The following is a 144,179-nucleotide window of genomic DNA, read 5'->3' on the forward strand; positions in this document are numbered from 1 at the left end:
AAACTCGCTTCGAAACGCAGTGACATTAGTTTTTGCAATGAGTAATAAATATTGCACGATTGCTCGCTTTATAAGTGGCTGGAATGTCAAAATATTTTTTTTTTTTTGTTTTTTCGCAGAGATGTGAAATGAGGTAGGTAGCAATTTTCAGGGTAATTAATGTGTGTATGTATGCATGCATGGATATATATATACATATATTTTTTTTGAGATAAATCAATTCGCAGAGAGGAGTTATTTGGCTACAAGAGGTTTTAGGTATGTTTGGTGTGATAAAGAATTAATCCATGTTGTTGGAGGAAGTATTTTCATTTATTAAAATGTTACAGCATATTTTGAGATTTAGATTTCTGAAAGTTTATAAAACCAAAAAATTCTTTAGAAAAATTTCAAACACGACTTGTTAACAAAATTATTCCCTTCTTTTTTTTTGGATTGGCACTTACACCATTTTTGGGTGTTTGGCCGAGCTCCTACTCCTATTTGTGGTGTGCGTCTTGTTGTTGTTAAACAAAATGGAGGGACCTACAGTTTTAAGCCGGCACCGAACGGCAGATATTGTTTATGAGGAGCTTTTTTATGGCAGAAATACACTCGGAGGTTTGCCATTACCTGCCGAGGGGCGGCTGCTATTTTTAGGTGCGCAACCAAGTTCTCGCTTTGTTTTTGATGAAAATACAACTTTATTCTGAAAAAAATGGTTAGAAGCGAATCATTGAAAGTATTACCCATCACTGGCTACTACTTTTTCCCATCTTTCTGGTAGATCTCGTATACCGTCGCGGTAAAACTGTTCATCTTTTGAGGCTATCCACGGATCAAGTCATTTTTTAATATCTTCATATGAATGGAACTGCTCATCAGCTAGACCATGTGCCATCGATCGGAACAGGTGATAATTGGACGGCGCAATATTTGGAGAATATGGCGGGTGGGGTAGTATTTCCCATTTCAGTGTTTCCAGATAGGTTTTAAGGGGCTTGGCAAGGTGAGGCCGAGCGTTGTCATGCTGTAGAATCCCTTTTTCATGAATCTCCGCGTATTGCGGCGGCTTCTCGCGCAGTGCATGGCTCAATCGCATCAATTGAAGTCGATACCAATCCTCAGTGATGGTTTCGCTTGGTTTTAACAGTTCAAAATAAATAACACCAACTTGGTCCCACCAAATACATAGCATAACCTTCGCAGCGTGAATATTCGGCCGAGGCGACGACGTAGAAGCATGACCGGGCAGTCCCCATGACTTTCTTTTCTTTGTATTGCTGAATTGAATACATTTTTCATCACCCGTTGAAGAAAACCCTTCCTTTTTGCCGCTGGATCAGTTGTTCACAGGCGAAAAAACGACGTTCAACAACGGTTGGTTTTAACTCATAAGGAACCAAGAGATTTCAACCTATTTTCTCCGAATTCCGAATGGTAGTCACGCACCAAACCCTTCGGCTCTTAAATACATACAAACATGAACGCAATACATGAACTTTCTTGCGAAGATTTAACTTTGCGCTTTCCCCTTCTGCTGCCTTTCACCAGCGTCTGTAGTTCAGTATTACATCTAACAGCTCAGGCACAGATGGGCACACTAATCAGTAAAACTTTTCGGGCACTAAAATTTAATTTGCATTACCAGTAAACTTTTACTGATTACTGAAAAAAATTGCAGTAAAATATTTTGTTTTACTGATTACTGGATACAAATTTTACTAAAAATAATTTTTTACTGACTACTGGAAAATTTTTTTTACTTAAAATACTATATTTATAACCAGGCTGCATTGGGAGATCACGACCTCCTCCATCCTCCTAATTTTTTTGATCAGATCGAGTCGAGGAGACGTTTCAATTACGTCGTGCAGTCGTTTTCCTCTTTCGTGCAGCCGTTTCAGCTTGTCTGTGTTGTCGTTTGCTGCGGTGGGAGTGACGTGCTGTTCTACTGCTGCATGAGAGCTGGTTGGCGTTTGCTGCGCTGATTGTAGCCCTCTGATACTGGGACGTGTCTTTCTTCTGAGCGCTGATGTTTGTATGCGCGATGATATTTGTCTAACAGTCAGCTATGTTGCCCTTGAGTGTAGTGTGAGCTGATCCGATTTCAGATGCGTTCAGAATCTATGCATTCTTTACAGGCGAATATCTTAGCAATATGCTTCTTCTTCTTACTGGATCCACAACTGTCCTCGTTTCGTCTATCTTTGCTTCCATCTTCTGTTCTTTTCTCGCTTGCTTCTTTTTCTTGTTTTTGTTTTAAAGGATTGCCCATTTTTAGGTCTATTGGGTCCCGTCTTCAGGTCGCTATCCTCACATGAAGTGCAGTTTGCCTAAATGTATCCATGGTTATCTATGTGGGCAGCGAGACCATGTAAAGGTTGATTCCACGCTTAATAGCCAATAGAGTTCAGATAAAAAACGGGAGCTAGTCAGGATTTCTCAACTGAGGCAGTGCCACCAACTGAATGCTGACTTATGAGCAACGCACCCGAAGGTTTGCCAAAGTTTTAATAGGACGAGGGCACTGTACCATTAGCCCGGTAGCCATTTCATCATGATGCCACTCTATCCAAGGTCTCAGAATACTACAGCAACTAGCCAGGGCGCCTTCTCACGTTAGCAGGTATCCAGTGGGTGCTGTAGTCTCAGTATCTGGAAAGTGCTTGAGCTGATCTCGGAGGCCGTGAGCTGCTTGATAAATACTTGCAAGGATCACACTAGTCATTGCAAGGTTAACGCCGGTCCGACACTTTACCTGATAGTTTACACACCCATTCCAGACATAGATTTGGACCACATTTCCCATAAAAATGATAGTAAATACTTATTTTTTACGGCAGAAATTTACCGCACAACATTTATTTGATAATTGTTGGTACTTTAAGCCCCTAAAATGAGAGTTCTTGTGGTCTTGCAAGGGATATGCTACAAAAGGCTCACTTGGCTTATATCTGCTTAGTTTATATGGAAAAAATTATCATAAATATCAATCTGGGACTTTTGAGCCCCTATAAAAATTGAATTTATGTATGTATGTATGTATGTATGTGTATATGCAAATATGTACCTTTTTACTGTCTTCAAAGAAATTTAAGAGTTTTGTCAGTAGAAGTACAAATCTATGGAAACAAAATGAAGGTTGAAAGGAGTCACCGTTGCATTGGTTGTACAATAAGTTTTGCAGTTCAATAAGAGAGGGCGTTGAAGTAGCCAAATTTTTTTGTTGTATTGGCACACTTTTCATATGGACAAATGTGGAGTTTCATTTCAATCTAACAATTGATTCTTTTTTCCAAGACATTTAGCATTGACGTGTCACAGGATTTTCTACAATGGAAAAAATCAAGTTTCGTGCGGTGATTCAATTTTTATTGTTGGAAAGTTTAAAAGTAAAGGAAATTTTTAGATGGATGCTGAAAGTGTATAAGGACGTCTCGCCATCAATTTGTACAGTAGAATGATGGGATGCGGAATTTACACGATGTCCTACAAACCTCTAAAACGACCGAAGTGAAGGGCGTCCAAAACCAGCAAAAACGCCAGAAATAGTAGAAAAAATCCTATTGGAAAATCGTCGAGTAGCTGAAAAAGATTTAGTAGAATCCTTAGACATCTCATTGAGCGGTGTAAGCAATATTTTCACTGTATTATGGGGTTTTAGAAAGCTGTGTGCGCAATGGCTGCCGTATTCGCGAGCACATTCGAATGTGACTTTCTCAGCAACATTTAGAGCGTTTTCGAAAGGAGAAAGTGAATTTCGTGCATCGATTTATCACTGCGGATGGGACTTGGGTCTACCACCATGATCGTAAATCAAAACAAGAGGCTAAAGGGTGGCGTGACCCTGGTTCTTGGGCTTCGAAACGAGTTCGAGTTCAGAAATCGGCCAAGAAGGTATTGGCACTCTTTTTTGTGATGCGAAAGGAGTTTCGTTCGTGAATTACTTGAAAACTGGTAAAATAATAAATTCTGAATACTATTTTAACCTTTTAGACCAGCTGAAGGAAAAAACTCGTAAAAAAATACCCAGTTTTACAAAAGAAAAAAAAAATATTTTTCATCACGACAATGCACTGAGTCACAAGAGAATTTTGATAATGGCTAAAAAAACATAAATTAAAGTTCGAATTGTTGTAGCATCCACCAAATTCACCAGATGTAGCCTTAAGTGACTTCCATCTGTTTCCAGACCTAAAAAAATGCATGCGTGGAAAGTGTTTTTCAATAAATGGTGAGGTCATCACAACTGTGGAAGCGTATTTTGCAGCCCTTCCAGATTCTCACTTCAGGGGTGGAATTCATAAATTGCAATCTCCTTGAAACAAGTGTATTGATGTTCAGGGCGACTATACTGAATAGTGAAGTGTATTTCAAACCATAAAATTGAGTTCTTCTTATCGAACCGGAAAACTTATTAAACAACCTAGCAGATAGTTATAAAGTTGAATCTCTCAAAACGCAACCACTTTGTGCCAGAAATAGCAAATACTTGCATTAATTTGACGGATTTAAAAAATTTCAGTTATTTAGTGCAATCATATTTTATTGATAGGGGTTTATTTTATATTCACACATTCAACTAACAGACCCGGCAATTGCTGTGCTGACGAATCGTTGGCTCATCTGCCAATGGCTGTATGTTTATATGGTTAAATTAAGCACACGACGAGTATCACCTAACAATAAAAAGCGATCTCAACCAAAACTCGCAATCTGCGCTTTATATCTTACAATTTGCGATGTTAATATATTCAGTATTTTAAATTTTAGTTTACTGTATCCGCCAACCTAAAGTCCATAGATATCTGCTTGTTGGTGGCCTCATAATGGTATTCAAATGGCCTTCGCTGCTACTTCGGGAGTACCAGAGTTGCACATCAACCCTTTCGCCTAACTGCCTTTTCTCGACAGATGAATAACAGTGTTCGCGTTAATTTTATGATAATTTTAAGACCGAAAGGCAGTGATCAAGTTAGAAAAAGCCAAGTGACTGAATGATGAACAAGTATTGCAAAAAAACAAAAAAAAAAAACAACAAATCAAATCATAAAAGTTTCTTATTTAAAAATGGCTCATTGTACTAGAAGGAATACATTTTATTGTCGGATTCAACTAATTCATGATTTAAATTAAATTAAGAAATAATATAAAAACGCATTTTAGTCATAACTTGACTATATAACCACCTAGTGATACATTTTTCCCAAAGTATTTTTTTATTTCTATTGCGAACTCATTTTTTAATTCAAATGAAACTGAAATATAAATACGGGTTATAGCAACAAATCCATTCCAGCGCTTCCTGGAGTTCAAATTTAAGCGCTACCTACCTAAACCATGTACGGACCAACCCAAACACATGCAAAATTTCATCAAAATTTACCTAGTCGTTTATGAGCAGTTAAGGGACTCCGGCTCAGACTGCAGGCTCGTACAGAAGAATTATATTAGTAGATAGGATAATTTCATAAACATATAAATATTTCATAATTCATTTAAAATAAAGGACAAATAAAATAAAAAATAAATATAAATATTTCATTAAAAAAAAAATAGTAATTGGTTCGAAGTAGCAAACACACAGCGTACAGTCAGTGCACGGAACGAAGAAGTTCGCTAGAATGCATGGCTAGTATCTGTATTTCTATGTGTATGTTTTTTAGATAGTCAGAAATGTTAATCGCTCTGAAAACCCAGCCGAAAAGATGCTTATTAGAGTACAACATTAACACTGTGAAGCGATTGTGTTTATTTGCGTTTGTTGGATAGTTGCGTTTTGGAGAGTTGCGTTTTGAGGGGTTCAGCGGTACATATTTAAAATTAATATGCAGTAGAGTTCTGCAAAAGCCTCGCTGTAAAATGGCGTAGTATAATCTTGGATCCGTAATATTTGCATGTGTCTGTATACTAATATTTTAGCTTCATGCATTTTAACATTTCTAACACGCTTTATTTCAAATACCTTAATAATACACATCTTTGTTTTACACAGGCTTCTTGAATGTGAAATTAGCAAATATTACCAGCACTTGCATACAACATAAGTATGTGTAAGTATAATACATATTTACAAAAGTTTGTCACTTAAGTCTTTTGTTACATTTTGCAAATGTGATTTGCTGCTACTAAGCGCTACTAAAAAATTAACGCGCATGTTAAGCACAAAAGCTCACGAAAACGTAAATTAAATGATCTGCTTAACCTTTTTCAGACGCATTAACACAATATTATGCATTTTTACGAACACTGTTTTGCCTGCGAAAATGTCCACAACCTGAAAAGGAGCGAAAAGCCATTTTATTGCATTGCAAAATGGTAAGAAAACTCCTCTACCTTTTTTTTGTTTTGTTTTTGATTAGCACACAAGTATAGCAACAATACAAAAAGCATAACTCTACGTGAAAGGGGAAAAAGTGTGAACAATGCGCTGGCGTCGTTTTACTGTAAGCAGTTGAGTTGTAGTGCCGGGAATATTTGCGCTTCACGGTTGGTCGAAATGAATTTACAAAACAGAAATAATAAAAAAAAAAGACGACACACAAGAACATCCAACAACAATTGGAGCAGAAACATGAGCAACACAAGCAAAGCCCATACACAGCGAGCAGTTGTGCAAATGCACAACAATACAAAACAAAGGGGTGTGGCTTTGGTCTAGCAACTCAGCACTGGGTGAACAATAACAATTTACACGTAGAAAACTAGCCAAGTGGCTGTTTTGTTTTTGCCTTGTAAGAAATGGAAAAAATAATGGTTCTATCACTCGTGTCGTGTTTTTGTTTTTGTTCGTCTATTTCTTTTTTTTTTTGTTCGCTTTTGCCGCAACCCTATCTACTCGACTTCGCCAAGACAACTCGCACCTGAACGTTATGTCCACAACACCAACAATGTCATGCAAAGCTTCGCGATTGGTTAACTTTTGGTGCAGTAAAATCAACAACACTAGCATGTTTGCTTTATTTCCCCAAGAGAGTAGAAACAAAAAAATGTGCAACAACAACGTAATGAATGGAAACTTGTTGCCGTGGAGAAATGAGCAACTTTGCCTAAGCGAGAGGTTATTATGCGCAGTCGAATCGGAGGGAGTAGTAACATTTCATTTGATATTCACGTCGTAGAAGAGGAAGCAACAGAAACGCAGCTGTCACATTTCCAGTGCAAGGCGACTTGTACACAATGTTGAGCAGTTGCTAACGTGTGCTCTGTCCACGTCAACGAGTAGTAAACAGATGCATTTACTCGCTATATGTTGGAGAGATAGTGAAGAGCTAAAAGTGGTGGCTGCAAAATGGGCGGCCGTTCGCTGCTTAACGCACTCGCTAGAAATTGAGCATACACCTGAGTTCGTAAATTTCACAGAGAGCTAATGGCGAGAGACTTATAAGAATACAAATTCAATGTTATTACTTATCTCTTTCACACCTATGCACGAGTGGCCGCCACAAAATGGGGGGAATTTCTTGGCGCTTCTCCATCACTTGGCGCTCTTGACTGTACGCAGCAACTGCAACAATAACAACTCAGCCAACAACTGTAAACAGCAGTGAAGCAGTCAATTCTTGTTGGACTCATTTGCTTGATTGCGTGGTGGTGGTGGCGACAGCTTTGGCGCTCGAGCGGAGCGGCATATCCAACCAGTTCGTGTTCGAGCGTGAGTGGCGTTGCACAGTGTGAACGGATTTCGTGGTGAGCTCGCGTGAGCTAAAGAACAAATCGAAGAAGCTTTCCAATATTTGTTTTTGCGGCAGCATTGAATTTGACGATTGCTTCGTTTCGTCGTAAATTGCAATCTCACTGACTTTTGCTGCTGTTGCCGCGTTTCGCATTCGGCATTGTGTTCTATCGGCGTCTATGACATCCTACATGTCCGTTTGACTTAATATCAGTTGCAGTGACGTGTTGCTGCAAAGGAATTTCAGATTCACATGCGCTTGTCTGTATGCGCAGCAGTTGCTTCTGGTGTCCGCCACATTTTGACAGTGGATACTGGCGACGGCGGCAGTGCGCTAACCCAAATAAAAGTGGAAAGGAAGAAAGCGGGTACACCCGAACCGCTGTTGGTAAACTTAAAAACTACGGAAAAACTTTGTTTACAAATCAATGAAAATGCGCTGCAATAACGGAAATATTTGTAGATCAATTAAAATGAACGAAAGTTGTTAGTGCGAAATAAAACTGCTAGTAATACTCGTTGCTTAGTGAACTAATTTTGAACAATCGAATATGGAAAACTGTGAAATTGACTGAAGCGGTACGGAATAAAATAATATAAATGTGTAAAAATTTGTGAAATATTGAAAGCGTTCTGACTGTAAAAATATGCAATAACTTTCATTGACATACAAATCTCGACTTACTGATTTCTTTATACACAAAAAAAAAAAAACTAAAATAAAAATAAAAATATATATTAAGAAACTATTCGTGCAATAAGAACTTTGTGCAATAAAAAGCTTGAAAAACGAATACCAAAACAAGTTGAAGTGTTGAAAGACTTGCAAAAATGGCAGCATATGCACAATTTGGATACGGTGGCTACCCTTCAGCATCGCAGGTTAGTTATGAAAAAATTTCAGCAGCAGGACTTACTATCCGATATAGTCAGCCGCAGTCGAACTTGCATATAGTGAGTTTATGTAGTATTTTTTTGGCGAAAAAATTATGTTTCAAATGCCTGCTACGACACATTCCACACGACCAAATTTTTAATATTATATAAACTAGCGGCTTATTTTCAATTTAAATTATCGTAATAAATCGAACGGAACAGAAATTTTCGTTGGAACGGAAAATTCCTAATCCTACAATGACTTTTTTAGCGCCAAAAAAATTTTTGAAAATTAGTTATATCGCGCATAAAACCATGTGGCTGTTAATGTTTCAATCATTTTGTTATGAAAAATTTATTATTTAGACTATTTATTGACTATTATTGAAAATCAAATTTACACCAAAGTAAAAACTAAGAGCCATTTTTCGAAAATGGGTTTGCACGAGACCGATTTTCATTGCTTTCCAAATTTTGTTTTTTAGAATTACTTCGATTTTATTGTTATAAATACAGACATTAACCAAAAATTTAGTATGATCTCCTTGCAGTTATAGTAGAATTTATGAATTTTTCATTTAAATGCTGAATAAAAAACTTCAAAGTAGTGCTCACTTTTGTAGACTTTCCATTTTCGTAGTTTTTTATAATATGAAATATGTTGTCAGGTATGTATTATACCTAGAAACTTTATGAATTTTTTTTTTTTTTAATTTCCCTTTATCCCCGGCGGTTTTAATGACATATCATTCACTTAGGACCGAAATCTGCTTCATACTTTCAATATCTGTGCCACTGTGAGTTGAGTGATCATCATTTTTTTCTGCTTCTTGTCATTTGTCTAGTTACAAAATCCTTTAGGATCTAAATCTAAAGTTTAGAGACACTTAGTTTCAACAGAATTGATGTGAAACAGTAAAACGCCCAACGCAAATTTACTGAGTGAGTCCTCAAAGTGGATCAAATTAGATTAGCGCCGGCATATTTTACGAGCAGCCAGGGAATTTCCTTTGAATGATTACTGACAGGAATATATTCGTACTTGAATATTCTTGAATACATACCTACATATAGAGTTGGGAGTTTGCTTACCTAGTTTATGCGGACATATCTTTGATGAACAAGAGACTTGTTGCTGTGCACTAATCCAATACTTTGACACATTGACACATTTTTGTTTTCTTCAAAACCTCATCAGGTCAAGCATAACATATTTTTCTATGAATGACTGAACTCAAACCTCTTTGGAAACCACAGCAGTTTTTCCAGCTCCAGATATCTACAGAAATATTCTATCTTTCATTTATTTTCTCTCGAATGGCGAAGTGTTGCGAAGTAACTTTCCTTATTTCATACACAAATCATAATTATTTATCGTTTATGCCAATTTGCCAGATTTCTAAATGGCTGCAAACAGCGGTCAGCCTAAAGGCTGGTATTTCTTAAAATCAAAAAATTTTCCAATTTAAAAATGCATGAAAAATATACGCGAATGTAGCAGGAAAGAGTTAATGCATAAAATTAGACTTTTCCATAGAACCTTTTTGCTGGTTCTATCCGCGAATAACAATTTTTATATTTCATTGTTAGCTGAAGTTAATAGCAGCTGCATATGAAGAAATTGGAAAGCAAAGTTGCAGCATTGCAAAAAAAAAGGGAAAGGGAAAAATAGAAGAGGAGCGTGGAAGTACTCAGCCTTTTCTCCATGCTTCTCTGACAAATCTGTAATCCAACATTTAACGACGTCAATTTATCATTTTGCTGAATATTATCCAGCGCTTTTTAATCAGTATGACAAGTTGCACTCCTCTTTATCGGAAATTTTCATAGGCGAGAAGAAGAAAATGTTGGAACTTTTTTATACAAATAATACAGGTCTAAAAACACGATTCGTCGAAGACAGGATTTTTTAAATTTTGTAATAATATGCAACCGCCGTAGCAGAATGAGTTGTGCGTGACTACCATTCGGGAGTGCGGCGGTTCGAATCTCCGTGCATGAAACAGCAAAATTATAGAAAAAGTTGTTTCTTATAGTACTCTCACCGCGGCAGGCAATGGCAACCCTCCGAGTGTATTCTTGCCATGCAAAAGCTTCTCATGAAAAATCATTTGCCGTTCGGAGTTGGCTGTAGGTTCCTTCAATTGTGGAAAAACATCAACACCTCAAATAAGAGGAGGAGCTCTGCGAATATATTTAACAGAAGTGTACGCGCCAATTATTTTTTTTTAATAATATAAACAAAAAATATGCCACTCGCAGTACTACAGCTTTGAAGATTAGTTGAAATAATCAGTTCGGAAGACAAGTTAGAAATCGATTTAGAGAAAAATAAGTGAGATGTGCTTTGAAAAATTAGACTCAGAGAAGTAACCTAAGCCTACTAAGCTATACTCTCATCCCATACTAATTATCAACATGCGAGAAACATCAAATCTTAGAAAAATCGATTGCTTCTCGGCAGGCTACGTCTGTCTTTCCCCTTATAAAAAATCATTTGCCATTTGGAGGCGGCGTCAAACTGTAGCTCGCTCAATTGTGGAAAAACATCAAAAGGCACAAAGTAAACTGAAGCAGGAGCTCGACCCAAAAGGCTTTAAGCGCTGATTATATAGACATTTAAATGGTAATAGTTGTACGAGTTAGGCTAAGGCCTTTATGCACTGCGACTAGATTGATCTATTGTGTGCCCCTAATTACTTAATTATAATTATTTAGTATACCGAGGCATCCAACCAGCTCCTTAGAAGTGAGCAATTGTAGGTCTTCCTCCTCTAGTAGGTACGAGCCCAGGATTCTGTGTCTCCTGTGGCACAAGGCCTCAAAATTGGTGATTAAGTGCTCCCATACTCCTCTCCTCTGGTAGCGGCAGGCTAATCGCCTACTCTGCCAGAAATCAAAATAGATTAACGAAACCAACACTGGACTGAGTCTTGTCGAGGCCCTATGCTCCCGAGAGGAGTGAACAAGAAAAAAAAAAAATACTCCTCTTCATCACAGCAGAACCTGCATGATCATGTACTAGGCAACCCTATTGGGTTAAAGTGTTTCTTACGGGCAAAGTGACCGACCTGTAAGTGATTCACAGAGTAAACTGAGCTCCTTTTTATCAAGAGCTAGAGCAGATTTTGCTCTGTTGGCATTGAAGTTCAAAAACTTTTTGGAGTGATTAAGGCCGCTTGTGCCGTTCCAGTGTTCCCTGATTTTTGTTTGGACCCATCTTTTGGTTTCCTGTTTAATATTATTTTTGTTAAAGCCGAAAAATGGGGTTGATCCAACAAAATATTGCACCCTTCTGCCCCTTTTTTGGCATAAAAGTCCATCTTCTCGTTTTCGTCTTCATGTCCCCCATGTCCTGGTACCCAAATCAGTGATACCTGATTATGAGTGGCCAGTGTGTTGAGTGCATTGTTACATTCTATTAGGACTTTTGATTTAAATGTGAAACTATTCAAGGCTTTGAGCACCGATTGGCTGTCCGAAAGTATTTTAATTTTTACTTTCTCAAACCCTCTCTTGGATATATGATTTCCACTGTTTCCATTATGGCGAAGAGCTCCGCATGGAAAATAGTAGTATCTGTGCTTCGTGTTAGGGATTTGTGTGCTCCAGGCCCCAATATTGCTGGTCCTACTCCTTGGCGCGTTTTGGAACCATCTGAATACCGTTTTTATGAGTTATATAAATAATTATAAAATGTAAGTAAAAATTTGAATTCTTTCAGGTTTAACTATTTTAATTTAAAAAACGTATTCCATTAAAAATTATATGTGAAAAATTACATAATTCAAATGTCACCCATCATCACGCGTATAGGCTGTCATACGAGAATCAAAATTTTCAAGGACTCACTCACACATTTTCGCGTTCAGTTTAGTAATTTCGATCCGAATGTAGTGTTTCAATTTTGAAACTATTATTGGCTCATTCGCATAGACTGTACATTTCAAAAAATCCGTTACGAAATAGTCTTTCCTCTTCTTTCGTAGCGTTAAAACGCGGGGTGCGTCAAAGTTTCCTTCCAAGTGGTCTATCTTGAGCTGTTGCTTCGTAGTTACGTATTCCCAACTTCTTCAGATTGTGTTCCACTGCGTCTATCCAACGTTTCCCCCGTCTGCCTTTGGTCTTCCCGCCCATTAGCTTAGTCAAGGCTTTCTTCACGGTACAGTCAGCGCGCATGCGGGTCACATGACCTGGCCATCTTATGCGCACAACTGTCTCGTTCTGCGTTTGATCGTTCTGTTCAGAGTTCAATCGAATTCTGCAGGTACCATCATCTATTCTCATTGGGACAAAGATCTTTCTTAAATTTTTTCTTTCCATGGTAACAATCTGCGCGCAGTTATCAACCTTAAAAGTCCAACCATACGTTAGGATTGGTGGAATAAGGGTCTTGTACATATTCAACTTTGTAGTTTTAGACAAAAGTCGGGACTTGAACAAGTTAAGGTGGGCGTAATACGCTTTGTTGGCGGCGTTGATGCAATCCCTGACTGCGGAAGTTGAGTCACCGCTACATGCGGACATAACATTAAATGCTGCACTGTTTCAAAAGTGGCTGCCACATGGAAATTTTGCATCTACGCAGGGCATCTCGATTTCCACAGATATTTGGTTTTGCCCTCGTTTACAAAAAGGCCAATAACGTTCGAAATTTTTTTTAATTTTTAGTTAAATTTCTTTTAAATCACTCCTATTTCTTGAGAGAATAGCGATGCCATCTGCGTAAGCACATATTAAATAGTCTAGTGGAGTTATATCGCATGATCTAGATCGCAATAATGTAAATTTTTCCCGTACTGTGTGATTTCTGGCTCCATCCTGTTGAAAATAAAGATCCTCTGCGTCTATTAGTTCAAGTTCAGGCCACAAAAAATCTTCAACCAGCTGTCTATTGCGATGTATATTGACGGTAACAGCTTTTTCATTTTCATGTTCCAAGAAAAATGGCGTCAAAAACCACACCAAGTACATTTTAGTGGATGTAATAATTTTTCTGAAATTACTCGCGGGTTTTCTGCGGCCCAGATGCCTCAATTTTGTTTGCTGTCAAATGCATCCAGTGAGAAATTAGCTTCATCATTAAGGATGAATTTTGCGTTACGTTATTTTTAAATAATCGATCATTTCCATAATAAGTTTCTATAACTTTTGAGCGTAGCTGTATCCTGTAAAATTGTACATCTGCCTACGTGACAAATATCAAGAGACATAAAAAGATGACATTAAAAAAGTTACCGTCTAAGAACTATTCACTACTGACTAGACTAGGCGTCACTTTTGAAAAATGCTTTATTATGATTTAAAAAATGTAATACAGCCACGCAAGATATAAAAATATGTAGCTAAAAATTTCATTTAATATGCTGTCAATTTCGAAAATTAATATTGCGCACTTTAATGAAATTTCTTCTCGATACCCGTCGGCACATCATAAAACACAGAAACAAAAAAAACAAAAAACCAAAAAAAAACCTGGCGCAAATACGATGTACAAATGCCAATATACCTGCTTATCTTTTTCACGATTTTTTTGCCATTAAAATTTAAAAAACCGATATTTCAACTTTTTGTGTTTATTACTACTTATATTGAGCACACAAAAAATTTTTTTATTTAATCTTTATTTTATCTTCAAAACATACAAAAAGTCTAATTAAATTACCACCCTGTGGTCTAGCGCACGAAAATTTCACCTATTTTCACGATTATTTTTTTTGCCATTAAAAATTAAAAAAAAAAACGATATCTCAACTTTTCGTGTTTTTTACTACATCTATTGAGCGTATAAGATTTTTTTTTTATTTTAAAAACAAAATTTATTATTATAAAAATGCCGATGAAGATGACCCTCTCGAAAAATCGGACCCGGACGGAGTAGGTGATTTGAGACTTCTACCCATCTGAAACTCAAAATTTACGCAGATTCTTAAACAGAAAGAGTGCAGTTATGGTCGGAACTAGAACAAATCGAAGAAAATGAAAATTGGCAAAAATGTAAAAAATTAAAAATTGACAAAAAAAGTTCGTAAAATCTACTCTTTTTTCACTAGTTTTTTAGTGTAAAAAATAGGAAATTATTTAAGGGCGAACGCCACTGTGGGGAGGGTAAAAAAATAGTCGATTTTTGGGAATTTGTTTTTGTAAGTAGGAGTAATTATTCGAGGATCGGTGAAAAGGCAATTTATTATATATGTATTAGAATATGTTGATGTAAATTTTTATTAAAAAATATTGAAAATTGACAAATTTATGTAAATAAACGTAACGAGTTAAAAAAAATGACGTCATCTGGTGGCAGCGATACAGCAATGAATAATCAATAATAATTTTATTAATCTACACAATAGTGGCTATCATTGTATGTAGCGTTTTTTTTGTTTTTTACAAAATGGTAGTGATTTGAATTTCGATGTGTGTTTTTCACCATTTTTTTGATTTTCAACAAGCCCAAAAAAATAGTTATTTTCAAAATTTTGAAAATCGGCTACGTACAACGAAAGCCAATGCGATAATAAAAAATTTGAAAAAAAGAAAATGAAAATCGGTTCATTAGTCTTCGCGAAATCGTTGCCACCGTATCAAAAAAAGTCGATTCGAGAAAAACGCGTTTGAAATAATGCATCGTATCGTAAGCGCTACGGGGCCGAACCAACGGGTGCTCACTTAAGTGCACATAGAATCGGGAATAAAACGAAATTCGCCTTAAAATTATTACCACATTTTCTTGAGTAGTTATACTAACAATTTATGCAAAAAAAATCGATTTTTTTTAATTTTCACAGTGGCGTTCCCCTTAAATAAAATTATGATTCTAGTGCCGACGATAGCCATATATATTTTGAACAACATATTCAAACTTCAACTGATTCGGTAGAATATTTTTTTTCATTCCCGCCGTTTCGAAAAAAGTCGGTTCAAGATAAATGAGCTAAAAGTTTGAGGTACAGGAGCGCGCGGACCGCTCTTTACCTGGTTAACGGGCTGTAGAAGCTTTAATATTGAGCATTTCCCTATAAAAATTTCACAGCATATTACGAAGATACGCCGATAAATACATTTTTTTATAAAAAATTCAAAGCCGAAATTTTGTTCCAAAATCGATTTTATTTTTTGAGAAACCGCTATTTCATCAAAAAAATGTATTTGCTTATTCCTTCGATTAATTACTAGATTCAACATTGCTTTAATGAAATCTGTTTGGTTTTTTAATTTCAAAGGATCCTGTACAGAGATTTAGAGGTCACGGCAAAACGTCTTTTTTGAGAGGAGCTCCTGGAGATCAGCTGTAGCTCCTTTCTAAATAAATATTTTTGCTAATACTTAGTCTTAAAATACAGTTTAAAGATAACATAATTTCTACACATAAAGATCAATAAATTTAAAAGTTTTCTCAGAAAAAATTCTGAAAAATTAGCTGTATATAACCCCCTAAGAAACACCCAAAAAACACTAAATGAGGCGAGGGCGGCTTTTTTCTCGATTTCGCGTCTTTATGCTGGCCTCTAAATGGATAGGCTTATAGTTGTATGCAGCCGTCTAATAGTATTTGCTTTTTATGAAAGGCGCTTTTCCTGGTAAACAGAATTTTTTTTTATTATTATTATTGTTCATGGTGGGCATCGAACGCCCGACCAACTGAATGGTTTTCATTTACCAATCTGCTTAGCTATGGTGGTTGGTATACTACTAAATATTAAGCAACTAAAATTCAGTGCTGCCAAGTTTTGCATTTCAAAATGCAACAAAACTTGGAAAAATCTCACTGTTTTTAGTTGTAAGGCGTTTTTCAATAGGGGCGCTTCAACTTTTTTCCGATAGGGAGGGCGAACGACGCAATATTTTTTATTTTTCGCTTGTCATTTGTAAACGTCATTAGTATACATTTCATCATGGAACGTTACACACTTGAGCAACGATTGCAAATCGTGCAAATTTTTTATGAAAATAATCATTCTGTTGCTGCTACTTTAAGAGCATTACGGCCATTTTACGGTTCTTCAGTGATGAAGCTCATTTTTGGCTCAATGGCTTTGTCAACAAGCAAAATATGCGTTACTGGGCAGAGAGCAATCCACACGTGATTCATGAGGCACCGTTGCATCCCGAAAAAATCACTGTTTGGTGCGGTTTAGATGCCGGCGGCGTAATTGGCCCATATTTTTTCGTTGACGAGAACGATCGCCACGTTACTGTGAATGGAAATCGATACCGCGACATGATAAACGATTATTTTTGGCCACAATTGAATGGTATGTACTTAGACGACATGTGGTTACAACAGGACGGGGCCACAAGCCACACAGCACACGCTACAATTGATTTGTTGAAGAGTAAGTTCGATGAGCGCATTATTTTCAGAAATGGACCGGTCGAATGGCCGCCGCGCTCGTGCGATTTGACGCCTCTAGACTATTTTCTTTGGGGTTATGTGAAGTCATTGGTCTACAGTAACAAGCCGGCGACGATTTGTGAGCTCAGAGTCAATATTGAACGCGAAATTGTTGGAATTTCGGCCGATTTATGCAAAAGAGTGGTCGAAAATTGGGTTCAACGATTGGACTTCGTAAAACGTGCACGTGCACATGCAAAAGAAATCGAATTTCATACTTAAATGTATATGTTCAAACTCGATAATAAAAAAAAATTAGTTAAAAAAGTCAAACCGTTTGTGTTTTATTCAAAAAAGTTCAAAAGTTGAAGCGCTTTTACTGAAAAACGCTTTATATAATTGGTGTTTATACCCTTTTCGGGTGTTTGGTCGAGCTCCTCCTCCAGCTATTCGTGGCGTGCGTCTACAGCTTTAAGCTGACTCCGAACGGCACATAGTTTTTGTGAGGAGCTTTTGCAATCGGAGATTCGAACTACGTACTCCCGAATGGTAGTCATGCACCAACCTATTCGGCTACTCATTAAAATTAGCCATTTAAAATGTGCCCATTATAACACAAATTATTTTCAAAATCTATTTTCCACTAATTTTCCACTTGTGACCATAAATTTGAATTTTCATAGTCAATAAACGTGTTTACTATGATATGACAACTTTATTGCATCAACAACAATTTTCGCTTTTTAATCCATTTTTTATGTGGAGGAGTTCATTTACTGAAAAATGTGATAAATGGTACGGATTTTTGCTTTTAGAAGTATTCTTTCCGCTAAAAAAGAGCTCAGATTTTACATTTGACAACGGCAATGACAAAACCGAATTATAAAATTTGTTACATTTTCAAATTGATTCAGACCGGTCGAGCCTTTATACATCTTAACTTCAACCCAATTAGGTGATACAAATTTGTAGATTCACATTTTTAAATATTTAAAATTATTTAATGTTTCTAATTATTTAAATGATATATTCGTTGATTGCATTTGAGTTCAGAACAAAATCACAAAAAAAATGGCATTTAGCACTAAATAATTTTTTCGGTGTTTTAATTTTCAAAAGCACTAAATCTCGTGCTCAAAGCACCAACTACAGAGGGTGGCCAAATTATTATACTCAAACAAAATTTTCTGTATTTTTATTCGGTTTCTTAGCGTCCAATTTTTTCTTAATATTAATTAAAATTACATAGAAATTGAATTTGCCACATATATTTAGTTTGTATTTTTTATTAGTCATTAAGCTCCAAAATGTTTGCGCTTGTTTGATATAGTAATACGTACAACTGCACCTACACATGCCAATTCAAATGTTAAGCATACATACATTCATACGTATACTATGTAGCCCATTTTCTCGTAGTGCTCGCGCTGATGATTCAATACTCAAATATGCACAAAAATTAGGTGATCAGCTGATACTCAATTGAGCTAATTTCAAAGCATTTGCCAAACTGTCTCAAAGATCAAAAGAATGTACGAATTAAAATTTTACTTGTAAACCTAGTGAGTAGATTTGTTAACAATGTTAAATAACAGCGGATTTGTATACAGTGATTAGTAAATTCTCTTGAAGCATTTGATGTGAAAAAAAGTGTTTAGGATGAGTAAATCAAGTGCTGATACATCTACGCGCAATGAATACAGGAATTGGTGAGATGCAGCTTACAGTTATAATTAGCGTGCAAGTATGATACATATGTATGTATATACTTAGGATACTCATATTAGCGGTATTTGTTGTTCTCGCGATATACCGAACGTAATATGACTCTCAAAAATGAATGCAATCATTTGTATTTGGGTCTTCTAAGCTTGACTCAAACCAGTAGTGCACACAGCATACATGCACAGCCCGCTCGGCTTTCACGTACAGATCGGGTGTGCGAAGCTAACGAATGCTTGCGACGCTGGCAGCGAAGTAAATTTGCCTTCATACATCATAGGCAGCAGCGGACTATACCACTTTTGTGTTAAATTGCATTTCTACCACATCTACTGCCATAAACTAAAAATCTTACACATTTTCAAATTTTCAATAATTAGTACCGTAGAAAAAACAATGATTGTTTAGATAAAAATAGGTGAATAAATAAATAAGCAAATAAATAAACTGAACAAATTGGATATTTTTACACCTTTTGTGGTTAAGATATAAAGCCTGACGGATGCCTTGCTATGAAAATTTATTCTTTTTTCTATTTATACTTTTTTTTTATAAAATAAGTGTCAATGTTTCTTGACATAGGTACCAATGAAATATGGGTTTGTTTTTCCTTTACATTAGTAGTAGTATTTAAGTATTAGACTTTTAATAACCTAATAAAAAAGTGTTAAGCTTAAAAATTGTGCATTTAAAAACTTATACAAGGCGGGTTCAATAAGTACCCATGTTAGAAATGAAGACACCATTTTTTCCAAAAAAAAAAAATTTTTTATTTTTCAACATAGTCTCCTTTAAAAAATAGCCACTTCTCCCAACCCTCCGGCCATTTTTAACCTCCACAAAAAATAAAATTCGTCGAACTCTCCAAAACACGTCTCTGTCTCGGCAAGGACTCGTTTGAACTAAATTTTTTTCCCGCGAGCCATTTCTCCATGTTAGGGAACAAGAAAAAGTCGCAGGGTGTCAAATCGGGTGAATACGGGGTGTGGCCTGATGAATGTGCTGGTGTATTATCGTGAAAGGTGAAACAACACCTCCTTTTTCGCCAAATGCGACCGTGCCTCCCTCAATTTGTTATGAAAGTGGTCACATAACTCACTGTAGTATTGTCCAATAATCGTTTTTCCTTTTTCTAAAAAATACGTGATGATGACACCGTTCGCATTCCAAAAACCCGTCGCCATAACCTTTCCGACCGATGGGACTGTCTTTGCCTTCTTTCGAGCAAATTCACCGCGCAAAATCCATTGTTTTGATTGTTGCTTAGTTTCTGGTGTGTAAAGATGAATCCGGGTTTCATCAACGATTACAACTCGACGCAAAAATATTTTCCGATCTCGCTTAAATTGCTCCAAACCCTGCTTGGGAGTTAAAAGCCACACCCGCTTGCTGCCCACCGCAATAAGCGGCACCCATCGGGCCGATAATTTTTTCATCGCCATCTTATCGGTAACCACGTCTGTCGGGCGTCCTGGTCGCTCCTTATCAAAAACGGATGTGTGCCCACGTCTAATTGTGGTAATAGACGGTGAAGCGTCGCCATAGACAGCATCTTACTTTGTTTTTATCTCCTAGCATTTTTTTTCGTCCAAAAACAAAAAGCGAATTACCGAACAATACTGTCTTTCATTCCGTGCGACAAAAATGACTTTTTTTATTTATCCCGGGAAAATTTAATGTGCACTTGAAATTATAACCATAACAGCTCAGTTACTTCAAGATGCTTAATTTTATTTAGAAGGCGTTTTGATCGGATAACTCGTTGTTCTCGCGTTTGCTCTTCTGCGCATAACGTATGATTTATACCAGAGATTTTCATGGCCAAACCGACGGATAAGTTCCTCAGGAACATTAAGCTGCCTCGCAAGAGCTCTCACTGACTTTGAAGGGTTCTCAACGACTCAAGGGTCAATGATCGCCTGCACTTTTTGAATAAATTCTACAGATCGGATAGTTTCAGAACGTTTCTCTTGGTTTTTGCATTCTCCAACAGTTTCTGCATCGGTGCCTGATGCTTCCAATTCACGGCGAACCTTATGCACGCTCTTAAGAAAATTACAGATTTCTAAATCGGTGTGATTTACACATTTAGCGTCAATGACTGCATGCCTCTTCGTTTCTTGAGTTAAGTTGTGGTCCTCGATGTCTTGTCTGATGAAGGGGAAATAATGATTTCGGGAAGTTATAGCCACATACATGCATGCCAATCTGAGATAAGTTTGAAAAAAACATTTTTTAGTTTTTGAAAAAAAAACCCTTTTTAGTTTTTGAAAAAAAAAATTTTTTTTTTTAAACTCATTTTATTTAGAAAAACTCTATTTTTGTGCGCATTTTAAATCGATTCAGCTCGCGTTAATCTTTTTTATATTTTTGTAAATTTTCCGAAGTAATATAGCAGAAGCCGAAAATGTATAAAAACAGTACCGTTTGCTTCTTGTATGGAGCGAGCGATACACTCATACATACATACAATGCACATACTAATATTACATATGCACACATGCAAGCGTTAAAAATGAAAAATCGAAATCTCACTGTACAAATTAATTTTTAAAATTTACATTAAGCTACAGGCCAATAAAAATGTCAAAACTTTATTTCGCCTTCCACGCCTTTTCGGGCTGCCACAAAATGAATTACAATAAAAAATTAATCAAATCTAATGCTTGTACCTTACGATTGGAAATAATGCCAACTATCTAATTAAAATACAAAAAAACTGGCGCTTATTAAATATTAAAATTAATTTTTTCAAGTCATTAAGCGGTTTTCCATTGTTTTTCGAGAGTTACAAATGCATGAAAAAACGCCCATAAATGACTCATTTATTTGAATTTGGGTGAAAAAAAAACAAAATAAAAAAAAAGTGTTGCTGAGCATCAGTAAGTGAGAAAGACTACGAAAACACGCGCACGTTTTTCCATACGTATTTATATGCATGTGATTGTGTGTGCCTCTGTGTGTGTGACACAGAATCATTTATCAAGTTTTAATTAATGAACTGACGTGCTTATGACAGCACTCTTTGCCACAAAGTACATATCTAAGGGCATACAAGTGCTTATACGCTTGCACATAATTACATACAAACAGATATATGTATGTACATATGTACGCTTAGCCTCTACTATTCCTATTCGGAAGTTTACTACCTTTTTTGTATGCACTCTGTATATCCTACATAAATAATTAAATCTAAAAAAACAAGAAAAATGCCAACAAACAGTTAAGCGAAAATAAAAAAAGCAAAATAAAAAAATACTAGATTTGTATGTGAAAAAATTTAATTGCCTTGTCACAATTGTGTGGGAATTGGTCAGCTCCGAGCCAAACAATTTGTTGCCACTAAGTGTCTTCAACTTCAATATGCGAGCAGTGCAAGCGCTTTAGGTCTGTTTAAGGATTTGCAGTGCTTGCGCACATACACTTGTCTACACTTACATACATACCAATGTATTTGTTCAGCTATGTGCTGGCATCAACCATTTTGTCTGCTCCGCCCGTTCCTTGACCTTGTTTGGAACGCTCTCACACACTATGCGGCGCGTAGTTGGTCATTGCAGCATCGCGACATTTATGAGCGTTATGACAAGTCATCAAGATAGGCGCAGAACCTATCCTTTTAGGGAAACGTCTAGCACCGCCGGACGGACACAAACATCCTTACCAACAACATAACAACTCATATCCTCATTTATTGCTGTGCGCATAAATATTAATAATTCATGATGTTGGTTGTTATTTATTCGTAAGGGACCAAGCAACTGTAAAGTAGTTGTTTACTCCCACAGCTCTTCGGCTTCGGCTTCGGTGTCCATTTGCTTGGCTATCGAAGATCGGCGATCGCAAATTAGATGCGTTGCGACATTACAGCTGTGGCTCCAGCAAGTGCGCTTATTTGTAGCAGCTTGCAGTTGGCGTGCAATGCATCTATTTGGTCATATGCGCGTTGCTCACCCGCAACGGTGCGATAAGATCAAACTTGCAGCTCTCAACTTCCCTCTGACTGGCAAGATCGGAAAGATCGGCTTCCGTGCGCTGAGTCCATAGTAGGCAAAGAGCGTGTACAATGTATGCGATCGGCGACGATCTACTCTAACTAGTCGTATAGGTTTGTATCGTTGGTAATCGTAGCGCCCATCTGAGGCGCTTCACGATCGCCGCTCATTTCAATGCGTGGAAGCCGTACAAAAACCCATTCACAACTTGGTGTTACTTATGCTTTTTTGAGTACTCTTGCAGCAACTGCAACGAGATGTTGTAGCATTGGTTGGCTGATGTCGTAGAAAGTGCAGTGGCAGCAAGCGCCATGATCGCTCAGCACCAAACATTTGCTGCGCTGAAATAAGCAAGTCCACGCATATTTCAGTAGCGCAGTTTTTGCTGCGTAGTTTTATTTACCTTTGCAGGAGCATGCAACTAAATCAAAGATCGCTGAGAAATTCTGTGGTTCGTTCACTAACACAGCCTGCAAATTTTTCTAAACTGATTCGAAGGCACATCGATGGGCGTCTGCCAACTGGCCAACTCCTTACTGTTAGTCTTCGGTTGGTTAGCAATGCAGGATCAGCATCTTTGCGCCTGTGTAAATGTCTGTTTATTCGTATATTCACGTTTCGTTTTTCAATTCAACAAATCATCCAACTAGGTGTTTATGACATTTGCGGCTCACAGCGGTGTCGGTGTGCGTTTCTCTGTAGTGCTCGCCTCCTTCTTCGTACTCGCACTACCACCTTATCGATCTGTCACTTTACGGTTATGAATTTTATGATTTATGATCGTGAGTATCAGGTTTTATTGGTTTTTGCTCGACGACATTAAAGTGCGGCTGCGTTAAGTGACTGCAGTTGGCTTCTGATCGATTTTTGTTTTTTGTCTTCGTTCATTCGGCTGTGTGGTACTCGTCTTGTGGAATTGAACTCCTTTTTGTTTGATGGGCGTTTTTTGTGAGTTTTAATTTAATTGATTTTTGATTAGTGATCGTCAAGATCAGTCGTTTGTGAACTCGATGAAATGATAAAGGAGACTGGCCTTCTTTAATTCGATTTAATAAAATGAAAAAAAAAAAAATTAAATAAATAAAAGGAAAAGATTATTCGAATTGGTTTGAGAATAAGCAAAAAGTTTGTAAATCCATTAACAGATTAACAATAATGATTTATTTTTAATTTCAAAGAAGCTAAATAAAAAGTCTGTGCTTTAAGTGGAAAAAAAATTTATATGAAAGAAAAATTATCAAAATATTCTAGGGTATTTAATAAATATTTTAGTACTAAGCAGCTTTTTTTTGAAATTTTATTTTAGTATAGTAGTACGTTTTAGTAAGAGTTCTGGCGTTGACCATGAACATAATCGACGATAATTATTAAATATATACTTATTTTTTTGTAAAGAACTTTGTTGTTGTTGAATAGCTTCAAATTGCATTTCGCTTTTAAAGAATGCCCCAATTTTAAAAAAAAGTGTAGTTGTTTGTGAACTAATCGAATAAATCAGGGGAAATATTAAAGCTTCATACTTCAGGCGGCCGCCGTAGCCGAAGGGTTTGGTGCGTGACTCCATTCGAAAGTGCGTAAGTTCGAAACTCCGTGCATGAAACACCAAAATGATAGAAAAAGTTATTTTCGAATAGCGGCCGCCCCTCGGCAGGCAATGGCAAATCTCTGAGTGTATTTCTGCCATGAAAAAGCTCCTCTTAAAAAACATCTGTCGCTTGGAGTTGGCTCAAAACTGTAGGTCCCTCCATTTGCGGAAAAGTATCAAAATGCATACCACAAATAGGAGTAGTAGCGCGGCTAAGCACCCAAAAAAGGACGTAAGCGCCAATTATAAAAAAAAGTTGTTTAAATTATTGTTTATTAATAGTTTTCTTACCTCAAACTACCTAACTATTTTTTTATTATTATTAATTGAATAACAGAACTGTCAAAAATTGAATAGTAGCGCCAACACACGTATTTGTAGAGTAATGCTAGAAAGCAGTAAAATTTGTAAAGAAAATGAAAATGAGGCAGCGAATCTTGTAAAAATTTACAGTTAGCAGTGTACTGATTATCACCTGTGTATAATCCCACCATGGGCAGAGGCTGAGTTACTTTGGTATACATAATTAGATTACCCTAGAAGAAGTCGCATGCGCCACGATGTGCAGAATAGAGAGATGTGGCTAAACACAGATCGTTAAGCGGCTCCCAGAAATTTTGAACGAATTAGCTGACTTGCTGACGTAAGCGGGGCTATGACAACGGTTTGTTTAAGAATAAATAGAGTTTGTGTAGGTGCTATACGTACAAAATCAACGCAGCCATTTACTTTGCTGCCAACTGAACAACGACTCATTGGATGAAAGTGTGAATGCGTGTGAAATGAGCGGGCAGAATATTGTTACTGAGTACCCGACGATGTGGCGGCCTAAGCTACTCTCACAATTGTACTTCAGATGGCCAAACCTTGTAATCTATCATCCTTAGCATGCGCTAATCTCCAGTGGTCGCCAGATGCTTAACATGAAGCCTTCTCTTTTCAATATCCGCATGCTTCTATCATTCCATTTGGATATAGTCATGCAGACTGGATATAGTCATGCTGTAAATAACTGGTAAACAATTTGGTAAAGAGGATGTGGCAACAAAAAGATGCGGAAGCGCTAGTTGGATTCTGGAAGAATCACCACTTAAACCAACCAACCAGCATACATTCTTACATAAAAGAAATAAGAGTATACAACCTTTTTTTTTTTGCCGACTATGAAAAGAAATAAATACCTATGAGATGGATTGGTTATATAAAAAGAATGGACAGTATGAGGGAGTAGGACAAAATTGTAGAAGCCAGAGCGTTCAACACTAGAGCAAGAGGAAGACGGAGAATAAGATAAGCCAACGAACTAGAGGAGGACATCTATAAACTTGGGATAAGGAACTGGAAAAAAGTCGCAAGCGATCGAGATGTATGGAGGTCCCACGTGCAGCAGGCCAAATCTCACAAAGAGCTGTAGTGCCAAAAGACGGTGATGATGAAAAGAAATTCGACAAAAAAAGGAAAATAGTTGACTTTAGTCAAATGAGGGGGAGTGCATTTTAGAAGTACTATGCCACAAGAACGGTTGAGTGCAGTAGCACAACTGTATACAAGGTGGCACAAAATTCATTACCTTATCGGAAGATTTATAATTTTTTATATCTGTAGAGACTTAAACTCCCACGGTGGAAAGAATTTTTTAAAAATTTGCGGAAAAAATGCGACAAGACGAAAATAATTTACATTTTTTTTGCATTTTCATGCAACTAATGCCTTTATTTGTTCCATTGTATTTTGAATTTAAATTGTTTTCGTTAGAAAAGTGCAGATATGCAGAGGGGCCACCACCATTAGAAAAAACTTTTCTTCATTTTGATGTTTCACTGAGGTTCGAACCTACGGTTTCCCGAATTCCGAATGGTAGCCACGCACCAACTTATTCGGCTATAGCGGATGTCAACTGAATTACCCTCGAAAAAAATTATGATTGCGCGCCTGGTGTCGGCTCATTCCGCATTGTCTGTCAAGATGTTTCTATCCAAGTACGGCATGGATCCATCTGCACAGAATTAGGATTTGGTACGGAAACTCCAGCACACCTTCTTTTCGGAGGTGATGCTATAGCGTGAAGAAAGATGAGATATTTCGCCGGGATGCGGACGGAAGAAAGGCATATACGCTCAGCCTCATTCGGCTCCATCTTAAGTTTATTAAGAAAACTGGGGTTCGATGAGGTGCTGTGTTGAGTAGAAGGCACAAAGAACCAAGAGGCCGAAGTGCAAACTTCATTTTCATTTACTCATTCATTCAAGTACGGCATCTAAATGTTACTCGCTGGTTTTTTGGACTGTGAGAAATCCAAGAGCTTCCGGAAGGAACAAACAGTTGATTTATAGCGCTGTTTCGATTAATCGCCGTTTCACAGTTTCGCATTGAGCGTTGAAGCGTTAGAAGAGGATTGTATATTGAAGGTGATAAGGAGATATACGAACTATGTTGTTGCCGTTATGCAAGCAAATTATAATACCTTAGTGTGGTAGTGCGCACAGTTATATAATATTGACTCATAAACTGATACATAATTTTTTCGTTTGTCTTAAACCAATAAACAGAAAATCAAACAATTCACTATTTTCTTTCTCACTGAACCGGTTCAAGTTGTTATTTGCCAAATTGCTATTTGCTAAAACATTTTGAAAATTTATTATTTCATCTGCCATAGTAAATTGCGAATTAAAATGTTAATTAATTTTGTTTTATGACCACATAAACCGGCACAACATCTGCATTACAAACCGACAACCGAAACGACCACCAACCAAAGCAAATCAGGCAAGCCAACAACAGCGCTTGTAAACAAACAAGTACACACATGTATGAATTTCGTTCCTAGGTTCCCTGCAGGGAAACCCAAGCTGGTATGGAGCCATTCTAGTTCAGATACTGGTCTTGAATAGATGAAATCCTACTAGTTCGTCATGGACTAGAATAGTACCAGTAGTAAAATCATGAATTTTTCTGCAAATTACTTTACTTTTTTAACACACTTTTATTAGGTCGGGTTGTATGTATGTATGTATGTATCTATGTATGTAACGGAATCTTTGAGCTTAATTTTCACTGACTTCTAAAAATCTGATCGACTTGAAATTTTGCACACCTATAAAGGACCGATGACAATGCAATAATTTGATAAAAGTTGTCCATTATCCTTATTAGGATTGCCAGGAATAATATTTTCGTTTTTTACCTGTGGGGAAAAAGTAAGGTGAATTTGGTTGTGAAATGAAAAATCTTTATTTATTCTTGTAAATCAGTTTCATCCCCTTCAAAACAATCCCCTCTCGATGAAATACACTTATGCCAACGATTTTTCCAATCCCCGAAACATGCCAAACAGTCCATTTCCGGTATAGCCATCAGCACCTTCTTCGATTCAGCTTTTATCTCCTCAATCGACTCGAAACGCGTTCCCCGGAGTGGTCTCTTGAGTTTTGGGAATAGCCAGAAGTCACACGGAGCCAAATCAGGCGAATACGGTAGTTGCGGAACGATATGCGTGGAATTTTTGGCGAAATGGTCACGAAGAACGAGTGCAGTGTGAGACGGTGCATTATCGTGATGCAAAAACCAAGAGTTGTTGGCCCATAATTCTGGTCTTTTTAGACGAATTGCTTCACGTAAGCGACGCATAACGCTCAAATAATATTCCTTATTAACAGTTTGGCCAGGTGGAAGGAATTCATAGTGCACCACACCACGAAAATCGAAAAAAAACTGGCCAATGGAGTGGGGTAGCCGTTTCTCAGGCTCCCTCCACGAAATAAGTTCTTCATCCCGATTACTTCTTTATCACGGCCAATAACTGCATAGCTTTAGACTCACAGTCGATAAGAAAGGAATTAAATATAACACGAATATATCGAATCATTTATTCACTGACTGCAATGATAACAACAATTTTCATTCATAATAAAAAATAGTTTAAAAAAAAAAAACTATGTAAAAAACACGCTTTTTTGCTAATCGAACTAAAAAGTAGAAAATAAAAAATAGTTTAAAAAAACTAAAAAACACGCTTTTATTGCTAATCGAACTAAAAAGTATAAAATAAATTTTAATGACAAAGAGACCTATAATGAAGTAATAGCAAATCGAACGATCAGTCATAGTCAACTACCTCAGAACAGAATTATAACAAAAATTAAGATTCAAATAGAATAATTCAAATTAGAGTTAAAAGCGTGGGATGCATTTTGCTTCACTTTCATAACCCTCTGTACATAGGTAGTTGCCAATAGAATGATTGTAATACATATTTACTATATCAAGGACAAAACTCGTAGCCGTGCAGGACACTTACAGAGGAAGTGCTCAGTGCTATCCGCCTCCTCCAAGCACGACAGTCGCATTGGGTCCTCAACGATTCCAATGGTGGTCATATGCTGATCCCATGGGTTGTGTTCTGTAATGATACCGACCATCAACCGAACGTCTTTCCTTCCAAGGTTTAGTAGAAAGTTTGACAGTTTTCTGTTCGGACCTGTCACAAAACACTTTGCAGTTCTGCAGCGTTCTAGACCGGACCATCCCTCTTTATGTAGATTGCATACATAATCGCTGATCCAATTCATGATTCCTGCGGAACTGATTCCAATTATTGGCTCTGGCCCTTGTGGGGGAGCCGTTGATCCATAGTTGGCCAATTCATCGACAACTTCGTTTCCTTGAACACCGGAGTGTCCTGGAACCCATATAAGTACAAGCCTATTTTGTCTTGCGACATTCTTGAACAATATTTGAGGTTTGCTTCGCGTTCTCCAGGGCCTTCAGTGCAGCCTGACTGTCACTGAAAACTCCAATCTGTTTCCCGCTCCATCTCCTCTCGATTATCCATTCGGCTACTTTTAGGATTGCAAAAACTTCTGTTTGGAAAACAGTTGCCATTTCCCCCATAGCGTAGTGATACTTACTACTATCGTTTAAGTACCATCCGGCTTCAGACCCTATTTCATTCTTGTACCCATCGGTAAAGAAAATACCCGTAAAACCTCCCCGCATGCATTCTGGATTGCTCCATTGCTCACTCATTGGAAATCTGATTTAGTTCCAGATGAAACTATGGGTATCAGGTCGTCTTTAGGTGCCAAAAACGGTGGGTACTGATCAGTTAGCAATTTAAAGATTTCTCTGTGTTCCGAAGTTCCGTCTTCGTGCCTGGAATCATATTTATGGAGTCTACACATTGCTTTTATTGCTTCCCGTTGTATCTTAAGACCCAGCAAATCAAGCATAGCGTTTAGGGCATCACCAGAGGTTGTACTCATGGCACCTGTGATGCATAAAAATACACTTCTTTGCAGCCTGTATAGTTCCCGGATTGTGGACTTAACCATGCTCCGTCGCCATCAGGCCACAGAGGCGTAAGTGATGACTGATGCTGTGTATATCGAGAGGACCACAGCAGGTTTCAGACTCCAGGTTTTACCAAAGGCTCTGCGGCATTGCTGAAAAATCCTCAATGCGCGATTCACCTTCAGTGGAACATGTGTCTCCCAAGTCAGCTTCTTATCCAAGATTACTCCTAGATATTTAACTTCACCAAGTGTCACACCTTTCAGCGTTGGCACACTGAGTCCATCCAATTTCCGTTTTCACGTAAACAAGACTATGGTTATTTTGTTCGGATTAAGGGAAAGACCTTGTCTCATGCACAAGTCATCGATTTTGTCCAGAATCCTCTGTACTTTCGTGGAAAGGCTCCTTAGGGATTTATCCGATGTTAGCGCACAGACATCGACCGCATATACTTAGACAAGAAGGAATGGACAGATCGATACTAGGTGTAAGCAGAAGACACAAAGTTTCAAGCGGAAAGCATAAAAGAATAACAAAAATTGGATAAAAACAGCACAAGTTAGAGAAAGTTGGAAGCCAATGGAGGAGATCTATGTTCAGCAGTGGACGCAAATGACTAGAGGATGATTTAAGAATGAGGATGAACTGGCATTTTTCTAATGCATGGCCGGACAATTGACACTTCGTAAGACATCGCCGGGTTGAAAATATTATTTGCGGACGTGGAAAAACATAGAATACGAACTGGTTGAGGTGAAAAGTGAATTGGTTATATACTACTTAGAGTTCACAATTATTATTTTTCCCTACCGGGTTCATTTCTACACCCATACATGCATACACGCCTTTTCTACACACATAACAGACTTGGCAACCTCAGAGAGAATACCATTAGCGGTCATAATAAAATCTGTGCGCAATAAAACCATTGAATGTGCCAGCAAAACACTGATTAGTTTGATTGTTAGAGACAAATTTCAATCAACAAAAGCAATTTAATATAAATACTTTTATGTGTATATGCATATGAATAAGTACATTCTATATATTGGGTACACATACACCTGCCTTCGAAATAATAGTAGCGCGACAAATTACCAAGTTTGTACAAAAGTCAAAAAAATTCAATAAATTTCAAAATATTGGCATCAAATTTTCGACTTTTCGAACAGAATATTTAGAAAACTTCAAGGTATGTAGTTTTACAGGCCCTTTTACAGGGTGGCGCAAAATCGGATATATGTACTTTCTAGGTGGGCAGAAAAGTGTGGTCTAGAGTCAACCCAGGCAAAAAACAACTTACATTGTTCACTGGGAAGCACAGAATCAGAAGAAACCAAGTATTTGGGGCTAATCAAAGATTCAGACATCTTAGAAAGAGTTAGGAAAGCTAGCCTAGACCTTAAGAGAGCTTCAGGTAATACCTGGGAATTAAACTTAAGGTTGCTCATTGGCTTTATACTGCAGTTGTCAGTCCCATTCTTCTACATGGAAATGTTGTCTGGTGGTGTGCTATGCAGAAAAAACCTATTCCAATTTATTGAGACAGATGCAAAATAACGCATCATGAAAATCACGCCATCCATGACTTTGGACATTATTTTGCATCTACCACCCCTTGAACTTTTCTGCAAATATTCAGCGGCCTGTTCCGTTTTAAGGCTCAGAGCGAGCTCACCGTGAAAGACTGTTACACATGGACATTCAATCATCATAGACTCCTATATGGATATACCCAGTTACTGTGATTATCACCAATTCTCTGCCTCGAAAGGAATTTGTTAGTGAAAACCCCTTCTAGTCTGGAATGGCTTGAAGCAGATTCATCACCTAACACACTCATAAAAATCTACACGGGTTGGTCTAAAATGGATACCCGTGAAGGATCAGGGCGAATACTTTTTATCCGTGGATCTTTTAAACTACCGGATCACTGTAGTGTTTTTCAAGCGAAAATAAACGCTATTCAAGGAGCCTTAAGATGGTTTGAGATAAACAGAATATCATCCAAGGATATCTGCGTTCTGGATGCATTCCAGATACCATTAAGAAGTAAGACAGTCTCTTAATGAGATGTCTAGGAATTATCGTATTTTTTTTTGTGCTGGGTTCCTGGCCACCGAGATATACCAGGGAACTGTAAGGCTAACCAACTTGCAAGTACAGGTACCTTCTATGCCAAACATAAATAATTTTATGGGGATACCTCTCACAACTTGTAAATTGCTTGTTATGGACGTACTAATTAATTCTGTAAATAAAAGCTGAATTAGTGCCAATACCTGTGAAATTCCCAGGCAAACATGGTCAGGCTAAATTTATATGTATACAAGAATATGATAAAGTTGAGTAGACTTCAAGTTAGGACCTTAGTAGGGGCTCTCACAGGATATTGTCTCACGGCGGAGAGATTAGGCGTTTGCATGTATGATTTCTATCGTAGGAATGAGAAGGCGTTGGAAACAATTCAACACCTTTTTGCACATGCCCGGCTCTAGCCAAAAGCAGCACCCAATATTTTAAGATCAATCTTCTTAATAAATACAGATAATCATACACTTAGGTATGAACAACATTTTACGCTTTGTTCAAAGCTCAGGATAGTTCAATCTGGAAGGGGAAATGTAGCCCAGCCCCTGCGGCCCACAACGGACCCATTTCGTGGTCTAAGTGGCATCACTGTTCCTATGTGCGATGCGGCTGCCAATCCTACCTACCTACCTAAATGCTCAACCACTCAGCGAAGAAAAATTGTCAAAAATCAACAAGAATTTTGAGCCATTTGAAACTTCCACTGTTACACTAATATTGAATGGCATATAAAACTGCACACCTAGAATCCTTTTAGAAATCCTGTATAAAAAGTACGGAATTTTTTTGAATTTTCTATTTAAATTTTTGTGAACTTTATACAAAGTTTGGAGCTGTGATCTATTTGTTGAAGAAGGCATTATAATTCGAAAAAATGTGAAAAACGAATTAAAAAAAATATTTTAAAACTTAGCAATTCGTGTCGCTACTCGTATTTTGAACACAGGTGTACATTAGGCCGGGCCGATTTGTGGGAGGCAAAAAAATTGCCCATTGTTCTGTGAAAATCATATTCTAGTGATCAAAATAAGAAACTTTGCCGAAGGAACCATACATCTAAAACGAATTCTGATGTCCCCCAATTTGGGTCGAACTTTTTAGTTTCTTTTCTCATGTAAAGGCTAAAAATGGTGATTTTTTGAAATGATTGTATAGGGAACCCCCCCATGGAAGTTCCAGGGGGTGTGCCACTGGCATAGGTGGATCGGCCGTCCAAAGTTAGTGGCGGTCGGTCATACATTTGGACTCGATTGGAGCACTCTAAATGGGTCAAAGTGGGATTCTTCGTTCGAGCCAAATTGGGGGACATCAGAATTCGTTTTAGAGGTATGGTTCCTTCGGCAAAGTTTCATATTTTGATCCCTAGAATACGATTTTCACAGAGCAATGAGCGATTTTTAAATCGACCCGCCCTAGTGTACATATATTTGTTTTCAACCTGTGCTCAAATTGAACACAAAAAAAAAAATACATTTTTATTATAATAAAATATGCTATCCAAATTCTTTGAGAACAAAATCACCAAAAACAAAAACACTACGCTACAAAATGACCTTCAGCAACGTTTACTAAAATCTCGGTACAAACCATCAGTGCAACGGAAGATATGAAATGCTATGAAATGCCTGTTACAATATCTGGACATTGTGCTAACACAGCCAGCATCTGCTACGGTAGCTGCTTGAAAAGGCAGATACAAGCCAACTGATGCAACCAAGCGAGCTGACAGCGCACAGAAGCTTCGCAGCGCGATCAAAAATGCCCAAGAGCGTATTCGAGACTGATCAAACGTTGATACGGCGATCAACCGAGCCGCAAGAATTTCGAGTGTTGCAAGCGACTTTCCAAGAGCGAGCAAGGCAACCGATAAACGTGCACACACTCACACATCACAAATTGTGTGCATATCGAAAAACATACTTACATATGAATATCAGCTCAGCAACATCAGTGCATAATTTTTATATGGCGGAAAGAATTTTATTGAAATTATACGACCGGAAAATGTTGCAGAAGGTGCAAAATGAGCGAATTTTATGTGAAGTTGAGAATAAAAATAAAGAAATAAGAAAAGAGCTAAAAGAAATCCAGCTTGGTTACCGCCTACCATGCAAGTATGAACAACATAAAAGCAGCTTCCGAAAAAATGGCCGCAGGAGCAATTATGCAAAATACTTAACCACTTATACATAAAAAAAAAATATAAAAAAATCTTTTTTTCTTTTACTTATATAAAAATGCCATCAAGCAAACCATTGCGCTTGTGTATACACACACATACATATGCATAAGCACCAACTGCACGCTGGCAGATTTCGCAAACATATAATTAAGTGAAAATTTTGAGCGACCGAAATTTTTGTAGCGTAACCAAAAAATATTTGATCGAAAGCTGTCGATTTTGACTCACACTGGATGGGGCAAGCAAGCAAATGAAAAAAATATTACGCAGCTGGGCGTAACAACTTATGCCTAAAGCCCCCAAAGGTCAGCGCAACGCCTTTGCTACCTCAACGAAAGGCGAACTCAATGAGGCTCCAACTAAGTGAGCGGTTGACTGTTGCACTATTGCTGAAGAATATTCCACGGAAATGAATAATTAGCAGCTTCAGGCCAGTGACTGGCTAGACTGTTGGACAATAGCTTCGTAATGGGTGTAATTATATTTAAGTTTTAGATTGCTTTTTGATATACGCACGAGCCGTTTTGTTCAATATTATTCAAAATTTCAGAAAGGTAGCAAATTTTGTGTCGACCACAAAATGAAATCATATGAAGATTAGGCAGATTTCAAGATTTTCTGTTTTTTAGTCATTGCCATTGGTATCGATATGATAATAAGAATTTTTGGCCTAACTGCTGTGATATGCGTCTTGATATTGTCATACAAATGTAAATTCCTATAGTTTTACATATTTTTCGAATGGTAGAAGATGTTTTTAAAAAAGTTATTTTAATCCAGATTGCGCTGCTGGTTCCTCCTGTTTCAGTTTCATAAAGTTGAACCAGTGAGCGGACTTTACATAGGTGGCTTAAAACGTAGCACCCGATTCTGTTTTGCTGTATTTCCAAAAATATGAAAATAAAGTGATTTGATAAATTTAATTTTTTCTTGTGTCAAAAATTATGTCTAATAAGTGGCGGTCACGAGAATTGATACAAATTCCGGCACTTTTTATGGCATTTTGCTTAATGTTCGTTAATATTTGCGGTGTAGGATTGCCGATTTATTGCTGAATGCTTTGATTGAGAATCTGCGGCTTGTTTACGTGAACCTGCCCCTTCGAGTAGCACCACAGAAAATATTCTGGGATTGTCAGAATGGGTTTGTCTAATCCTAATCGTGAAACCGAGAGGCCTCTTTCGTGTTTTCCCCCCTAAAGAATGGAATTTTTAAATCGCCACAATGCGATGTTGCCTGTCATTAACACAAATTTCAAGAAGAACATCCTCCCAATGCTTATCATACTAGAGTAAGACGCTCAGTAATATATATAAATATACATATATATTAATATATATTTTAGATATTTATTTCTATTATTGATTGAAAGAATTAGCCAAAAATGCAAATTGCCTTGCAGACTAAGACAGATGTTTTAACCTGAATAACTAAGAAAAATTAAAAGCAAAACATTATAAATCAATTATTTATAAAAAAACTAAGTTTAATTTAGCTGCGGGCTAATCACCTACTCTGTCAGAAATCAAATAGATTAACATAACCAACACAAGACAAATGTCTTGTCGAGGCTCTATGCTCCCGAGAGGAGTGAACAAGGACAAAAAAAAAGTTTAATGAGAGAGTGTTTAGATAGGCAGGGGGGTGTAGTGGTTAAAGTATAACTCTGGCACTTCCCAAGTAGGTCTAAAGCGTCATTTTTTATAACATTATGAGACCTCCAAAAGGCAGATATCTACACCCAATCAGAGCTGTGATGTAATGGAGAAAATTGACGGGATTTAGGTTGGAACACTGCCCAGGCTGTCGAAGAAAGAAGCTCGCAGTGACCTTAATCGTCTAGCTGCCAAGTCCGGACATCTACAGAGAAAGTGCTCAACAGTCTCCTTCTCTGTATGGTCCTCACAGCTTTTGCATTGTTTAGCTTCTGCTGTTTTCCAAAGTCTATCTCATCGAAGGATTGTTATCTTGCCGCGATGAGTACTTGCAATGATTCTGAGGGAAATGATTATGGCAACGTAGCTACTGGTAGGTACTCGAGATAGCAACCCAGTGTCTTGCTAAGGGAGCCGATTTGTTAAGAGGAAATGAGAAAGCTGCTTACTGAGCAAACCTTTTATTACACTGCGTTACAAAAACGAACTTTTTTTCTGTCCTATGAACCAAATATACTTTTTCGGAAAGGGGAGAAAAAATAAGAATACACGTGTATCGGCGATTTTCATATGCACGTCAGAATTTTTTTAATGTATAAAATATAGAGCTCGTAGTCCGCCTGTGTGAAAAACTTTGGATCAATTTTTAACCCTTTTTCCGTGATTTTTTCTAAACTTTCGGCATAACTTTAAGGGACTCCAAATTTTTAAACAACTTATTAACCTTTAATTTATTGTTTCATACAACACACTCTGTGCCGTTTGTGTGTTTGTTACAGTTCCAGAAGTTCCGATCATCTGACAGTTGCGCTACTAGCAGAGAACGTAAATTCATAGAGAAGGCGCAGTCCCGGCCCGTTCCTCCTAACAAAATATGGGTAGGAAAGCACAAGTTAACAGTAGGAAATTAATTAATATGGCTGCCGGAGAGAAATGAGAGGGAGAGAGTGATACGCAAGTGTGAAAAAATGTAGTTTACATTAGCTTACATTTGCTTGCGTACAGAACAGATTTGTTCATTTGATATGTCCATATGATTTGTATGCATGTTTACAGATTTGTTCTTTTTGGTTTTTTTATAAAAATTGCGCGTAATTTAGGACATATGTATGTAATTAAGTTATGAAAATTGCGCGAAATTTTATGTATGCATGTTTATATACATATATTAGCAAAGGACATATTTATTTTAGGTTTACATATATGAAAATTGCGCCAAATATTGGAAAAAATGTATGATTGCATTAGATTTGATTTTGATTGGATAAATGTATATACATATGTACATATATGAAAATTGCGCCAAATATTGAAAAGCTCTTATGATTGCTTGTAACCAATTGAACTTGAATGCGCACATTCTCATTATTTTATTTACATATTTATAAAAAACTTTTGAATTTAAAGGATCGGGTGTAGGATAATGCCGTATGGGTAATTTGAAGCCAAGTATAATGATTTATTTAATGAAACTTGGTTGAGATGTAAGGGAGTGGCTCATGAACAACTTTTATATCTTTCAATATTTACACGCATTTTAATACAATACACTTATAAATTGGTACATAATACAACTATGTATGTATGTTGTTCTAAATTTCACTTCAATTCATAAAATAAAAACTTTAATTAGGCTATGATGATGTCCCACCGAACAAGTGGACCGAAAAAAAGAAAAAAAGGAGCTGATGTATCGAGAGCTGCGTGCCTAAGGATAAAGTTATACTTTTTGCGTTTCCTAGGGACGAAGATACCCGTAAGAATTGGGCCTTGGCTTGCAACGTGCAAGTGTCAAGCACTGACAGGGTTTGTATTTGCCAACGCCATTTTGAACCCCATCAAGCCGGATCTTACTTATAATAAAAGTAGGGATATAATTGATGGGTTTGTGGACCATGGGGAAGGTCAACGTCAAAGCAGAATAGGGAACAAATGTTGTTTTTTATGGTTAAAGGGTTGTGCTCTAAGTGGAAGTATGTATTTTCCTACTATATTTCCAAAAATGGTTTTAATGGTACAGAGTTACATCAAATTGTAATGAGTAACATTTTATTTTTCAGGGTTTTCTCCGTCTTTCAGATTTTTCTCTATCTTTCAGGTTTTCCTTTTATCTTATTTTTCAGGTAGCACCTGAGCCTAGATTTTTAAACCACTACAATTTTCACCTAATCACGACAATAATTTAATTCGACAGGATTTCCCTACAAAAGCAATAATTCGTTCAGCAAAATCAAATGAATATCTGCATATGAAAAATCGTTCATATGGACGTGCAAAAGCAAACACGCATATACATAAATACATGCATACAAACTTCCATAGCCATACATACATATGAGTCTGCGAGCACTTGCGACAGAAAAAATATTTCGATTTGCTATTGCTGTCGAGAATTTAGAACACATATTTACATACATATATTGATGCATACATATGTACGGAGCCGCGGCCACTCGACTTGACAAAAATTCAAGATTTGCCAAATATTGGCAAATAATTCAACGCGAAATATTCCAATATTGACTATTTTCGAATTGTCGAGAAAATTGGCATATGGGCGGCTCGTTTTATGAATGAAAGTACTTGCTCTTAGAACTATGAGCTCGAATTTATCAATGAATTTTTTGATGATGAGTTTTGTTGTACAGTACAAGAATTGAAACTGTTCGGCGCCGCCGCGACTGTTCAGCGCTATGTCAACTAGAATGATGGCCGCTACGCCTGCGCATAAGACTGCATTTTGTTCTTGTAGTCGCTAGGCTTAGAATTTTAGTTTTGGAAGCATACACATGTAGAGGCATAAAGTAAGTATGTGCGGTTATATGTATATACGAATATTCATTGTTTTGCTTAGAACTTTTACGTACATATGTACATTGTCCCAACATATGTATTCATATGTATATGCATACATACATACATATGTATATGTACGCGAATACCGTTTAGAAGAGTTTTTTTGCATATGTTAGGAATATGTTTGCATACGTTTGTCTATTTGCTTTTGAATTTTTTATATGTAGAGTAGAATGGGGTAAGATAGGTATGGGGGCACAATAGGTAGGTGGGGTTTTCGTCGCACTGTTTTTGCAGAGGTCACTCGTCTTATGTGAATTGAATACGTGGTGGGGAACAACGTTTGCGACTGTCATTTCGGCCGTCACCATTCATTAGTTATCCTAGTTCTGGCGTCGTTTAGTTTTTTGTGAGCTTTTCTCCGACATAGCATTTTTTTTATTCTACGGTGCAGTGCATTTAATGTATGTAAATATTTGTCAGGTGAGTTTTATTTTACGTAGAAAATAAGGCTGAACACGAATAATGTGTTAGTTTTTTGATATTATTGTTTTAAAAAAAAATATCGACACTAACATAAAACATGTGCTTGGGGGCACTATAGGTCAGCCGTCTGGGGGCATTATAGGTCACTACTTTTAATTGAATAAAATAAATTTTAATTGTTTTTGCAGCAAAATGGTGCGTAATTATGTGCGAAAAACGCCGAAACGAAATGAAGAGGATGTAAAAAACGCAATCGCGACAGTCCGAGATGGCGCTAGTGTTCGATCAGCCTCTAAACAATTTAAAATTCCGTTCGAAACATTACGTGCTCGCGTGATGAATTAAAGAAAAATTCCTAACTTTTATAACATGTGCAGTGTTCATACTCTATAAATAAAAGTTAAAACGTTAATTTCCAAGCCATGTACATTGTTCTTTTCCTCTCACACATAGTGACCTATCGTGCCCCCCGATTTTGAAAATATCGAAAAAAAGTACCTTTGTCTTATTGAATGCAGCTTCCAAAAAATATTTAGCCAAACATAAGTCAGTATAACCAAAATGTTAGCAGATAAATAACCTTTCAAAATCTTGCTTATTTTTCAAAATCAATGCAAAAACACCGTAGCAAGAGCTCTCCAAAAAAAAAATGACCTATCTTACCCCATTCTACTCTAGATACATATGAGCTGTGTTTTGAGGCAGGTCAAGATTTTTTTCTGCCCACATGAATATGGATGATAGATGGTATATATAATATATTCAACACTTTGTAGTATATGAATATACATACATATGGATATAAAAATTTAAAAAGGACACATATTGTTGAATAATAACCGTTGATGCAAATGAATGGTTTACAAAGCCAATTTTTTATGTGAATATTTTGAAATTATTTTGATAATGCACTTAATATCAATACAATTTAGTTAATTAGATACTTAAAATTTCACATTCATGCATGCATATACTTAGAATTAATTTATTCATCTCACAAGAAATAATCCATTTGCGCATGCAAAATGCCGACGGCAAATAAGCATGAAAAATAAATGTGATTTTTGCATACATACATACATACATATGTATATTAGAAATATGTTTGCATACGTTTGTCTATTTGATTTGAATTCTTTATATGCAGATGTGTATGAGAGGTGTATGAGCTGGTTTTTGAGGCAAGTCATGTTTTTTTCTGCCCACATGAATATGGATGGTAGATGTTATATTAATTCAACACTTTACTGAATAATAAACCTTGATGTAAATGAATGGTTTACAAAGTTATTTTTTGTGTTATGATATTTGAATAATTTTGATAATAGACCTAAATTCAATACAATTTAGTCAATGAGATACTTAAAATTTCATATTCGTGCATGCATATACTTAGAATTATTATTATTATTATTTATTAGAGAAATATGAAATATAACACTAACTGATAGAGCACTCTAGCTATTTAGGCCTACGGTGCTATTGCGTTACTTAGAATTAATTTATTCACCTCACAAGAAATAATCCATTTGCGCATGCAAAATGCCGACGGCAAATAAGCATGAAAGAAAAATGTACAAGTCTGCTGTTATTTTCTTTTCCCTAACATCAAATCATGGCATTTTACATTTCAATGCAAACGCTATATTTATTTCTGTTGACTACGCTCCGCTATGTTGACTACGCTCCGCTATGTTAACTCTCTACTGTTAACTTCCTACCCTCGTTTTGATGTGTTTTGACATTTAACCTGTCCATTCGTTCCTGCGCCTTCTCTATGAATTTACGTTCTCTGCTACTAGGAGACGTATACTTTGACAATTGTTTTAAGTTCTGTTGCGCGAAAACGTCTTTCTGTATATTTCATCTTACAAAAAATGCAGTGCCCGACTCGAAATAACTTTGGTTACGTTTGTGGCTTATTCGCACCAAGTAAAAATTTTAAAAATATTACGAAAACAGTGGTTAATTCGTTTCAGAAAATATTCAAGACTGCTTATGTTCCTTACTTGTGGTATACTCCGGAAGTCGTGTGCGACTATTGCTATAGAAATTTATGCAAGTTTACTGATGGAAGGTCAACAATAAAGTACTCTGTACCAACAATTTGACTACCACGTACGGAGCTCTGCAGTGAATTGTGCTACTTTTGGGTAACTTTTACTCAAACTAAAGGGTACCAATACTTTCGCCACAACAAAATTCGCTACGCTAATGTAGAATCGGTTATTCCAGCGGTTCTATACTCAACAGAAGAATGTATAGCGGCCAAGAATGTATATAGCCAGTGAACTTGGGACTGCAGTGCCGCATTTAGTAACGAGAGCCGACTTCAATGACCTTGTACGAGAAGGAAATTTGTCAAAGAGAACAGCCGAACTCTTTGCATCACGCTTTAAGCAGTGGTATATAGTGGCGGCTGATTTTAAAATAACAGCCGTTCGTGATCGCGATACTGACACAAATGCTTACAAACGCAAAAATAAAAGGCCTAAGTTTCTTTAAAAGCATTAAAATTTGTAATGTAACAATTTTTAATTTTAATATAATAAAATTACAATAATAAAAAAATTCGGGGTTTTATATCTCTATTGTAATGCGGAGTGAAATACCTTTCTTTTGATACCCACATCGGCATATCTCATGCAATTTTTTTTTAATTTCGAACAGGTGGCAACCCTGTGAAACATTGGCACTGGTAACACTTAGGTGAAATGTCTAGAAATGTGATACACTATCTGTGTGCCCAATTTCATTCAAATCCGTTAAGCTAATCCTGAGATCGTGTGGCTATACAGATATGCATACAAGAATTGCTCATTTAAAGTTATAAAATACACAAAAAAAAAAATTGTGACGTGTACCCCTTTCCGAAAAAGTATATTTGGTTTATAGGACAGAATGTGTGTAACGCGGTGTTATTGAATCATGGTGAAAAACATATTGAAATTTCAGACAATTCGGTTGAATAGTTTTTTTTTTTAACAACACCAGGCCGAAAAAAGTCATTTCGAGATAAATGGATTTAGAGTTTGAGGTACAGGAGCGCGCGAACTGTTCTCTAACTAGTTAATGATCTGTGGAAGCTATAATATTGGGAATTTCCGCCTGATAATTTCACAGTATATTCTTAAGGTACTATGCTTTGGAAATATCGAAAAAACCAAAAATCGATAATTTGAAATTTCTGGACCACCGGGTCCCCTAAAACATTAAAAAATATGGGCTTTTGGTGTGGAAAATACGGATTTGAAAATAGAGAAATACAATTTTTTTACAAAACTGACCAACAAATATGTTAAGGCATTTTATTAATACTATTCTGCCATATTTTTCACTTGTCTGATTTTTTAAACCCACTCGTAGATAAATGTGCCATTTGACATTTATTTTGTTGCTTGATTAGACAATATCTTTGGCGCTGATTAAGTCAGTAAGGAAAAAGTTCGAATTAAAGCGTAGACAAAAATGAATTTGAATTTGTAATCGATGGTGTAGAATGGGGTGTGTAAATTCAAAATTATGATGACACTTTTAATTAACACGCATTAACAATGTAAACGTGTTGATCAACGTGCCGATTGGACACAACCAATGTCGAGTGGCCTACCTGCTGCGATCCGCAATCACTTCGACGACAGCATAACGATAATCGTAATTTAGAAGCTTATCAGTAAGTAAGCCTCTTTATCATGGTGAGACAAGTTCTACCACTTCTATAATTTCCCCGCACATGTTTGTATATACGAGTATTATATTTAGTTTTCTTTGGTATGTCTAAGAAAATGTATTATGACACAAAATGTGCATTTACTGAATGTCTGAATTTAAGTATGTTTTTTTTTTAACCATTTGCCTTACTAATTTTGTACTAATTCTATGTATTGCCGTCAATTTGTAGTGAAAATTGTAACCTTTTGATTTCTCTTCTAGCTGCTGTCCAGCAATCTCACACAATCGCCCCAAACTGGTGACTCGCCAAATACACCCAACACCACAGCAATGCCAGTTTCCGGTGGTGCGAATGCGCCTGCGCTTAGTCCTTCGAACGTTGGCGAGTGTCGCGTAAATACTGGAGCAGGCGGTTCGGCTGATGTGCCCAGTGGCGCGATGAGTCCGGATGCGCTCTCGCAAAACTCCAACAATACGACTGGCGGCGCCGGTGGTGGCATTAATAATCCTGCAGGTGGCAGCGCTCTCGATGTCAGTGGTGTTTCGGGGCTGAGTGCCGGTGGCCCTGGTGGCGGTGGCTCCTGTTGCGAGAATGGACGTCCCATTATGACAGATCCGGTATCGGGTCAAACGGTGTGTTCTTGTCAATATGATTCCGCACGTTTGGCACTCTCGAGCTATTCACGTCTGCCAGCGGCAAGCGTTGGCGTCTATGGCACCCCATATCCTTCAACGGATCAGAATCCCTATCAGAGCATTGGCGTGGATAGTTCGGCTTTCTATTCGCCATTGGTAAGAGAAATGGTTTTATATTTAGCGAAACTTTGTTGTATTGTTTAATGTTGTGAAAGGTTTTAGAGAATATCAGGAGTTTGTGATTCTGCCGTCACTTTTTTCTGCATGCTTTAAAATTTAAAATATACTGTTTTTTTCATTAGCAAATATTACAGCGTTGGTTGTGTTCTTTTTTTTTTGCGTTTGACTTCGTTGGCCCTTGTGCTTGTTGTAATTGCAGCAATGGCCGACAACACGCAAACTTGTTTATGCATGTGTAAAACAACAAAATGCGACAATAAACCAACAATAACAACATTAATATAAACAATAACAACAACAAGTGCCACCGAGGTTGTTGTCGACTTCTGCATCGGACTCCTTCGCCGATGTTGATTTTGCATTTGTTGTCTCCATTTGACTTTGGCAGCGTCAGCCGCATTTGCTGTTGGTTTGTTGTTTATGAAACGCTTTGCTTCTGAGGGCTCAAATGCTAAAATGTGCAAGCAAGCGCTTAATATTTGAATTAATGTTGTTGCCCATATAAGGCACTGAGAGAAATTTCATTGATGGTAACAAAATTTCAAAAAATTACTGGAATAATTTCTTACTAAATAGCCCTCACACCGAAGTAAAGTAAAGCCACAGAATATAACTGCTTTAGATTTGTTTTAGGACTATTGCTTACTAGCGTGACTCGCAACTGTTTCATGATTTTCAATAGAAGGAGTCCAGAGCCGACTTCTAAATTGAAAAACTATTAGAAGTAGAGACAGAAAATATTCATTATTTTGAACTTTTTTTTTTTAAAATCGAAAGCTTGTACAGTTGTCAATATTCGACGGATCCATCTGGCAACCCTGTGTCTTTTGACAGAGACGTCAGATCGCTTAATGACATACCGCGTTAGAAGCGTCAGTTCAAGCAGATTTTTACCATGGAACAGTAGATGCCACGCGAGCGCTCCCAAATTGTTGAAATTGATATTCAACAAAAGAAGTCAATTGTGAAAACTCAACGTGCGTATAAAAAATTAAATAATGTGAAAAGATCGCCTTCTAAGAACACCATTAAACGTTTGTACGAAAGGTTTTCGACTGGTTATACCCTTTCTAATCCAAAGAGACCAAATCAAAACCAACCAAGGCGATCGGATGAGAATATTGCTCTTGTACGGGCGAGTGTTGAGACGTCACCAAGGACATCCCCAAATCGCCGTTCTCAGCAGTTGGGCATTGCTCGGACTACTTTACAACGAATTATCCGCATTGATTTGCATTTATTCCCGTATAAGATTCAATTGACGCAAAGATTGTTGCCTGCGGACAAGCCTCGTCGATCGGAATGGGCCCAAAAAATACATGGGTCCGTCGAATATGGGCAACCCTGTATATGTATAGTCTGAGCCAAAAGTATTAGCACTCCATTGATTGCTGAATTTTTCGTTTTAAAAAGTGAAGTAATGATTTTTTATTAATAAAGAGAAGGCGCAGGAACGAATGGACAGGTTAAATGTCAAAACACATCAAAACGAGGGTAGGAAATTAACATAAGAGAGTTAACATAGCGGAGCGTAGTCAACATAGCGGAGCGTAGTCAACAGAAATAAATATAGCGTTTGCATTGAAATGTAAAATGCCATGATTTGATGTTAGGGAAAAGAAAATAACAGCAGACTTGTACATTTTTCTTTCATGCTTATTTGCCGTCGGCATTTTGCATGCGCAAATGGATTATTTCTTGTGAGATGAATAAATTAATTCTAAGTAACGCAATAGCACCGTAGGCCTAAGTAGCTAGAGTGCTCTATCAGTTAGTGTTATATTTCATATTTCTCTAATAAATAATAATAATAATAATTCTAAGTATATGCATGCACGAATATGAAATTTTAAGTATCTCATTGACTAAATTGTATTGAATTTAGGTCTATTATCAAAATTATTCAAATATCATAACACAAAAAATAACTTTGTAAACCATTCATTTACATCAAGGTTTATTATTCAGCAAAGTGTTGAATTAATATAACATCTACCATCCATATTCATGTGGGCAGAAAAAAACATGACTTGCCTCAAAACCCAGCTCATACACCTCTCATACAGATCTACATATAAAGAATTCAAAGCAAATAGACAAACGTATGCAAACATATTTCTAATATACATATGTATGTATGTATGTATGCAAAAATCACATTTCTTTTTCATGCTTATTTCCCGTAGGCATTTTGCATGTCTATGTATTTCTTGTGAGATGAATAAATTAATTCTAAGTATATGCATGCATGAATGTGAAATTTTAAGTATCTAATTAACTTAATTGTATTGATATTAAGTGCATTATCAAAATAATTTCAAAATATCCACATAAAAAATTGGCTTTGTAAACCATTCATTTGCATCAAAGGTTATTATTCAACAATATGTGTCCTTTTTAAATTTTTATATCCATATATATGTATATTCATATACTAAATAGATATAACATCTACCATCCATATTCATGTGGGCAGAAAAAAATCTTGACCTGCCTCAAAACATAGCTCATATGTATCTACATATAAAAATTTAAAAGCAAATAGACAAACGTATGCAAACATATTCCTAACATATGCAAAAAAACTCATCTAAACGGTATTCGCGTACATATACATATGTATGTATGTATGCATATACATATGAATACATATGTTGGGACAACGTACATATGTACGTAAAGGTTTCTATTCTAAGCAAAACAATGAATATTCGTATATACCTACATATAACCGCACATACTTACTTTATGCCTCTACATGTGTATGCTTCCAAAACTAAAATTCTAAGCCTAGCGACTACAAGAACAAAATGCATTCCTAGGAGTAGCTGCTGCGGCCATGATTATTTAGCCGCGACGGCGCTGAACAGTTTCAAATATTAAAAAGCACAACAAAAACAAATTCATTGATAAGTTCGAGCTCATATTTCTACGAGCAAAGTACTTTCATTCATAAAACGAGCCGTCCATATGCCAATTTTCACGACCATTCGAAAATAGTCAATATTGGAATATTTCGCGTTGAATTATTTGCCAATATTTGGTAAATCTTGAATTTTTGTCAAGTCGAGTGGCCGCGGCTCCGTATATATGTATGCATCAATATATGTATGTAAATACATATGTGTATATGTACAATGCTGTGCCAATGAATGTGCGCTGCGCCTATGAATGCGCGCTGGATTTCTTGATTTCTGTCGCAAGTGCTCGCAACCTCATATGTATGTATGTCTATGGAAGTTTGTAGGCATGTATTTATGTGTATGCGTGTTTGCTTTTGCACGTCCATATGAACGATTTTTCATATGCAGATGTTCATTTGATTTAGCTGAACGAATATATTGATTTTGTAAGGAAATCCTGTCGAATTAAATTATTGGTATATGGTCATTTAAGTTCTTCTTACCAAATAAATATTATTATCCTTAAGAAAATGAAATACTAGTTTTTTTAATTTTAATTTTTTATTTTTATTCACAAGTAATTTAAGTACTCTTATATGTATATGTATGTATATATATTACAATACTATAAATAATAGGTATTTACATTTCCTGAAATGAAAACAAAAATTATATAAAATTGTGAAAGCACGAATTACGAAATTGTTCTCATACTATAACAATTTCTCACACGACTTCGATATTGACATCGATTAAGTCAATGCGATTTACCTGATTTTTAAAACACTACTCTCAATCCATCGTGATTAAGTGAAAATTGTAGTGGTTTAAAAATCTAGGCTCAGGTGCTACCTGAAAAAGAAGATAAAAGGAAAACCTGAAAGATAGAGAAAAATCTGAAAGATGCAGAAAACCCTGAAAAATAAAAAAATCTGGAAAATAGGAAAAATAAATATAAATGAATACATATAAGAATAAACAATAAATAAACGCTGGTTTTACTTACCCTAAGGACCTGCGCAACTCACCTTGTTGGACCCTGACCTACAACGTACGACAACTTTTTTATCATCATCAATCATAAGAGCTTTTCATTAATTTGGCGCAGTTTTCATATATGTACATATATACATTTATCCAATCAAAATCAAATCTAATGCAATCATACATTTTTTCCGATATTTGGCGCAATTTTCATATATGTAAAGCTAATATACATATGTCCTTTGCTAATATACGTATATAAACATGCATACATAATATTTCGCGCAATTTTCATAACTTAATTACATACATAGGTATGTCCTATGCTAATATAAGTATATAAACATGCATACATACAATTTCGCGCAATTTTCATAACCTAATACATATGCTATGCTAATATATAATATGTATATAAACATGCATGCATACATGCATTTCTTTTCGAATTAGAATTGAAACCAAAGTTCAATTGGTTACAAGCAATCATGAGAGCTTTTCATTAATTTGGCGCAATTTTCATATACATATGTACATATATACATTTATCCAATCAAAATCAAATCTAATGCAATCATAAATTTTTTCCAATATTTGGCGCAATTTTCATATATGTAAAGCTAATATACATATGTCCTTTGCTAATATATGTATATAAACAATCATACATACAATTGCGCGCAATTTTCATAAAAAAACCAAAAAGAACAAATCTGTAAACATGCATACAAATCATATGGACATATCAAATGAACAACTCTGTTCTGTACGCAAGCAAATGTAAGCTAATGTAAACTACATTTTTTTACATTAGCGTATCACTCTCTCCCTCTCATTTCTCTCCGGCAGCCATATTAATTAATTTCCTACTGTTAGCGTGTGCTGATTTCATTTTCCTACCCGTATTTTGTTAGGAGGAACGGGCCGGGACTGCGCCTTCTCTATGAATTTACGTTCTCTGTATGCGATTTAGACATGGAGACTGTGTTGGTCAATGAAACAAAACACTGTTATTTATTGTCTCCAAACGAATGCATCGCAATCGCTGATTAGTGACAAAGAGCATTGTCTTGTTGGAATTGAGCTCTATCTAAGTTAGTGCCGCCGAAAATGCGTATTCACGAAGGCAAAGGTACAATTTCTAATACATTTCCATACTTTCGACTGTCCATGCAACCCTTGTAAATGAACTTTTCGCGGACACCATCATCAGCCATACATGCCCGAATCATAATGCTGCTTCCCCCATGCTTAACAGTGAGCACCACGCAATATGGATAGTATTCCTCGGCAACCCGTCGCCTCACTAATGTCCGACCAGGTGTTCCAAACACCTGTAGGAAAGGGAAAAAGTCGTTTTATAAGATTTGTGCTATTTCCTCGAAATTGGACTAGCGTAAAAGCTTTGGCTATACTTTCAAATGATGTAAACTAAGCCTCCGTTGAGGTGCGATTCAACACACCACAGAATTTTCAACAAATCTTCCTCCGTAAAATGTTGGTATCCGAGAGCTCATTCTAAACGCTTTTTCCGATTTTTTCTGAAAGCCACGACTTCTTTCGGGCTTGACATTCTTTTGAAGCTGCTTCAAGAAACTTTCTTCTAACTCTTCGAGCCCTAACGGATTTTCCAATTTCTATCGTCATGTCTTCGGCGATACCTTTTTTGCATCACATTCAGGTTCTTTGGGACCAACTTCGCAGCAACACGGCGCAAATCTAAATCATTAACTACATTGTCCTGAGTGGATCCAAAGGTAATGTACAAGTTCTGTGCCAGTTCTCTTATGGTTAATTTGTGATTATTGATCAACTCTTATTTCACTTTATTTGTGTTTGACGGTTTGCCACTACGTTCGTCATCCTCAAATGGCCCACTTGCAAACGGCTGATGACTGTTTTCTTTAGAGTATCATTACCGAAAAAGTTTCCCAATATTATTAAGGTGTTCGAACTGGTGAATCCATTTTAAACGCGGAATTTAATACAAACTTGGTTTTTGCACATTCGAATCCATTTTTAAAACTGTAAGAAATCAGAAACACGCGTAGAGGTAGATTCACTCAAAATGGCATACAAAGGTCAAGCAATGGCGATACAATTTTGATAGGAATGTGAAACACAGTTGTGACAACCTAACAAAACAAAAAAAACAGAACGCAAATCAGTTGACTTAGGGCGTCACCTGGTGTTTGTTCCGGGTACGTTTTGATCAAATTGGTATAATATAAACCCAAGTTTAGAGCATTGTGTAAATGAAAAAATTTGTAAAATTTCTTAATCAGAAGAAAAAATATCGAATATGAAATTTTATAGCACGTTGAATTTTTGGTATAACGAGGTGGAGGTTTAAATTGGTTAAAAGCTCGCGTGACTCAAACAACAAAAGATGTGGTAAGACAATTTGTAAAGAAGCTCTCTTCTTATGTTTGTATGTATTGCTTGCCATAAATAAAAACTTTACGAAACTAATGAACTTTCGTCTAAGTGCATCTGAACCTTTTTTTTTTCTTTTTATTTTTTTTTAGTAGGGGGAAAGTATCGAAAGCTTATGGCCATTGTGGCAGTCAATGTGGTACTTTGATCCGCACTAAAATCCCCTCTTGTCTAGTACTACTCTGCGACTATCTCCTATCCAGTGGGAAACGGTTGCAAAAAGAAATCTCAGTTTTGCACTATCACCACCGCCGCCTATACCGAAAAGAAAATATAAATTTTTCCTTCGCACTTTTTGATCGTGGGAGGGTTGATGTGAGTTTTCACACTATAGATAAATATACTACTGTGGGCAAAAAGTAAGGTGAATTTATTTGTCAAACTTCGCGGGATTAAAATTTCGCTCTATTTATTTTTTTCATGAGTTGGCAGCACTGTTAATAACATCTGGGCTAACTTTGAGGAGAATGTCATTATCAGTAAAAGTGTAAATACTTGTGTTTACCAAACGACGAAGAGTGCATTTTCGATTTTTACAATGTCTGATTTGATTGAGCAGAGAAGTGCCATCAAATTTTGTTTGCGGAATGAAATTTCGGCTGCGGAAACGTTTAACATGTTGCAGAAGGCATTTTGTGATTCGACTATGTCGCAGAAAAATGTTTATAAGTGGTACAAAGACTTCAAAGAGGGTCGAGAACGTGTTGATGACTTGGAGCGCTCCGGACGATCATCGATGTCAACAGATGACCAACACGTCAATAAAGTGAAGAAGTTAGTGCTCAAAAATCGTCGGCTGACTGTTAAAGACCTTACTGATATGATCGGAATATCAGAAGGATCTGTGAAAACCATTTTGAAAGTCCATTTGGGCCTACGAAAAGTCAAATCTCGTTTGGTACCGAAAACTCTCAATTTCTTGGAAAAAAGTCGTCGCGTTGATGTGTGTGAAACAATGCTTTCAGACTATCAGGACAAGCTCAAATGCATCATTACGGGAGATGAGACTTGGATTTATGCTTACGACCCTGCAACAACCGACCAATCAAGCGAATATCGTGCTAAAGGCGAGGCCAGACCGGAAAGAGCACAACAAAGTCGTTCAAAAATAAAGGTCATGATGACAGTTTTTTTTTCGATTTTCGTGGTGTGGTGCACTATGAATTTCTTCCACCTGGCCAAACTGTACATAAGAAATATTATTTGAGCGTTATGCGTCGTTTACGTGAAGCAACTCGTCTAAAAAGACCAGAATTATGGGCCAACAACTCTTGGTTTTTGCATCACGATAATGCACCGTCTCACACTGCACTCGTTCTTCGTGACCATTCCACACATATCGTTCCGCAACCACCGTATTCGCCTGATTTGGCTCCGTGTGACTTCTGGCTATTCCCAAAACTCAGGAGACCACTCAAGGGAACGCGTTTCGAGTCGATTGAGGAGATAAAAGCTGAATCGAAGAAGGTGCTGATGGCTATACCGGAAATGGACTATTTGGCATGTTTCGGGGATTGTAAAAATCGTTGGCATAAGTGTATTTCATCGAGAGGGGATTATTTTGAAGGGGATGAAATTGATTTACAAGAATAAATAAAGATTTTTCATTTTACAACCAAATTCACCTTACTTTTTGCCAACAGTATATTGCTTGCCATAAATAAAAACTTTACGAAATTAATGAACTTTCGTCTAAGTGCATCTGATCCTTTTTTGTCTTTTTTTTTTAGTAGGGGGAAGGTATCGAAAGCCTATGGCCATTGTGGCAGTCATTGTGGTACTTTGATCCACACTAAAATTCCCTCTTGTCTAGTACTACTCTGCGACTATCTCCTATCCAGTGGGAAACGGTTGCAAAAAGAAATCTCAGTTTTGCACTATCACCACCGCCGCCTATACCATACCGAAAAGAAAATGGAAAAGTTTTCCTTCGCACTTTTTTATCGTGGGAGGGTTGATGTGAGTTTTCATACTATATAGATAAATATACTTTAATCCCTTTTACTGTATTTGAATATTAATGTTCATGGTTTTATTGAAAAAATACACACCAGAAAGATTAACGGTCTTTCTTATTCCTGACATTAAAGTGCGCTTTAAATTTATTTTTAAACTGCGGAAACTACAGCAAGACAGTAAAAGTCTAATATTTTTTACAACTATTTTGAGGGCTGGTAATTCTGCTTAATAAATCATAACTTTGACGCCGTTCCGAAGCGTTGAAATTTATACCATGTCGGCTAATGTGCGCTAAGGTAGTTTTTCTCCAAAGCTCTACTAGCAGGAATGCCAGTGGCTTCGAAAAATATTGGCATTCCATGTAGACGACGTAGAAAATACCACAACACCTATTTAGTTTACTTATCGAGTCGTGCATTACTTTTATGCTATAAGTTCAATATGCTGTAGGGGATGTTTCGCTGCAGATGGTTAGACCTACTAATTTATTTATATTTATGTATCTTATTAGTGATCATTCGGGAATTTTATTGCTGCGCTTGTAAAGAGCCACGTCTCGCGAGAGTGTGGTAATTAAATAATCGCTTATTTTATCAAAGATTTCTTTTTTACAACTTTTCTCGCTGTGTATATTTGCGGCAGCAACTGATTTGCACAACGCCATGTTACAGCTATGCCATTAGACGAAGCGGCAAGTTGTTGCCACTCGTAAACAACAGCCATTGTGGAGAGCGCCGCAGCCAAAGTGACAAGCAAGCCAACCAAATAACTGCCCAGCCAGGCCATATTTCTTTTCTGTGGCTTCCTTGTGGCAGCCATGCGAGTTGGTCTACTTGCGAGTAGAACTACACTCACTCCACCGCACGAGTACACAGATACACTTTATTGCGACCAATTTCACCTCAACTTGCTGCTACATTGCGCCTGTCATTGCTGTTGTTGCCTTTGTGTCGTTGTGCCGCTGCTGCCATTGCTGCTGTTCGTCTGCTTGTCAATATCATGTCGGCTAAATCGAATTATCATTATGGCTGACTGAAGTTCAGTTCACTCAGCGCATTTGAAGGGTCGACCGGTCGACTGGTCGATCGTTCGTCTCTCGGCGGCCTTTGGCGCATCGAGTGTTGCTCGAACGTTTATTGACCGCACCGCTGTGCATATTGTTGTTGCCGTGTCTTATTTTGCATTTGCTGCTTGTCTTTGCTTAGCCTTTGTTGCACACACTTTTTTGCTCGGCACCAATCTAAGTTTTCAACGCTGAAATTTGATATTTTATAGCAACGATTGAGCAAAACAAAATTATATCACTGCAAAGTGCAGAAGAGTAGCAGCAAGGAACGTGTGCGGGGTACAGCGGGGAGCTAGAAGCCGGCAATAGGGCCCGCTTGCAAGATAAGAAGAAGAACAAATGATGGCCTCTGGCCTGTAATTGTGTGCAAAGAGCGTATGCATGTGACTGCACCGACAACTGCAACAACACAAAAATTGGAAACAACAACAACTGTAATAGTTAACACACACACACACACAGACAGCAACGGCAATCACTATAACAAAATTAAAAGCAACAAAGCGCAATGACAACAGTCAACAAAATAACGTCAATGCAGCGCCCCGACAAATATTGGTGGCAGTAGCAACATGGACTGCGCCAGCAACTGGCTTCGGGGCGGGGGTCAGCGGCAGTTGAATGCAAACAAATACCAATCTATCCACACATTCTTAGCGACATTTTGCCAATCATGTTAGCATCCACATAAAATCCAAATTAATAATGAAGTGCATGGAGTGCTGGGTGGTAGCCGGCTGGTATTATGAAGTGCAGCCAGAGATACTGGAACTGTCTTGCTTGCCTGCCTGTGTTTGTGTGCAGGCACATCAGTTGCCGTGTACTCATTGTTTTGCAGTTTATTTGCTTTGCTCCCTCTTATTGCTTTCTTTCGGTCGTTTATTTAGTGTGGCATAAAATGAAAATTCAATGTTGCTTAAACATGAACAGCAACACATGTAAGTGCAACTGCGACATGCTCACACCCGTTCATTCATATGCATTAACAGGCATAAATACTTCTGTAAGATTATGTAAATTGTGTATTATATAAGTACATACTCGTCCATGGTGTGCCATCAAGCAATGAAGCAGTTAAACATTCGCGTATTAGCTCAACCAGCGAGCGTCGGACAAATTGGTGACTAAACGGAGGCAGTCATATTATTAAAGTGCGATCGCTTGATTAGGTAAAGAAATATATCTTCGAAAAATGTAATAAAACACGATTCTAGTAATACATCTATGTACGAGGTATGTTCAAAAAAAAAAGATAAATTTTTAAATTTTAAGTTTTTTTGTGAGGCATAAATAAGACAAGTGCTTTGCGTGTCTGGCGATTTTCTGCTAACGAAAAAATAGATCAAAGAAGTTACATCAATTTTTGTGTAAAAAATGGAATTAAGTGCTCAAAAATATTTGAAATGTTGGCAATGACAGAATACTTTGAGTCAAAAAAAAAAAAGTTTACAAGTGGTACAAGCTTTTCACAGAAGCGGGAGAAGATGTGAAATACGACGCTTGCTCTGGACGCCTCAGCACGTCAACAACCGAAGTGTTATGGGGAATCGTCGAATCACAATTACAATATGGCTCATTCGATGCAATATTTTTCCAAATTTTGGGCATGAAGCATGTGGGCGCGAAGTTCATTCCAAAATTGCTGAATTTCGACCAAAAACAACATCGTATAAGCATCGCACAGGAATGGTTGAAAGACGCCAACGATGATCCAGATTTGCTTAAAAGGGTCATAACTGGTGACGAATCATGGGTATACGGTTATGACATCGAAACTAAAAGCATACTAGACCCATCGGAAGAGTCAAGGAGAGCCAAGACCAAAAAAAAAAACATGCCAAGTTCGACCAAATGTCAAGGTTTTGCTCACTGTTTTCGTCGATTACCATGGCGTAGTGCATCAGGAATTCTCACCACAAGGTCGTACGGTAAATAAGAAGTATTATCTTCAAGTTATCCTTGACTTATAGCTCAGACAGACAGGGCCGTTGGTGGGGATTACCGGCGCAGTTATTTCTGACTGAAATTGTAGTGTGACAGACGGTTGTTACGTGGATTAGTGAACAGCTAATTTGCTTATTGGATAGGTTTGTCAGTGAAAAACGTCCACAGGCCACAAATGCGGGCATTAGCTGCCCTTCTTCTTCTTTAATTTGGCTTTATCCTATTCCCGGTCGGCTCTCGTTGTGTGAAATCTCCAGGACACGCGGTGCTGAGACGTCTCTTCGCTGAAATTTCTGCATCGCACGCCGTTTTCAATGGTGTTTTTCCAGATTTTTGGTAGTCTGCCTCGCCCTCTTTTCGCTACCTCCACCTGCAGCACTTGCCTTACCGCGTGACTCTCTTGTCTTCTCATTACATGACCGTAGCAGCGTAGGCGGTTTTCCTGGAGTTAAGTGCTGATTGGCGCAACTTTATTGCTACCAAGAATAAAGGTGTTTTGAATCTTGTCCGGCTGTGTGATGCCGCTGACCCACCTCAGCATCCGAATTTCTGCCGCGTGCAGTTTCAGCTTTAGTTTACCTGGTGCAGTCCAGCAGCCTTAGGTGGTAAATATACTTGCATAGTTAATTTTTGAACTGCATTATTATTTGTAGGATATATAGACAAGACCGTCTTCAAATAAGATCATTGGACTGATGCAATTCCATTTCCTTCGAGCACTAAGGTCGTTGGAGGCGTTTACGCCTATGCACAAAGTAGAGGCAAACTCTTTTCACAGTCACAGCTGGAACAATTTTTTGTCTTTTTGTTTTCTTCTGTTGGTGTAGAGGTGGTGTTAGATATGCCTATGCCTAAGTGTGGGCTCACTGCATTAAAACCTAGCTGTTTCCTTCCTGCCGTTGAACTATCGTTAGGCATTACTTTGCGAAACTGTTCCGGGCGAAGCTGATTTGTTAGAATAATGTTAGCCCTGTAACAAACAACCGATTAATTTTCTATTGATTCAAGCATAACCTGGGGACTTACAGACCTTAATAACTGTGTCGTTCCTTTCCTTTGCAAACTTCGGACAGGCAAAGAAACAATGTTCGGTGCCTTCTACAATGCCATAGTAAATTAATCTGTATAATTATGAATTAAATCATACATGCCCCGTCACTACTCATGAGTTTGATGAAAATCCACTTCCCAATCTTCTACAAAGAGGCTCATAATTAATCATCTTTTTGCTTTTGAATAACTTGTTCACTTAATAAATAAAAAAAAAAAAACAAACATGACTTAAAGTGATGAACATTTTTCTTATTTTTACGCGCTCCATTGTCTGTTTATATTCTGGAGCTGTAAAGTTGACAATTGTCAAATGTGATTGACGTACGACGATATTTGCAAAAACAAATAAATCTTCCCTTAGGTGATTATTTCTGTGTCACTTTACACTAACCCATCTTATACTAACCTAACATAACCTATACCAACGCACCTCGTTATGGAGGGAATTAGCTACCGCCTACTTCCATGTGCGGTCCCATTGCCTTTGCCATAGTATACACGACCTACGGATTATATCCTCATAGCTCGTCTTGTTTGCTGTTAGTATGTCAATGTGACAGAGCCCTCCGGTCAGCAGTGCTGCTTCTTCCCAGGTTGTTCGAAACTCGCTGCATTTTAACAGCACATGGCCGATACAGCGACCTTATTTTTCGTGGCTTTTTAAGAGCCTCAAATTAGGTTCGCGCGGTCTATAGGAAGACGCTATGTACGTCGTTTACGTACAGTTACCTAGGGACCTTTTAAGGGGTCCCGGTGTTCTAGAGCTTGAAAGTTTAGGGTATTTTCAGACATTTTTTTTTACAATAAAAAAAATGAACAACCATATTTAAATTTTTTAGGCTTTTTATTTACTTTCTTTTAAATACAAAAATGAGTTTTTTTTTAATTGTGCTGTCCATTTTGGCTCTTCTATTTATTTGAAACGGAAAAACCAAAACAATTATTAGAAATAGAATAAATAAAAAAAATTTAACAAAATGGTGCGGTTTTGAACTTGACACTCTAAAAATCGGGGATTGTTTTCAGTTTTTTAATCAAAAAAATACGAAATAATTAAAATAATAATATGATTCTCTTACGAGCCATTGATGTTGTGCACAACATATTAAAATTTCAGACGATTCGGTTGAGTAGTTTTTTTTGTGACAACACCAAAAATCGTTTCGCGATAAATGAGTTTATAGTTTGAGGTACAGGAGCGCGCGGACCGCTCTCTACCTAGTTAATGGGCTCTAGAAACTATAATATTAGGAATTCCCACATGAAAATTTCACATTATATTCTTAAGACACAATGCTTTGGAAATATCGAAAAAACAAAATTTTTTTTAAATTTCTAGACCACCTTAATGTTAGTTGTGAAGTTTTAGAGGTTGAAGTGTTTTATCCTTAAAATTCATACAGTAATTCTAATAAGGCACTTTTCAGAGTAAAACTAATTGAGCTTGTTGCACTACACATGCACACATTCACACATCTACATATTCATATATGCGTACCAACATTCAGAAGCTAAATTTTCCGCGTAAATTGCAACGACACTAATGAGAGTGCACAACAGCAAAAGTATTGCATGCAATGCAAAACTTTTTCAATAACAGTTTTGAAACTGCCAAACTACAATTTTCGAGAGTAATCTACGAAGAAACTTTCCCTTGGCAACAGGCAGCAGAACGAGACGAAGCAAATCAACGATACAAATGAACGGCTCAACTTAGCTGTTGCTCGAGCAATGATTGCATTTGTTGTGTACGAACACAAACACATATGTAGCATATAACTGTACATGCGTTTACATATGCATGCATTTGTGTGTTATTGAGGTTATTGAGGCTTCACAAAAATGTTCATTATTAGATTAACCAAGGCACCGACTTTGACGACTCCAGTGAAACATTAAAATCAGACTAAATAAAGAAGGTAGAATGGAAAATGCTTAAAGATTTACGAGCGCATGAAATTTAATGTTAATTAGGGAAAAGGTAAACAATCAGAAGTGTGTAAATGAGCGGTAAAAACTCTGTGCATTAAATGGAAAAAAAAAATGGAAAAAAAGAAATGTGAATGCACTTGTCTGGCGATGGAAAATATAAATTAAAGGAGAAGAGAAAAATCGTCACAAAATGGTAATAATTTTTACGGCAACACTTTTATATTTAAATCTAGAAAAAAAAAGAGATTTTTTATAGTTGCACTGCAATGTGTGGGCTTAAATAAATTTAAATAACGTTTTGAAAGGAAGGTATGCACGTCAAACGCAGTCAATATAAATTTTAATTAGTGGCTGAAAAGCCACAGACAGGACCGATAAATTGGGTGCAGAATTTTTTCCTACTGATATATAATTGAATCATTGGTTTTTATTAAGAAAGGAGAAATAGAGGTAGAATTTGAGAATTTCCCAGATTTTTTGGTAAATCTGAAAATATCCTCCAGCTTTTCTGAGGCCGCCATATTGATAATTTAAAAAAAAAAAAACAAAGGTTTGATCAAGCACAAGATTATCTATTAATAAAACTAATATCTCTTGTCCGATTGATTTTAGATGAATCTCCAAGGACTTGTGATGATCACCGCAAGGGACTTCTGGAGAAACGGGCTCCACACAAACTTATAATTTTTTTTTTAAATTTTTCAAAAGCCAAGTCGAAACATGTTTTTACTTTTGTAAAATAAAGCAATTGATTGCAAACAAAAATTATTGAAAATCATAATTTTTTCGGGCCTCTGACTACCCCTTAACCCCTAAAAGAGGTGTTCGTTAGGAGATATCACACTGTATTTAATAAATATTCGTCGAAACCTTCACAAGTCCTTACTTATATAACATCATTTTTGTTTTTAATATTTTACATTACTTCACTGTAGCGAAAAGTTCTCATGCCTTGTTTGTTAAGTCGATTGAGTAGCTGCGGCTTCTCAAATATTTTTTTCTTCTGCTTTTTGGATGAATTACGCGCTCATGTCAGACATACATTCAATAAACGTCAATTGATAAATACATTTCACGCCGCGTCAACGGAGGTATGAAACTGAAATTTAGAAATTAATAAAACAGCTGCTTAACATCATGTTAAAGCAATTAAAAATGTTAATTATGTTTTATAAATTAAATGACAAATCAAGTAACAAACCAAAACTGAGAAAAAATGGAAATGGAAAAAATAATGCAAATTGGATTTAAAGTAAAAAAACCGAAAAATAAATAGCGACTACAAAGGCAGATGTTGCTGCCCACAACAGCGTCGCCGCCATCACGGGCCGTGCTCTGAACAGACCAATAGTTTAACATGCGGCTATAAATTTATGACAATTCCAATGAAATAAATTCACCACGCGCATACGCTGCACATATTTAAATACAAATAAGTATGTGTGTATATGCAAATATTCATGAAATGGTTACAAAAATGGACGCTTCGCTATAGAGAGCGTGAGAGGCGTCCACCGTTTTGTTCGAAAAATAAAAAAAAATAATTTGAAAAATTAGAAGTTTGTATATGTAAAATGCTGGCCGTGCCAACATTTTCATAAATTTCCTATAAAAAATAAATGCTTACAAAGAGTTGACTTTTTGCCGCAATAAATTTATTTTATTTTAGGCATAATAGAGAAAAAATAATTAGCAGTGGTCAAATGAAATAAATATCATAAACAATGGCGGCGTTTCAGCGTTGGCAACAGGTTTAAATATGGATATTTTTCGCGTTGTATTGAGCGTTGGTGAGCTGCTCTAACAATTTGTTGCATTATACATTTTAATTTCTAATTTATTTACACATACTTAGTTGCTATTGTTGCCCTTGTCATCAACAAAATGGTTCTCTTAATTTATGGTTTTTTAATGCTTTTTTTCGTTTTTTTTTTGTTCTTCTCGTAAAAACTGTGGGAAAATATTTTTGCAAACGTTGAATGATTACGCAATTGATTGTATTAGGAGATGATGAGGAGAAGAGTGACAGTTGTCTGCTTTTATGTTCACACATACAATGTTATATTCGTCCGTGCATTTGTTGGTTTATTGGCAAAAACAAAAAACACATTTGCTGTGCGCTGTTAATGGGCCATTGCCTATAAATGGCGCTAATAGCGTTGTTCGGTTTTTATGTGCCTCTGGTATATGTTCGTATTTATTTGTTTTCTATCTCCATTACAAGTCACATCTCTATTACTCGTTTAAGCGCGCGACTTTTACATTTTACATCGTTGTAATTGATTAATTCTCCAACACCAAACGTACTTATTAAGCAAACGATCGATGTTTTAATACATTTGTTGCCATTTTCGTTTCGAAATGTAGTCACAGGCATGTATGTATGTATTGTTCGCGTATGCTGAGTGTGTGTAAGTTAATATATGTATTAGGGTAATTTTGTTTAAGAAAATCTAATTTAGCATCTTTCGTAGCCTGTAAATTGATCGAAGTAGTAAATCACGCACAAACTGTAATCGTGAAGCTCTGCACCGGAATTACCACTTTTGAAGCGTTCACCCCACTAGTGACGCGCAATTTAACTAAGTCTACAGTCTAGTCGTAAGCATTTCAGACCAATCGAAGAACTTCAGCTGCAGTGTTCTTCGAGTGGAAGCAATAAATCAAATTTCCAGCAAATGATGAGAATTTGACACATAAACTGAAATATTTGACTGAAAATAATTTTATAGATGCGATGGTCTGATTCTGTACTCCTACGCAGATGTCTAAGCTCTCTGTAAATTATTTTACAGCTGTCTCTTTTGACATGAACTCACCACAAAGGAATGAAATTGCTAGGATATTTCCTAGCTCTCTTAGTTCTCGCTGCTGCTTTTACTCTCACTACTGCTCTGAACTTGAACAGATGAGTAGTGGAGCAGGTAGCGCATAGCGTCCCAACGCGGGGTGCCTTAAAGATACCTTCACAATGCTTCTCCGAAGCGCTCGCTCTTGAGCTGCTGCTTAATAGTTACGAATTTCCAAATCTTTGAGACCGTTTTTTACTACATCTATCCATCCGTTTATCGGTCTGCCATTATCCCTTATGCCCCTTAGCTTCCCTTGCATGGCTTTCTTCACGGTACATTCAGCAGGCATGCGGGTAACGTAACCTAGCCATCTTATACGCTGTGCTTTAACAAATCGCACAGCTGTCTGGTTTCTATATGTACCGCTACATTCTTATTAGGCCAAAAATCTTACTTTTCAGTTATATCATTTCTTGGGAACTCCAGTCTGGTTTGTGGCACCGATAAATGGCTTGTTGCAGGCTGTGCGTCATGGAAATCAGCATGTTTTAGGGATCTTCAGTAACAGTTTCAAGACGACGATTTTTCGTAAGATATTTTTTGCCTTCATTTGTAATTGTTGGTGCACTCTGATGTGGATTTAAACGTACTCTCCGCAAGAGAACTTCTACAATTATTGTCATTGAAAATCTTGGTATGCGCAGTGTTTGCTTATTTCGCGCACTTAACGAAATGTGGAACAGTACTGGGATTTAATTTTAGTAATTTTTCGTTGGTTTTTGCTATCTTTATAGTGATTCAATACTATTTCATGCACTTCAGCAGATATTTGGCGACTAATTTTAATTTCCCGCAAGTGACCGCGATGTGTTAAATATGCCTTTGTTCTTCCTAGGCATTAATATCAATTGCTGCGCTTTCAAATTTTGGCTGCACTTTGTCCCAACTAGCAATAAATGCGAGTGCATCATATTGACTGTGTATACATATTTGTGCATAAGTATGAATTTTATGGGATTGCTTTTCTTACAAATGGACAATATGATTTTTTTTTCTTCAAAACACATAAGTGTATGAAATTAAAAAAAAAAAATGCAAAATTGTAAGATATAAACTTTACGTTACCATAAGTGATTCCTCATCACTTTGGCTATAAGAAACTGTAGTTATTCTAACTTAAATGGTATATCAGGATGCGAACATCTTACCCGCACCGCCGAGTCAGACTCCAATTCTTTTTGAATTTGAATTTTCTATAGCATCAAATAATTATGCAAATATTGTTTCCTATGTCTACATATGTTACTATTTCTATATATGTATTGCCAGTTATGTATACATTTCGTATAAACTACATACTTTTAATTTCAATATTTTCTTTAAAATTATTTTCAGAGCAATCCATATGCATTAAAAGATTCAGCAACTGGCACAGAAATGACTGCATGGACATCAGCCGGGCTGCAACCGACTACGGGATATTACTCATACGACCCGATGTCTGCTTATGGGTGAGTACACAAAATTTTATTTTTTTTTACGCAAAGTTGAAAAGAAATGTGAAAAAAATAACTACCTCGGAGTTACCTTGGACTCCAACGTTTTATGGATTAATCATGCGTTATTGAAAATCGCTCAAACGCTTTCCTCATTTTTGATAAGTTCTGCGACTTTCGATAAAGCGTGGGATCTGCCACGTTTGTAAAAAGCTCCTAATGGTATAAATCTGAGTACCAGTGCTTGTGCGATTTGGTATAGACTAGCGCGCAGGTGTCTAGTGAGCTCGCTTACTAAGCTGCTATTAGGGGAGTCTTCCCTACCACGCGAGGTAGGGAATTGTTTACTCAGTTTATCACCTCTAGATTTACTACTTTTGGATACAGCTGTGCTGTAAAATTCTTGACTTGGATAGAAGAAAAATATTTCGCTTAGGGTACCGGATGTGAATTCTGATTCTTGTGTACCGAAAGTTCAGTTACATAGAAAGATTGATGAAATTAGATCTAGGTTAGTCTAAAAGCTTTACGGATAGATATAATAAGAGGAAGGGCTTGAATATGAAGTAAGATATTCGTTGCTTAGGATATCAAGGGAGGAACGTTATTGTCTGTCAAGCGAAAGTGTTTTATTTAGGGCTATGAGCTGTATCAGTGAAAACAAATGGTTTGGAAATATTCCAATCCATCCATTTGATATGGGCGCCAGAGTATTGTGACATACCAGGGAAATATCTTCTTCTTCCATAGAATGACAGTCCTGCATGAACCCCTACTTCCGCAAATATCTTCTTCCAGATTTCTCTATCTGCTACCAAGCGCCTCCAAATTTTTCACGTTCAGCTCTTTGAGATCGTTGATAACTTCATCTACCCATCTCTTCATCTACACATCTCTGCCCATACATAGTTGGCTTTCCATACGATTGTTCCTTCAAGACCCGTTTTGGAGATCTTTGGTTCTGGCATTCTTTCTATGTGTCCAATCCATCGCATTCGTTTGGCTTTTATGTATTTTATGATGTTTTGCCCTTGGATGAGGTGCTCAAGTTCAGAGTTGGGAAGTGTAAGGCAGATAAATTAGCCTCTTTCTTGGTATAGAGATTGTAGGTATACGCCTCTCAATCTCAAAACTTCGTGGTACAAGTAGCTTTGATAGTCTGACATGTAACGCTACAAAAAGAATTTGGCCAAAAGGGCACGTCAGGCGCTACTTAATCGATCAAGGAAAAACGTCTCTATGTTATTTGCTTACATAACAGGCGACTGCTTCCTAGGTCAACATGTTCAAATATTGAAAGTACCTCATTCCGACTATTGCAGAAGCTGCAAGAATGCGGGGGAGGAAGAGTCTGCCAGATATCTTCACTGTGACTGTCCTGCGTGGCATGCTACTAGGGTTGGATACTTTACCTTAGGGATGTAAGTGTCAGTCAGATCAATGGGTTTGCACTTTAAGCAAAATGGTTTAAAGAGGCGGGATAACTGGCGATGAGTATCAAGCGGTAAAGATCGTGGAGCAGGCCAGGTGAACCAATTCAAACAACATCAAAAGCTAATATTCATCAAAAGAAGGTTTCGTTATCAGTTTGGTGGGATTATAAAGGAATTGTCACCCAACCGAACGATCAATTCAGGTGTCTACATTGAACAACTAACGAAATTAAGCAATGTAGTTGAAGAAAAGCGGTCCGAAATCGAAAAAGTATTGTATTTCTTCATGACAATGTAAGGCCACACACATCTTTGGCCACTCCGCAAAAATTATTGGAACTTGGTTGGGATGTTTCGCCACACCCACAATATAGTCTTGACCTTGCACGATCTGATTACTTTTTGTTTGGATCTTTACAAAACTTCTTGAATGGTAAAAATTACAATAATGATGATGATGTGAAATCGTACCTGATTCGGTTTTTCGCTAATAAAAACCAAAGTTTTATGAACGTGGGATTATGACGCTGCCTGAAAGATGGCAAATTGATCAAAAAGGGGAATACATACATTATAGAATAAAGTTATTTAGTTCCATGAAAAAACCGTCTTTGATTTTCTGAAGAACTTAGTTGGCAACCCAATATTTATACCCCATTTTTACTTTGATGGATTTATCGCAATTCATGATGCATTTAATATAAAGTACAATACATTACGTCAATCCATTAATCCATCACTCAAAACGAAATAAATTTAGATTTGGCCCAATAAAATCAAGATATGCGTTGTAAGTGGACACTTATTTAAATACGCAAATAAATCATTTGCAAACTCGCACAATGAATGTGAAAATTATAATAAATTGAGCGCAATTAACTCCAAATTATCAGCAAAAATAAATGACCGGAAAAGTATGGCCCTGTGCGGTCATTAGCGAGCAACGACAAGTGGCGCTGACAATACATATGCATACTCCTATATATATATATATACGTATGTATGTATGAATGTATGCATGTATTATATTGGATATAAAAGGAATTGGAATGCGACGAGTTTTTGGCCCTGCCCGTAATTAATTGCAAAAGATTTGCGTAGCACTTAAAATTGATTTGAATTTAATTGTTGAATGCAGCGCGGCGCCACAATTGCCGGGCAATAGTATGTAGATGGATGACATTGAATGCTTGTATGTATGTGCCTCACTCACAAATAAAATTTTCAATTGTTTGGCTCGCTCCTTTTTGACTTTTGGTTGGTGCTGGGCATTTGAGTGCGGCGAGAAATTATTTATTTATGATTGTGGTGGAAATAATCGCACTTAATTGCATATAAAAACCCATAGCAAAAACAAGTAAGCCATCGCTTACACACACATATATGACAGGCAAAATACACGTATTGTAATTTTAGTGAGTAAAGTGAAGAGCGAGTAGAGCGCCACATTTGGGTTTGGCGTACGGCAGAGAAAGGTTCCGATTCGTTGGTCTTGCGTGCAGCAGCAGGAATTTAGCTGACATTTGCTCATATGCATGCATGTAGATATAAGTGAGTGAGTGTGTGTGTTTGTGAGCGCGTGTGTGCCATGTTTGGCCACCATATTTTGTACGAATGGATGACAAACGCCAAATCAAAATTAAAAAAACAATAACAATAAGCGGCACATAAAAACCATTAAAACAACAATTAAGCGCATTGAGCAGAAAATGCAGAAAAATTAGAAAATTCTAACGGCCATAAGCCCGCAACGGCTCTGGCGTGCATGCTTTATTTTTTGGTTGGTTGGTTGGCTGCTTTGACAACCCCAAACTGGTTGACAAAACTGCAGAGGTGGAATGCAAAGGCTGCCTGCCGGTTGCAGCGTGAGGAGCGAACATTTTTTGCCGTGTAGCGTGTTGAGCTTTATTTGTTTAGAAATATTTTCGTATGCAATGTAAATTGTTGGGTACAGATAATGATAGCTAAAAAGTACAGCGAATCAGAGAGAAAAAAACAAAAACAATATAATAATTATTGCTCTCCCCTACCACCGCTGCTCATGCGCTTTGTCATAGAAAATGTAATTTGGCTAAAAGCAACATATTTTCAATCGAGTAAAAAAGCGTAAAATTATAGCTTCAATTAATAATTAGACCGCTTGGCTGAACGAGGTGCGTGTCGCAGTGGAAGTACGAAGTGCGGGCGGTATTTCGAAGTAGTGGATGGCTAGTGGAATCTCTGGTGCACCAGTTCTTTTCGCCTCGAAGTTGCTTTAATTGCAGCTCTTGTTGTTGATGTTGTTGCCACAGTTTTACTATAACACTTTTAACGGCAGTAGGTTTTTTTTTTTTGATTTCTGCACTAACCAGTTGTTATTTTCCTTGCAATTATTGTTTTTGTTGGGGCTGTTGTGTGAACAAGAATTTGATTTGTTTACAAGATTACAAGTTTTGTTCGATATTTGTATTTTTGCCGGTGTTCGCTTGTGGCTACTGCGCTTTTTCGTATGATTACATTGTTTGTTGTTGGTTTTTTCATGCTTTTAGCCTCGTGTAGCGAGGCGATTTTCTAGTTGCCATAATTAAAAGGCAAACAAATGAGTCTAACATACACTAATAGAAACGACAACAGTTTCTATTCTGGTACACACATTTCCACGCACACTAACACACTTGCACTTTTGTATGCATGCATTCAACCTCAGCCAATAATGGAACCACACATTTTGGCCAATTTTACACGCTTTAAGCGTATGTTTTGTGTGGCCGTGGTGGTGAATGCAAAATTCATGTTCCAAAATTACCACAGTTTGAGGTTCGATACCATGTAGCATGTAGGCATGTGTGATTGTGCATATACGGCTGATTTGAAGTGGGTAGGCGGTAAATTCGTGGTAATGCAGACCGATGTTGAAAAAAGCTGTTGGCGTTGAGGCGCGTCAATGCTATGCATATTTAACTCTTTTGTGAATTAACTGAAATTTAAAGTATTTTCGGGTTGGCTATAATTAGAGTATTTAGTTTTTAACAGTTCAGAAAAATGTGGTTTAAATTGAAGGACGTGAGTTTGGAGAATTGTGCAGGCAGGCATTAGCAGTCATTTTGCTAGGCGTAACCTTTTTGATCATTTCACCTCATTATGAGAAAATGAGTTTAGAAAATAGTCGTTAATGATTTTCACTTGAAGGCGATCGGTTTTAACCGTCAGCTTACGACGTGCTAATAAATTTTATACATAATCGCCTGCTGCAATCTCCGATCATTCTCTAATGTGCAAGAATTTACCTATTTGGGTACCAAAATATCAGCCATATGGAATATGTCACTGACAATTAGTGGCAGAGTTTTAGCAGCAAATAAGTCTTATTACAATGGACCTGCGAAAGGTCTAAGTGTGTCGCTACGACAACCACCCAACCTACCTAAGTCTTATTACTCTAATTTGAAACTGCTTAAGTCAAAATTATTATCTCGCGACCAAAAGTTAAGGGTATACAAAAGCTTGGTCCGCCCTAAGCTTACCTATGATTGCGAACTATGGACGCTAAGGACTGCTGACATTAATCAACTAATGGTCTTCGAACGAAAAATTTTACGAAAAATGTGTGGACCAATAAGACTGCAGCCTCGGCGTAAGTGCACTAGCCTGCCATGTCAGAGGTTGTGCGTTCGAATGCCACGTAAAGCTCGGTCCTCGCACTTTTCCAAACTTTCCTACTTTACTAGTTTCTATTAAAAAAAAATTCATCCCTTAACCCCGACAACCTTATCCTTCCAATCCTTACTCCCGCACAAAAGTCAGCGCATTACTTGCATTGTGGCTACTAAAGCAAACAAAGAAAAAAGACACAGTTACACATTGCATCAGTGGCACCAGCAAGAGGAAGCGGGCAATCGCGGTAATATCGCAGGTACACTAAATTTAGCGAAGCCCTCAACCATCTGTGTGATCCTCCTGGCAGAAAAATGTGACAGACAGATAGCGCTTCAAGCAGTAAGAAGGCGTTGCTCCTAAGCAACGACAAGTAGGCATTCCCACTACTTAGGACTGGTAGCGGTAGGCTAATCACCTACCCTGTCAGAAAGCAAATAGATTAATAAAACCAACGCAAGACTTAGTCTTGTCGAGGCCCTATGCTCGAATAAGATATAATATAATCATGAAATTTAAGCAAAAAACGAAACTATGATAAGATTTATAAAATCTCAGTGGAAAAGATGGCTTGGGCACGTGTCTAGAATGGCCAAGGAGAGAATAACTCGAAAGGCAGTTGAATTGCGCCCTGTTGGAGGCCGCAGAAGAGGACGCCCCAGAAAGAGATGGCTCGAAGATGTTGAAGATGACCTTGCAAAGCTGAACGTGCGGCGGTGGAAGGAAGTAGCCTTATATAGAGACGGGTGGCGAAAGGTTGTGAATGAAGCGATGGTTCACCAAGAACTGTGATGCGGAGAAGAACAAAAAGAAGAAGAATACATTTTATACTGCCTTCTTTTTCTATCGAAATAAACTCCCAAGAATAAATTTTATACTCTCTTCTTTTTCTATCGAAAAAAACTACCATATTTTCTGAGAAAACCAAAAAGCTGTATATTTTTCTTGCCGAATACTTTATATAATTGGAATTAATTTAAGTTCATTTATTTATAGAATAACTTTATACTGATAAAAAAACGTCTATTTAATTAAAAGAAAATAAATCGTGTAAAATTTACGACCACCTCTACTTCTACAGACGCATTAAAAAATGGCACCTCATAAGTTAAAGAATAGTACAAATATGCCTTGCAGGTGCCTAATCGTTGTTGACGGAATTTTCCAGCTTTACAGTTTTCTTTGTTTTTCCGGACTTTTCTATACAGCAAATTGGTCCAAAAAGTAGGAAAAATTAGATCCATCTAATCTGTTAATATGCAGTATATAATAATAAAAATACCGTTTTAGTGTGAGACTTGTTGTTTTTAAGAAATAGAGGCGAACTGCCTTGGTACCAACCTTAACAAAACGTTCACTTCGAACTCTCAGCTTGAGCTACCGCAAAAGCCACAAGGTCATTCTATGGCTGTAAAAGGCTTTTTGGAAAAACGTGGGGACTCAGCCCCAGAATGACTTATTGGACATTCACTACAGTTGTTAAACTTATAGTCACTTACGCTTCCATAATATGGTGGCCCAAAGTTAAGCAACGAAAGGCGGCAAATGATCTCAGCAAATTGTACCGCCTCATCTGCGTCGGTATAACAGGAGCAATGAAAACATGCCCAATTGACGCATTAAGTGTGCTCTTATGCATACCAACGCTTCCCATCTTAATTAAAAAAGAAGCACGTTTGAGCGTCTTAAGACTAAAAGGCAGCTCCGACCTAAAAAGTGGGGATATGAGAGGACATCTAAAGATTTAGATGCCTTCCGACGCACTCCTATTCTTCACAGGGTGGATACATTATCTCCCAAACCCATTACCTTCAGAAACTTCCAAATTATCATTACTGAACGCGCGGCCTGCAAAAATAATTCTATCACCTTCCAAACCGAATCCCAGATATGGTATACTGATGGATTGAATTTAAAAGATGGTAGAACAGGGGCGGGAATCAATGGGCCCGAATTTAAGAAAATCGATTCCAATAGGTCTCTATCCAACTATTTTCCAATCAAAATACGTGCCTGAGATATATATTTGTGAGGAAATGTCCCACATTTACATACTTTCAGATAGTCAGGTGGCTTTAAAACCCCTTCTATCAACTACAATCACCTCAAAAATAGTACGTGACTGCCTGAAACTTTTTAATATGGTAGAGAACTTCAACAAAATAGTATTGAGTTGGGTGCCTGGGCTCGAAGGACAGGATGCAAATGAAATATCTGACCATCTATCAAACAAATGGGCAAGCATGCCCATAATTGGTCCTGAACCTTTCTCCGGACTTACAAAGGGCCACATCAACGAAACTCTCAAGAGGTAGGAAATAAAGAAGTTCGTTGAACACTGGCGAAACTCTATCGGTCAAGTGAAACAATTCCTAAAGCCGGGCAGAGGAATTTATGATTATTTACTTTCTCTTGGCAGAGTAGACTTATGGTTTTCAACTGGTTATTTGCCTGACCACTGCAGCCTGAGATAACACTTAAAAAAAATTGGCCTCTTGGAGACCATCATCTGCCGATTCGGTAAAATGGTCACTGAAAAGTCAGAACACATTCTTTATAAATGTCCTGCACTAGTCAGAAAACGGCTACATCACCTTGGTGGTACTGCCGTGCCTCTTTTTAAACAATGGAATAAAAACCACAGAATGTGCGAAAATTTTTAAAAATCTTTAAGATATACTATAGAGTTTTTCAATAAGGGCGGGTAGATGTTGAAATGGAATAAAATGTCGTTTGCTGTGTGGCACTTAGCGCGGTCCTGCTGTAACCACATGTCGTCTAGGTCCATATGGTTCAATATGGGCCATAAGAAATTGGAAGGGCCACCCCGTCTACCGAAAAATGGGCGCAATAAGCTGAATTTAACACTACCAAGTGGCACAAAATTAATCAAGCAATTTTTTTTTTTTAATAACTTTCTACTGTCTACTTCACAAGTGTCAATACTTGATTGGCGCCATTATAAATCTTCCGATATGGTGATTAATTTTGCGCCACATTGTATTTCCAAGTGATGCTATATTTTTTTTTCTTTACCCAGAAATGATGAAGCAATAATTAATTGTAATGTAATAAGACCAAATTCACCCTATTTCGGCCATCTTGAGCTACTTAATAAATCCGTTATGTCTTATTGGTAAAGCTACTTTTTATTTCACAGCAAACTCTAAGGAAAAATTGCTCTAAAGCTTAGAAATTAGAACTTTTGCTAAAAAAGTTAGCAGCCAATACTGTTTTTGTTGTGCCACAAAATTTGGGCAAAAGAGGGTGTTAAATTGTTTCATGTCGCAAAAGACAAAATGAAATGAAAATATTGGGTAAAATCGTGCGGCACTTCATCGAAACCAGGCGAAAAAATTTACTGGCATTACTTTTCGGCAACAGATTTCGAGATTGGGCGCCAGATGGGAAGAGGGCGGAGTTGCCTAGTGATGCACTTCCGATGCCTCTTGAAATTTTGCAATGCTGGAATGTGCCCGAGATGGAACAACTTTCGGTTGATGCTTATACGCAAACAGATTAAATCACTTTTGTATTTTAAAAGTGTAGTTTTTTTTAACGAATTTTTATTTAGATTATATACGGATTGTCGTGTGTTTATCTTGGAAAAAGAATTGGAACGACTTGTGAAACTGGATAAATTCAAATCCTACTTCGGTCAAATACTTCTTGAGGGGCAGATTAAAAAGTTGGAAGACCCAACCAACACATTTCATTGGTTTTGGGACTATATGGCATAGACAATATGCAAAATTCGTAAATGGATTAACATAAGTCTTCTGAGAATGGGAAAAATTATCTTTTTTGTGGGAAACTTATAATTTTTAAGGGACAGGTCGTCTAAGGTTTGAGGAAACGTGCCGAAATTTGAGGAAATTGTTTCAATAGATGCCAATCAGATGCATTGTCAATATATATGTGACAAATCCACTGGGATGGTTAAGTCAAAAACATAAATCAGTACCATTCATAATTTAATTTATCTATTTCCTTTTGTCGACTTTGCCGAATACTGTTAGTGTTTTTCAGGCAGAATTCTTCGCGATCCCGCAGGCAGGCAAAACGCTTAGAGAATGTGGGTGTGAGGGAGATATTAACATTTTTGCGATAGTCAAGCCACGATCAAGGCTCTGACGACGTCATGGTGCAGATCGAAATTAGTCAACTCCTGTAAGCAGGAAACCAAATCTCAAGGGTGTGCAGGTAACATTTCTCTGCTCTGGGTTCCAGGACATAGGAGCATAGAGGGAAATGAAATTGCTGATGAGCTTTCCAGGGGACATGGGGACTGAATTGGTCTCGCGGTCATCGGTATCCCTCTGACTGTTGTTAAAGTTGGATTACACAACTTATTTCTCAGGAAAGCGCAGAAAAGATGGAGCTCCATTTCTTCATGTGCTATTTCGAAAATCCTTTGGCTCCTGTACAATAGACGAACGTTTCAGAAAATTCTGGGGACTCCACTCCATTCAATTTCTAAACTCGTAGCTATGCAGAAAGGTTTGTTGACCATTTAATCCCCGTTGCAGTAGAGACCTTTCAGAGAAGGAGACTTTTGAGCACTTTCTCCGTAAATGTTCGTGTTAGGATTTAAGGTCACTGAGAGCTCCTTTCTTGGACAGCCTAGGGCAGTGCACCAACCTAAATCCCCTCAATCTTCTCCATTACATCGTCGATTTTATTCCTCTAAACTCATATATTTCTCGAACTTAAATTCTTCACAAATATACGCCATTTAGCTAAATCTCACTGAAAATTTATATGCAAGCCTTCACGCAAATATTTTAAATGCAAACTGCACTACGTTTCACAGTCCGCAGGTTTATTTCTCTCCTGCTTACAAGCCAGTAAACAGAAATCAAGTAAGCACTAAAGCTGATAAGGAGAACCAACAAACGTGTGATGTAGTGGATACTAGAAAACGGAAAGAGGAAATAAGAGCCCACTAAATGGCAATGCAAATAGGAAAGTGGAAAGTAAAACGTGATAAAAGTGTGGAAACAGGAAAAAAGTAGTGTAAAGTTAGTGAAAAATCGGCACAGAAAAAAAACCTATTATATCGAAAGCTCTCGCCTCTAACTAATATACTTGTGAAAAAAATATTTAAACTACAGCAAAATCAAAAGAGCGAAACCAATAATACAGAAAAGTAAAATAGAGGATCCCACAATAAAACCACCCGGAGTGCCACGCAGTAGCAGAACAAAAAAAGGATCCATATGCCGCGAACAACAACTACTGTAGCAAATAAAAGCGCTGCTGATGCCACTCTCGGAACTGGATTTACCAACAGATGCCAACAGCAAATATGAAATCAAAGCTTTTTCTACAATACAAAGAAGAAAAAGTACTCGCACCATAGCAAAAGTAAAGAAGGAGCAAAAAGCGGTGTATCCGGCCACGCACGTTGCTTGCAGCGTCAATTGCCGGCCAGTGGATTCGGCCGGCTAACCAGTGGACATAGAACGGTTGCATGGGATGGGAGCACTTTTGAGTAGTTGGTTGTAAAATTCACCGCACAAGCTGTTGATTCTTGCGGCACCATAAAAATCCCGCAAAAAATAAAGAAATAAAAATATGCATGCTAAGGCAGTGAAAGCACGACCAAAGATAGAAAAAATTGCAGAAAATAAAGCGGGAAAAAATCACCTTACTGAATGTGGTGTGCTGGTCTATGCTGTTACATGCTGCACATGCCGCTGCGCAGCACACGCTGCCGTACGCATACAAAATATGCAGCTTGTGGTACGCGCCGATAATCCATTGTGGGAAGTAGTGGTTACGTGGTGCAGGCAACATGCAACACTGCAACAGCGAGTATGAAATGCGGAGATTTCGGGTGGAGAGAGCTCCTTGCCCTGTACCATCCACTTTTTTTTACATTTTTTGTTTTTACTGAGTAGCAGTTTCTACTGGCGGCGATAGCGGTGCCACCGTTGGAGGAGCATGAAGTGCGTGAGCTGAGTGCAAAAGGATGCCCCACACGTGAATGTGTGTGCCTGTTGCCGCTAATGTATTTGCACTTGTATGTGTATGTATACACTTGTGGGTGAGTGTATGTGCGAATTTATGCTGCACTTTGTATTTCTGTTGCTGCTGCGCGTGGATTAAAGGATATGTTGCCACGTTATTTGGTCGTTACAGCAGCTACACGTCACGTTGTTGCTCTCTGTTTTAAATCGTTTTCCCTTTACATTGGCTGCTTAATATTCTTCCTTTTGTTGCCTTTGGTTATTTTCTCACACCTCGCGAACACTAGTTTGTAATTTCGCTGAGTGCATGCGAGTTTTTCTTGATTATAAAGCAGCGAGAAAGATTAATTTGCTACGAGTTGGGGCGAGAATTTAATTAGAGGAAAATGACGGAGGAGAAGATTTTACTAGAAGTGAATAATATATTAGGAAACAAATTGTAAATATTTAATGAAAGAAAATATTTATATCCAATGCTAAGACTTATGAGCTTTTTTTCTGTTTTGATTTTCCATCTTAGTGGAAGAAAAAAATTAACTGATTCGTTTTGTATTACTTTATTCGCTGAGTAGTCATAAAATGCGAGAAAATAAACAAGAAATTATTCTTAGCATCCGGGGCTCTAACATCTTGTTTGTCTGGTTTAGCCGACACGAGCAGGAAATCGGTCTAACCGATCTTCAGACCCTTCTTTTCGCAGTACTTTATTTCGAAGAACCTATAAACATTTTGTATAGAATGTAAATAAATAATAGAAGGTAACTAAATTAGGCGACTCAAGAACGGCGGACAAATCGCATGCATCAGCTCTATTGCAGGATATGGTCGGATGAGAGAATGCCCAGCGATCTGACTGCGCTTTGTCCAATACATAACAAGCGTTATCCTGCAATCTGCGCAAACTACCGCGGGATAGGCTTGTTTATCATCCCATATAAAGTCTTGTCGAGCGTATTGCTTGAAATAATGAAGCCCATCATCAAGAAACTGATTGGGTGGTAGACAAATCAGTGCGGCTTCAGAACTGGTAAGCCTCCCATACACCATCTCTTCGACACACACCACCTCTCACAGATTGAAATCACCTCTATCCCGCTATGCCTGAGTTTGGTATCAAAGCAAAACTAGTACGGCTGTGCAAGATGACACCTCTCCAAGCCGTTCGATACCAAATGAGTTTTTAGCCGTGATTCTCTATCTTGTGACTTTTTCAACCCCTTACTGGAAAAAATATTTTACGCAGTTGAGCTACAAACAACCGCGCTATATGCTCGGTAAACTCCAGTTTAAAGAGAGAGGCCAGCAATGTGGTTCTTGCGGCGAATGAGTGCAAAACAAAGTATCTGCTGCCAACGCACAAGAAGTCTTCGCGTCTTGGACAATAAGTCAGTGTTGACCACTAACAATTCGAACCTATGAAGTACTTTGATTATCTTGGGACCAGCATCTACAACAAAAATGACGTCAGCCTGCAGATCAAACGGGCTCAGTTAGCAAGTGGAAGTAGAGCTCTTTTTTGAAGCACCAAATTGGCAGTCTACGAAGCGCTCATCATTTCCGTGCTGCTATATGGCACAGAAGCAACAGTAGAAGAGAAATTTTAGGAAGCCTTCGAGTGAAAAATTCTTTGTATAATAGGTGTTTTTGTTATTAAACTGGTTTCTATTAACCTATACCGAACTGTACGTTTTATAACATGCAATTTTAACTCATTTTTAAGCTTATTTAAACGGAACAAAGTATTCTCTTCTCAGAATTTTACATTTTCTCTCTCGAGTTTCAGCTTTTGATCCCTAGCTTTACATTTTTTTAACATTTCATTAATTCTGCCTATTTGATTTTTTAGCATTTCATTAATTTTTCTCTTAAACGTGTTATTTAGGCGACTAGTCTAGCGGTAATTGGTATAGATTCCAGTACCACCTGTCTTGTGGATTGCGCAGAGTACCCTGATATTCCAATCGGCAGTCAGGCCGGCCGTATCTTGATTGGGGCTGATGCACGCACCTTCTCGTTACCATGTTTGAATAGCTCAGCCAGCAATCCGTCGGCATTATTGCCGTTTACGGACAATTCGGTCGTCAACGATTGGGGTATCGGGATCTTCACTTTCTCTGTGACATGCGCAATTGTCACTAGTAATTTTGAGAAGTGTTCTCTGCATAATTCAAGTACGTTGTAGATGTTAGTCACCAGATCGCCGTGTTTTTTCTTACGTGATTTCGCCTCGGTCTTGAAACTTTCTTTAAGCGGCCGAACTTTCTGTTATAATTTTCGGGCGTTTTTCTTGTTGCTCAGCATCTCAAGCTCCTCGCGATCATGTATTTCGGCCTCACGTTTCTTCATTCTGATAATACGTCTCTCTTCTTCATGGCTCGTGTTGTGCCAGATCGCAGCGTGGCCCTATAGCAGCATCCTTTCTTTGCGCGACAACATGGCATTCTTCGTCGTATGAATGGTTTTTTCAGGCTTGCCGAAATCCATTTTTTCTTCTGCGACAGTACGCAAGCAATGACAAATGATGTTCCATTGCTCCTCCATGCCGAATTCTTGGGCAGTACTCTCTGAGAGCAGGAGTGAGAGTCGAGTGGTGAATTTTCTGGCTAACTGTGGAAACCTTTGCAGTGCGTTAAATAACTATAGCGCATTTATTTTTTTCTTATTTATTTTAAGAAATTTTTACAAAAATTCGAACGAACTATTCTCTTACAAAAACCATAAATATCTAACATTCAAACTTTGTGGAAATTTCTGAAATTTTTTTCAATAATATTTTCATGAAAATTTCAAACTTTTTAATCGGAATTTTTAGAAACGTTTCGAGCAAGGCGATTCATTAAAGGTGGTGGTACTAGACCAACAACAATGTTTTGTACGTGCGATTGTCACGGCAAAGTAAAAAACAACTAATGAATTCACCTCACTGAGTTACTGTTCATACTGTGCTGACAGCCACATGGAAAAAAGGCAGCAAAGGAAAAAAAAATCAAATCAGCTGATTTACCGATGCCTCCTTTAATAGACTTGGCTTCGAGAAAGCAGTTTTATAGCCGTTGTTCTTGACAATTTTTAGATTTTTTGCTGGCAGTTTTATACATTTTCCCTATGTAAAAATTAGCTAATTCATTTTTTATCGCTTCCTTTCATTTTAGTTATGGTCCTAGTTACGATTTGGCTGCAAGACGTAAGAACGCTACGCGCGAGTCTACAGCTACTCTCAAAGCCTGGCTGAACGAGCACAAAAAGAATCCATACCCCACCAAAGGTGAGAAGATAATGCTAGCCATCATTACGAAGATGACGTTGACACAGGTTTCCACGTGGTTCGCGAACGCCCGCCGACGTTTAAAGAAAGAGAATAAAATGACTTGGGAACCGAAGAATCGCACGGACGACGATGATGATGCGATGGTGTCCGATGAAGAGAAGGAAAAGGATGAAATGGAGAGTGAAAAGGCAGCACAGAGCCTGCACGGTGGCGGTATGGGTGCAGGACAGCGAAAAGGTGAGAATAATTTGTTTCTGAATGACATTTGTGAATTAAAAATGAGCGCACAAAACATGAAACAAGAAATCTTTTAGGATTACAAATAGAAATAAAAACAGAGTAGTTATAGATTGAAAAGTCTCTTCATATACCAACTAGCAAACAACCTGCGTACGTAGGTCTGTCGTTAAGACTATTTATATACGAAAGAGTAGGGAGCAGCAACACAATGACAAAACTGCAGATATGGAAATCAGAGGGCATAAATTTTACATTTTTGTTTTGCCTGCTTATTTCCACTTGGTGAAGTGTGACGTACAGAAAAACTGAAAATTTTTTCAAAACATATTATTTTAAAAAATTTAAGAGCAACAACAAATAATTAAATTATATAACATTTTAGAGCTTATCTAAAAAACAACTATGTATATTCTAATCGGTCGAGTCATTTTCGGTTTGTTGTAGTTTGAAAACTAGTTTTATTATTCATACAAAGCTTCCAGATAGCTAACTCTACATTTTCCCTTTTCCTTAACCTATAACCCCTTCAGAACTTGAAAAGGATGACGACGAACTGCAGGACGATGAATCTAAGCCATTAGGTTCACATCCCAATGATCTGCGTAACACAGCCCTCGGTTATCCTGGTGCTGGTGTTAGCGGAGCTACCGGTGGCGGCTACCACGGCTCTAGTGGCACCTCAAATCATTCACATAGCTACCATCCCTATCATCACCAACATCCCGCTTACTATCAGCATCAGCAGGCGCTATTGGCTGCAAGTGGCTATCCGACTACTGGCATGCCAGGCAATAACAGTAGCAGTAACATCAGCAATAATAATAACAACAACATCAACAACATTAACAAACATGACGTAAGCGATTCAAAAAACCAGCTGAGCCGGGACTGTGGCGTGCCGATTCCAGCAACCAAGCCCAAAATCTGGAGTTTGGCCGACACAGTCGCCTGCAAGACCCCACCGCCAGCACAGACAGCAGCATACATGGGCCAGGCGCAACAACACCAGCAACATTCATTGCAACAGGGGCAATCGAACATGAACAACAGAGGTATGGGCAGCCATATGGGTTTGTCACAACAGCAGCAGCAGCAGCAGCAACAAACACAAACACAACAACAACAGATGCAGCAACCATCACCGCTGAACGCCCCACCGTCAGCAGCACATATGATGATGAGCAATTACGGCGGCGGCACAGCCTACTCGCGGGCGCCGCCTACCACAGCTTACGGGGGTTTTCTAGGGGCTACAATGCAGCAGCTGCATACTACGAACAATATCCCATACAAGAACAGCAACAACTCCACTCACCCCCAGCACCGCAACAGCAACATCAACAACAACAACAACACCAACAACAGCGGTTCGGCCATAACCAGTACCACCCCTACCAGCACGCGTATTACGGTAAATACTACGGCTCAACAAGTGGCTTCGGCAACAGTACCACCCCTCCCACCACCCTCGCACATGCGTCCGAACAACAGCAACAGCAACACCAACGCACCACACCATCCGTACGGAGCGGCTCAGCGGGGGATGGGGTTTCCAGAAGCCCAACCCGATACTCCACCCCAAACTCCGCCGAATATGAAGCTGCAGAGCGTGGCGGCGAATCTATTGCTTACCGCTTCCCAAATCCCTACGATCGCTACTTGTCGCAGTAATAGCAACGGCGGTGGCTATGGAGGGGCTAGTGGCATGCACAGCTTCGCAATGAACTATTCAACGCGCTTCGATGAGTATTCACCACGCGATGAGAGTTCGAGTGGCTCCAGTAGTTGCAGCTCGACGGACTCTCCACGTCTACAGTCGAATGATTCGCCCTACAAAGGGTCGTTTAAGAGGTCAGTGGATTTTTAGAGAAGCAATTTCAAATAGTTTATTCTTTAGGATTTAGCTGTGAAATAATGCTGCATTTTGTATATTTTTTCATTTTTTATTAGCCAACAAATCGCCGGATATGTGTCGCCTGTTTAAATCGTTTGGCATAATTTATTTAATCTCAACAATCGTCAATCAGCTGAGTAGGCAGGTATGTGAGAATTTTTATTTGTTAATTAGGTTTTGAAAAACTTAAATTTACGATGTCAATAGAAGATTTACTTGTTGCGCAGCCGTTATTAATTATTCCAACTTATTCATTACTTTTTACAGGCGTCATTACTTCAAACAACTGGGACTTTGTGCAAATATTTCTAAATTTAAATTGCAAGAAATAAGAATTCAAAAATGTAATAGTAATCTTCAAAAAATAAACCGAACAGATTGTTGAACACTACGTTTAATTAGTCATAAGTGCGAAATTAGCTAAGCTCACGGGCCCATTAATCATTTAAAAAATATTTGAAAAAAAAGAATCCTTATATTAATAAATTTTGAAGTACATAAGCACTAAGTAAAATTTTTGACTGTGATAAACTACTAACTTCGTGTTAGCTTACTTTTTGAGTGTAATCTCGTACTAGTACACACAAGTACACACATACATGTGCAAATATACATACAAATACCTACATGCATACAATACATAAAAATATTTAATACCTACCAATTTAACTTAATTTAATATTTAATATATAATAATAAAATCCACTGATGGCAAGAAAATGTACAAATTTTGGTTTTATTTTAAGGGAATAGCTGAAGCGTAAGTATATAATTTTATATTCATTATTTCTTCTTCTTTACAAGGAACTCAATCCATTAGCTGGGAATTAATCCCAGTTCCGCGTGGCTTAAACGAAGTTTAGTTGTATCCCGTACCTAAAAAAATCAATCTAGTCTATTGCTCTCAGGTTTTTAATGAAAAAACGCCGAAATCTAACGCAGTAGACCCGCCATTATGTAGGTGATTTTGTCAGAGCAAAATAAGACTTGAAAAAAAAACTATTATTTTTGGACGGTTGCCATTTAGCCGGAAAATTGGTTTGGGAAAAATGGCAGTACTGGATATAAATACTCGTATATTTAATCCCTTTATTCCTTTTAGAAACACAGGGCCTCAGCAAATTATTTCAGCTGGACCCGATTCCGGCTAAGTATTTTAAGTTCACTCCATGCTTTGTTCGAATTTTCGATCTCCGTCTCAATCATTTTTCTCCATGTGCTACACGGTCTTTCTCTGCGGCGGCTGCCCTGCGGGTTCCATTCAACTGCAGTTCTGGTGGCGGCGTTAGGTGTTGCTAAAGCAGTTCCATTTCCGTTTGTTAATTTCTTTAATAATAAGTTTCTGCTTTGTGACTTGCCAAAGCAAAGTGTTTTAAATATTGTTGGGCCAGAACATGCGCATGAATTCATGCAGACAGCGGTTAACAAAAGTTTAAAGTGGTTGCGCATCTCTTTGCGACAGGTTCCATATTTCGCAGGCATAGAAGATAATCGATTTTATGTTAGATTCAAATATCTGTAATTTAAACTTTCTAAATATCTGTTGCGAGCGCGCCATGGAGCTAAGTTTGCTGAGCCCTGTGCTTTCTTTATTCGCTCTTTAATGTCTGCACTGAATTCTCCATTCGCCAGTGTTATCGCAAGTAACAGGTAAGTAAAAGGGTTCACTTCCTCTGTAACTACATTCAAATCTGGTTGCATATCTGTATGAATATGCACTAGTAAGCAAATATCGTATACACGGTCTAAATCTTGCAGACGACCTGGTGCACTCCAGACTCTCTGGCGTACACCTTTTTCAGCTTGGATTCTTTCGCTGACCATCAACCATAGCAATACTGTGAATTAATAGAATTTTCAAAAATTTTTGATGACAGGCATTGGAATCTCCTACGCCATCTTGGGTTGTTGTTTCGGCACCAAATGTCTTCACGATCATACCCAGCACACTTTGTCACCGCCGTTTATCTTCAAACTACTTACCAAAAGACCTGAACGAAGCGCAAAGGATCCCTATACCAACATCCAAGGTCCATCATTAATCGCCCAAGTAATATCAAAAAACAATAATTAAAGATATGATTCGCAAATAAAATTTCCCTCAACTCCTGCCTATTCTGTTCGAAACGACTCTGTTTGTATCAAACAACGGATATGGTGGATTTTCTCAAAACCATGCTAACACATCTACATACACATAAATTACTCGTATATTTTATAGTAATTATTGATATTAAACGGTCCGTAGCCTAATCGCTTTGTGTATGACTACGATTCAATAGAGTTCGGGTTCGAAACTCACTGCACAGAAGACTTTATCTAATAGCGGTCCCTCAGTGGCAGATAATGGCTAACCGCCGAGTGTATTTCTGCCATCAAAAAATCTTCTAATACAAATCATAAGGGCGCCTTAAAATTTAAGGCCCGCAATTTGCGGTATAACAACAAGAAGCATACAACAAATTCGAGGAGACCTATGGTGAAAAAAAAAAATTGTGAGGTGAACTTTGATTGCCACGTCACTTGGGAGATTCTGCAACCGAATCCGACATTCATCTCTCATGTATTCACACGCTCGTTGTTCAGATAGCAATGAAGTGTTGCCATTGGTTGATTTTTTTCGTATATTACAAACACAATCTCAGTTTTTTCGTGAGCAAAAAAGTGACGTCAGCCTATCAGCTGATTTTGTCAAATTTGCTCAGATCCGAATAACGGTCAGCTAGGTAGAACATCTCTTTTAACCATGCAACAGAGTGTGAATTCCAGATATCGTTTTTACGTGCTATTTTTCAAATTAAGCCGTGCTAAGGCCAATATAGTTTTATAGATTTTATTACACGAAAGGAAAAATATTTTAATAGGGTTTTCGTAGTTTGTTTTGTGAAACACTTTTACAGTTTAGCTGTTTAGAGGTAAGTTACAGGTGCGTAAGTAAAGTAAAAAAAAAACCAAATTGTTCCACATAACTGAGCGATTCGATGTGAAGTGATTCAATCATTTTGGACATTATCGTCAAATCTTTAGGACATTGGTTTATTTATAGTCTCAGGCATATCCTAGATGCCGTCAGTGAATGGGTTGATTTGTGACTATCATCCGGTAGTATCCGGGTTCTAAACCCCGTATATGAAACAAATAATAATATAAAAGGCTTTTATTTTTATTTATTTCTTCTAAAAGCGATGGCCCGTCAGCAGGTGTGTGTATTTCAGCCATGAAAAACCTTTCATAAAAAAGCATCTGCCGTGCGGAGGCTTCGTAAGAATTTAGGTCCCTCCATTTGTGGAATAACATCGAGACGTGCACCGCAAATAGGCGAAGGAGTTCAGGCGAAAACCCAAAGAGGGTGTAAGCGCCAATTGTATATGTCTACACGGTGACACAAAATTAGTCATCTGCCAGAAGTTTTATAATTTTTGAAAATGGCGTCTTACGTCAAGCTTATTAGACGCTTGTGAACTAGTCAGCTGCAGAATACAAACAGACAGGCAATGGAAAGACCGTCACTAAAAATTATTTTTTTAATTAATATAACCAAAATTCGCTGATTAATTTTACGCCACTTTGTATTCAAATAAATCGTGTTCAATTTAGAGGTATCAGATTTTGAATTGAAATAAAATAACGAAGATTCAAATTGATTGGTCAATTTCTACAACGTTTGTACAGAATCATGCATGACATGTATTTTTTAAAGAGAATCCACTTCAAATGGTGGCCGCAACTACGTAATTTTGAATGACTCGCCGGAAGACTTCGGTCGGTATCTCGTGAATAACTTTAGTAACGTGGACTTCTTATGCCTCAATCGAAGCTGGTTTATCCACAAAGCATTTAGACCTTACATACCTCACCCAAAAAAATGTCAAAAGGTGGGATATCACACGATCTTGGTGGCCAATTCACTGATCCGAGATGAGAGATAAATTGCTCACCGAAACGACGCCGCAGTAAATCCATTGTTTCACGGGTTATTTGACAAGTCTTATTGGAACCAAATATTGAAGAGGTCATGGGCTTCAATTTCTGATCATCCCGCATCAAAAAGTCGTTTATCACCGCGCAATAGCGTTCGCCATTCATTGTTACATTGGCCACAGCCTCGTCCTTTTAGAAATTTGTGGCCGCTGATTCCTCCAGCCCATAGGTCGCTCTAAACGGTTGTCTTCAGTGGATGTAATGGCTGTTCTTGAATGCTGGAAATTGAATTTTGAATAGGTCGAGCCAAGGCGCAGCAAGAGATTTGGTTGCTCCTACAACACTCAGGTTAAAAAGCCCATACTCTAGTCAATGAGGTAAGGAAAAAAGTATCAGAGAAAGAGATAGGAAAGAATAGACACAGAGATAGAGGTAGTTAGACCTACGAGAATTTTCCAGATTCTTTGGCAAATCTTTAAATATCCTCCAGTTTTAGAGAAAAAATATTACTCATTCTCACGACATCGGAACCCAAAACTCGTAGCCGTGCTCTAACAAAGACAGTGCTATCCGCCTCCTCCAAGCCCGACAGTCGCATTGGGTCCTCAACGATTCCAATGGTGGTCATATGCTGATCCCATGGGTTGTGTTCTGTAATGATACCGACCATCAACCCAACATATTTCCTTCCAAATTTTAGTAGAAAGTTTGACAGTTTTCTGTTCGGACTTCTCACAAAACACTTGCAGTTCTGCAGCGTTCTAGACCGGAAGAGGGATGTTATGTAGATTGCATACATAATCGCTGACCCAATTCATGATTCCTGCGGAACTGATTCCGATTATTGGCCCTGGCCCTTGTGAGATAACCGCTCATCCACGGTTGGCCAATTCATCGGCAATTTCGTTTCCTTGAACACTGGAGCGTCCTGGAACCTATATAAGCACAAGTCTTGCGACAGAATTAAGCTTCTTCTTACATTCTTGAACAATCTATCAGGTCTGCCTTGCGTTCTCCAGGAAATTCAGTGCAGCCTGACTGTCACTGAAAACTATAAACTGTTTCACGCTCCATATCCTCTCGATTATCCATTCCGCTACTTTCAGGATGGCAAAAACTTCCGTTTGGAAAACAGTTGCATAGTGATACTTATTACTATCGTTTAAGTACCATCCGGCTCCAGACCCTATTTCATTCTTGGACCCATAGGTAAAAAACTATTTGTCAAATCTCTTTGAATGCGTTATGGTTTGCTTGAATGGCTTGCTTTTCCGCTCAAATACGGCAATTTTTACGTAGCCATTAGGATAAAAATGGGCTTCATCGCTGAACACCGTAAGTTGGCCTGAGCGCACGATGAACACTTTTCACAAAGCGTCGATTTTCGTAATACAATTGTCCGATTTATAAACGCTGTTGAAAATGTCAATACAAACTGAAACAATTATCTATTTAGTTTTAAAAGAATAGTCACGCGTAATCTGCCAAAAAAAAAAACCTCCAATCTGATCACTCTTTATATACAATAATTAGAAGTCAACCTTAAAAAGATTTGAAAAACAATGTAATAATTATGAGGTTTATTCAATGCTGAAAATGATGGTATAGAGTGTTCGTTGAATCTTTTTCTTCTTTTTAATCCTGCGTCAACCGAATTGTAGCCTCGTACATACTCACTCAGTTAAGGCGGCTGTGACTGTTGCTCTATAAAGTTAAAGAAATCTGCTTGAAATAAACTTCCACAGAAGTAAGTTGCTAGTTATTTTGCAAGTCATTATTTTTGATTTATTAATATTGACAGTTGCATTTACAAAGCTGCAACTAACTTAAACCACATGTTTTTGTAGTTATTTCCACTAATTTATTTGCATACTTCATTAAACCCCATTAAGGCTCCTTATGAAACCAAATAAATAGATAAGCTAACTGAGTGATACATCAAATAATATATACATAAATATTCTTAATTAATAAAATTAAATTAACTTTATGCAGACCTAACTAAGCAGCTCACTTGGCTACTATGCATTCAATAATTACTATTCCATGAATCTAAACTTGTTCAAAACAAATTACCATTTGAATTTCTTAAGTGCCACACCTAAGTCACCAATCCAGAAGGCTTTTCGATTATACCCCACATATTTACTGCATAGAGGATTATGAGTGTTTTTGTATTTATGTAGGTATACATATTTGCAATAATACTCATGTACGAATACTTGCGAGCCGATAAATATCAGAAATCAACATAATCCCAGCAGCTTAACCTCCGTACAATGAATTGCCTTGAGAAGCATTAAATCACCTCGAAAATACTTTAAAGCTCAAAATTCATGCATTCAAATCAAATAATATACACACACACACGTACTTGCATAGGTATGGGTTTTACACACAATCAGCAGTTGAGATGGTGTATTGAAGGTGGATAGGTATGTAGAGGAAGTGACATTGACAATGGTGGCGGCAATGACAGCGACGATAGTGTTAGTAGACGTGCATATGCGAGTATGTGGAAGGAAATCAAGTTTGTCGTCTTAGCAAGTGAATAAGTAATGGGCAATTGAAGGCGCAAAATTTGTGAAAGTTGTCTGTAGGGAATCTACTAATTGTGACCCAGAATTTCTTTTTCTTCTTCTTAATTGGCGCGATAACCGCTTACGCGATTTTGGCTGAGTTTAACAAAGCGTGCCAGTCGTCCTTCAAGTCCTTCTCCACCTGATCTTTCCAACGCAAAGGAGGCCTTCCTCTTCCTCTGCTACCACCAGCTGGTACCGCATCGAACACTTACAGAGCCGGAGTGTTTGCGTCCATTCGGGCGACATGACCCAGCCTACGTAGCCGCTGGATCTTTAACTGATATAGCTCATCGTTCCATCGCCTGCAATATTCGCCGTTGCCAACGTGCAAAGGTCCAAAAATCTCAAACACTCCAAGCGTCGCTTCATCGGATGTTGTCATCGTCTACTCTTCTGTGCCACACGTTAGGATGGGCATGATGAGAGCCTTGTAGAAAATGTAAACAAGACACAGAACTACCAGTTCACTTTTTAGCTCAACCAGACAATTGCCCTACAAAAGGAAAAGGCTGATCAGATTGAAGGTACTTTCTCCAAGGTTTTTGATAGATCACGCGTGGCTATTGTTGGTGCTAAATAGATAATTTTTTTCAGTATTCATTGACATATCATGATATGGAAAGACTTACAACGCCTCAACAACGTGTATAAATCGTACAATTGTATTAAGAAAACCGACACTCTGTGAAAAGTATTCATCGCACGCTCAGGCCAACTTATGATGTACATAACCGTCCTGCCGAACGCACTATTCAACAAACCATCGGCAAAATTGAAAATAATTTTACATTATTGGAAGCCACTCAAGCGATTAGATCACGTACAGCTCAAAGTGAAGAGAATATTGCGGTCGTAAATGAGAGTTCTGCCGAAGACATGGGAAAATCGATTCGGCACCGACTCAACAACTTGGCCTATCTTATGGCACTACTTGGGTGATTTTACGCAAGAATCTTCATCATAAATCTTTGAATGTAAATAAAATACAGCTAGTCCAAGATGTGAAACCGGCTGATCGTCTAAAGCGTCATAATTTCAGCCTTTGCGCTCGTGAAAAACTCGTCGAAGATGCGCATTTTGGTATCCGAATTTTGTTCAGCAATGAAGTCCATTTTCGGCTTAATGGTTACGTTATAGGTAAAATTGCCGTATTTGGGCTAAAGAGCAGCCCAAAGCCGCCCTATGGGCTGGAGGAATCATCAGCCTATATTTCTCCAAAGCCGAGGCTTGCGGCAATCTAACAGTGAACGAACGCTATTGCGACATGATAAACGACTTTTTAATGCCGGATGAACAGAAATTGAAGCCCATGATCTCCACAACTTTTGGTTCCAACAAGATGGCCCTACTTACAATACAGCCCGTGAAACAATGGATTTAAACGACGACGCATTTCGGTGAGCAATTTATATTTCGTCTCGGACTACTGGATTGGCCACATGATCATGTTATATCCCACCTTTGGACATTTACTTGTGGGGGTATATAAAGTCTGAATGCTTTGTGGATAAAGTTATTCACGAGATGCCGACCGAAGTCTTTCAGCGAGTCATTCAAAATTAGTGTTTACGGATGGCCGCATTACGACGCAATTGCGGCCATTATTTGAAAAGGATTATCTTTAAAAAGTAAATGTCAGGAATGGTTCTGCGCAAAAATAATAAAGATTCCCAATAAATTTGAGTTTTTGTTGTTTTATTTCTATTTAAAATCCAATATCTTTAAACTGATCACCCCGCTTGGCTTTTCCCGGCAGGGTTGTTAGATGGTCCAAAGGTGGTTGTATTTACATTTGTGTGTGTAGACTGTAGATACACATATACTATATTACGTAAAAGTATAAACACACGTGCCCATATGAATAATGCAAGGTATATAATTGATTTAAAGCTCGTGTGTGCCAACATGTCTGCCGAGTATCTGCAACTGCTACCATTCATTCTACGCACACACACACATATTCGTTTGTATGTAAATACTTGTATGTAGTTTAGGCCAATGTACTAATTGTTAAAGTTGGCGAAATGTATCTGCGTAAATGGCATCGTCAAGTATGCGATACACAACTGTATTTATGCCTATCTATTTATATTTGCTGCTACATTTATTGTTATTGTTGTCAACTGCCTATTGTCAACTGCCTATTTGGGTGTATGGAATAGTGTTGAAAATGTATTGCTACCGTCATTGTCTCAAGCAAACATCTCAACTGCCAAAGACACAAAGTTAAGTCAAGCATTTTGGCAACAGTAATACAAGAATCCTCGTACATGACAAGCAGCAATAACACCAATAACCGCTACTTCAATGGCCACTAAGTAGGATAACAGCAGCAGTAACTGGAGCAGATGCGACAGTGAAGATTTGCATGGAAAGGAATAAGTTGTAGTGAAAGGACAAACTGTAGCAGGACCAAATGCACTCGATACCCGCTTTGAATAGTGTGGGATACAAATTTTAGTAAGTCTTGGATGTGTTCCTTTGCATGAGCTCCACATTTCTTGAGCGTCATTTTAAAAATGTTTGTGTCATATAACTTGTTGTTGTTGTTGTTGGTATTGTTGTAGTACACACATATCACAAATATGTATATGTACAAGTATATCCATGTTGTCCCATTCGGTTGACAGTTTTCATCTAGTTTAGCTTCTTGAGCACAACAAAAATACTTCTAAGTACAAAAATAACAATTGACTTTCCTCTTCAGCTGTGTTCAGCACATGCGATAAACTTCAACTCCGCAAAACCATGATATTTATATATACACGAGTATATATGTATCCATATGCGCATGAACTTATGTGCGTAGATTCATATGTATTTGCATACATTTGACCAAAGTTCCTTTCAATAAGCTTTCCTAGGGCCATCTACTGGCTATGTCAGCCATCCTCATATTCAACACACTGGCGTGTATCTATATACATATATACATTCATATAAGCGTCTTGAAAGAATGGAATTTCACTTTAATTATACGCACAAGTTGTCTTTGTCCTTTGAAAATTTAAACCGCATCCTTTTCTATAAATTCGTTAACACTAAAGGAATTTTCTAATTGTGTGTGAATATTTTCAATGAAAGTCCTTAAAAATGTTGCTGAAAATTTGTGAAAATTTCTTAAAATCCATATGCATGAGCGTTTGTGAGCTGGCTTAAAAATGTTCACAGCTTCTTGAGTGTTTGTCAACTAAATGGCGTTAATAGCCAGAGATATTTAAGTAATTTTGAATACTTTCGAATAAAAATTCTGTTGGGTGTGCTGAGGTGTAGGCGAGTTGGATGAAGTTGATGGATTGCAATTTTATGGAAATTCCATATTTTACTGCTTGATAAATATGTCCATATGAATTTTAGGATATTAAAATAATTCAATGCAGAATCTAGTATATTTATTCAAGTTCAAGTTAAGCAATTTTGGTCAGGTTCAACAAGGGGCACCAATTGTTTTTTTCTCGTTTTCTAGCAAGTGTCACGCCCTTCTTTTCCTCTACTACCACTAGGAGATACCACTTCGAATACTTTCTAGCTTGGAGCATTTTAGCGCTTCTTTAAGTTGAAGGAAGAATAAAGCGCTCTGTGCTGTTGTTTTCGCACCGTCCCATGAGATGTCGGCATCTGCTAGTTCGCGCAGCATCGACCCTCTCTAAGTGTTTTTTGGTCGACCGCGACCTGTGCTCCCTTGCGGGTTCCAGTCAAGTGCCATCCTCGTGATGCTATCTGGTGGTTTTCTCAGTGTGTGACCTATCTATCGCCACTTTCTGCATTTGATTTGCCTAAGAACGGGTTTCTCGTAAATTAATCTCCATAGTGCGTCATTGCTGATGGTGTTTGGCCATAATATTCTGCAGATGATGCGGAGGCATTTGTTGATGAAGGATTGTAGGCTCTGTGTGATGGTGTTAGATACCAACCATGTTTCGCTTCCATACAACAATACTGCCTTTACATATGAGCCGAATATTCGTAGTTTAGTGCGCCTGGAAATTTGCGAGCTCGCCCATTCTGTATGCATTCGCGCGAATATCGTTCTTGATTTGTTTAGCTTGCAGTTGACATCTGCATCTGCTCCACCATCTGCCGTGATGACGCAGCCGAGGTAGCAGAAGCTGTCGACGAGCTCTACCGTGCATCCGTCAACCAATATCCGCTTTGCGTTATTGTGGCTAACTCTCATGGCCTTGGTCTTAGCGATGTTGACCTCCAGTTCGATAGTGCGTGCCAGCGCGACAAGTTTGTTCGCCTTCGCTTGCATGTCAGAGAGTTTATGAGAGAGGAGGCAGATGTCATCGGCGAAGTCCAGGTCCTCAAGATGTCTGGTGAAACTCCATACGATGACTTTTTTGTGCAGGGTCAGTTAGCTCATGTCGTCATCAAGGACGATGGCGGAGAGAAGTGGCGTCAGGGGACAACCTTGCCTTACGCCTACGTTGGTAGTGAATGGATCGCTGATATCGCCTTTGTGAAGCACTGCCAGTGCGGAGTTCTCGTAGAGAGCTTTAATGAGGCGGATTATCTTGGCGGGAAATCCATTCTACATAGTGTCGAACGCCTTCTTAAAGTCTACGAACAGCATGTAGAGCGGGGAGCGCCACTCAATTGATTGTTCTACTATAATCGGAAGTGTGTTGGCTTGGTCAACACAGCTTCGGCGAGGGCGAAAACCAGCTTGCTCGTCTCTTAAGGAACGTTCGGCTCGGCTTGGGCATAAAGCACTAAATAATTAGTGCAGTAAGCGGATTTAGTGATTTGAAGATTTAGTGATAGTGAAACCTTTATTTGAACTACCACTAAGAACTCAGTGGTAGTGCAATTAAGAGATAGTGAAAATGCCCAATCCTAGCGCTAAATAATTCCAATAATTTTCAATAATATTTAAATTCGCTGAACCCGCTGGCCCTAGAAAGATATCCATTTGAGTCGGGAGTGGCATCCCCTCGAAGTGCTGTAGCTGAACCAAAGTCTAAGGCTACCGGATTACTACAACATTTTACAAGCCGAGTTAATGGCAATAGAAGAGGTTGCGCTATAAGCCAGGGACTCATCTGTTGCAACACAAATGATCATTATTTACTCTGAAAGTAAAGCTGCCATAAAATTTGTACAGTGCAATAATAATTCCTCCAAAGTAGCAATTGAATGTAGAGCTATTCTAAATGAGCTGAAATCGCATTAGCTGATCACGGAACCCATTTTTGAGGTAACTAGACAGGTTTGGACTAGGTGTACTGAGCATATAACGTAGATCCTAATCCCAATCTCTATACCGGCCTTTCATTAGTCACCTAGTCAACGGCACTGGATGGGGTGCCCATTACGTTTCCCATTGTGGGAACAGATGAAAAACATATGGAAGTGTTAAACACTTTCTGCACCCATACAAAATTATCCAATTATATAATTGACGTTAGCATCTTTTGTTGGGTGCTTAGCCGAGTTCCTCCGCCTATGTATTTGTGATGTGTGATATTTTTTACAGTTTATGTTGCCTCCAACCATCAGATATTTTTTATGAGGAACTTTTCCATGTCAGAAATACGCTCGGAGATTTGTCATTGCTAGATGAAGAGCAACAGCTATTACAAAAACAAATTTTTTTTCATTTGGTGTTCCATGGCCGGAATTTCGAACCCTGGAATACACCAACCCAACTACGGCAGCCGTTATCCACAATATTTTATCGCTTATTAGAGAGACGAAGTGGTTTAACCGCATAGTGCCCAAACTAGTGGTATCATCATGAGTCACTAGGCCTAAGTGAACCCCCCTTTACTATCATGAAGAATGGCAACCACCGTAACTAAACTTGAAGCTACTACTGAAGCCTTGCATTGTTGGAAAATATTGGGTGGTCTACATTAATACGTACGTGTTGTATTATTTCATTACAAATCAGTTGCAGATAATTACGCCCCATCGTCTGAGATCGAAACAAATTTTATTTGAGTTTTTTTCGTAGTACCCGATTCCAGCTGGAATCATAGCTCTTAATTCAATAAACCCGCTGTCGATGAGTAAGAACCTTCTCTTCATTACGAAGATCGTGGTATTAAAATGCTCACTCAACAGGGCCGTTTATATTCATATTTTTTTCATTGCTACAGATTGCAGCATTGCAACGGATAACTTTTTACCATTACCCATTTTTTAAATTAATAATATATCATTTATTTTAAAAGCTGTTTGATAAGCAACTTAAACATTTTGCCACGGTCAAAAAAGTGCTATATTTCCTTCGCAGATGCACTTTCGTTTTGTGATTTGGTAATGGCAAGCGTTGTCTTATTTCACGGGCTGTATACGCTGTGGTATTTTTGTCTTAGAAAATTAACAAGCAGTTAATGCAGGCAAGTTACCGGAGATCTGCATGACTTGTTTATTTTGGTAAAATAATCTAGTAGCATAAAACGGAATCATAGACATGCACTATGGAATATTTTCAAAAGGCAAGTAAAGCTGCAAAGCTACGACTGTACTCTTCGAAATTCGAAATGTCTGCGAATCATCGTAAAGACGAGGAATGTGAAAACGCAATTTGTTGATGCATTTATTTTAAAATTAGAAAGACATGGATTTTTTTTTCAATTATTATCGCATGAAAATTACTTAAGAACAAGACGAATTCATAAAATGTGGCCACTAAGTGAACAACAACATTTTGCACCTTAGAATGTCACGTGTGAGTAGAAAATAGAGGACTGATTTATTTATTTGAAACACTTTTCTCATTCATTCAAAAAAAAAAAAAATCAGCTGGCCTCTACTGCTACCACCTTTAATAGATTTGCCTTGCTTAAGGAAAATAAAATGTGACGAAAAATTCATTGAAGTGAGATAAAAAGCTAAAAAAAAGAAGTCGAAAACTACAGTTTGTGTGTTGGAGTTATTTTGTGGCACGATTTTTTGGATGCAAATTACATATTCCATTCTTTACTTCTTTCATTGAATCCTTTCCTAAAATGGCTTCTATGGATGGATATAAAAATCAGGTCACTTTTGGAATATATGCCATTTATATGTAACATAATTGCTTCTTGCAGCTTTTTGTAAATTATATCGAATTTTCCAAATATATAACATGTGTATATATCATACATAACTGACACTTACACCCTTCATTGGGTATTTGGCCGAGCTCCTGCTCTTATCTGTGATGTGTGACTTGATATTTTTCCACAAATGGAAGGATCTACGCTTTCTGACGAAACCGAACGACAAAGGGGTTTCTATGAGCAGAGTTTTTCATGACAGAAATACAGACAGAGGTATGCCAATACCTGCCGAGAGGGGACCTGGGTTGGTGCCGGCTATTCCAATGATTTATTTATTTATTCTGAAATCAATAAACAACTGTTTTTCCCTACTATTTACTACAAAGGTATATTTAATAAAAAGAAAAATTTAGTTAAATTACAGAAAGCATAGCTTAGAAAAAATAAAATTCAATATAATTCGCGAGCTCATTGAGTTCTTGAAAGAGCGATCAATAGGAGCATTGCAAGCATAGTTTGTTCTGCACTTCTTCAAATGGAATGGATATTTATTACGTAAAGGCCTGGAAGTGACCGAAAAGTTAATAATTTATAAAAGATAGGAACAGTATGTCTCGACCCTGATAATATGAAACAAAAAGGCAGCGACAAAATCGATCTTCTACTTTCTAACTCTTTAAGATTAATTAGAGGTAAGCGAGATGTATATGAAGGAACAGGATCAGAGAAATTCAGCGAAAAGAGGATTTAGTGCAATGGAAATTATTTTTTTTGTTTTATTCAACATTTTGGTTGAAGTTTTTCATTAAATTTTAATTTAATTATAAAAAAAACAAATCAACCTGCCATCAATAAACTCAGTATTGTCTTCGAAATGCCATTACTGCCTTTGAATTCAAATAGTGCTTGCTTTCAATACACGCTATTAGAAGAGGAAATACGACTCGAGAGTCTTCACTATCAAAATAAACAGTCCTTACAAAGCAAGTGCAAGGAAGCAGTAGCTGAATGCGATTCACCAACCATCTGACGAGTAGTGAATAAATAAAAAAAAATTTGTTGAATCCAATATTTCATACGATTTGGCAGCACTGCATTATTTTTGTGTTAAGAGTTCGTGAAGAAAAACACTTGTAACCGATTTTTTGTGATCAAAGAAGAGTAAACGAGACAAAATACTTCTAAAAATATACAAATGGACAACGAGCGATTAAATTTGGTAATTGTAGTAGAATCCGTAAAATATCGCTACTTATACTTGGAAGCACAGGCCTAAGCATGTCGCCCATGAGCTATGACGCCTATGAAAAACAAAGCTGCTTGCATATCGCTAAACTGGCCTTGCTTTCAAATAAAAATGTTTCGCTTAGAGAGCAAATTTTCCCTCTATCCATTAGAGAAGTTCTGAACCGAAAGCAGCGTGAATCGATCGCTTGAGTGAGTGACTCACTGCAGTTCTCTGGTAGGTACGTAAAAGATGTATTCGATTTTTTTTAGATCTTTAGCTTTGAGCTCAAATTTTTTGAGTTGTGTGCCATCTCTTTATGGTAAAACGAATTTGCGTAATGGACTTTTTTTGTGTGATGGACTTTTACAGTCTAGATTTGGGAGGCCATAGTTATACCGGCTAAAATACCTACTGATGGATTTCTTTTTCTATTATTTGCACAACAAAGAGTTTTTGAGTTTAGTTTCTTTCGATCAATTCCAGTGTCTGCGTTCGCTACAGCTACTTTTGCTCAATTGCGAGTGTTTCACTGTTCGCGGGCTGTAACTTGAAGCTTGAATTTGTAATCTCACCCACCCGGTCAGTGCCATAAAACTCCATTTTCACCATTTTGCTGTACAATGAATGCATTGAGTGACTGCCGAAAAGTTTGCTGCTTTGCTTTTAACACAAACACCTCCAATCTACGCATGTAAGCTGTGTATAATACGCACATATGTATATGTGTGTGAGAGCATATAAATTGTTTTGGCGATCTAGCAGACACTTGCTGCTGGGCAAACTACCACTATACCAAACCATCTATTTTGTGTCGCAAGTGACGCACTTTACAAGGTCTTTGCGCTACTGCATACAAGAGCAATAAACAGCAGCGGTTGGCGGCTTTCGCAAAAACTTGTCTATTGATAAACTTGATGCATGGTAAGCAGACGTCTGGCAGCTGGGGATATTTGCAATAAGCTTTACCGTTTGCTTTTTATTGTGTTGACAAACTAGCTGAGTTGTTGCCGTTGCGGCACGTCAACAACCTTTGGCGCAACCCTTTTGACCCAATGCATGGCCTGGCTAAGCGCGGCAACTCTCAAGTACGCGCGTTGCTAGTTGCAAGTTATTAAATGTATGGCGTGGCGCTACGACTGCTGCGGATGTCATAGTGGAGCTGCAACTCAAGCAAGTGCTGTGGCATGTTGAACATCTGTACGAAATATGAAAAACTACATTGCGGCGCATTTTTTACAAAACACTCATTAGTGGCCCGCGGGCGCTGAGCCGTCAAAACGTCGTGTTTGACCGCCTAGTCGTCACTTACTTAAGCGCCGTCGTTGCCACAGCCGTGCTACAAACGACAAGTAGCAAGTGGTTACGAAAAATGTATATATGTGTACGTGTTTATATGTATGTAAAATTGCCACAACTGCCAAAGGTGATGAACTGGCCTCGCTGCAGCCGGTTTTTTTCGAGAGCGAAAAAAGAGTTCAGAAAATTTTGTCCACCACAGCGAACAACAATACGGAGCAGTTCAACTATTTACATAAATGCAAGTACCCGTAAATATCCACGTTTGCTATAAACAAAGCCTGGAAAATAATTAAAACATGCTAAGCAGCATGTCGAACAGCAGTGGCCAGTGGGGATATGAGCACCGCAGTCCACTGGTCGGCAGCCGCACTTGTGGTGCATGCAACACTCTGCTGCAGCTTCTTCGCATTTGTCTAGTTACTCATATATTTTGTTGAACTTTTCGGTGTGGAAATCGTATTTGCTTTTTTGCTTATTTGCTTATCAAGTCTGCCGGCTGGCCGAGTTCTACATACAACCCTTCCAATTCCTTGTACATTTTTTTCATTGCGCTCTCGGCACTTCTACTTGTACGAGTATATTTTCTGACTTAAATTGAAAATGTTGAATATTAAATTTGCTCTTTATGTTTATATTATATTAATTTTCTTTAAAGCGGCATTAACAAATTGCATGTAAACTCGGCCCTCCTACCACTAGCAGCACTTCTTGTATTACTGTGTGTAAGTGTGTGTGTGTGTGTGTAATTCAGCACAAAGACTGGGGATATATTCCGAGCTAATTTGGTTTTTATTTTGCAGACATTTTAGTGTTTTTCATGTTTCGGTGCGACGCTCTTTGTTTTTTAACGTCTGATATTCCTCAATCTGACTCGCGATCTCCCACAGCACTATTAATTTGTACACTTATTTGCTGCCATTTAAACTTTATCGATTGCTCTTTATTGCGGTTTTAAGATAATTTTTTATTTATTATACAGGGTTACCGACAAAGATCTTAGTATTCAGGTCATTTTTGATGTATTTGGGTATGTGAAACTTGCAGCTTTAATTTTGCTTTTAATTTATAATTATTGCACCGCACACCCTGTATTATACCGTGTTGGGATACCTAAGCTGACATATTAGTTTTTAAAATAATTTGCAGAAAAGTGAAGCCAATATATTAAGACTTCATGGGCGTTTTTGCTTTTGAAGAAAACTAAATGGATTACAGCGAATTTTATTACCATTTTCCTAATACGAGCTATTATAGGTCAGGTTAGGTAGGATTAGTTAGGTTGCTTGTCTAAGACTATTTAAGAGTGATATTTTTTATATTTGACATACTCTGATTGAACTGATGCAGGGTTATTTGAATCCAGTTGTGAAATGGACCGCAAATTGCGGTCTCTCGACAAATCCTCTCTTCGTCTTCAGAGGATTTATCGTGAGACGTCTCGTCTTATTTACGAGGAAATATAAAATACCTAGAGTCTTTCTCTCCTCAGTAGCAGGCACCCCGTTGGTGCTCTCTGACAGGGTGAAGCACCTGGGACTTGTCTCTGACGGAGGGTTAACTTAGAAGCCCAACATTGAGGGAGAATTAGGAAGGCAACAGTTGTTGTTGTTGTTGTAGCAGCATAATCATTCCCCATACATATATGGGGAATGCTGCTGAAGTGACAATCCTTTGCCGGATATACATATATCGGGGCCGTTCCGGTAACGAAGAACCGACTGTCGTGGGAACGAGGAAGGCAACAGTCGCCTTGTATGGTTGTGGGGGTGCTATCGGCAAAAAATTGAGTCTTTCGCCGAAAGTTACTTTTTGGCTTTATGACACAATTATTAAGGCCGGCGGGCCAATTAGATGTCCTAAATTCAGTAGTTTTCGCGAAGCGTTGTAGGATGAGAAAAAAAACAATTAGCCAAATGAAGTTTTGGGGATAGTTTAATATATATTTGAACTAAAAAAAAAAATTTGTACAATCTCCAACAATATATTGTAAGCCGAGTTATCAATAGATTCCCAGAGCGCCTGTATCTAACTTCTGTACAAGATACAACTTGCAATTTTCATCTGAAAACAAAAAAAAAAGATTATTAATTTTGATGTAATTATCTTCGATGTGAACTAAGAAACACGTAAAATTCGAATTTTTGGGGAAGGTAGAAAAAAAAGTGGTTTTTCAAGGAAAAAAAAACTCTTCAACTGGGTAAAAAAGTCGCTTAAAAAAGTTTTTGGATGTTTTCTAGTTCACATAGAAGATAATTACATCAAAATTAATAATCTTTTTTTTTTTGTTTTCAGATGAAAATTGCAAGTTGTATCTTGTACAGAAGTTGGATACTTCAGTGGCAAGGCGCTCTGGGAATCTATTGATAACTCGGCTTACAATATATTGTTGGAGATTGTACAAATTTTTTTTTTAGTTCAAATATATATTAAACTATCCCCAAAACTTCATTTGGCTAATTGTTTTTTTTCTCATCCTACAACGCTTCGCGAAAACTACTGAATTTAGGGCATCTAATTGGCCCGCCGGTCTTAAGCCAATTTTGGATGAGTTTAGCACCCGTGGACATGGCAGGAAAAACTTCTGCTGCACGCATCGCAATTAGATTGATGCTACAGATACTCTTGCATTCTTAACAACTTTCAGTTCATCCCCATGATGTTGGATCATTGTACACCCTCGTTATGTCCAAGCGCAACTTTTTTCATTGATATTCTTTCAAGAGAAGAGTGGGCGGAGTACAACACTTGGAAGCAGGACATGGCAAACAAGTTTACGGATGGCTCGAAGTTGGATGGAAGAGTTGGTGGGGGTGTATTCTGCGATGAGCTCCCCATCAATCTCAAATTTAGGCTTCCGCACCACTGTAGTGTTTTCCAAGCAGAAGTAGCCGCAATTAAGGAAGCTGGCTTCTCGCTTCTATAATTACAGTAAAGGAGGTAAATATCTACTCCGACAGCCAAGCGGCAATTAAGTCCTTGGGCTCGTTGTTTCTGCGTTCGAAATTAGTCGGGGAATGCTTGATTTCCTTCCCGATTGCATCGGAATACTTCGATATTAGGCTCATTTGGGTTCCCGGTCCCAGCGGCATAGAGGGAAACTGTGAGCCGATTAGCTGGCTAGACAGAGGACCCTTGAGATGGCTTTATCATAATATGAAAGGATTGAGTTCCCCTAAGAACCTGTGGTCTGGTCCTGGAAAGATGGGCCTAGCGTCAATTCAGCGATCACTGGGCTGCGCATGCTGTCCGTTAGGTGTCCATGCGGTGAGGCTAGGGATTCACAAACGTGAATCGCCACTGTTGGTCGTCATCCTCTAATCCAAACCCCTTCTTCCTTTGCCTGTCTGGTTTCTCCTTTCTTCTGTTTTCCTCCTCTCCCCCTCTCTAAGAGACCAACTTTTATTGGATTCCGCGGTTACGATCAAGTGAATCGCAACGTCCAGCTCATTTCGAATAATGCGTATATCCTTTAATACTCGCTGAAGGTCAAGCTCAGAACCTTTTCTTGCACACTCATCCGCTTTTTCATTTCCCTCCACTCCAGAGTGCCCGCGGACCCAATAAAATGTGGCGTTGTGTTATTGGATAAGCGAGAGCGACCTCCTGCATACTTTAACACATCTTGAATTGATGCGCGTTTAGACCAGTGCCTTGATCGTTGCCTGACTATCAGCAAAAATGGTAAAGCTTGCTGGAGGTAAGTCCATCAGTCTTATGTTGTTGATGTTGTAGCAGTATACTTATTCCTGTCAGTGTTATATAGATCACCGGTCGCCTTCATCTAGCTCATCTAACGGTAGGCCCAGGAAACTGCTGTTTCGAGGGGTTGGGTCCTGAGGGAAGGGGGTGTTAGGTGAGTGGGTTTGATGGGGCACGTGAAGAGGTGGTTAGTGTCATGCGGGGTGCCTTCACATCCTGGACGTATGTTTGGTATGTCGGAGTTGACTCTGGATAAGCAGGAGTTTAATCTGGTACAGTATCCAGAACGTAATTGTGCTAAGGTTATGCAGGTCTTTCGAGATAGCTGGAGCTCTTCATCTGTTATGGGTGGTGGTTGGACTGGGATAACGGTATTGGGGGGTTGGGAGCTTAAGAAGGGGGTCGTTTATAATCTGTCTGTCCACTGTCCGGTCCAGTAATTGTCGGTCTGTTTTGTCTTGGATCTCAGAGATCTGTTTTGTCTCAAATCAGTTGAATTAGAGCGTTACCTGCCAGTTGTTCCGGGAACTTCTTGATCAAGGTGGTATACAATTGGCGCTTACATCCTTAGCTGGGTATTTGGCTGAGCTCCTCCTCCTATTTCTGGTGCACGTCTTCATGTTTTTCCACAAATGGAGGGACCTACAGCTTTTAGCCGAATCCGATCAGCAGATATTTTTCATGAGAAGCGTTTTCATGGTATAAATACACTCGGAGGTTTGCCGTTGCCTGCAGAAGGGGACCGAATGGTAGTTACGCCCCTACCCACTCGGTACTTCGTACTGTAAATTATTGTAATATAAATAAATAAATAAATAAAAATCAGATTAGGTCTTACAAAATACCCATGGAGGAGACACACACCATGTTTTTGTCGATTTTAAAGCTGCATTCGACAGTGCGAAAAGGAGTTGCTTATATGACGCGTTATGCTGTTAAAGATGACGTTGTTCAATACCAGTAGTGTTGTTAGAATTGGGAAGGTCTTATCCGAGCCGTTTGATACCAAACGAGGTTTCAGACAATGTGACTCTCTGTCGTATGACTTCTTTAACCTGATGCTGGCAAAGATCGTGCGGGCTGCAGAACTTTATTGATATCATCGGCCTTAACAACCGCGCTGTTAATTCTGCCTTTTCCAAATTAGATAAAGAAGCAACGCGAATAGGTCTGGTGGTGAATAAGGACAAAACAAAGTATCTCTTGTCATTAAACAAATAGTCGGTGCCCTCGCGTCACAAGTGACAGTTGTGACAACTAGGTAGAAAGAGACTTTGTTTATTTAGGAACCAACATTAATACGGATAATATTGTCGGCTTTGAAATCTAACGGAGAATCTCTCTTGCTAATAAGTGCTTCTTCGGAGTAAGAGGCAATATTGAGTAGTAAAGTCCTCTCTCTACGAACAAAACCAACACCTAACGTATGGCGCAGAAATTTGGACGATGACAATATTCGATGAAGCGTCCCTTAGGGTGTTTGAGAGATGATTTTTGGACCTTCGCACGTTGATGACGGCGAATATCGTAGGCTATGGAACAATGAGCTGTATGAGTTTAACGACGACATAGACATACTGCTGCGAATAAAGATGCATAGTCTTCGTTGGCTGGGTCAAATCGTCCGAAGGGATACAAACGCTCCGGCTATGAAAATATTTGATGCGGCAGCAGCTGGTTGTAGTAGAGGAAGAGCAAGACCTTCTCTGCGTTGGAAATACCAGGTGTAGCAGAGCTTCGCTTGGCACCGGTTAGCACGAGAAAGAATTTTAGTTGCCATCAACTAGTAATCGATTCTAACTTAAATTGAATGTTTGTTAAAAACGATATAGTTTTTGTTGCACAAATTGTTAAGGAACTTACAAATCCATTAGTAGCGTTTAGCCTCATATAACTACAAGCCCTTCTTACCCCAACACACTTTCTAGCAAATGCACAGCATTCAAAATTTATCGTCAATGCGTGGGTCCGCTGAAAGGGGCCAAAACTCCAACTGACAGTCCATTAGACAAGCAATCAGTTACAGCAGACAATTGTTGGCCAATTGCCTGGGCCAAGCTAAGTTATTTACGAGAACTTACATTCCCACATACGTAAGTGTGTGAATGTATGTGTGCAAGAGCACATAACTAAGCGCGTTTGTTTATATGCTGTCTGTGTCGGGTAAATTGTAGTTATGCGATTGTGAGGTGTTAGAACAAATCGCTGCCGTGTCCACAGCTAAATCCGCAACAATTTGTTCGAATATCGCCACTTGATAAATTAATATGCCGCGCGTTTCTAACACTTATGCATGCATACTACAGCCTGCAAAGCCTACAAAGCTACATCCATACATACACATACGTTCGTACATAGGCGTATACGGCATATTTATATTGTCTGCCAAGAGCTGGCACCACCTTGTCAGCCAGCACAGCAACTGACGTCGGCGTCATCGTTGTTGTTGTGCGCGTCGATTTGTGGCGTATTGCAAGCGTTTGATTTGCGATTATGAAACAAATTGCCGCTTCGATTGTCGCTGACAGTTGCAATTTGATTAATTCGATTTTCCTGTGGCAAGAGGGCGACAAACGGGGCGACAGGCAAGGCGACTGTGGAATGCAATGCAATATATTTTTAATTATTTATGTTTTTTATTTATTTTGCTATCATCGAACGGCACTGCTTTGCTAATTGATTTTTATAAATTTTTGTTTTACATTTTCATTGGTTTTAAAATTTGTCTAAATAAATTTACACAACTATTGAAGTTGGGCTCCACTCAAGTTCCCATCGTTAAAATCCGTTTAATGATTATTATTATTTCATTTACAAGACACTGAGGTCCGGCATCGGACAAGAATGCTCATTACGCTAAACGCCATGTGAGGGCGCACTGTGCAGAGCGTTACGGTAGTAGGAATACGCGTATGTGGCAGACAGAAAGTATACGTATATGTATGAGTACTTATGAATGTGTGTGTATGTGCATAGTTACACATGGAATATCGCTCGTAAACCACAAACATTAATCGCTCAATATAAATTTGTGTATCAATGCGCATAACCGTGTGTGTGTGTGTGAATGTTGGTAGTTTTCGTTTGTTGCACAGGGACAGGCACAATCACTGGCGCACATTTATGGCCCATAAATGCGATAAATGCAATTGCCAACTGGCTGGTTGATTGTCTCACTGCCACATTAAGACTACGTTGGTCAACTGAGCCCATAGAAAGGTATAGGACGTGTAGCCATCTTTGCGTTTCATCTGGTTCTTCTCGGTTCATATACAAATGAAGCGCCACCAGCGGTGCGCCACCGCTTAACCGCAACTACTATGCACTCGTCAGCCCCACCACCAACAGCGTCAACGCTGCTTGCAACACGACATTAACTAATCTTACGTCTAGTTAACGTCGCCGCAATCATAAATCAGTTCAATTGTAAAATGCTCGCACGTCAAAAAACACAAATGAAATTAATCAATTTGATTAGGTTTTCTTCTTCTTCTGCTTTTATTTATTGCCTTATACGAGTATGTATGCAGTACCTTTCATTACTGTCCCCATGCTCAAACACTCTCAAGAGTTCCCATCTCTTTTTGTTTTTCCTTTATTTACGAGTATGCCTTTCGTTTTGATTTGTTTGTTCGTTGTTGGTCATTTAGTTTTATTGCTTTGTATTGTTTCGTAATTTTAAAAATTATGTCCACCCGTTTGAAGGAAATGTTAATTTATTACTTATGCTTATACTAATTTAAGTATGTTTGTATGTGCCCCTATCGTTATTTTTAATATTTTAGACGGCTGTTAATGAAATGAGTTTCGGTGAGAAATGTGAGAAACCGGCACTCGCTGCTGGTCTTAAAAAACAAAACAGTGATTATCTATAAGCGAATATGCGATTCTGTTTTAATAATAATGTTTATTTAAAATTTTCGTCTGGCTTAGCGTTGTAATCCCCTAAGCTATTTTGGGCCAGTTCAGCAAAGCCGGAATTATCTTTTTCCTTTCTCAAGGTAGCTGGCCCCAATTACTATCACCAAGCTAAGGTAAGCTTAAGGTGCTGGTCCAATGCAGGCTGACGAGGATCAAAAATGAGCGTTCTGCTGAGAATACTGCTGCTGCAGCGCAAGGTGGTGCTGAACAACCACCAACATCGATATCTCGACGATTAGGCATTCACGAATTGACTCCACGGCGAATTTGACTACGTGCTCTTGGTGCACATTTGAATGATCATTTCTCACATACGAGTATAATTGTCAACAGCTGTCTTTTGAATAAAAATAGTGGTTCCTGAAAGAATCTAAATTTTTGCATGCCTCACTTCAAAACCACATCTAGGCGCGTTTTCTAAAAGACCCTCTACGTGTTTGGGCTGAAAACGTGTTGCCATTTGTTCCTTAATTTGGCGTTGTATTCGAAAATGAGATGTGTAGTGGAGTTTCATCTTGTTTAGAAGAGACTTGACTCTACTTTGTTTACTTGATTTTTCTAAAGCATTTGACTCACTGGATCACAAACTGTTATGTTTGAAGCTTAAACACTACTACATTTAGTGAGAAAAAATGGATTCAAAACAATTTCGTGTATTGATAAAACACTGTTTTTAATTAAAACAAAAACACTGTGGAAACACACCAATGACTACGAAAGTATTATCCGGACTCCGCTCCGTCGATCGAAACCGTTGAACGATGGTTTCGTGAATTTAGATGCGGTCGTGCGGGCACTGAGGACGCAGCGCGTTCAGGACGTCCAAATGAAGCAGTTGTTCCAGAAAACATCAAAAAAATCCATGATCGTAAAGTGAAAGTGCGCGAGTTAGCAGAGGCCGTAGGCATATCGAAAGGGTCAGTAGGAACGATTTTGCATGAACATTTGGGTGTGAAAAAGCTAGTCGGAAGATGGCTGCCGCGTTTTCTCACAATCAACCAAAAACAACAACGAATAATGGATTCTGAACATTGTTTGGAGCTGTTTCGCCGCAATCCAAGCGAGTTTTTGCGCCTATTCATAACAATGGACGAAACATGGATCCACCACTGCACGCCACAGTCGGCAGAGACGCAACAATCGGCTGGAAAGGTCTTGGCCAGCATTTTTTGGGATGCTTGCGGTGTAATCTTCATCGACTATCTTGAAAAGGATAAAACGGTCACCGGCGAGTATTATGCCAGCTTGTTGGACCGTTTGAACAACGAAACCAAGAAAAAGCGGCCTCATTTAGCAATAGCAAATAAACGTCATGGCAAAATTGCACGAATTGCACTACGAATTGCTTCCTCATCCACCGTATTCTTCAGATTTGGCCCACAGCGACTATTGGCTGTTTCCAAACTTGAAGAGATGGCTTCAGGAAAAGAGATTTCGATCAAATGAAGAAGTTGAATGGGAAACAGACGCGTATTTTGAAGGACTTTCCATCGATCATTTTTCGAAAGGCATCAAAATGTTAGAAGACCGTTGGGAAAAGTGTATCGCCCTAGAAGGGTTCTATGTTGAAGAATAAAATGAATTTTGGTTGAAAAAATTGTTTCTACCCACTCACCTTATGAACTTATTGGACCATTGGACCAGTATTTCGGCTTCAAAGACAATGCGGTGAAGCTCATGGCCAGCTACCTTGGGGAAGAATTTAGGAACGCATCTCTGCCTAGATATGCGCACACTGGGGTTCTGCAAGCGTCTATCCTTGGTCCACTTCTATTTAGTCATTTTGTCAATGATGTTTTTACCGTTTGTCAGTATGTTAATGCCCATGCGTATGCTGATGATATACCATTGTACTTGTCCAGCCGTATTGGTCTCGGTAAAGATTTATGTTTCAAAATAAATAGAGATTTTTCTGCTAGTTCTGTTTAGGCTAATGATAACTCTCTATGTTTCAACGCGTCAAAGCCATATGTCTTACCTAAATGTAATAGTGTGGTTTATATTGATAATGCCCCTAAATTCTGCTGACTATATAAATAGGGTTGTGAGGAGTATATATGCTACATTGCGTAAGCTGAGAGTCTCTGCAATATTCACGCCATAGAAAACGAGGCGCAACTTAGTTCTGCAGCTAATTACGCCTCTCGTTACCTACTCTGAGGTGGTACATATACAGCAAACTAGACTCCATATCTTGACATTAACTTAATGTGGCATTTAATAACGGCAGGCGTTATGTATATGGGATTGGTAGATATGAGCAAATCACCGCCAGGCGAACAAGGTTATTGGGCTGTAGCCTTGACAGTTTTCTGTACTCTAGGAATTGTATATTTATGTGAAAACTTACATTATTCAAGTTACCTAGCTATCTGATAGAGAAGTTGATACCAGTAAGGTCTCGCACAAGACACAACAAATTCATCGTTTTAACATTTAACTACCTAGTATCATCTAGACTATTTTTAGACCACAAACTGTAGTCCAATGGATTCAAATCGGGTTTTTCCAGACGGCCAATCTTCTGCGGCCATGAATCCAAAAATTTCTTTTCCAGCCCCGGCTGCGTGGTTTTCGCCTTATGGCCTGGAGCGGAATCTTGCTGGAAGATCCAACGCCCTTCATTGAATAAAGCACTGCTCAACTACTTTACCACGCGTTTTAATACATCCTCCTGATGTACTTGTGCTCCTCTCTTCACAGCTTTTTCGAAGATGCCAAATGAAGAGATGTACCGCCTTTATAAGACAGTCCCACCAAACTATTGCGGAGACTGGATGGCGACTAAGCTGAACCCTTGGAACAAACTTTTTAGCGTCTTTAGAAGTTTTAGCATAGATTTTGTCACTTTGCTTATTAAAAACTTCTTCAACAGTGAACATTTTGTCATCTGTGAAATTAACATTTTCATGACCGTTGACTGCGTGCCACCGAATAAATTCTTTGCATCTGTCGAGTCTAATTTTCTTCAAGCGCGTTGTCAAAAGATGACCGTTTGAGCGACGTAAGGCTTTCATGTGAAGATCAACTCCAATTAGTCTTGACATGGATGTGGTCGATACATTCAATTCACCTGGACATGATTTTCTGCTTTTTAAGGGGATTTCTCCGAATTCTTTCTCAAGTCGATGTGAGGCTCTAGAGTAGAATGTATGTACAATCAAAGCACTAGAAGCGAGTCTTCCGTCTAAAACCACCTTACCACACAATACGAAGACAACCACGTTACCTAACAGTAATACCCGTTAGCAAGCTGACAAGTAACGCATCAGGCCACAAAGTCTCTGGCCAAGATCGAGTCGTTAGCGAACTTTTCGCCGGCGTTTGGTCCAAAGCTTCCTTTCTGCCCTTGTGTTTATGCCATCGGGCGTGATTTTAATATCACTGCAATCGTTGATCGTTTAATTAAATATTCATTTGGTGCAGCATTTTTTGGTTATTAAGTATTATTAACATGGAAGGATGAGTGGAGGAGTGAGGAAGATCGAAGTAGTGAGAGACGACTTTTTAACAGAAGAAGGAGCACTATGTACTATGAGCAGCTTGGACTCATAGGCTAGCTTATTTTTGATGCGACCATACAAATGAGAGGTTTTCGAGGAATCACAGAAGTTCGAGTTTTTAAATGCGTACATATGTAAATATATTAATTAGTAGTTCAAGTTTTCATCCATCTCCATAATTAACAAAAACAAAAGAAAAACAACGAATTTTCGCCTTTCCTTCTAAATACAAGAACAACTTCTACAACAAAACCAAATCGAAGATGAATTACCGAAAAGCTGCAAACTTTTCCGGTGATTAATTAAGTTTGTAGAAACTTTGCTGTAGGCTGTCTTAGACTGTCATGTCAAACAGTAAGCCACCCCGGCTTGCCATTTCAAATGGCTTGAAAACGAGCTGCATTTGTCCTTTTTTGTTACGTCTACTTTTCCTGTTGCTAATTGTTTTGCTTTCGAAACATCTTTGCACTGGCATTTTAATGTCTGTTGCTTGTTTGTTGCATTTGCTTGCTTTCGCAATTGCAAAGCTGCAGTTACAGCCGAAACGGACGGATAGAAAGGCAATTAGACACAAACAACTTTATAATAGCAATTATACCGGCATGCATGTATGTGTGTGATTGTGTAATATGTGTATGCAGAGTGTTTTGTATGTGTATGTCTTTCCAGATGTTGGTATAAAAGACATGCAAATCGGAATTTCTTTACAAATTTCGAATAAGAAAACCAAATTTCACACTGGCTTGCACTGTTAGGCTGTATTATAGAATACAAATATACAAAAATGCTTCTTTGTCTCTGCATTTATACGAGTATGTATGCAGGTTTTCTCAAAGAAAACTGTGGAAGAAAGTTACAAATAAGTGCGGAAGCAAGTTTCTAGATAATTCAATTTTGAACAACATCCAATTAGTTGGCTTTTCCATTTCCAAATGTAATGTAAGTTACTCCATCTACATCTCTTGTTGCAGTGCCTCCAAGGGAATTTCGTAATGAATAAATACAGATATGAATTACTTCTATAAACACTTTTCATTTTGCATGGATCGATAGTTCAAAGAAATTAGTACTAGTTTTGACTCACAATATTGGTATTGATATAAGGTTGTCAAAAAAGTCTTGCGGTATTTCCGCAACCTTGTCTTTGCAAGCGCGTAGTTCTAGTTGTATTCGTCGCATCGGTTCACGCTAGAGCTTTTTGGAAAGCTCTTTTCACGTGCTAACACGTGTTTGATTAATTGTTGTTTGCTTTTAGTCGTTCGTGAGTTATAGCGTCGCAAACATGGAGCAAAATAAGGCTCATGTCTCTTTTGAGGAAGCTTTCGTGATCTGTTTTAAATATTTTCCACCTAATATGCTTTTTAACCCTTCGCGGAGACAAGATTTTTCGAAAATTTTCGAAGAATATCAGTAGCTTTGGACTAAGAATAAACCCCAGAAACATAAAACGTTTTCGTTCTCCGCTAATCATAAGATACGTGAATTTGACGCAGTATTCCGTTGAAGCACGAGTACGCTATTGTTTATACCGCCGACTCTTTTTTACGCTCCAAAAAAAAAAAAAAAAAATTATTAAAATTAGTGTACAGTGAAAATACAATCCATAGTTCAAAACATATAAAACAACTACAAAACATATACGAATTTAAATTTAAATTAGAAAAAAAACTCAATTTTGCAACTATTTACGGCTACTTAATAACAAGCTTCTTCTTCTTCTTAATTGCCGCGATAATCGCTTACGCGATTTTGGCCGAGTTTAACAAAGCGCGCCAGTCGTTTATTTTTCGTGCTAACCGGCGCCAATTGGACACACCAAGTGAAGCCAAGTCCTTCTCCACCTGATCTTTCCAACGCAGAGGAGGCCGTCCTCTTCCTCTGCTACCACCAGCTGGTACCGCATCAAATACTTTCACAGTCGGAGCGTTTGTATCCATTAGGACGACATGACCCAGCCAACGTAGCCGCTGGATCTTTATTCGCTGCGCTATGTCTATGTCGTCGTAAAGCTCATACAGCTCATCGTTCCATCGTCTGCGATATTCGCCGTTGCCAACGTGCAAAGGTCCAAAAATCTTACGCAGAATCTTTCTCTCGAACACTCCAAGCGTCGCTTCATCGGATGTTGTCATCGTCCAAGCTTCTGCGCCATATGTTAGGACGGGCATGATGAGAGTCTTGCAGAGTGTTAGTTTTTTTCGTCGAGAGAGGACTTTACTGCTCAGTTGCCTACTTAGTCGAAAGTAGCACTTGTTAGCAAGAGAGATTCTACGTTGGATTTCAAGGCTGACATTGTTATCGGTGTTAATGCTGGTTCCTAAATAAACGAAGTCCTTTACAACCTCGAAATCAAAACTGTCAACTGTGACGTAGGTGCCGATACGCGAGTGCGCCGACTGTTTGTTTGATGACAAGAGGTACTTCGTTTTGTCCTCGTTCACCACCAGACCCATTCGCTTTGCCTCTTTATCCACTTTGGAGAAGGCAGAACTAACAGCGCGTCGATATCATCGGCATACGCCAACAATAAAAATTGTGCCTGAGCGATTGCCTCGAGGTTTGATATCAAACGGCTCGGAGAGGTCCTTCCCAATTCTGACGGCGCTGCTGGTGCTGAGCAACGTCATCTTACATAGCCGTATTAGTTTTGCGGGGATACCAAATTCGCGGCATAAGGGTAACTCCTTTCCCTACTGTCGAATGCAGCTTTGAAGTCGACGAAAAGATGGTGTGTGTCGATTCTCCTTTCATGGGTCTTTTCCAAGATTTGGCGTATTGTGAATATTTGGTCGATGGTAGACTTTCCCGGTCTGAACCCACACTGATAAGGTCCAATCAGTTGGTTCACGGTGGGCTTCAGCCTTTCACAAAATACGCTCGGTAGAGCCTTAAAGGCGATATTTAGAAGACTAATCCCGCAGTAATTGGCACAAGTTGCAGGATCGCCCTTCTTATGGATTGGGCAGAGCACACTTAAATTCCAATAGGCAGGCATGATTTCATCCGACTATATTTTGCAAAGGAGCTGATGTATGCACCTTACCAGCGCCTCGCCGCCATGTTTGAATAGCTCAGCCGGCAGTCCGTCGGCGGCCGCGGCTTTATTGTTCTTTGTTATTAAACACATTAAATCACAAAGAATAAGTTGGTTGGGTTATATTGATCGCATAAACAAAGACCGCCCGCAAAAAACGTTGACCACGAGGACACCCAAAAGAGCACTGGCTAGGCCAAGTCTTCATTGACCAGAAAAAGATGCATGTAAACTACTGAGGGAAACAGCCAAACATCGTGACGCCTGGACGAAAATTGTGAATGAAGCTAAAGCTCCCCACCCGAGCTGTAAAGCTGCCTGATGATGATGACGTACAGCTAAGGTGGTATAAAGTGTATGACCTTCTTTTTAAAAAGAAGTACGCAACAACACCCAATATACTTTGATGGCAAATTATTATCAAAATGATGAAGATTAAAAAAAATTCTTAACCGAATTTGAGTTTTCTGACCTTGTACTTTACATCAATTTTTTGACGTGACAACGTTTTATAATTCGATTTAGCCGGCTGCACGCACGAAAAAATGTGTCGTTACCTTGCTCATTTGTCGTTACCTTGCTCATTTGTAGTTACCTTGCTCATTTGTAGTTACCTTGCTCATTGTCGTTACCTTGAATGAACTGCAAGCGAAAGCGCGGAACGAACGACAAAGCAAACGAACGGCAACGTTCGACATCTTGCTCTCTCCTATTTAAGTGAGCGTATATATGTATGTATATGCGCATATGTACATATATAAATTCAGGTATTTGTATTTGCATATGCCTTTTAATTGATTATTATTAATTTGATTTACTTGAAGAATTTAAAATAAAACCAATTTTGTTAATAATACCTGTTGTTTTAATGTTATTATTATTAATTTTTTTATTATATATGAAGGAAAAAATGTATGGTAATATTTACCATATACCTTATAAGATATGTTGTATACTAATATATGTATATAAACATGCATATACATATACAATTTCAAAAAGAACAAATCTATATGTAAAGATGCATACAAGTCATATGGACATATCAAATATACGAATCTATTCCGTACGCAAGCAAATGTAAGCTAATGTGCTTGAACTGCAAGCGAGAGCGCGGAACGAACGATAAAGAGCACAATCGACCCCCGCGTTCGGCAACGTTCGACATCTGGCTCTGTCCTACTTGAGTGAGCATATATATGTATGTATATGCGCATTTGTATATAAATTCACATATTTGTATTTGCATATGCCTTCTTTCTGTGTGCATGGTAATGAACCATTTCTCTGTTGAGAATAGGACGATGATAGAAAAAGTAGGAAACGAAAGGGAGTGTTTCGAGTGTTTAGTGTCTTGAAAAAGGCAAATCGATGATGGTGCCTCTTAGTGTTGTTGACTTATTAACGTCTGATGCACAATCGAAATTGAACATATCTTTCATGAATTTGATAAATGTTTCGTCATTTTTCACGTTTGTGTAAATGTAACTTGACTTATTCCATTGCAATTCCATTTACCTCCTCCTCTATATCCATACCAAATATCTATCAAACAAATGAAATTAAAATTTTGTTTTGAAAATTGCAACCTTACATCAGTATTTTCTTATGTCGTTGTCACGTTAAACTATCGTCAGTAAACCGACTTTACAGACAACCTCTTTTTTATTCCATTTTTCATGTGCACTTTCATCTGCATGATATAATTTTCTTTCAATTTAACCCAGCGTAACTCGACATAACTCCGTTTACTCTACGTACGAACATTCTCAACCTTTTGCTTGTCTCCAAATAGTCTACCTTAGTAGAATTGTTTAAAAATATCTTCCTTATGGACAGGTAATACCTGCAAAACCCCTTCGTTTGCTCATTTGTATCATATTACGAAATACGTTTAATTGGGCATTTCAAAATCTATCTGCTGCAGAGTTATTGAATGGCGGAGTTCTATGCCTCAGATGTGCGATCGAATTTCAATCAACTTGCCAGTTTGTTGAACAACAATAACAACTGCAGTGCCGGTGCAATAACGAAGCGGTGTGATTAACATTACAAAGCGCAGAGCATTCCGGGGCAATCAGTTGATTTGATCTTGTCTAATATATAAAATTAGAGTTCAAGATAGAAACTTAAATTGTGCCGTACCAGTGCGGAGGTTAAATATTGACATTTTCTATAGGTGCATGGGTATGTGTGTTCTTGAATTTATTTAAATTAATTTAGTTACCTGCTTGTTCTGCTGCGGTTGGCGTGAAAATGTTATTAAAATTTATGGTTTGTGTTTTTCGAAATAGAAAAGTCTACTCAGTACCCTTTTTTCCAAATAGTTTTTCAAACTAATTTCTGGTTCTCATTGACATCGGCGTGCAATCGGCATTGCCTTCGTTTTATGAGCAATTTAACTTCTCATCAAATCTGGTTGGTCGTTCAACTGTTTTGTTTTGATCTTTTCTTTTTTGTGTGTTAAGTAGTCGAATGCATTGAAATTCCTTCAACTCTTGAGCATCTTATCTTGTTCCGATTTTGTTCTACTCATTTATTTTAATTCTTCCTCATATCATTCTTTTTTTGTGCCTGATTTGTTTTATTGCTTTGCTATCACACGAATTTGTTGTTTTACTATTATTTAAACTATATTGCGTTGGTTTCGTAATCTTCTCTGCTTCACATGCTCTGGTTCGTTACCGTTCTTAAGCCATTGCAAGATTACGCATTTTGTAAAACAATCGGCTTTATCTCAATGGCATTGTTATTGTCACTGTATCACCGTCCACCGTACCGCCCGCAATGCAACAGCCTGCTTGTGGCAGACACGCTGCCTCTTTGCCTTGCACGCTCTACGATCTCAGTGGAGACAGTACGTCTGTCAGCGCTCGAAAGTGCGCATTGGTAATATGCTTTCTTGTGCGTCGAATGGGCCTCGGCTCATCAACTCACCTTTAATGGAATTTTCGTGTAAATATCAGTCAGAATTTATTTTTAAAGCAAACATAAAACATTTAATGTTCATGTAAATAGTCTTTCTTCTCGGCATGTGTGTATGTGCGTATGAATATCCCCATTTAAGCTTTTTGTTTAATTTAATTTAAAATTTATTAAATTTATCAACAAATATACCAAATGCTCGATGCAGTATTGTGCTGATTTTAATTCAACTCTTCCAACTATGAACGGTTTTCATGTCACATAAATCAAGCATAAACGATATCGATTCGTGTTTTCAACTTATGCACAAAATATATACGCACGTATGTATGTATGCGTGTTTGTGTGGGATTTAATAAAGTATGCACGTTTAAATATACATATATTGTATAGGCCAGCATCAATTACAAAATATTATGTGAACTATAATGAAGCTGAGAAAATTGTCACCCACTTCGCAACGAGTGAAATGAAATGAATTGAATTAAAATACACCAATTAAGTGAAACAAAAGGGCCAATGGAAAATGTGCGCTACTGAAGGGTGGCTATAGGTGTCCAGCAAATGAAATCCGTAAAAACTATTGTATTTTTTTTATTAATATAATAAAAGTAAATAATAAGAAAAGTAAATTTTTTTTATAAGATAATTATAAAAAATAAAAATAAAACAAGTAATACTCTGAAGCTTATCTTTTGGCAGGTATTTGGACTCAAGTACTTGTTTAATTTGTGGTACTAACATCTTGGCATTTCTCTAAAATAAGAATCCCTCCCGTTTTATGTCGCTCTCGAACGGCAGTAGGAGTTTCTGAGAAGCTTTTCCATGACAGAAACGCACAGAGAGTTACCACTGTGGTCGCTATGAGAAAAACACTTTTACTATCAAGACAAAAACTCTCACTACGCTATAAACATTGCTGGATTGAGAGATTATACGATGGGTCTGCAAAGCTACAATGCGAGTACGGTAAGGTTTCTTTTTATGCGAATTATTTTTCAGGGCTTTGGACAAACATTTACATAGGCTTGTTTAGCAAGCCCGCGTATACTGCATGTAAAAGGCAGCTAGACCTACCTGAACTGTTCATCCCCAAATGGCAGTGATTTGTCTTTAGAGTGAGCTTTTACATTCAGGAATTCCCCTTGGCCATGATACTTACCATCGACAAGTCACTATTACAGAGTCCGGCACTCGAAGTGTAACCAATTAAAAAGGCCATACATTTAGTTTGGAAAATTACTTTTATTCAATTCAATGTAAAAAATGTGTGAAAATAATACAAAATTAACAATCAATTCACTTCTGCTCGATATGACCATCTTTTGCCTTGACTATGACCGGCGGCCGCCGTAGCTGAATGGGTTGGTGCGTGACTACCATTCGGAGTTCATAGAGAGAACGTAGGTTCGAATCTCGGTGAAACACCAAAAAGTAAGAAAAACGTTTTTCTAATACCGGTGGCCCCTCGCCAGGCAATGGCAAACCTCCGAGTGTATTTCTGCCATGAAAAAGCTCCTCATAAAAAATATCTGCCGTTCGGAGTCGGCTTAAAACTGTAGGTCTCTCCATTTGTGGAACAACATGAAGACCCATACTACAAATAGGAGGAGAAGCTCGGCCAAACACCGAGGGGTCAAACACCCAAAAAGGGTGTACGCGCCAATTATGTATATATATATATATATGACCTTGAGATGGTCCAAAAACGAATCACAAGCTGCCCGAATGTGACTTGCAGGCATTTAGGCCCACTCGCGGTCAATGGCTTTTTCCAGCGCCTCGAGACTGATGAATTTTTTAGTTGGGACCTTGCTCTCCAAAATGGGCCGGAGAGAATAATCCACGTCGGGTGAATTTGAGAGCCATTGTGTGGACGTTATGAAGTTCGGAACGTTGTTTTTTAGGCATTCGTGGTTTACTCGCCGAAATATTTTCCGATGGCTTGAAATTAACCTCCAAACCATTACCTGTGGTGAGTGGTGCCTCCTGGTGACCAATCGATGACTCAAATTCTCGTATGAATGGCTCTAAGTTTTGGAAGTTTAAGAATTGCTCAATTTGAAAAATTTTCTCTACAAAGAACTCAATGCTCGGTCAAGCGAAGCAACTCCTTCACTCTCTCAAGTCTGACTTATTGCTGCTTTGGTATAAGATCATGCGTCTTTTGGATCTTGTCAGGCTTAACTTTGAGATCATTTTTCAGTATGCGGCGTATGCTATGATAAGATATTTTCAGTTCTTTCACCATTTGATTGGCACTTCGTCGGTGATTTCGCTCAAGTCGCTTCTTCACTTTTTGAACTATTTTTAGTGACGGTGCAGTCTTTTGATGACCACCTCCATGACTTTTCGCGATGCTACCAGTATCATTGTAACGAGTAATAGTGCGATAAACAAAAACTTTATTTACTTTAAGGTGCTCGAGCTTACGAGCAATCGCTGGTTGTGATTTCCCAGCCAAGTATAATGCAATCACATTATTCCGTTTAAATCCCATTACTGATTTTCTTTTTACACTCGGCAAAATGCTTCCGGGCGCTTGTAAACAATACTCTAGACTGTCATTTAGCCAACTAATAGACATCTGATGCCCGTGCATCAGCTGCTCGAGCGGTCTGTAATTGGTTACACTTCGAGTGCCGGACCCTGTATAAAGCCATACAGACTAAAAGCATACGAATTGGCTATCGAGCAGTTTTTTGGATGCCGTAGCCGAATGGTTGGTGCGTGACTAGATCAAATTATAGAAGGCATTTTTTCTAATAGCTGTCGCCCGTCGGCAGGTAATGGCAAACCGCCGAGTGTATTTCTGCCATCAAAAATCTCTTCATAGAAAACTATCCGCCCTTAGGAGGTGTCGTAAAACTGTAGGTCTCTCCAGCTCGGTCGAACTGCTAATATAGGGTTTAAGCCCAATTATTATTAGTATTAACTATAATGGTAGAGATCTTTTTATTGGTGCACTTCATCCGCATGCTTCTTGACTTCAAGGGAGATTCCGTGCCTCCCGAAGGTAAGCTTCTCTTTAGATTTAGTGCTACTTTAGTACCATACATACATGAAGAGCGCTTAAAAATGCGCTTAATCGATATTTTTATCGTCTTAAAACTTAGGCTCTTTTAAAACGATCTGATCTCCTCTGAAAACCACTCTCATAGGACCAAACTTGTTACATAGAAAATGATGCGAGAAATTAAGCGACATCCAGAAGTCTATAAATACAACTATAATTTCACTCGAATTCTTAATGGCCTTCGCAGTAATCAACAACAAACTCTTTCAATTGTACGTGCGTGCACATAAATACTTGCAACAATGGATCGGCTTGTCGCACAGCTGAAAATTTGGCGGAACATTGGCAATTGCGTTGCATGTAATATTTCAATGGAGTTGCAGCCAATACGACCAGTTCAATTTCATTGGATGCAATCGTCATGCTAAAATTCATTGCCCGCACTGGCCTCACATACATTGCCAGCCATGTGACAAGTGCTTGGAGGAATTGCACAGCGCAATTGGTCTGTGATATGCAGAAATTGCGTTCCGTGTTGCACTTTCGAATATTCGCCAAAAAGCGCATTGCCTGCTCTTCCTCTTCCGGCGCTTTTGACGTTGTTTGCTTTAATAAATACAACTCGTGCGATAACTCTGCCAAACCAACAAAAATTGTGTTACATCTGTATGTGTGTGTGTGTGTGTGCATTCATACCCACTAAACAAAACTTTCCGAAATCGAAAATAGTACAAAAAAAATGTGAAAAATTATTACAAAATTTTTGAATTGCGAATTCTGAATTCGGGTGAACAAATTTCATGTCACAGGTCGGTCGTCACCTCCAATATTTGTGTGTGATATTTTTATTTAAATAGAAGAATCGATATAAATACAATAAAAGATTGAAACAGAAGTTCATTTTTCGAAAAAAAAAATATTTATAACTTTTCAAATTTTTCGACATAGGATGGAGAGGTGTATTAAAAAGTTGGCAAAATCCATTTCTAATATTCGTAATCATGATCAGAGTAATTTTAAGTAATATAGAAGAAATAAACTAGCATAAACTACTCGTGGAGGTCGATTCTCGTACTGTGTAAATGTGAAGAGAAACAAAATTTTTACTTGCCTTTTAAAAGACACATTTCACAAACGATTATTTTGGGATTCTCATTTGCAACATGATAAAAGGGTTCCATTTCCACTGTAGCTCTGAAATTTTTGAAAGTATGGTATTCAAATTTCAAAACAGAAGTTAAGCTAAGCAAAAGAGTTCGTGGTGAGGAAAGGTAAATTAACGATTTTTAGTAAATTTAACCCTATTTTGAAAATAATTTAATATAATATTTATAGGAATTTGTTGATAGTGCTGAGACACTCACTTTGCGATGGACAAAATCTACCAACGATGAGGTTTATTTAGAGGAGTTCGGGAGACCTGAAGTACATGTTAGATCCACTACAAAAATAGTGTTTTATGATAGATTACAGTACAGCTTGCGTTTCTCGTAACAGCATATGGGTCGCGTTACACGCTCGAAGGATCCCGGCGAAACTAATATCTCTCGTACGCGAGCACTACAGCAACTTTAAATGCAGGATTTTGCACAATGGTAATCTGTCGGAAAGCATTCCCACCAGTGCTGGCGTACGGCAAGGCTGCCTATTGTCTCCTTTATTATTTTCAATTGTTATTGATTATATATTGTACTAAAGAGCTGTATTGAGGGGAAAAGAAAAGAAATCTATTGGAACTTCTATGCACATCTCGAAGGCCTTGCCTACGCTGATGATATATGCCTTCTCTCCGTCAAACACTCCGCCATGCAGAACGAAATTGACGATCTGTCCTCAACCTCATTGAATGCAGGGCTAAAAATAAATAACGAGAAAACGAAAGCCATGAAAATTCGATCCATTAGCAGCCGCCCGTTCCTTTTAAATGGTAATCAAATTGAGAACGTTGACACCTTTACCTACTTGGATAGTATCACTGCCGCTGAAGACAGTGAGAAAATAGACGTTATCGCCAGAATAAATAAGGCGAACGGCGCGTATGGACGGATCCGAGCTATCTGGTCCTCGAGCACTCTCAGTGTACGTACAAAATTACGGATCTTTAAGACAAATGTACTATCAGTTCTCTTGTATGGATCGGAAACCTGGATCTCAGATAATTCGATCGAAAAGAAAGTTCAAAGCTGTGTGAACAGATGTTTACGCAGGATATTGAAGATCTGGTGGCCCAAAACCATAAGTAACAACGATCTATGCGAGATGTGCAAAATCCCGCCCGTAGCTAACATAATAAAACTGCGAAAGTGGAGGAGGATGGGGCATACGCTTCGCAAGGACGCAAATGAAATCTGTTGTCAAACACTGGATGGGAATCCACAAGGTGCCCGCAAGGTTGGCCGTACAGAAATATCTTGGTAGAGAACTGTCAGAAGGAAGTTGAAACGTCAGGCAAAACCTGGAAAGAAATCAAGCTCGTTGCAAAATTACAACTTTTGAAAATAGTGGAAGATGCTTCTAATAATAGCACTCAATTATAAAATTGATTCATATTTACTTATTTTCCAGTTTCATATTTGCATTTGCAAAGGCTACATTTGTTTAAAAATAATCCAACTTTTCTCACGTTAAAACTGCAACATAACCCGATAAACTGTTCGAAAGAAGTAGGCTTTGATAGTGAGAGAGGTTCAATTGTGGACAAACTCGGAAAATTAGCCAGCCAAATACTGTTTTCGCATTTTCGCGGATGGCTTCAGGACCGAGCACGGCTCCGGCTCTGGGGTCTACGTGGACTCCAGCAGGACAAAACTGCACTTTGCTTTTGGAATGCATGCATCTATGTTTCAAGCGGAGGTGTAGGCTGTTCAAGAAGCAATGAACTTTATTGTGGAAAACAGAGGCAGAGGCAGATCTATATGTGTCTGCAGCGACAGCCAAGCTGCGCTCCCGGCCTTAGAGAGCCCCTCAATCACATTAAGGGTAGTCAAGTTCTGTTAATCCAGGCTGAACTATGTCGGTAGATATAATAGCCTAATACTTATATGGGTCCCGGGACACGTGGGTATCACCGATGACACCGAGACCTCTGATTCCTTAGCTAGGATGGGCTGTGAGACCAACTTCTTTGCCCGGATCCCATTCTGCCACACGCTTCTGCAGCCACGGGTTTAGCAGCCAGCGAATGGGTTACTACAACCCACAAGCGAGCTTGGCAGGCTCAGAGGGGCCGCAGATGTACTAAATTGATGTTACCCATCATGTGCGATCAACTGTCGTAGATCCTCCTGTCATTAAGCAAAAGGGTCTGTAGACAGCTGGTTGGACTGATGACGGGACGCTTTCTGTGGGCGAAGCACAAGGAAAGGGTAGTCATCTCAGACAGTGTACTCTACCCAGCTTGTGAAGAGGAGGATGAAGCGGCGCACCGCTTTCTGTGCGTCTGCCCCGCCTTTCCTGAATCAGGCTTGAGGCCTTTGACACTGATATGTTAAGAAGCGACCACCTTGGCTACTTGGCACCACCAAATCTAATCGAATCTCAGATTTCTTCGAAGGTCAGGTAGATTTAAAGGAAACTAAAAGGGAATCCGAGTGCAGTACAATGGACTTAATTGTGTCTAAGTGCTGTACTTGCTAGTTGTGCCGAGAAAACAAAGAAAGCAAAAGACTTTTATAAAAGTAGAATTCATTGTACTACAGTAACCATGTAAATCCTAGTTTACAACTTAACTAATCTCAAATTTTTATCAAACTCTTCAATTTAGTAAACAACAATTTTATACATTTTTCGAGTATATAGAGTTTTGTAGCCACGCAACTATACTCGCGCTTGCATGCTTACCAGAGACCTGCATGCATAAATAACTAGATGTGAAACTTATTCATTTTGAGAGAGAGCGCGCCCATGAGGACGTTTTAAAACTTGGCAGCACTCACACATTATGGGATTTTGAACAGCTGATAGGCGAAATTGCATACTGCCAGAAGAAACGCGCCAAAAATAACAGACGAAAACAGTTCGTTTTTGCTTAATGGAGAAATGACGTGTTGAAATGCTTATAATTATTTGTCTTAAAATTAGTTCAATTGAAATGTAATAATTTGAATTGAAGAGAGCCCGTTATATCCTTTTCGACTTCTACTTTTAATTAGTCTTATGTACATAATGTGATTTTATTGAAAACTGTGTGTTGGTTTATGTAAATTTGTATATACGTAAATATTCTTTGGTTGAAAAGCGTAGGTAAGGGAACTGAATTTGTGTTTGAGATATTTTACAAAAAGTAAAGGTAGTCTGCTTTAACTTACTCTGTTCGTTGTTTGAGATTTTTTTTTTTTGTTACCCAATTTCTGTGTTATATTAAAAAATCGCAATAAGTCATGTTTTTAATTATAACTTATGTTTTTCGGGTTCACAACTTTATTATTATTAAATTACTTATGTATATCAGTTTTAAATAATTTCATTTAGATATAAATTTTTAAATTTTTGGCTTATTTATGTACATATTTCATACGGATTGTGCTTATTTTTAGTATATGTAGGTGTTTAGGAGTGATATAAGGCTATTGGCAACCGCACACTAAATGCTAACCTCAATGGTGGTGTGGAAACTAAAAATTCCAGACCTTTGGTTCAAAAATACCCAATTCATGTTTCTATCGGTGTGGCAATATTGGAAAATGTTATAAAAAATGCACATTTTTCAGCGCTCTCACGAGAAAAAGAGTTTCACATCTAGTCATCTATGCCTGCATGGCTCACTGTTTTCTTGAGTTGTTCATACGCTAAATTTCTTGCTCACATTCAGTCAATTGAACCAAAATATTTGGTCAAGTGCAGTCAGCTCATCATAGATGACCAGCTCATGCAGGCGAACGCGTAGTTCAGCTCAGTCAACACGTATGATCTAATGTCTTCGGCTCAAATCTAATCATTGAACAAAAAGCAGCATTGAATGGAATTAGCATCGGCCTTCGCGTTCAATCGATCAAACTTGTTCAAAGAAGTAATTGTCATTATTGTAAATAGCACATGTTCGAGCAAACGAGCGTTGGCGTACAATGTACGCTGTAAATTGCGTTTCGTATTTGAAAGGATTAGTTGGTTTCAGCAATGTTTCCTTATTTACATTATTTTCTTTCGTGTTTTATTATAAGTTTTAAGAAAAAAAAACAAATATGAAAATATAGTGTTCTTGCTTTAAAATTTTGCTTTTACTTGGCTATCGTTAGTTACAAGCAAAAACTCATGCGGGATCATACGTGTTCAAACTGGCTCATTTGGCTCTATAGCCCTTTTATTCTTGCTCAAAAAAATGAATGTATAGCCGAACGAGCAAATACCCGAAACGGCTGCTATGAAGACGATTGGTGATAACATCGGAGAGCTAAAACGCAGCACATTATTTGATTTAGCTGAAATAAACAATGACAATAACTCATTTGAACAAGTTCGATCGTTTGAACGCAAAGGCCTGTTTTTTTGTTCAAGCGAAGCGTATGAATATTTTACACTGAGCCGGTGCAGTTCTCTGATGCTTACCACGAACCCTCTCCATTTTTTGACCCGCAAACTGTCAGTGAAAGAAAATTTTTATATGCAAATATTTTAATGTTTTTTTTTCATTTCTTCACGTAAGAAGAATCGAAAGTGTAATGAAAACCGGAAAAAAACTTTTCCTTTATGTTTACGCAGAGCGAGAATCGACCCCTTGGACTTTACTTGGATCCGAATACTTCCATCTGCATCACTTTTTAAACTTTTCAAAAGGTGCCCCCTATGTCTACCTCAATAGGTTTCTTTTAATTTAAATCGCCATGTTCTAAAAAGATATCAATTTTTGTTTACTGCGTTTTATTCGTGTGAGCGATGCTTTCCTAGCATTGCGAAGCTATTTTCAGCAGCGACAACACCAACACTGTGTGTCCATTCAGCGAAATGCAAATAATTATTTATTGAATTTATCTTTATTTCGCTCTATACTCGCCTATTTGTGCATAGGTAGGTGCACTCGCGCTGGACAGTTGCTTGCCGCGGTTGGCTACGCGCTGTTGCGTACTTAAACGTTGCCCAACAACAGATAATGCAATGGGTCCGGTTTATGCAGTTTGCATGATCGCTACTGTTGTTGTTGTTGTTGCTGTTGATTTGTAGGGTGCACAAGGACAGGAAATTCGTTTGCATTTATTTTGTTTGTTTGTTTTTATTGTCATTTATCTGACAATTGAAATGGCAAATTAGTACGAGTAAAATTTATGGTATTACTATTGGAGTCTAGTCGACGGCAAGGAAAGGTGTTTCTCTATGATGCAGTTCTTATTGCTTAAGTAAACTGGTTTGATAAGTGTTGAAATTTATAGAAGAATAATAACAAATGTTGAAAAACAAGCTATTTTCTGTAAAAGTAAAGAGAAATACTTAAATAGGGAGAATCGTATTTTTCATTGTTAATTATGAAGGGTGATCAATTTAGAGGTATCGGAAAGCAAATTCAAATAAAACAACGAAAATTCAATTTGATTGGGCAATTTGTATTTTTTTTGCGTAGAAGAATTCATGGCATTTATTTTTTTAACCCTAGAAAACTAAATTCCGCCTCTGAGGCGCAAAGATTGTCATTTTTACATATTTCATTATGATTGGAGTGGCAGCACGAGCTTTCAAACCATTATAGTAGTCTCTTGTGTGAGTTTGTGGGCGAACGTTCATTGCGCAAAGTTTTTTTGTTACGGAGATATATTAATTCGTGTTGCCTGAGGGGCGAGGTTTAGTATTAAAGGTATTTTTCTGATTACATATTATTTTTAAATATTTCCTTTTTTTGCGACAGTAGCTATAATGTTAATGGCTTTTTCGTTTAGAGATGTGTACTTCTGACTCCCAAATAGAAAAATGGCTGGAGGAGCTGTCGCTAAATGGAAGCGAAATAGAGTACAATTTAGAAAAAGATTTCGATTCAGACGATAGTCTAATTGGTCAAAACTTTCAAATTGAATCTGAAGATGAAGTTGAAAATATAATTGTAGGCAATCAAGAATTGACTCCTGTTGCAGTTTCACCTATAGACGTACCACAAAGTAATGACCAACCTAATGACTCTTTAATAATCAAGCCTTCCGAAGCTATTGTAAGAGGTAAGAACAATTTCATTTGGTCGACTGAACCGTCTTCTACAAAGCGAAGCTCAAGTAGAACTCCAGCGAGGAATATTGTCAATTTTACCGGGATCAAAGAGAGAATTTAGGGACGTTACAAAGCCTTTAGATTGTTTTGAAAAATTTTTCACACCAAATATAATTGAAGAAATTCTTCTTTATACCAACGAAGACATTAAAGTTAAATCCAATAATTACAAAAAACAAACCACAACCACATCATTAACTAGAACAGAAGAACTTCGCGCTCTCCTTGGAATTTTGGTTTTAAGTGGTGCGCTAAAGAACAACCATTTGTCAACTAAAGAGCTTTTAGATCCTTTGTTCTGCGGATCTAAAAATGTTGCTACAATGAGTATGGAACGTTTCAGATTTCTTATAATTTTCCTTCATTTTGATGATCGGAACACACGAAAAAATAGAAGAAAGACCGATAAATTTGCTCCCATTAGAAACATATGGGAGATTTTTATTCAGCAATTTAGAGATAACTTTAAACCGGGGTCATATGTGACAATAGACGAACAGCTACTAGCATTTAGAGGTCGATGTCTATTCCGAATGTACATACCAAACAAACCAGCTAAATACGAAATAAAAATTGTGCTAGTCTGCGATGTCAGAACTAAATATATGTTTGATGCTTCACCATATTTGGGAAAAAATTTTAATACAGTAGCTGGCGAACCGTTAGGTTCTTATTTTTGTAAGCTTCTCACTAGAACTATACATGGAACAAATAGAAACATAACTGTAGACAATTGGTTCACTTCCATACCATTAGCAAAACAGCTATTAGCGGATCCTTATAAGTTAACTTTAATTGGAACAATCAAAACTAACAAAAAAGAAATTCCAGATGAGTTCAAGCATAATACATCCCGTCGTATTGAAACATCCATGTTCGGTTTCCATGATAAGTTAAGTCTTGTTAGCTATAAAGCAAAGGCTCATAAAACTGTTTTTTTAATATCAACTATGCACGACGAACCCACACTTAACTCACTAACTTAACTCAAAAAAACCTATAATTATTGAATTCTATAATGCAACGAAAGGTGCTGTTGACACTTTTGATCAGATGTGTTGTCATGCCAGCTGCAGCCGCAAAACCAGGCGTTGGCCATTATGTATGTTTTACGGTATGATAAATATGGCAGTATTGAATAGTTATATTCTCTATGTTTCAAACTGTGACCAAAAACAAATAAAGCCAATGAGCAGAAGGGATTTCATTTCGACTCCATTCATAGCACCGAAGAGCAGCAAGAAAACTCTGAACCACAAATAAAGAAAGGGGAAAGATCAATGTGCAATTACTGTCCATCAAGCAAGAAACGTATGAGTGTTTATTATTGTGCAAAATGCAATAGAACATACTACCTGGAACATAGATCCCCAAATTGCTATACATGTGATATAAGAAAAAAGGTCTGAATTAATTTTTATGTAATATACAAAACAAAATGTTAATACTATATTTGAAATTCTTAATTTTTATGAAACTTAGTACAAATAGCTATAAGAAAAATATGAATTTTATGTTTTTGTTTGAAAGAAAAAAAATTATAATATAAAATTTTTTCTAAATGATATCCTTGCAAACAAAAAAAAAAATTTAAGTGTTAATTTAGTAAGTACATAATTGGCTTATAAAAACAATTTGATGAAATATTTTTTTATATTATAGTTAAATACTCCAACTCTCAAAAAATAAAATGTTTTTCAATACAAAAACTTAACAAAAATTAGAGAAGAATTTTGTTTTTTTAAAAAGTGGCCTGATAAGCGAGCTTTAGTTCTAAGCGTTTAAAAAAAAGGTTAAGTTTTCTAGGGTTAAAGCTTATAAGCTAACTTACTAAACAATATTTTATGAGAGACTCCATCAGGAGCCTTCGAAAACTCCGTGTAGTTGGCAGCCACTTGAAAGCTAACTTAAAATATATCGATACAGTCCTTGGCAAACATTTTTAGACAACTTCTGAAACAATTTACACTAATCAGCCACTCATTTTTCTTTATACGAATGCTTATTTGTTATTCATCATTTGAGCAACTCACCAAGCTAATTATTTTTCCATTTATTTTATAAAAATGAGGAATAATACATACGAATGTACAGTGGATTACTTGTGTATTATTTTGTATTATTTATATATACATACATACATACATACATATATACATACATGTATATCCGAGCATACTTATTCTCTCACTTCGATTTCCATTTAATATAGCGGTGTCGGCATTATTAATGATCGCTTTTAAATAGCGTTGACAGATGTTGATGCTTGTCAACAGCTTGTGAGCACAAATGAGCGAGTGAGCGTGCCTCGCGACCGCATGCATACATACGGCGAACGAGAGATCATTTCTCAGGCATGTTAACAACAGTTGCTAACAATTTGTGGTCGATTTTTGCGTACGTAAAACAAATGTGAACAGATATTTAGTAACACTTGTAGTCTGATACTTTTAGATGTAAGACAATTGTTTTTGTTTGAAAAGTGTTTCAATTTGTTAAACTTCACTTGAATTAATTTTCGAATGTTTCCTCGTGGCTTATTAGATGCGACTATTAGTAGGATGTGATCAATTCAAATGTTTTTGTAGAAGTACATACTAAAAATAAACAAAATAAGGTCAGGGAGTGACAAAAGGGAAAAGATGAAAAACTATTTTGCGTCAATGCACATAATTTATTTTCGAGCCTCAAATTTAGTTAGGTTTAGAAAATTTCAATTAACCTATATCGCACCTAAATACAAAAGGGTCACAACTCAAAATGTTTCTTCTGCTCAAATATGAACGAGACGTTATCAATAAAACGGTCCGCAGATGACATATGGCAAAAATAAATTTTTTGTTTTTTGGTAGGACTGTTATAAGCTTACATGGCAAATTTCAGCGTGATATGTCACATAGTTTGTTTTCTGTGCTACTGTAAACAAGTCAAGCTCGAGTGTGGAAAATTTTGAGTTGTGACCCTTTTGTATTTAGGGTGCGATATATTCTAATTTTTTTTTCTATTTGCTTGGGGAATAAGATCGAAGCGTTTTTACCGAAGACTTTTATTTAAACAAAACACAATAATTATATAAAAAAGTTAAGATTATATATCCGCCGTTGCTGTTTACAACCTCTTACCACCTCTCAACCATTTTGTTGATGGCGTTCCGCCACAAATCGCCTGGTTTGGTGTCAAAGAAGTTGTTGAGCCAGTTTTTAAGGACCTCTTTCTTTTCAATCACTCTGCAACGCCCTTCATATGGTTTGACAGGTAGCGGAAAAGCTGATAATCGGTCGTTGCAAGGTCCGGAGTGCGGTTTTGACGACTTGTGGAACATGGGACCTGACGTTGTCGTAAAGGAGTATGGTTTGATCATGTTAATCAGGTATTTTCAGTCGAATAGCCTCAGCCATGCGGTGTAGCTGGGCAATGTAGAGCTCCTTGTTGCTCGTGGCATTCTTTTCGACAATTTCCCAGTGCGCCATGCCCCCCAGTCCTACCAACACTTGTCATGAATCTCGCCTTTAACGCATATCCTGGAGCCACCCACTCCTTTCTTTGATTCATATTGATGTATTTCTCATCTTCTTATCCTCTTATTTCCATTTCTATTCTCCCATGTTTACGGATGACTGGAAGTTGGATGGCAGAGTTGTTGGGGGAGTATTCTGCAAGGAGCTTCCCAGCAAGCTCAAATTTAGGCTTCCGGATCACTGTAGTGTTTTCCAAGCGGCAGTACCTGCAATTATGGTAGCAGTGGATTGATTACCCGCTTCTGTAATTACTGTAAAGGAGGTAAATATCTACTCCGACTGACAAGCGGTAATTAGGGTCTTGAACTCGTTGTTTGTGCGTTCGAAATTAGTCGGAGAATGCCTGACTTCCCTCCCATTTTAATCGAAATACTTCGATATTAAACTCATTTGGGTTCCCGATCAAAGCGGCATAGAGGGAAACTATTAAGCCGATGAGCTGGCTAGACAGGGGACCCTTGAGATGGGTTCATCGCAATATAAGAGGATTGGAGTTTCCTGAGAACCTGTGATCAGCTACTGGAAAGATGGGCCTCGCGTCAACTCAGCGAGCGCTGGCTTAGTGCGCAATTGCGCGAAGTCGCAGCATCCTTCTGGCCGCGGGTACATCGTGGGCGCTCGAGAGAACTTCTAAGGCTAACAAAGATTTCGAATTTGGTGGGCATCCTCACCGGACACTGTCCGTTAGGTGTCCAAGCGATGAGGTTGGAGATTGATTCAATCCCTTTCCCATCTCAGCTCCTTCTTCTCAGCTGCTCTGCTCTCGTCGGGCAAAGGTTTAAACATCTGGGCTCTCGCGTTTTCGCTACACCAGCGGATTTTGCGGGTTGTGTGATATATCTGGTGAAATTCATCAGTAGCTTGAAGCGGTTAATACAAACGTAAATTACCACTGGTTGGTCGTCATCCTTTAATCTAAGCCCCTTCCTCCATTTTTCCACCTGTCTGGTTCCTTCTACCTCCCCTCCCCCAGTATGATGTTACGGACAAATTTAAATTTTTTTGTCCAAGTGAGTCCTTCGCAAGGGCCGCCATGTAACTTAACCTAGCATATTCTTATCTAGCTGCCTCAACTGATTTCTTGAAATCTGTTATTTGTTGTGTACTGATTCATTTATATTTTAATTTTAGGATAAGTTTTTGAATAAGTAACGTCGAAGAACAAAAAAAAAACAAAAAGTACTATGTATACAAATAATCATTTTATTTAGTATACCCCCGACGGACAACTTATGCTAAGTCGTAGGTTCTGTTATTTATTATTATGCCTTTGTAATTATTTGAATTTAATATGAAATAAAGAATATGAAACAACAACAACAATGTTGGAAAGAGCTCCGATTTATGCAGCCGTTAGAGAGATCTAACCACAGGAGAGACTCTCAGCGGCCTCCCTTGTGAAATTAGTTCACATACTCGTATAAGCTTTTACCTCAGGGCAGACATCCCCTATAAATGAATTATTGGAGCCCTTATCCTGAACACGATGCAATGCAACCAAAAGTTTTCTTTCTTCTAATCATAAATACAAATCTCAATCTTTTGTTCGGACCTATTCCTCAATTACCCTTACAAATTTCCCCCTAAATCAGTGTTTCCCAACCTTTTTTAGGCCATGCCCCACCTTAACATTTCTAAAATTTTTATGCCCCCATACATAATTTTTAACCTTTAAAAATGGTTTTGTTCCCTTAAGAAATATAAATGATAAGTTTTAGGAAGGAATCACTATGAAATTGTTATCAAAACATCGTAAGTAAAATTTCAAAACATGTAATGAAAAACTGAAATTCAAAATAATTTTAATATTGATTTTTTTATATTCATTTAGTGCGATCCCTGCGCTTGATGCTTGCTGCACAGAGATTTTATATTAGGTTCCAATTTACTTAGCTTTAATCTCAAGTCTCCACGTTGTGTTATATCAAGTCGATTTCTTTTTTTTATCAGTAAATCATTTACAGCACTAAATCCACATTCAGCTGAATATGAAGATGGAAACGGTAGTAAAAGTTTTCTTGCACATTTGGTTGCATTTGGGTATTTAGTTTCAGTTTCTTCACAAAGCCATGCCATCGCTCCTTTTATATTAAATAAAGTTTTTACGGATTCATCATTTTGCAATTCTGCGAGTTCCTCTTGATACTGCATATTTGATATATCAGACAAATCCACTAATATTGGCTGCATCATCCATGTTGGGAAATCAATTTGTTTTAAATCAGAAAATCTTTCTTTTAAATCAGCGGATATAATATTCAAATGATTGATAATAACAAGTAAAGCGGTATCAGTTACTTCACATTCTTGGAGCCAATGAAATTGTTCAAAGTTTTTGTTGTTAATGTGTTTCTGATATAACTCTATATTGGTAATGAACCCAAATATCTTTGTTTTTGCATCGACAAGTGTTTTATTTGGTCCTTGAAGTTGCTTATTTAATATACTTAGTTTTTCAAAGATATCGGCTAAATAACTTACAAATGCTTTACCATCGATTGTTAACAGATACTTCATTTCAGGTTTGTCGCTTAAAAAATCACTAAGAGTGTCAAACAGTTGCATAAATCTTTTCAAGCAGTTGCTTTTGGATAGCCATCTTACTTCAGTATGAAGTAAAAGTCTCACATGGTCTTCATTTTGTTGTTCACAAAATAACTTGAAAAGACGTTCACATTTGGCACTAGCTTTAATAGCATTAACACACTTTATTACTGTATGTAGAATTTCATTTAGAACAGGCGAGATATTTTTAGCTACCAAGTTTTCCTTATGAATAACACAATGTACAATAATCATTTCTGGATTCGCATCTTTCATCAATTTTAAGCAGCCATTTTTCTTGCCCATCATATTAGAGGCGCCATCTGCAGCACAAGATGTTATATTTTTCATTGGTATATCATTGACATCTAAGTAGTTTTTTAACTTATTATATATATCTTTGGAGGTAGTGGTGCTTTCTAATCTTTTACAGAACAACATTTCTTCAGTAAAATGCCCTTCATCAATATATCTTACATAGGTTATCAATACTGCCTCACTGTCTCTCAAAGTTGATTCATCCATTTGTACTGAGAAATTTCTTGTTTTCAGCTTTTCAACAAGTTGTTTTTCAATATCTTCACTAATTTCGTCTATTCTTCTGCTAACAGTATTGTTACTGAGTGGCATAGCTTTTACATCTTTGTCATCTTTTTCCAGAACCGTTTTAAGAAATGCTGATATTGACGGTTTTATCAAATTCTCTCCTATAGTGTGATTTTTTCCAGTTTTAGCGATTAATAAAGAAATTTGATAACTAGCCTCAGAAAGACGATTATTTGTTAAAGAACGAGCAGTAAATAGAGACTGTAATGTTGTTCTTTTTTCAAACTTTTCTTTTAAAGTTTTAAAGTAACTCAAATCTGAATTGATATGAGCACTATGTTTCGCCTTCAAATGCGCCTCAAGACGACCTCGTTTCATTGATTCGTTGGTCAAGCATTGTTGACATAAAAGACAAAACGGCATCCGCTCATCGTGAACAGCGGGTATGAACCCAAATTTTAAATATTCCTCCGAATATTGACGAGTTTTTTTCTTGTTTGTTCCACTCATTTTATTATGGGCTGAAAAAAATCAATTAAAAAACAATATAATAAAATATGTGTTAAAATTAATTCAATATGACAGAGTAAACGTATGACGCAAAGAAACATATTTATTTAAATGTATATAATACGATTACCGATATTTTTTTCACTTGACAAAAATTTCTGGAAAGTTAAATGCTTCTAAAATTAAAATAAATATAAATAAAATCAAATACTTACCAATTATATCTATACAATATTGTTGTTGGTGGGTGTTAAAATAACAATAACTAAATAATAATTAAATAAATTTATTTAGAATATAACAACTTAAATACTTTTATATATTGAAAACTGGTTGTGTATCTTGAGCGAACGATGTCGACTATATTACTGATCGTGTTATGATGCGCATTGCGCAGTCATGAGTTATGTATGCATGTGAGTAATACGACATAAGCGTAACTGCTACAATATATCTAAATATATTTGTTAAATCAACGATTACTTGACGGATACTTATTTCAAATTAATACCAACTGAATGATGTGAAACACTACAGAAGTTGAGTTGGGCCAATTAGGTGCGAACAACGCCGTTGTTTAGCGAGTTTTAAAACGTCCGGGGCTCCCCGCGACAGGTGGCGCACTCCACGGTGAATCCCCGACGAAGTTTACTTGACGACTCTAATTACCCAGTTGATATTTTGGTAACGTCAAACGAAATTATACCAAATAATTATTTACAGCATTTTTTTAAGAATTTGCCTTTTTTGTTAAATTTGTCACCGATATTTAGCATTGCATTTAAATAACCCAAAGCGAGATGGTTAAAGTCGTGTCGACTCTATTTTAAAATTGCCCCCCTTAACTATCAAATTGCCCCCCTGTGGGGCGTGGGCCCCACGTTGGGAAACACTGCCCTAAATACTTTCAAGTGACTCACTTATCACGCAAAAGAACACTTAATACAAAATCCTTCCTCTGTAAAGCCGTTTTGGCGATAATTTAAGAATCAAATTAATGTGACAACTTTTAGGAGAACTTGAACATTTCCATTTACTACTTTACAAGTGTTTTCCGCCGTGTCACTTTGGCCACTAATGCTCGAGTTTAATTAATAATTTCCCTACGAAAGCAGAACGTTTATGGATATGTAGAAGTTTTTATAGAGACATACACACACATACATACATATACACAAATATATACACATATACACGTGTGGATGGAAAGTCGACTAGCCTTGGTGGCGTTGCTGCTGCTGGCACTCCTGGGTGACACTTGCCACATCGGTACGGGTGAGTAGCAGCAAGTTGCAGCACTAACAGTAAAAGCAACAACAACAAGACAGTGGCAAGACAGCAAACGACGAGCAATATGCTGTAGACAAGGAATATTGTACTTGCAATTGCTTGTATCAGCAACCGTTTGGTTTGCTGTAGCCTGCCTGGCCACAAGTGTCAGCCTTTCTGCTGCTGTTTCTGCTACACCCCTGTACTGACTATTTTCACTTCACGAGTGAGCAATATTTGCTGGCATGTTGGTGCCTACTTTTATTGCTGCAAGTTTTTATTTTGTTCGCTGGTGTTGCAGCAATCGTATTGCCAGCACATTTACCACCCAAATTGAACAACATTTTCGAATTTTGAAATTAAATTTTGTGTCATTGCGTCGCGCGTAAATCATTGCCATGTTGCAACAAGAATAATAAGAGCAACAGCGCACTAACTGCAACAACATCATCAACTGGGGTCCGCACTTAGCGATTTATCAAAAATAAATCATTTTGACGAGTTGCAAGTAGCAAGTTGCATTCCACGTTTTCGGGTTGGCCAGGCAATGAAATGAATTCAATGTGTACGCGTAGCCTAAAATGGTGCGATAGCGACAGCGGCGGCAATGATTGCAGCATCACCAGCGTTACCTGTCGCCGCGCTAGCTTTGCCGATGATAAATTGCAGATTAGTTTGTATGCCACACTGCCACCATTCTTGCCTGCATATTCGTGTAAATATGCGAGTAAATGTGCTTATGCAAGTGTGTGTGTGTGTGTGCTTGTACAACATGGTGATTAGTGCACATTTCGCGTTAGTAGCCGGAAAAATGTGCGCCCAATGCTTTCGGAGCCAGTGGCGTTGATGTTAACTGATTGCCGTTCCTCGTGTTTTTGTTGCCACTAATGCCATTGCTGCTGTTATTATTGGCGCTGCTACTGCTGGAGATGTTGCACGTGCATCACCAAATCATCTACTGTTAAACACCGCTAATTCCATTGCCATTAATAGCCACCACATAATTTCGCGCCTTACCACTGGGCGTCGTAATTTCAGCCTCAGATTATGATTCATGGACTTCTAGTTTATTCGTACAGCTGCACAAAAGTGCGCAGCCCACAACAAGTCTATAATGCACCAAATAACTGTACGTAAAGATGTTCATTTGCTTGTGTTTGTGTACGCATTTGTGCGTATGATTAGGAAATACATGGCCATGAATGATGGTTTTGCATTTTCTAAAAATTTAAATTAAGTTGAATTTTTTTACGAGTGATTGAGTGAGTATTTTGGGCCTCAGGCCATGACACGTAATATTCTTATATTAAACTTGTGCTAAGTGCACTAAGTGTTACTTAATGTTTGCTTGTTGAAATTTGAAATAATAAACCTCCGAGGGTATTTCCGCCATGAAAAAGCTCCTCATAAAAGCCATTTGTCGTTCGGAGGCGGCTTGAAAACTGTAAGTCACTCCCTTTGTGGAACGTCATCAAGACGCATGCCCCAAATAGAAGATAGAAGCTCCCCAAACACCTAGCATAAGTGTACGCGCCAATTATTTACTTTTATTTTTTTAACCAACTGGAGAAAACTTATCTCGGATGTGTAATTAGCAAAAATTTCCCGAACCGATTAAGTGAGAGTCTTGCGGAAGGTAAGTACATACATGGCAACTGGGATCCAAGGATGCTTCATTATCCAAAGGAGCTATCGCAAAGCCAAGCATGAGTACTAGACAGGTATCTGTGCAAACTTCCAGTGAGGCCAGAAAATTGACTGGCTTGAGTGGCGCAGGCACCAAATGATATCTACGCTAGCTCAAAGAAGGCTTAATGCCAAAGGGCGCAAAACAGAAGATGCTGGGCCTCGTCAAATGTACTGCAAAGGCGCTGCACATCTCAGCAAAACTGAAAATAACTATGCCAAAAAACGCTGGACACAACCTGCAAGCAAGTGAAAGCACCTGCGTTCCGACAGCAATAAATTCAGCACAAAAGCTGCAGTGGCTACTGTTAAGGGTTTAAGAATACCTAAATCTTTCCCTACATGATTACTCTCGCGGAAAAAATAGGGAAAGAGTTGAAGAAATCCTTCTAGAGGAGATGCATAAAGGATGCAAATTCGTACCTAAATTCGAAGATATGCACTTTCGACCAGGCTGCCAACTGGTTGTGTGAAACGGTGACAAAAATATCCGACTGGGAAGGTCCAGGGTTAGATATGTGGGATGGGGATAATATACCGGGTGGTCACCTCATGACTGTGCACCTACCACGAGCAGTTGACGTTGAAGCAAAGAAGTTTTGGTTTCTCACCATTGCTCAGAACAGGCGTCTGTGTACACACCTGTGCGCACAAGAAGATGAAAGCTGGGCAACTATTAACAATACTCGTAGGCGTCGACGGACAGCCAGTAAAAGCAATCAAGGAGAGCAACTGATGGTTATCCCACTGACTTAGCATGATCCCCATGCACTTAGAGAAGCTGTTGCTAAAGCGACATTGGGGGTAAAAACACAAGTAAAAGTTGCGGAGGACTCAGCTAAAGAAGCAGGAAGCAACAAAGTCGACATCAACACTGCGTTCAAAAGAAATGACCGAAAGCGAGGTCACTATACACTAGGCCGGGTCGATTTGTGGGGAGACAAAAACATCGCCCAATGCTCTGTGAAAACCATATTCTAGGGATCAAAATAAGAAACTTTGCCGAAGGAACCATACCTCTAAAACGAATTCTGATGTCCCCCAATTTGGGTCGAACTTTTTAGTTTCTTTTCTCATGTAAAGGCCAAAAATGGTGATATTTGAAATGATTGTATGGGGAACCCCCCAGGGGAGTTCCAGGGGGTAAGCCACTGGCATGGGTGGATCGGCCGTCCAAAAGTAGTGGGGGTCGGTCATACATTTGGGCTCGATTGGAGCACTCTAAATGGGTCAAAGTGGGATTTTTCGTTCGACCCAAATTGGGGGACATCAGAATTCGTTTTAGAGGTATGGTTCCTCCGGCAAAGTTTCTTATTTTGATCCCTAGAATACGATTTTCACAGAGCAATGAGCGATTTTTAAATCGACCCGCCCTACTGTACATATCTCGCGAGGGTACTTCGCGAAAGTGAGGGAAGTCGTTCGCAACGAACTCGAGGCAGATGTAATCGCCAAACAAGTGTTGGCATCGAGTACTAAACTGTGGTAAAATAACAGGAAGGAATAAAACTCAATAAAATAGGACAAATACTAAAATTTATAAGAAGTTGAGGAAGTTCAGAAAAATACTCTGAGTCCACGTGTTTTGCTGGTTTTTCGAAGCCAATCATGATCGAAATTGGTTAGAGTTTCGTAAACGTCTTCAAAAATTGATTATTATGCCAGAAAAATCGATGATGTGCGTGAACTGATTTTGAAAAATCATTATCATTACCCTGAAGTTGAGAAATGCTTGAACAATAGTTTATTTTCAAAACATTTAATACTTCGTGAAGATTTGGCCATCAAAAAGATATTATCCGCGAATGCGAAAAGTTTGCTTCGTGCATGAAGCAAATTGTGGCCTGTATTTTCGGAATAATTTTGTAAGTCGGCATTGTGCCATTAGATCAAGGACATCAGGACAGTGAGAAGAGTTCGAAAAATAAGGGCAACTAATCGCAGAGGATGGGCGCCGCGGTAACCGAATGTGTTAGTGCGTGACCACCATTCGGAAGTGCGTAGATTCGAGTCTCCGTGCATGGAACACCACTTTCTTCTAGGGAACCGTCGGCTGGCAATTGCAAACCTCCGAGTGTATTTCTGCAATGGAAAAGTTCCTCATAAAAAATCATCTGCCGATTGGAGTCGGCTTAAAACTGTAAGTCCTTCTATTTTTTGGAAAAACGACACTACAAATGAGAGGAGGAGCTCAGCCAAATACCCAAAAGGGGGGTAAACGCGAATTATATATTTTTATTCGTTCTCACACATCGATATTCCAGATGTGCTTTTTAAATGCTTAAACATTCGCAGTACTGATGCAGAATTCATCAAGAATCAAGACAAACATTTTTCCAAGCCTGAAGAATTCAAATCACATATTTTGGAAAAACATTTTTTTTTAATAATTGCTGTTATTTTTAACGTATTAAACAATGAAACTGAATACAATTTTTTTTCTTTGTCGCACTTTCTCGGAGGCCGCAAAAAACAGATGCCCTCTATTTGTGGGACAACAATTTGACACACACCACTAATTCGAAGTAAAAACTCGGTCAAATGTTTAATAAAGTTTTAGTATCGGAATGTCAACTCCTTCTCAGCTTCCTTCCGCTCATAAATGTGAAAATTAAATCCTCGCATGCTATCCATTAGCACCACCAAAATAGACTGCTAAATGTGTAAATCGATGGAAACCATGACGAAATATTAAGCGTTGCGTTAAAATCATTAACTCAAAGGATTATTTGAAGTAAATATATCAAGACGGAAATGGCTGAAAGTTTTCGGAAAAACTACGAACTGGCTTGCAGGAATAGACTTTCTTACAACTACATGCATGTACTCGTATGTGTAGCCGTATTTAGGTAGTTGCATTAACTTACAAATTTCTCTACTAACAACCAAACCCACATAAATTAATTCTACACAACCGCATAAATATTCTCGTGGTTATCCCGCTCGAGGGTAATACAACAAATTCAATTACCAACTCTTCAAGTTTCGTGCAGAAATTCACCACATTTGTGCGCTCTTACAATACTCAAAATGCTCCCTTAAATGGATGTGAAAAGCGTATGAAGAGCGTAAAAGCTTTTCGGTTATTTCAGACTTTATTCAAAAGGAAGCGGATGCATGATGGATTGAACGTTGGCTGAAAATGCTTAATACTCGTATCAAAAAATTTTACATAGAGTCTTATAATAAAAACTAAAAATTTTGAAATTAGAAGAGAGTTGCAAATTTATTTCGTTCATACATAAATGCCATTTTATGTGCAAAGCTTTTCCATTGCCTTTGTTGTTGCCGTTGATGTGCCAATAAAACACTAACCGACATCAACTCACTCCTGGCAACACATGACAGCAGGACAATTGTCATTCGTGTTCGGTTCATTAAAAGCGACAGAAGTGCATAACTGAAAAAAAAATAATAATTGCTCTTAGCTCAAATAGCCATAGACGTGAACAAAGTGCGTGCGAAAAGTGGGAATTTAGAAAGAAATTTTGTTCAAATTATGTAGTGATTAAATAATTTTTGACAACTTAATAGCCAAAATAATAGGATTGGATTCTAATCTTAGGTATAGTAAAAACAAAAATTGTCGGAAAATCCTGATATGTGGCAATGATAATCGATAAATTTTATTGGTGTTAGAGATAAAAAATTATCAACTGGTTTTTAAGATATTTTCGAAAATGGATTCACACAATGAAGATTGGCATCAGCCAGTATCAATATTTTTACCTGAAATGAGCAGCTACGAGGACGATGAAACATTTTTTACCAGCAGAGAGGTGAGTTGAATAGGAGTAGAAGAGATCTATGCAAGGAATACTTTTGCGTAGAAATAATTTTTTTCCACTCTATCTGAAGTGTAATTTCCTGTATTTTTATGATCTATGACACTACAGGTAGTTATTTCGTGCTGAATTAAGTCCACCAGAAGTTTGCATTTTAATTTTACCTGGCTTCGGAATAATAATCCCCCCGTTTTGTTAGCCGATTATCAGGATTTTTTCGTTCTCGTAGGATAGAAAAAGTTATTTCTAATAGCAGTCGTCCCTCGGAAGGCAATGGCAAGCTTCCGCGGGCTCTTCATGAAAACCATTTGCCGTTCGAAATCGTCTTGAAACTGTGGTCCCCTCCATTTGTGTAACAACAGCAAGACGTCCACCACTCCACCACAAATAGGAGGAGGAGCTCAGCCAAATACCGAACAGAAGTGTACGGGACAGCTGTTTATTCCTTACTTTTATTTTTATACTCGTAGGAGGTAATGTGAGGTTACGAGATATTTCTTTAACACTAAACCTACCGATAAATTATGTATTCCTATTCCTACCCGTCTTAAAAATATTATATACATTATTAAGATCACATATATTTCTCGGAAAAACAATTAGCAAGAGAAGAGTAAATCTTGAAAATGTATTTTTTAATAAAAGTCGAGAAGAACTTCTGACAAAAAGTTTAAAATGGGTCATTTGACACGTCCATGGTAGGTTTAGTGTTAAAAGGTTGCAATAGTATTTTAATAATTTAAAGCTAATAAAAGACTCGGCGTCGGTGGGTGCCTGACTACCATTCGATAGTGCCCAGATTAAACACTTCGGGTATAAAAAAAATGAATGAAAAAATTGTTTCTAATACATAGTTGCTGTCCCTCCGCAGGTAATGGCAAATATCAGAATGTACGAGCATGTCTGCTCTGAAAAAAAAAAAACCTAAAAAAAAGCGTCCGGTTCTCGGTAGCGCCATAAAACTGTTGGTACCTGCCATTTGTGAAAAACATTAATACGCATACCACAAATAGCGAATACTGGACATTTCTGTGAAATTAAAGAAAATACCCAACAGCGTCAGCAAAAAAAAAAAATTATCTAAAAGCAACGTGATTTTCTAGCTACTTGAAAATTGAACTCTATTGACCAAATTTAATGGGCTATAAAACTGCGTACCCGGAAATTTTAAAAAAATTCTGATTAAAAGTGTGAAACTTGAATGGATATATGTTGAATTTTTGTTTAATTTGCACAAGGTTTGAAGCCCGGATAATTTTTGTAGAAGAATGAATTGTATTTGTGTACAGAAATTATTAAAACTAAATATGTGAATAAGTTCTCAAAACTTGCCTATAAATCTACAGGCATATAAGACTCGGGTTCAATAAGACAATAGCTTTGCAGTGCAGTTCTTGGTTCTGCAGGGCAATTCAATTTTGTCGATCTGTGCTATAAAAATATTTAAAATGTTTTATACCGCTTGAAATGTGGAAAACCTGTCAACCATCAAATTATTTTCAGTACTTTTTGTAGCGAGTTTCTGCCTCTGCTCCTAGCTGCTCCAAAGTTAATTCAAATGATTTATGAATTTTTATTTATTATTCATTTTTCTTGCATGTATGAGCACATATATGGGTTTCTTTAATAAAAACTTGAAAAGAGTTTATTGCAAATACTAAAATGTTAACCCGCAGCAAATATGAAATTAAAGAAAAGTTAGTTAATCATGCAAATTATATCATGCAGCTGTTTTCGAGTTTTCAAAAATAAGTTCTCACACCCTAAGAATAAATTTTTTAAAAGCGGAAACTCAGCACATTTTAATCTCATATTTTGCGGTCATATCGATCGATATGATGAAATTTTTTCGAACCCAGTAAGAGCTCTAAAGATTTACGCAAGAGCAAAATAATTTGCTTTAATTGCATGAGGGTAAAAGGGAGTTTGAAAACACAAGAAAACAAATCATGGACAAATAAAGGTTGTCAAAAAAGTCTTGCGGTATTTTTATTGAATTTTCAATTGTTCATAAAATTGGTTATAATAATGCGATTTAAGTCAAATATGCGCCGTTTTGTTCGATGACGAGTTCCCAACGAGATGCCAACTTCATAATGCCCCTCTTGTAGAAGCTCGCTTTCCTATTGTCAAAAAACTCGGAGACCCAATTTTCACAGGACTCTCTTGTGGACAACTTCCGACTACCAAGCTCGTTCGCCATGGACAGAAATAGGTGGTAATCACCTGGTGCGAGATCCGGACTATACGGTGGATGCAAAACAACCTCCCATCTGAGCTCCCGGAGCTTCTAGCGCGTCACCAATGATGTGTGTGGCCTGGCGTTGTCCTGATGGAAGACAATTCGGCCTCTGTTGATCAAAGATGGCCTCTTCTGCATGAGTGCTGCATTCAAGCGGTCCAGTTGTTGGCAGTACAGGTCCGAATTGAGCGTTTGGCCACAGGGGAGCAGCTCATAGTGGATGATTCCCTGCCAATCCCACCAAACACACAGAAGAACCTTCCTGGCCGTCAATCCAGGCTTGGCCACCGGCTGGGCAGCTTCACCGCTTTTCGACCACGACCGTTTGCGCTTCACGTTGTCGTAAGTGACCCACTTTTCATCGCCAGTCACCATCCGCTTCAAAAACGGGTCGATTTTGTTGAGATTCAGAAGCGATTCGCATGCATCCGTACGGGCAAAAATGTTTTTTAGCGTCAAGTCGTGTGGCACCCATACATCGAGCTTCTTTTTGAATCCAAGCTTCTTCAATTGGTTTATAACGGTTTGATGACTCATGCCCAGCTCTTGGCCGATGCTACGGCTGCTATTATGCCGGTCTCTTTCGTTCAATTCAGCGATTTTATCGCAATTTTCGACGACAGGCCTTCCGGACCGTGGCGCATCTTCGATCACCTCTGCACCAGAACGAAAACGTTGAAACCATCGTTGTGCGGTGGAAATGGAAACTGTATTGGGTCCATAAACTGCACAAATTTTATTGGCAGCATGAGATGCATTTTTGCCTTTATCGTAGTAGTACTGTAAAATATGCCGTATTTTCTCTTTATTTTGCTCCATGTTTGCGACGCTATAACTCACGAACGACTAAAAGCAAACAACAATTAATCAAACACGTGTTAGCACGTGAAAAGAGCTTTCCAAAAAGCTCTAGCGTGAACCGATGCGACGAATACAACTAGAACTACGCGCTTGCAAAGACAAGCTTGCGGAAATGCCGCAAGACTTTTTGGCCAACCTTTATGAGTGACTGAACAGTTCATCTAGCGATTCCAAATCAAGCAATATCGAATCTACACTCTGTTTGAGATCGTGATCTGCCAATTAGCTTGTTTATGACATTTAATCAGCCAATCACGGGTGTGGTCTGTGATTTTCACTATGGATAAAAATATCGAACTAAGAATTTGTCTTAAATTTTGTGTTTTGAACGGGATTTGGTGTGCCGAATCGATGAAAATGTTGCAGAAAGTGGTGAGTGTGCTTTATCAATAATATGGGTATTCGACTGGTATAAAGCTTGTGCAGAGGGCCGAGAAGTCGCGGAAGATTTGTCCCGATCTGTTCGCCCATTAATGCCTGCAACGGATGAAAACGTGGACAAAGTCGAGAAAATAGGGCTGGAAAATTATCATTTAAGTTTGAAGGAGGTAGCTCGAGACCTTAGCGTATCTCACGAATCAATGCGCAACATTTTACACCATCAAGTGGGCATGAGACGCGTGGCTGCTCGACTCGTTCCAAGAGAGTTGAATTTCTTTCAAAAAATTCATCGAAAGAAGGTGGCTGAAGACATCTTGAGCAAGTGAATTCGGTCCCAACGTTTATCCCAAAACTGTGTATTGTTTCGAATGGAGGCTATTATGAAAGCGACAAAATAAATTTGGTTTGATTAAGCAATTATTTTGCGTTTTATTGAACAACTCCCGGTATTTTTTTGACAGAATGTAGAAGCTAACAATGCGGAAAAAATAAATAAAAAAAATGAAGTGTCTGAAAAATTTAGTTACTGAAAAGCAAAAAGAGCTATCTTATGTTCTACTCTTTCGATCCCATTAGCATGAGACTTATAAATATAATTCCGAACTTTTGAGGCCTCTCAAGTTTTTATCGAATCAATCATTATAGAGCATTTCTCTTAAATCTATCGCATAGCTGCGCACAAAGGCTAAGTTGCTGCAAGCCTTCCAGACTGATTGATAGGTTAGTTTGGATTTGGCAGTTATTCGAGTAGGACGTGTTTCCTGTTTTTCGCTAAGATGGAAAAAGAATAGCATAGTTCGGTAATGCGCTTTTTGCTTTTTTATGAGAAAAATGCGAGGAGTTAAAAGCATAGTTGGACGATGTCTATGGGAACGTTTGACCAAAGTTAGATATTGGTTCTACGAATTTAAACGTGGGCGAATCTCTGTTTTTGATGTGGAACGACCTAACGCCCGGCAGACATTGGTACCGAAAAAATCATTGGAAAAGTCCACGACATGATTCTTGCTGATCGACGACCGAAAGTGCGTGAAGTAGCAGAGGCCATAGGTGTGTGACCCGGAACGGCAAATTGTCGGCTCGATGGGTGCCGCGATTGCTCTCTAGCAATAACAAGTGGAGCGATTTAAGCGAGATCCGAAGGAATTTTTGCGTCGAGTTGTCGCCGTTGATAAAACCTGGATTCATCATTATACACCAGAAACTAAGCAAATATCAAAACAATTGATTTTTCCTGGTCCAAAGAAGGCAAAGACAGTCGCTTCGGTCGGAAAGCTTATGGCGACGGCTTTTTGGAATGCGAACGGTGTCACCTTCATGGATTTTTTGGAAAAAGGAAGAACGATCACAGGACAATACTACAGTGAGTTTTTGGACCGCTTTCACAAAGAATTGAAGGAGACATGGTCGCATTTGGCGAAAAAGAAGGTGCTATTTCATCTTTCTCGATAATACACCAGCACATTGATCCGGAGTTGTCGCCAACAAACTGCGAAAAATGCGTTATGAATTGCTACCGCACCCACCGTATTAACCCAATCTAGCTCCCTGCGACTTAATCTTGTTCCCTAACATGAAGAAAGGCTCGCGGGGGGAAAAAATTAATTCAAACGAGGAAGTCATCGCCGAGACAGAATCGTATATCGGAGAGTTCGGCAAACCCTAATTTTTGGAGGGGTTAAAATGTGGTCGGAGCGTTGGGGAAGTGTATTTTTCTAAAATGGGATTATATTTAAAAATAAAAAAAATTAAAAAAAAAATGGTGCCTCCATTTCTAACAAGGATACTTGTTGAACCCCCTCGTACGTATCTTAACGATCACCCAGAAAAAATTGTTGGTGTTTTATGTTCACAGAGGCATTGAATCCAGCGTCTACCGCCGGTATCCGAGCTCTAAAACACTCACCGCGGTTATAACCCAACCTAGAAAGGAGTTGTAAAATTCAAGTTCTTATATAATATTTCGTATTAAAGAAATTGTTTATTTGGGAATTGTCACTTAAACGCTCAAAATAACCAAACGCGTAAATGATTAAAAACCGACGCTAATTGTCTGTTTTTACTCACTGAAAAATAACTGAAAACATTTCTCTTCACCTTTCTCGTCTGCTGCATGAAAGCCTTTCTTTCCACCTCCATGCCCAGTTAAAAGACGCATGGCCATGTATTTTGTTTACATGAACCGCCATTAACTCGGAATCTTGTAGAACACGACGTTGTACATACATAAACCTTTTGATACAAAAGAACCAGCGGGGTTAAATGTGCATGGCGCAGAGTATGACTGGCTTGAACAAGCAGTCCTTTCTGGCGTCCTGCAAATGGAGCTTTTCATATTAAAAATAAAATAAAATGGATACTTATTATGGTGGAAAAAAATGTTTGATTGAATGATTAAGGAGTAAGCGCTGTGTGAATAAATGAAAGGGGAAATTGTTGGCAAGTAATATAGTTGGCGGCAAAGTCAATTGAATATCTACAAGGACCTTTTCGCAGCAGTAAAAAAATAAAGCAGGCCCATATTAAATGTGTCCGAAAGAGATGGAGAAACAAAGGAAAGGTAAAATGTGGTTTTGCTTTTGTGCGGCGGTGTTTTTTTAAACATTCGAATAAAGAATATTTTGTGTAAGTAAGTATGAAATATATATGGATGTATGCACAGCTGAGAGTATGCGCGCATAACGCATATGGTTAAGGGGGATACCTGACTGATATTCACTTGTTTTCGCCGTAAAAGTGCCAACAGCAAATTTGGCAATGGACATGACTTCATTAGAAGCAGTACGTGTAACTTTTCCAACTCCCAGCACCCTCACTCACCTCACACAAAGGCACACAGGTAAATGTACGAGTATGTGTTGGATAAAGTTTACTATGCGCGCATGGAGTGGGCGCTTGGGGTTGGCAGGTGGCTTCATTACTTCAACTGGCTGTTGAATGGCTGTCTGCCGGGTGCATGCCAGGCTGACGACTTGTTATCCCCATGCGTGCTCTTATGTGCGCATGTACTTGGACCCAATTAAAGTTAATAAACATGCTTGTACGCACTATGTTCTCTGGAGACTGTGCAGCTACATTCAAACTTTGAACTCAAATGATTGCTGAATTTTCTTTTTTACCTTTGAAAATATTTTTATTCCTTTAATTAATGACTTCAACTTTTTGCCATAAACTTTCGTTAAATACAGTCACAACGCAAAGCTGTTGTGATTTTAATAAATTAGAGTTACAATTACGGCTGCTATTGTTCCATTCAAACCAGCAGTAGAGTAGGTACGGTCTAATATTTTGGCTTGTACTCATTATCATTGCCAATTTTTCATATATGGACATTTTTTTTTATTACTATTTTGACATTTCAATTTCGAAATGAGTTAAAAGGTAGCAAAGGCATGGAAAAAAGCAGATCTACCGCACCATTCAACGGCGATAAATTATGCGTTTCTTCGAGGGGTTGCCAACCATAAAAGTGTCACAGTAATTACACCACCATATAAGGACCAACGAATCGGTTGGATAGACGGATGGATGGATGAATGAGTTTATCTCGCTATATGCCGTTTTTGTTTTTCGTTTTTTTTTTTGTTTTCAATTTAAAGAGGCAATCGACAAACGACGGCAGCCTATTCAACCCTCCGCCTTGTTGCTCAGCCACTGCCGTAAATGCTGGAAAATTATATGAAAACCGCATAGCAGATGTTGCAATTGCAAAAGTAATGTGCAATTCAATACAACCAACTGAAGTGTCTCGCGCAATGAATGAATGAGTGTCCAAGTGAATGCAAGCACAGACATACATACATACATACATTCGAACATAAGTACGCACACACATACTCGTGCATATGAGTATGCAAACTACATGCCTGCATATGAGCTCCTATGTGCGCTCTGAGTGAGTGAGTGCGTAAATGAAGCTGCAAATGGCATCAACACCACGGTGATAGCGGCAGTGGCAGCGACAGCGGCAGCGGCAGCAGCATTAACGCCTCGGCGATAATTCAATTTTGACACCTCACACAACTGGTGTGCAGAAAATGAGATCCTCGACACGGGAACTGGGCAATGGCGTGAAAATGCCCGACCGTTTACGGCGTAATGTTGTGACGGTGCGCCAAATGAGTTTCATTAAAAATTTACATGTGACAAGAGGCATTTATATATGAATACTCGCATATACTCTTATATATGCATACTATATGTACTTATGTGTTTGCGTCTGCATGTCAGTCTAAAGAAGTGCTTATCTGTGCATAAATAAAATAAATGTGTAAAAAAAAAAAATTAACTTCAATTCATTAATATGTCGTTTAAATGTATTGCTGTGTATGAAAATGTCATGAATACTTATTTTCCTTTCTCATTTTCACTCGAAAACTGAAATGTGCCGAAAAGTGCCTACACATTCATGTTGGATGGGTGGTCTTTTGCTGGAATGTACGTTTAATTTGTTTATTGATTTATTTATCGTAATTTTTCGTTTTGTGATGTTTGTCATGCGTGCTAAGGCATTTCTTCTTTGCATTGTCTGACAATTTTTGAACTGCTTGACTATTCATAAAAATACATGCTTCTGATAGTTGTTGTGGCTCATTCCTGATTATCCTGTAAGCTTCCCTTATCCCGAGGACCTCTGCCTGAAATATGCAAAATATGCCTCTTAGGTGGGAAATACAATACAACTCGCGAACCAAACCTAGCAAACCAAGCAACGTCTGTCCTATAACGAGCGGTTGCCTACAAGTAGGTCTTTGATATGGCAATCCCATCACGAAGATAGGAACCTTAGGTCAAGAAGCTACTGTCTCCCAATTTGACTTACTACAGAAACCAAAAGCCAAATTAGAGTTTTCACCTAACAGTAAAGTAAAAATTTTGTTATAAGAAAGGTGTTCAGAGTCACACATTTGCCAAACGATTACTGAAATTAAAATGTAAGCGACTGTGCGAGTGCAGAGAGGCCGACAAAAGCCAGCTTAACATATGAAAATTAATTTTTGTGCTAAGAACAAGATATTGTATTACTGCAATAATAAAAACAAAACCACACAAACAATAAAGGTAATTTCGATAAAAACAACAACAACAGCAACAATAAACACAACACATGCCGCCTACATGAGAAGGTATCGAGCGACTATCAGTAACCGGGTGGGCGATGGGTCAGCCACTTGAAAATACAAAGTGAGCCGATTTGTTGATTTTCGTACATAAACAAAAACAATAACAATAACAACACCAATAAATATTTACGTATGCACGTTTGTGGAAAAGTGTCAGCAAATAGGTTTCCATTTAGTGATGTTTGGAAAATGTTGCGCTTTTGTTTGAACAGAAATACCAATTTTCAAGTGGTGACAGATA

General features: G+C 38.1%; 1 protein-coding gene and 1 long non-coding RNA gene across 2 annotated transcripts; one reads left to right on the forward strand and one right to left on the reverse strand.

Moving 5' to 3' along the window:
- Positions 1-7,648: 7,648 nt before the first annotated feature.
- Positions 7,649-78,868, forward strand: LOC128861218 (homeobox protein araucan). Its single transcript, XM_054099176.1, has 7 exons — positions 7,649-8,539; positions 42,609-43,139; positions 61,628-61,743; positions 75,919-76,271; positions 76,805-78,125; positions 78,225-78,313; positions 78,436-78,868. Exons 1-6 carry the CDS (start codon positions 8,489-8,491, stop codon positions 78,256-78,258), a joined length of 2,406 nt encoding a protein of 801 aa, XP_053955151.1. The 5' UTR covers positions 7,649-8,488; the 3' UTR covers positions 78,259-78,313; positions 78,436-78,868.
- Positions 46,752-47,176, reverse strand: LOC128861219 (uncharacterized). The gene is made up of 2 exons (XR_008454353.1): positions 47,073-47,176; positions 46,752-46,998 (listed from the first exon to the last, which is right to left on the reverse strand). It is a non-coding gene; the product is annotated as an uncharacterized LOC128861219 (long non-coding RNA).
- Positions 78,869-144,179: the final 65,311 nt, after the last annotated feature.

This window comes from Anastrepha ludens, chromosome 4 (assembly GCF_028408465.1).
Source record: "Anastrepha ludens isolate Willacy chromosome 4, idAnaLude1.1, whole genome shotgun sequence".
In the NCBI taxonomy this organism is placed as follows: domain Eukaryota; kingdom Metazoa; phylum Arthropoda; class Insecta; order Diptera; family Tephritidae; genus Anastrepha; species Anastrepha ludens.

What these genes read in the sequence shown, in the direction of transcription:
- LOC128861218 (XM_054099176.1), top strand. Translation starts at nt 8,489, where the DNA reads ATGGCAGCATATGCACAATTTGGATACGGTGGCTACCCTTCAGCATCG. An exon ending in GCTACCCTTCAGCATCGCAG is followed by an intron (nt 8,540 to 42,608) that starts GTTAGTTATGAA and finishes TTTCTCTTCTAG; the next exon opens with CTGCTGTCCAGCAATCTCAC. An exon ending in CGGCTTTCTATTCGCCATTG is followed by an intron (nt 43,140 to 61,627) that starts GTAAGAGAAATG and finishes AATTATTTTCAG; the next exon opens with AGCAATCCATATGCATTAAA.